The sequence below is a fragment of the Pongo pygmaeus genome, chromosome 7, assembly GCF_028885625.2.
Source record: "Pongo pygmaeus isolate AG05252 chromosome 7, NHGRI_mPonPyg2-v2.0_pri, whole genome shotgun sequence".
Lineage (NCBI taxonomy): Eukaryota > Metazoa > Chordata > Mammalia > Primates > Hominidae > Pongo > Pongo pygmaeus.
This window is the reverse complement of record NC_072380.2, coordinates 115,587,930-115,732,108: the sequence shown is the minus strand read 5'-3', so window position 1 is coordinate 115,732,108 and position 144,179 is coordinate 115,587,930. Positions and strand designations below refer to the sequence as shown.

The following is a 144,179-nucleotide window of genomic DNA, read 5'->3' as shown; positions in this document are numbered from 1 at the left end:
TGGTACTGACTGGAAGACAGCTTAAATGATTTGGAGAAAAGTGGAATACATTAATCTCAGAAAACTCTACCACCTGTAGAAAGAGAGCTAAAATGGAGACAACCACAGGCAGTCTAAGATATGCTGAACTACTACAGAAAATAATTCAGCATGAAGGAATGCTGGAAGGTATGGTGTCAGAGCAAGCTGATGGAGGGTCCTTCATTTCCAAGCCATGAGTACAGCAGGATGTAAGGCTTAGTTCATAAGAACATCTCCAGAAAGACAGTCTCTATAAAAACTACTTCAATAGAAAGAATGCAAGATGTAGCTGTTTAATAATAGGACTGATATTTTAAAAAACAAATGAACGTAATAGAAGACTAGATGAATGTGCTTCTCAAAGTCCTCTCTGTGGGAGGCTTCATCCTCACTCTAGATTTGTTGCCTGTAGCAGCTGTTATTGATTACCCGCCCATAGCCTATTCATACTTATTCATCATTCCTTTACATACCAGTGGCATCCTATTGGAAGCACTTGCGACTTTCTTAGGGCTTTCTCTTGGCCAAGCATTGGAAGGCCAGCAGTATTGAAAAGTTAATAGTCTTGGAAGCACTGGCCCTGAACTAATGACAAAGAAAAAATATAAGATAGATTCCCCAGCTTCCTTGCTTCTTGAATGGGTGAAGTCTGTGGTGTGTTCTACCCATTTTCCAGAGGTCCCATGATTTTAAACCCTAGCTGCTCAAGACAATTTCCTGATCATTGATGTACTCTCTATTGGCTAATTTTTAGATAATATGGAATATGCTCAAAATAGGATACCCAAAGAAAAAAATCAGATGCCAAAATTGTATACACCGAATGAGTTCAATTCTGTATAAGTGTGGACATACACACATCAAAAGAAATATGGAACGAAAGATACTAAATGTTTATAGTGGTTATTTCTGGGTGTTGAAATTTTAAGTGATTTTCCTTTTCTTCTTTGTAATTGTCTCTATTTTTCAGTTTTTTTCAATATACCCTGTATTTCTTTTAAAATCAGAACAAACCACCATAAGTTATTTTAAAATGCTTATAAAGCTGATGAATATTTTGTCTTTGTTTCCTTTGTGTTGCCATAGTCTGAGGCAGTAGTTCTCAAATGTAGTCTCTGGACCAGCAGCATCAACATTACCTGGGAACTTGTTAGAAATGCAAATTCTCAGACGATGCCTAGGACCTTCTGAATGAGAAACTCTCGGGGTTGGGGGTGAAGGGGACAGCAATCGGCATTTTAAGAAGCTCTCCAGGTGATTTTTATGCACATTGAAGTTTGTGAACCACTGGTCTAAAGATAACTTTTATTACACATACCTGTTAGTCCCCACTAAAGCTCCCTGGGTGGGGTCCAAAAATTTCAGTCATGTAAAATGCAGGATTGCATTTTTGTGGGGTTGGCAAACTGATTGGGATGAGCCTGCTGAGTAAGATGAAAGCTCATTACAGTTGTCTTATGTCTGAATTCATTGTAGGGCAAATTATGTTGGGGTTTCATCATAAATATATTGGTCTGCAGAGTTTATATATTCTATATTGAAATCTATGGTGCATTTAATAGGCAGAAGGCTAGACTAATTTAAATCTAATCTGATGATCACGGAGACAGCTTGACACCTGTGATGTTTCACAGGATTGGAGAAAGTTTTGTTTTCTTTATACCTTTATTTTCTACTTGCCTGGTGGCTTCATCTCCTTAGTTTGATTTTTCTTCAGTAATTCTTCTCTCTTTCCCCCAGTTATGCAAAGATAGTGGATTTCAACATTTTGTGGAAAAAATACCATCCCTTGGATTTGAGAGGCCCCTCCTCAGTTTCCCCCATGGAGCTTTTGTTTTCCAGTGTGTTACATTAGTTGTTTGTGAATCTGTCTTCTCCCCCACCAAATGGAGGCCCTGAATGCCCTGTGAGCAGGGACAGTGACTTATACTTCCTTGCATGCTTGGATCTTAGCACAGGGCCTGGCAGAGACAGCAAGAGCTCAAAACATATTGGTGAATGAGTGAATGATGATGCTGTAATTCAAGACACACATTCATTTATTTAGCATTAAAATATTTTACATAGCAAATATTAATACAAGAAATGCATGCCAGGAACTTTACCTACATTAATTTTAATATGTGAAGAATAGGAATATGTGTACTTAAAATACAATGTGCTGTGCTGTTTATCATTTTGTTCATCTTCACCTCATCAATTTTTCAGAAACTTCCAGCAGATGGCACAATAAATACTGTCATGGGACTGCATTAGAAATTGGTTAATATTTTTCAACATGAGCTTAAAAATTAAAATGAATAAAAGTTTCTTAGTTCAATTAATAATAATAACTGGCATTTATTTGGCATTTTCCCATTAACAAAGTGCTTTTAAATCTTTGTCTTGATTCTGCTCAAATTCTGTCAACATATTGAGAACGTTTGATTATGTACTTTGGGCTTTTGTTATGTCGTTCAATCACAGTTGCTGAATAATTTATAATCATTAATGACAATGCTATTATTTCATATTTGTAACATACCAGTCTTTTAAAGACCAATTTTTTGTGTAATTCAGTCACAGTTGCTGAATAATTTATAATCATTAATGACAATGCTATTATTTCATATTTGTAACACACCAATCTTTTAAAGACCAATTTTTTCTATGAAAAATTTGAGCAAGATCCTACATGTGAGAACTGAATAGTAACTCAGACCACTAATAATGTAGTGAACTGCTTCTCTAGCTCATTAAACAGTAATGATTCCTCTCATTTGTGTGGCATATTGTGGATGTAAAGCACTTACACAGACACAACATCCTTTGATCCTTGCAGTAGCCCTATGATGTGGGCCAAACAAGTATTATTTTGTGGATAAAGAGAAAGTGGTTGTTCTTCTGTCTTTCTTTTCCATTCTTCATCCTTCCCTGCTGGGCCCCATTACTGCCCTTCCCAGCTTGGTTGACTCAGGCTTAATATCTCATAAATCTTAGTGAAACTCCAGGGACACATGAATGGAAATTAATATTAGTTTCACTTAGCAAATTACAAGGAAATGCTTAGAAAGGTTAAAACTCATTTCTAAGGACACAGAGTTATCTGATAATTGGAGATAGGAATGTTTCTTTCTTCTCCCCTCCGGGCTAAACAGAGTCATGAGCCTGAAAAAGCTGGTGTCCCATTCTTTGCCCATTCTCTGGGGACCAAAAATCCACTCACATGAGGGAGTTAGAGACTTCATATGGCAATTACCCTTAAGGCAATTGATATATGTTTTAAAAGAGAACTCTGGGACAGCAACATCTAGTATAAAGTAATGAATTGGTAATGGAGCACCCTCAGAAGTCTTGAATAATATATGGTTTATTTCTAGATAATTCACAAGTGAAAATAGCTGAAGGTGTGTTAAGACACAACTAACTCCCAACTTCATATAATTTTTATTGAGATTTAATTCACATACCATAAAATTTTACCCCTTTAAAGCTTACAATTTAGTTGTGTTTAGTATATTCAGACTGCTGTGCAAACATCACCACTGTCAAATTCCAGAACATTTTTATCACCCTCAAAAGAAGTCTTATGGCCGGGCGTGGTGGCTCACACCTATAATCCCAGCACTTTGGGAGGCTGAGGCAGGCGGATCACGAGGTCAGGAGATGGAGACCACCCTGGCCAACATGATGAAACCCCATCTCTACAAAAACACAAAAATTAGCTGGACGTGGTGGCACGTGCCTGTAGTCCCAGCTACTCAGGAGGCTGAGGCAGGAGAATCGCTTGAACCAGGGAGTCAGAGGTTACAGTGAGCTGAGATCACGCCGCTGCACACTCCAGCCTGGTGACAGAGTGAGAGTCCATCTCAAAAAAAAAAAAAAAAAAACAAAATTTTATTAGTAGTCACTTCCCTTTTTCTCCTCCCGACAACTCCCAGAAACCACTAATCTACTCTCTGTACTCTGTTCTAAACAATATATATAAATGGAATCACATAATATGTGACTTTTTGTGGGAAAAAGTGTAGCATAGTGTTTTCAAGGTTCATCCACGTCTGTTAGGTCTAGTTGGTTTATAATGTTGTTCAAGTATTCAGTTTTCTTGCTGATTTTTTGTCTGGTTGTTCTGTTATTAAAAGTGGGATATTGAAGTCTCTAACTATTATTGTTGAATTATTTTCATTTCCTTTCAAGTCTGTCAGTTTTGCTTCATGTTGTTAGGTGCATATGTATGTATATTGTTGTATCTTTTTGCTGGATTGAGTCTTTTACCATCATATTTTAAAGTCTATTTTCTCTGATATTAGTATAGCCACTTCATCTCTCTTTCGGTTACTGTTTACATGGTATATTTTCCCCATATTTTAACTTTCAATCTATTTGTGTCTTTTAATCTAAAGGAGTCTCTGGTACCTGGCATCAAGTTGGATCATGTTTTGTTTTTTTTTTTTTTTACAAAATGTAGTTCTGTCTTTTAATTAAAATGTTCAATTTATTTACATTCAGTGTAATTACTGATAAGGTAAGATTTATGAAAGTAATTTTTCTATTTGTTGTCTATTCATCTTTTATGTTTTATTCCTTTATTCATCCATTATTGCCTTTTTTGTGATAAATATTTTCTGGTGTATAATCTTAATTCCCTTGTTATTTCTTTTACTATACATATTTTTAGTTACATTCATAGTAGTTGTCCTGGGAATTATAATTAGTATCTTTTTTAAAGTAAATTAAATTTAAAAAATTTTAAAAATAGAGTCTTGCTATGTTGCTCAGGCTAGTCTCAAACTCCTGTTCTCAAGCAATCCTCCCACCTCAGCCTCCCGAGTAGCTGTAAACCAGCTGGTTTACAGCTACTCGGGAGGCTAACACTTCCAGCCACAATTAATATCTTGATTTATAACAATCTAATTAGGATTAATACCAACTTAATTTCAGTAGTATACACACGTTTTATCCTATATAGTTCTGCCCCACCACTCCTTTGTCTTATTGTTGTCATACAGATTATGTCTCTATATATTATCTGCCCAACAAAACAGATTTACATTAGTACTTTATATAGTTGCATTTTAAATTAGATAGGAAGAAAAAAAGAGTTACAAACAAAAGATTTATACTATCTTTTATATCAGCCAATGTAGTTACTTTTGCCAGCACTCTTTTATTTTTTTTCCAGAGACAGGGTATTGCCCTGTTGCCCAGGCTGGAGTGCAGTTGCCATCATAGTTCACTACCGCCTCAAACTCCTGGGATCAAGGAATCCTCCTGCCTCAGCCTCCCAAGTATGTAGGACTACAGGTGCATGCCACCACACCTGGCGAATTTTTTAATTTTTTTGTAGAGACAGTGTCTTACTATGTTGCCCAGGCTGGCCTTGAACTTCTGGCCTCAAGTGATCTTCCTGCCTTGGCCTCCCAAAATCTTGGGATTATAGGTGTGAGCCACTGAGCCCAGCCCTACCAGTGCTCTTTATTTCTTCATTTGTATTTGACTTACTATCTGGTTTTTATTCATTTCAGCCTGAAACACTCCCTTTAGTGTTTCTTGTAGTACAAATCTGCTAGTGACAAATTCTTTCAGTTTTTGTTTATCTTAATTTCTCCTTTATTTTCGAAGGTTAATTCTGCTGGATATAAAAGTCTTGGTTGACAGGATGCCCCCCACCCCCACCCCCCACCCCATCCCTCTGCTTTCTGACCTGCAGTTTCTGATGAGAAATTATCTGTTAATCTTATTGAAGATCACTTGTATGTGATGAATCACTTCCCTCTTGTTGCTTTCAAAATTGTATCTTTGTCTTCTGACAATTTGACAATAATGTGTCTATGGGTGGATCTCTTTGAGTTTTATTCTACTTGGAGCTTGTAGCGACTTCTTGGATTGTAAATTAATGTTTTTCATCAAATTTGAGAAGTTTTCAGTCATTATGTCTGCAAATATTCTTTCTGCTCTTGTTTCTTTTCTCTTTTTCTGGCACTCTTATTATGAGTATATTGACATGCTTGATGTGTCCCACAGATGTCTAAGGCTCTGTTTATTTTTCTTCATTCCTTTTTTCTTCTCTCTCTAATCTTCAAACTGGATAATGTCAATTGGCCTGTCTTTAGATTTGATGATTCTTTCTACTGCTAGCTCGAATCTGCTGTTGAATCCCTCTAGATAATTTTTAAATTTCAGTTGTTCTACTTTCCAACTACAGAATTTTTATTAAGTCTTTTTGATACTTTCCACCTCCTTATTGATATTCTCTATTTGGTGAGAAATTGTTCTCATATATTCTTTTAATTCTTTAGACATAATATTTCTTTAGTTAGTTGAAAATATTTAAATAGACATTTTAAAATCTTTGGCTATTAAGTCCAACATCTGGGCTTCCTTAGTGAATATTTATAATGACTACTTTTGTTTCCCTCTGTGTATGGGCCATACTTTCTTGATTTTTTAAATATCCCTCTTATTTTGTTGAAAATTAGACATTTTAAATTATAAAATATAGTGACTTTGAAAATCTGATTCTTCCTCCTTCCCCAGGATTGTTGTTATTTCTGTTTTTTCTTATTGTTGTTTGTTTAATGGCATTTCTAAACTTATTCTGCAAGGTCTATATTCATTGTAGTGTATAGCCATTGAAATCTGCTCAGTCAGCTTTGTGGTCAGCTAATAATTGGATATAGATATCCTTAAATACCTGAAACCAGTAAGTGTTCTAGCCTTTGCTAAGAGGTTTTGTGTACATATTGGGACATACCATCAATGCTTAGGCACACCATTTACAACCTCAACCTCTTTTTATTTTTTATTTACTTTTTATTTTTCTTGAGACAGAGTTTCGCTCTTGTTGCCCAGACTGGAGTGCAGTGGTGCGATCTCAGCTCACCGCAACCTTCTCCTCCCGGGTTCAAGTGATTCTCCCGCCTCAGCTTTCCCAAGTAGCTGGGATTATAGGCATGTGCCACCACGCCCGGCTAATTTTGTGTTTTTAGTAGAGACAGGGTTTCTCCATGTTGGTCAGGCTGGTCTGGAACTCGCAACCTCAGGTGGTCTGCCTGCCTCAGCCTCCCAAAGTGCTGGGATTACAAGCGTGAGCCACCACGCCTGGCCTATTTTATTTTTAGAGATAGGGATCTTGCTGTATCACCCAAGCTGGAGTGCAGTGGCATAATCATAGCTCACTGCAGCCTCAACACCTGGGCTCACAGATTCTCCAGCCTCAGCCTTCCAAGTAGCTGGGACTACAGGTGTGTGTCACCATACCTGGATATTTTTTACATTTTTTGTAGAGATGAGGCCTCTTTATGTTGCCCAGACTGGTCTTGAACTCCTGGCTTCAAGCAATACTCCTGCCTCAACTTCCCAAAGTGCTGGGATTCTAGGCGTGAGCCACTATACCCAGCCAAATTTCTACTTCTTGCTTGTGCAGAGCCTCAAGGTCAGCCAGAGAAATGAGCTTAGGACTTTCTTAAGTATTTCCTGGGCCTGTACACAGCTCTATACACATGCATGGACTTCTAGATTTCCAGGAATATGTTGGAACTTGTCAAAGCCCCCTATGGAATGTCATTCCCCAGATTTTTCTAAGTTTTTTTGGTCCGATTTTTTGCTTACCCAAATTGTTATTGCTGCTTCATACAGCTGTTTCATTGTATATAACTGCCACTGATTGTTTTCAATAAACACTCTTGGGGAAAATGTTGTCACTGGGCAAGCTCTAGTAGGTCAGATAAAGACAAACTCTGCAAGTGGGGTTTTCCAGGAGATTCGCAGACAGGTCAAGCAATGACAATTCTCTGAAAATGAGACTTTGAAAGAACTCCAACCCCATTATGTGTCCCCCAGAAGCTTCTGGTTTTCACAGTAACAGTGGGCTGTTGGTTTTCAAGGCTACCACAGAGGTGGGAGAGAGGCATAGAAACAAAGCAAGTTAAAATGTCAAAAAAAGTTTGTTAAGATTCAGTCATTTTTCTTGAATTAATGCTTCCTGAATTGTTGCAAGCTTTTGGTTAATAGCCAGGATTCTGAAGAAGTTGACATAATTTTTTCTAGTGTTTTTTGTTGCTTTTGTAGAGGAGATGATATTCAATGGTTCTTATTCCATCACTCTTGCTGATTTCATCATCCAATACAATTTTTAGTAAGACCACACTGCAACTTATTTTACCTTTCTGTGCCTCAGCTTACTCATCTGTTTATTGGGAATAATATTAGTGTCTACCATGAGGGTTTTTGAGGACAAAATAAGTTAATTCATGTAAAAGACCTAGCATAGTAAATGTTAAATATTATTATTTCTCTCTTGTTTTCTTGGCTCTCTAATTTTCAATTTGATATTCAAGAACATCTCACTATTTGGGAAATGAAATGGGAGTCAATGAGCCTTTAGTCTGGGAGTAATCACTGGTATAACTTGAGATGTTACTGATTTTAAGACTGAGCACATCTGATTTGGAACCAATAGATCTCCCCCCCATCCCCAACCTCTTGCCATTATTTCCCCTTATCCCTTAACACTTGATTGCTTTCTTTCCATTGAGCTCACTCTGCAGAGTATTCTTCTGGTTGCTCTGGAAATTGATCACTTTCTCATTTAACAAACCCAGGTCCACAATGGCACCTGACAGAAAACACAGCCCTTGAGGGAGCACGCCCTTGAGGGAGCACTAAATATTTTAAAGTCATACAATTAATATATGGTGTGTACACAAGCCCTGAAGTATTACTTGGGCTGATAAAAGATATAGCACATGCCTGGGGAAAAGCTCATTACATGGCAGCAAAATTGTCTCATTGATGTTTCAGTTCCAGAAGGACAACTGATACACTTACTCAGAGAAATTTTAAATGCCATAAATGAGGCAGAAGTAGCTATTTATCATATTATGTAATTTCACATACTTCCACTCCCTTGTTACTGGAAGCAACTTAGTATGAGAGGAAAAGCAAATGATTTGGAGCTACAAAGACCTCAGTTCAAATCTCAGCTCTGACACTTAGTCCCGGTATGACTTACATGAATTCTTGGAGTTCCACTTTTTACAAATGTGAAAAAGAGATAATAACATAGCTCATAGGTATTTGAAAGATTAGAGGAGCTAATACATGCTAAGTATTTAGTAGAATGCCTAGCCACATGGTAAACATTTAATAAATATTGAATTTACTTTTAAATAATTTTTCTTTTTCTCCTTCCATACTAATTGAGTTTCCTCTAGATGGCAAACACAGTGTTTAACACTGAGTATAACTAGCAAACAAAACATCTGTCCTCTTTCCTAACAGAGAGAGTTTAAAGGCTGACAGGAAAGAATGACACTGAACATTTAAAACAAACAAGTATCAATTACAAGTTGTAATTAGGACACTAAAAGAAAAGAACTTAGTCTGTGGGAAGATAATAGGGGGGACCATTTTAGATTAAGCAGAAAAGGAAGTTCTTCTGAAGAGGAGCCATTTAGGCCTAAAAGATGAGAACGGGCCCCTGGACGACAGGGAAGGAAGCGCTTGGGGAAGGATTCTGAAATAGGCAAAAGCTTGATGCGTTCAAGAATCTGGAGGATGACCAGTGTGAATGCAGCATACTGGAGGAGGGAGAAGGTGGCTGACAGCAGAGTGAGGCAAGGGAGAGGTCATGGGAAGCATTGCCAGGTAAGCATGGAGGATGAGGGAAAGGGCGAGAAGGAAGGAGAAGGACAGCTAGAATTCACTGAGCACTTGCTGTGTGCCAGGCACAGTTCTAAGAATTTTACATTTATTAACTCACATAACACCCTAGATGAGCGGCCTGTTATTGCAGGCCTTGTAAAGGGGCTTGTGTTTATTCTGAATGCAATGGGAAACCATTGAGGAATTTTCAGCAGAGAGAGCCATGTTTGGGTTTAAATCTCACAAAGGGCCTACTGCTGTGTTGAGGAAAGATTGGAAATATTCAAGAGTAGAAACTAGTCATTATATTCTTAACCACTCTTTTCCTCTTACAAACCCTGTGACTTGAAGATTTGTTGGATATAAAGTGCCTTCTAATGAATGGATACAATTATTACAGTAAGTTCATTGCAAGTGCAGCAGGAAAGAAAAGCAGAAATAAAACTGTAAAAACCACAACATATGACAATTTTATACTTTGTATTAAGTCCTATGGGTAAAAAGTATCTATTGGGATAAAAATTCAAGTTTTAAAATAAGGAAAAAAAATGGATTTCACGGATTCCTTGGCCTTATAAAAACGGGACCTTACAAAATAGTAATCAAGTTTACACAAAGAGAGAGTCTGTTGCAATTATTTTGCAAGTCAGCTGAGAATTTTTTAAGTGAATCAGAGATGGTGTAAGTTGCCTGTAACACTATAAGAGAATCAGACTATAGCGATGTGTGGTACTTCCCTGAGTGTGTGGATGCCACTGCTGTAGGACGGGGCTGTCAGTGCACGCTTACCAACTCACTAAGTCCTAGCAAAGGTGCTGCTTCATCAGGAGAAATATTAGCTTTAACATCTAACACTGGTTCCTTACATATGCATAATCCAATGTCAAGGATTTAATCGGCATGTTTGAGTTAAAATCAAGGGTTGTCTACATTGAGATTTCATGGTTTACTTGCTTCCCTGCCATGCTTGATTTAGCAGATTAGTGACCTGGTAGTGGAGAGTGTATCTGTCGTCTCTTTTTGCCTCTCTACCTTACATGGTGAATTAACTTTTAAGGCTTAAATAAAAATTCAAAAGGAATGGCTCTGAAGTTGATTTCTTTGGAGATGTGTGAAGATGTAGGGACTCCTTTCTTCTAGATTGTCCTTAAATGTCTGAGTATGCCAGGACCTGGGTCTCTGGTTCTGGCAGCCTTCACTCTGCTCAGGGGTGTTCACTGTGTTTGGTTGTGTTTACATTTGTAATTGTCTAGGGTAAGATATTTGTACTGGGTGAGGCCTTTTAGACCACAGAAAGATCACTATCAACTTCAAACCTATTCATTTCCATCTGTTAGAGAAAGACATTTTGCTTTTATTGTTTATAGAGTTAGAGCCAGGCTTATTGTTCTGATGGGAAGGAGAATGATGTCATCTCTGCTGACCGTAGTAATTGTTCAGGAATGTATTGATATGGTTTTCTACTGCTGGGTTTGTAAGTGTTTTCCTTGTAAGTGGCCCAAGGTGGGCAGGGGCATCTTTGCCTAGACAGGCCTTTGCACTCACAGGAAATCTCTGCTTTTCCTTTTCCTCTTGTCCCTGAAATGTGCACAAACTTCTTTCCCCTTTCTTCTACCACTTATCAAACCCTGTGACCCAGTGTCCCCATGATGTGTGCATCAAGATTAGTTACAGATAACAGAACACTCTTGCTGGTTTTAGCAGAAAGGGATTTAATATGAAAAATTAGATGCTTAATGAACCTCTGGAAGGGCTGAGGGGCAAGTTCTAAGCTTACCTCCCACGAATGAAGTCTGGTACAGCTCCACAGAGCTGCTGTGTTCAGGGAACTGCTACAAAAGAAAAGGAGAAAAACTTGAGACCTTGGTCAAAGTTTTTGCTAAGAATCCATCATTGATTTGTCATTGTTATGTTGGTTATGGATCGACACAATTGCTTTATTATGTTAATGTTGGGAAAAAACTGTGACCTGTGTCTTTGGTCAGTGCAACAAGGTCCCTAGATTTGTAGCCTGGGAGCTTGTTACAAATAAAAGATCTTGAGCCCCCACCCCCGCTCCTATTGAATTAAAAGCTCTAGGGGTGCAGCCCAGGAATCTGTGCTTTAACAAATCCTCCAGGTGATTCTGATGCAGAGAGGGTAACCAACCATCCTGGTTTGTCTGGGTTGTTGGAAGGATTTCTGGGGTACTGGACTATATTGCTAAAACCAGTAAAGTCCTGAACAAGCTAGGACAAATTGGGCACTTAGATGCAGCTAAAGTGTTGGGAAATACAAATTTTATTTGTGTCTGTTGTACAAATACAACAATGCCTGGCTTGTTGGCAAGGGCTAAAAAGGGTATTTGTGAGTCATGAGTATGAGGTACAATATTATTGAAGCAACGATGAAACAGCAAAATACTCATTTGTTACAACTTTTCATACATCAATGAAGAATGTGCCAAAATTCTGAGCTTTCAAAAGTGACTTTTAGAAGTGAGAATTGACAAACTGAGAAAGCATGTTTTGCAGATGAATTTTCACAAGTCATACACTCAGTTTTACAAAATAATTTTTTCTATAACTGAATTTTAATTTTAAATCTCCATTCTGCCTGGTAGGATAATTTAACCCCAGCCATTTTAAAGAAAACACAGTCAAATCAGAATTTTCACTCTCAAATCTGCATTCCCCCCAACCCCAGTCAGTTCAGGGTTTTTACCACCCTCTGTTCCCTAGATCATTTCTAAATTCTGAGGCGTTTTCACAGAGCCACGTGTTGAGGGAGAGGGAAGCATCTGTCCCTGCTGGCATCTGTGGAGTTGTACATCATCCCCAAAGGAAATTTCTAGGACATCTGGGTTCCCCATCTGGTTTCTGGTAGTTGGTCCAGGAAGGTTACCCCATATCCTTCTCATCTCTGACTTAGTCTTCAAACCTGCTAGCCCCTCTCAGCTACTTTTGAGCCCCTCATAATGGAGTGTGAAGGCCTTGGGACATTTTGGGTGCTCTTCCAAACTACGGTAGGATCACACGGGATCTCATGGAGTTGTCGCATGCTTTGCTGCCTAGACATGCCAGGCTGCCATTTCCAGTATGGATATCTCACCAGGCAGGTCAGGGGAAATGCCAAGAAGCTTGTTATCTACCAGGCCTCTATCAGGTGCAAGGCACAGGACTTCTCTGGTTTGGATCTGCCAGTCTATCTGGGGTTTCTGGTGCCCCCTCTGGAGGATCTGATGATGACTCTTAGGGCACAGGGACCCACGTGGGGATGCACAACGTCTATTTTCTTTTCATGTCCTTTCTGTTATTTTGCTCATCCTCCAGTCCAAAGGATGTTTATCTCATCCGGGGTTAGAAAATTTGCACCTGCATAATCAAGAATTATTCTAAACTTACACTTACGGTATCAACTTTACCCCTTGGGTTCTTTAGGTAGATGTGGCAGGGACTGTTATTTGCAACCCTACATCCATTCTCCCTTTCTGCTTCAGTAACAAGTGCTGCTTTTTTTTTTTTTTGAATCAGCTGTGTGCCCTGCTAAAAAAAATTATGTTTTCCAGGCTCCCTTGAAGCCCAGCATGGTCATGTAACTACAATCAGACAAATGAAATATAAGCATAAGAGTTGCCTGGTACTTCTGAGATGGCTGCGTAAGTGATCTGACTCAGTAGGAAGGTCTTCTCTTTGCCTTTCCCTAGTTCCTATTGCCTCAGATGTAGTTATAATGGTTGGAGCTCTAGCAACCATCTTGTACCAGCAGGTAATCTTGAGGCTGCAAGCTAGTACTAGGAGGTAACTGAAATATAGACGGAGTCTGAATCTCTGATAACCACACCCTCTCTAGCCTATCTACCAGACTTCTTGTACAAGAAAGAGAAATAAACTGTATTCAAGCTTTTCCATTTTCTGTTTTATGCAGGCTAACCAACTCTAAGAGGGAGTTGGCTTTCGTTCTTGAAAACTCTTTTCTCTCAAGCTGTTTTTTCAGCCATGGGTCCAAAGATCAACATAGAAACTCAAAAGATAAAATCAGATCCCTTTTGTTTCTTTGCGTTTATATTGCAAGAACCCTTTTCTGAAGGCCACCAAGAGGACATCATTTTGCTGCCTGAAAAAGTAGAGAGAAAGAAACATGCTAATATTTTAAAATGTTCTATCTTCACACATGAAATTTATCTAAGCAGTCACCATGTCTCGGGTTAAAATCTGGACTTTAGGGTTTTAAAGATCTAAGAGAGGCCATATAGAAAAATGAAAGATTATCAATACAACTGATGATGTCTGAAAGCAGTGCTATAGGAGTTTGTTTTAAAACGAAAGCCGCAAATAACATTCTGAGCTGCTTCTCCTAGCCCCTTCTTAATACTTGAGTGTTCTCTCATAGCAGCCACAGGATCATATTTCTTTGTATTGCCCACTCTATTTCACAGTATGTCCCTTAGTTGACATTTGTTTATTGTTCTGGGGCTTGTTGGGTTGACTCTTCGATAAATGGCACAAATCACCAACTTCATAAATAACTTACTGCTCCTCTGTGTTGACAATTATAGCAAATTTTATTCCTTCTTAAGGAAGTGATGGCTATTCAACCATGGTTAATTAGGTTTCCTGAAATAGGTATGTATCACAGGGCATGTCTTTCTTAATTTTATTTTATTTTTGCAAGGTTGTGATTAATTTGATTACTGAATTTGATGGTATAGATATTGATTTAGTTTGGCAATCTAGAGAAGTATAATTAATTTCAATAAAAATTCAGCAAAGGCATTTATGTTCTATTTCCAAGAATATATCCCCATTTGGAAATCTATTCCTTCCTCTCATTAGATATTCATAAGCCATAATTTCCAGTTTTATAGTATCAATTATTAAAAACTACACCAATTCTTCGATCAGATACTATCAGTACAATCATGTTGACAAACAGGCCCTGTGACTTGTATTTTTCAGGTCAGTCTTTTTTTTTTTTTTGAGGCAGAATCTCACTCTGTCACCCAGGCTGGAGTGCGGTGGCACGATCTTGGCTCACTGCAACCTCTGCCTCCTGAGTTCAAGCGATTCTCCTGCCTCAGCCTCCGGAGTAGCTGGGACTACCGGCGCCCGCCACCACACCCAGCTAATTTTTGTATTTTTAGTAGAGACAAGATTTCACCATATTGGCCAGGCTGGTCTCAAACCCCTGACCTGTGGTCCACCCGCATCAGCCTCCAAAGTGCTGGGATTACAGGCGTAAGCCACTACGCCCAGCCTCAGGTCAGTCTTGATTTTTATTTAACGAATTTGTACTCCACTCTATTCCACAAACATAATGTCATTCACAAGAACATATACAATAATGCCAAATAAAACATAAATACAGAATTAAGACAAGGAAGATCAAGAGGAAAAATCAAGATCAGATTGAAAAAAAAACAACAAATCCGTAAAACCCAGGAACCTGAGCTGATAATTGCTTCCCATTTGTCTCAGCCTCCAGAAAGCCAAAACAAAAGGAGAAGCTCTGTAAGTCACATACTTTTATTTTTAAAAAGGAAGCAAATAACTTCCTCAGGAGGTACATATTTTGCTCTGGGCACCAGATTCTCAAAGAAATTTATCCTTTGGGACTTCATAGGGGACCGGGAGGTGCAGAATGGACAAAATTGTGACTCACTTTCCTTTTACTTTAAACCAAAGCTGAGGAAATAATGCTTAAAATTCAGTGAGTGATCTCCCAAATTGGTGTTCAAGGGAACAATGTTCTGGAAGGTATTTATAGGAAAGTCATTTAAAAAAATGTGTTCCATACTCAAATAAGTTTGGGAACCACTGAATTAATCAAAGTCAAGCAGGTTTCTTAATAATAGGTTTTTTGTTTTTTTTGGAAACTGATGTTTTGATATGCTTTGTGGTTCTCTACAAAAAGGGAATACAAAACTCTGTGTTCTTAGAACTTAACTTACCACCGAAACCTTTCTGCTGAGGCATATCTATGAATAATATCTGAGTTCTGTGACACATGGTTTGGGAAGGATGAGATGTGGTGAACTGATGCAGATACAGTGATGGGAGGGCACTGCAGTGCTCTTGTGAGTAAGAGCATGTGTGTTGGTGCTGGGCAGATGTGGGTACAAATCCTGTTTCTAGCATCTACTGGCCACAGGACTTTGGAGAAATTACCCAAACTCACTGAGCTTTAGTTTCCTCATTCATAAAATGAAGTGCATCAATTTGAAACGTGTTTGGCTCCAAGAATGAAAAAATCTATCAGAATTACTTAGGGGGTTATTTTTCTGATATAATAAGTCCAACGTCGGGCCATCCATGGCCAATGCAGCTATTCATGGATGTTTTCTGGGTCCAGGCTCTTTCTGTATTTCTGCTTTGATGTCCTTAGCATGGAGGCCTCTGTCTTCATGCTTGTTCCCTTATGGTTGCAAAATGGCTGTGGCACCTTCATTCTCACATCAGCATTTCAGTGATGAAGGAGGAAAGAAATGTACATTGTTTATGAGTAGCCAATATACAGCATCAGCCATAGGAGGATAATAAGAGACTGTCACTCAGACTTATTTTGACATCCTGAACAACATAGTGGGACCCTGTCTCTACAAAACAATTTTTAAAAATTAGTCAGGTGTGGTAGCATGCACCTGTAGTCCCAGCTACTTGGGAGGCTGAAGTGGGAAGATTGCTTGAGCCCAGGAGGTCAAGGCTGCAGTGAGCCATGATCACACCACTACACTCCAGCCTAGGTGACAGAGTAAGGCACTGCCTCCAAAAAGAAAAAACATATATATATATATATACACACACACACACACACACACACACGCACACTATATATATATATACACACACACAAAATGGGGTAAAATTTCCTTATAAAAGTTATAATATAAATATATTTTATGTCATATAGTATAGACTAAGAGCTTTGGCTCAGGAGTAGCACAAGGTTGGGCCATCCATGGCCAATGCAGCTATTCATGGATGTTTTCTGGGTCTAGACTCTTTCTGTATTTCTGCTTTATATATATATATATATATATATATATATATATATATAAAGAGAGAGAGGGTTAAGTGAGATTATGAAAGTAAAGTGCTTATATAATGCCTAGCACTAGTTAGTGCTCAATAAACATCAGTTGTTAATATGTATAGGCAGCCTTGTATTCAATGTGATACAAGTCTGTAATTTAGAGTACCTGGAAAGGTGAAAAACTGTATATTCCTCAGCCAATAACAAGTATATATCTTTTTTATTGGGGAGGCTTTTGATAGAAGCAGACCAGACTGTTTGATGCTACTCTCTCTTGCAAGGCTCTGGAGTAGATAGAGACCCTGTTTGACAGCAGATGTCCTAGAAACCAGACAGTGAAGAGGAAGGCTGGCATCCTGTTGCACCAGGGAGGAACCCACCAGTACTCTCCTCAAGAAGAGACCCGTTCCATCTTTGCATGGAGGCATGCCAAGGAGTTCCTAGGCCAGAATTTGATTAGGAAGCAATTTTGAGGACAAAGCTTGGTCAAGTCTAATACATTTCTATCACTGAATGTAGTCAAGCTGATGGGGGTAAGGCTCAATTCTAAGTGTTCTGTCCCCTTGTCAGACCATGGATATAACATTGTATCCTGACTTTTGGGTTACAAAATACAATAACTGTATATGGAAATAACATTTTGAAATACCAATTAAAAATATATATTATTTATATATCCAATATTATCTCATGGCTATGTGGAGGTGATTTAATATTTTTTGAGTCATTTTGGGAAATATTGAGATACATATCACTCATATTAGGAGAAGTGCATTGGCAATTAGAGGGGAAAGAAAGGTATCACAAAAATAACTTGGACTAAATATCATCTAGGAAATGAAATGCAGTCTAGTATGGTGATGAGGAGGAAGAAGAGGGTGATGACATCAGCACCTACCATGTGCCAGACACTGTTTTAAGTGCTTTCCATACCATATGTCATCAATTATAAATATGTGATTTTCCCCATATTTTTAACATCAATAGCTCACTACTTGGAGTGGTCGTTTTGTGTCCAGCACTAGCACTTCATCCTCACATCAAATCTGTGAGGTAGATGCTATTATTATTCTCATTCCAAAGATGAGGAAACTGAGGCTTAGCAAGATAGCGACATGGCTAGTAATTAGGAAGCTGGGATTAGCATACACATTTGTGCTGCTCATGAGCCAAAGCTCTTAGTCTATACTATATGACATAAAATATATTTATATTTTAACTTTTATAAGGAAATTTTACCCCAGTGTGTGTGTGTGTGTGTGTGTGTGTGTGTATGAATTGGAGATTTATTTATAAGTTGAGCATTGCTCTGCTGAGGACGGTCTAGATGAAATGACCCAGGTTCTCTTCTAGCTATTTAATTTAAAAAAATTAGTATGTAATATCTACATCCTTAAAAAGAGGGAAGAGGCAGGGTGTGGTGGCTCATGCCTGTACTCCCAGCACTTTGGGAGGCTGAGGCAGAAGGATCAACTGAGCCCAGGAGTTCAAGACCAGCCTGGGCAACAAAGCAAGACCCTGTCCCCATTTTTTAAAAAAGGAGAGGGGAGGTGAGGAAAGAAAGCAATACAACAATGAGTCATTCCCTGTGCTAGGCTAGCTCCTAATTTGTTAGTGCTAAGGTGAAAAGGATCTGACCCAGAATTACCAAATTCTTAGACTCTTGGCTCAGCTGGTTTCCAACAAAGCAATCAGTTGGGCCCAGTTCCACATTACCCGGTTTATCTCAAGCATTGGAGCATGTCTTTCTTTCCACTCTCCCCAAACCTGCTCTTCCTCACTCTTCTGTTCTTTTGAATTCCTTGTTCCAATTGCCCTCAGCCTGTCCAGGGTTTTTTCTGGCATCTTGAGCTTTTTTCCAGAGAATATCACCTTGAGCCCTCAAAGATACAGCACGGAGCATGAGTCATGTTCTTGCTCACAGGGTTTTTGTTATTTGCTGATGGCCTGGATAGCATCGTCTTTCTTCACAGCTTTTATTTTAAGACATTTAGAGAGCAATCTCAGGGCTCTTTCTTGGCAGGTGGCATAGAGGAAATGTACCTGATAGCAATAATGTAAGCATACCCTGATCATGACTCTATGTGGCAGACACACCTCAATGAGTGTTTCAAGCTATAGAATCTGAGAGTGGCCAACCCTGAGATTTGCTCCTTGTCTATGAAGAACATCTAAGCCCCTGCCTCATCCTGTGGAACATAGGCCATACAGGGGATTGAGGCCCTGAATTCTGGGTTATATGAAGGTTGCCAAGTGGAGGTTGTTAAGGGGAGGGTGTTAAGTGAAAATACTATGTACACTGGATATTTGCAGGCCATTGCAGTTTTCCTGTCCAGTCTGCTGCCACTGGACTGCAGGAAGGTGGATATGTTGTCCAGCCCACCACCACTGGGCTCTCTCTGCTGTTTGTGAGCCCCTAATAAAACCCCATGTCTCACGTCCTGGCTCAGGGTCTCTTCTTTGGCCTCTTGAACATGGAAGCTTCTTTGTTGAGGTTAATAAGGGTTCAGCACAACACGGGGGCAAAATAGGAGTTTAGGAGGAACAGGTGGAGTATCTTCAATAAATTATCTTTTGTGAATGTTGTAAATACAACTGTGAAGTTGTAAATTTCCTACTGATAGCCAATATTAGAGAACAAATAAAGTGCATGGAACAGAATATCCAAGTGATTTTTCATATCTGAAAACACCTCAGGAAAACTTTATTGAATATTAAATTTAAAATAGATTCTACAGTATGGTACCAGAAGGTTTAATTTTAAGAAAGGAAACTGTACCAGAATGTTCTGAGAGCTGCAATTATGGAACTGTGATTTGCAACCCTTGTATGATTATTCATCACAGAGAAAATTGAGATTTGACCTCATCCTCCTTATTCTCTACTCTGATCAACACCAAATCTGCCTTCACTTCAATTCCAAGCACTAGGTCCATAGGGTTTCCCCTGTTTCCCTCAAGGATTAGCACTTGAATCTTAAAAATGATCAAGTATAAAAGGGGAGGATGAGCACCGATATTTATAGCATACCTATTCTGTGCCAGGCAATTCATGTTTTACATATGCCAGTTACCTTATTTAATCTTTAATACCGCCCCTTAAACACTACCTGTATTAAGCTGTTCTTGTGTTGCTATAAAGAAATACCTGACACTGGGTAACTTATAAAGAATAGAGGTTCAGTTGGTTCATGGTTCTGCAAGCTGTACAAGCATGTTGCTTGCATCTGCTCCACTTCTGGGGAGGCCTCAGGAAGCTTTTACTTATGGCAGAAGATGAAGCAGGAGCAGCAGTGATTGTGGGAGGTGCCACACTTTTAAACAACCAGCTCTTGCGAGAACTCACTCACTAGCTCAAGGACAGCACCAGGCCATGAGGAATCTGCTCCCATGACCCAAACACCTCCCACCAGGCCCACCTCCCAGGTTGGGGATTAAATTTCAACATGAGATTTGATGGGGACATATATTCAAACTATATGACTACTCCATCTTCCTTTTGACAGAGGACGAAATTTAGGCTTAAAATCATTAAGTAATTCCCCCCAAATCACACAACCAATTAGTGGTAGAGCAGGGATTTGAACCGAAGTATATCCAACCCCAAAGCCTGCATTATGTTCTCTCTATTAGTGGTTCCACACCCCAGCTTCAGATTAGAATCACCTGTGAAGATTTTAATACAATGCTGACACCTTGACTTTCACCCCAAAGCAATTAAGTCAGAATCTCTGAGATTGTGTGTGGCTTAACTATTGCTTTAAAAATCCACAGATTATTCTAATGTGCAACTATGGTTGAAAAATCTCTATACTAAACTTAATGTTAAATGTCAAAGTTGGAGAATGAACACATTATTATGGATCTAATACTTATGTATGACTAATGTGTGACGACCCAATTGTTTATGATAAAAATTACCCTGACACATACCAAAAGAGCTTTACTTCCCATTGTAGTTGCTGCTGCTAGAAATGTAATCAACATTGTTCTCTCCAACTTGAATTCCGAGTAGGAACTGAGCACAAAGACTCAAACCATTTTCTCCAGGTTACCTCCATAGTAAATGGAGAAATTGGCAGGAGAACAAGGGAATTTTCAGTCTTTTGTGTATTTCCCAGGGCTCCTCTTGAAACTGGGGTGGGTTAGAAATTGTTTTCCAATGAAAAATGAAAAATATCTTCAGCACTTTGTTTCAACACCTATAGTTCTGAAGGACTTCATAAAAGCTAAGAAAATTATGCTCCAGCTTGTAACTAAAATTTACTGAGAAGGAAAAAAGAGCTAATAAATTCTACCACCTTTGGATGTGTAGAGTTGGAGGCTGATTGCAGGAAGACATTGCTCGTGGCAGGAAGACATTGAAGTTTCTCACATGCCATCTTCCTTTCTCAGGATCTTCTAAGGGTGTGAGGATACAGGCATCAAAGACCCCATGCTGAGACAGCTCCATAACAACATGCAGATATTTGGCAATGAGGGTTCAGAAGAGGACTTGCTGTGGAGAAGAGAGAAAAGAGATGGGAAGACTCTGTGAATGAATAGAGAACACTCTGCAAGCATCCCAGTTCCTTTGGTTGCCCTGCAGTCTGCAGGTGCCAGGAGAAATCAGAAGCCACCTGGAAGGGCTGTCTGTCTGTATGGAGTCAAGGCAGGGTCTTCAAATCTATGCTTTCTAAAACAAAGAAATAACCTTGATGAAACAAATTTTCCCCAGAGGAAGGGGAGAGCCCACAGCGAGCTGGTAAAGAAGATGCCTGGAGCAGGCGGCATCCTCAAATGGAAGGCAGTTGCCCTCAAATCACTTAACTAGGATGACCTACTTTGCTTTCCTGTATAGCCAGGTCTGTTATCAGACCCTTATCTTGGGAGGCATCTTGCCAGAGCCCGGGGCAAGAAAAGGCTGATATCCAGGAATGCAGGTGAAATTATAGCTATTAGCCCTGTCTTAGAGTGTGAGGAAAATATGCCCTCCTATCCCTGGCTAAGTTTGGGTTCCCATGTCATAAATTGCCTCCCTCTCTGATAGCGCTGCATAAACATCCCAGGGACTCAAAGTAACATTTGATTTCCCAAAGAGAATATTTGCATTTGTAACTGTCAGAAATAGGAGAGATCATCAAAGCTAAATGAATTGGGCTATAAACAGTTTGAAATATGTCTTTAAATTTTAAAAAACATGTTTTTTGTTTGTTTGTTTTGGGGAGAGAGGATCATTTAGACTCAACAACAAAACAGAAAACTGTGAGTGCCATTTTGAGACAAGACCTACCTGGTCCTTCCCCCTCATACTTTCTGCTACCCCGTGACCTCCCTCTCTCCTTCCAGTCACAGATTATCCACTTGGTTTTGGAGTTTTAAAGGTGTGGTCCTGAGAGGGAGAGGAGAGCAAGAGAATCTCAAGATAGATTTGGAAGATTGGGGTAAGACAGTGAGGGTACTAGAGGTGCTTTCCCAAGTGAGTCCCCAGAAGGGAGGGAAAATATCCATGGAGAAGGGGCAATGTGGTTGGTCCTGGCTAAAGGGCCTGAATGGCAGAGGCTGTTGCAGCCCTGCATAGCACAGGGCAATGGAATAACTTCATAGGCCCCCAAACTGCATGGAAGCAGATAGGGTCTTAGAAGCAAGGGGTTGCTTTCCTGGACCCAGTGTGGCTTGGAAGCCACAACATGTTTCCTGTGCTCCCACAAGAGTGTAAGAAAACCACTGGGTAGGAAAGGACCTTGCAGATTGGAATGAGTCATCATGCAGACCAAAGTCTACTTCAGTGGATGGCAGTGTGGATGGATAGGGACAGATGTCCGGATACTCTCTCGTGTGCACCCCCGCCCCAGCCTTTTGGTATTCCTGGTACAAAGATATAACTCTTAGGAAAAGCGGAAGCCCTAAATAGGCTGAGATTAAGTTTCTTTCACCTGGAAGAATGAAGACTATGGTAGATTTTGAGTTATAAAACTCAGACAAATTTTTGCATTTCTTGAACACCTAAGTCTATGGACTGATGTTAGCACCAGCTGCAGAAATAAGCACCACTTTTCGGTTTGAATGCAGAAGGAGCCTTGTCTGGCCATAGGTCTGCCCTCTACAATGGAAAACATAATTTTAGTGGAATTTAGAGATCTTTGAGTAAAGACAGAAAAATAGCAAAGTCTGTTCTTTACCACCTCACTTTTTTTGTACAAATATTTGAAAGCATTTTTGCATTATACAATACAATTTGTTTCTATTTTGTGGCAAACACATCTGTTAGAGGAATTATTGCATTTTTCCCCCTCGAAAGCTGTCTCCTTAATCTTTCCACAAAGTCTTGAGAATGTTAGCTTCTTTTTCTATATTCTTGGAAATCACAGCGTGGTGTTCCTCCTGACGGCACTCCCACCTTCATCATTCTGTGCTTACAGTTTCACCATATTCCATTGTTCTAATGAGGTGACTGAGTGGAAGCTGAGGTTAGCAGATAAAACTTAGAACAGGAGCAGCCCTTGGCTCCTTTCCCTTGGAGGGTGCTTCAAAAGAGGTGAAGTTTTCAAAGATAGAACTTCAGGGAGAGGGTTTTGTGTTCCGGCTTCAAAGTGGCAATTGCTGCCTGAGTTGTCACCTGGACTATCTTACCATATTTCCTGGTTGAATGACTCCTCTAAATTTTATCTTAGCCTGGCCAAATATCCCTGGTCCCTTTGATATCTAAGTCTTCTGGCCAAGAAGCAAATTCCTGTAGTTCCAAATCAGTAGCTCAAGTTCCTGGGACAGACTACCCGCAGGCCCTCAGGTTGCTGTCTGGTTGTCGTCTAAAAAGTTGATGTCACAGGCCAGTTGATATCAAAGAGTCCTGGGTTTAAAAACTGACTCAGGACTTCTAATTGTAAGGCCTTACACAAGTTATGTGACAATTCTTAACCTAAGTTTCCTCAGCTATAAAGTGGAGATTATAACAATATCCCACAATACCTCTGACAATGAAATAATGTGTATATATTGCTTGGCACCGGATATGGTTTGGATCTGTATCCCCACCCAAATCTCATGCTGAAATGTAATCTGTTATGTTGGAGATGGGACCTGGTGGGAGGTGATTGAATCATGGGGGGTGGTTTCTAATGGTTTATCACCATCTCCCTAGAGCTGTTCTCATGATAGAGTTCTCGTGAGATCTGGTTGTCTAAAGTTTGTGGCACCTCCCCACCCTACTTTTCCTCCTGCTCCAGCCAGGTACAATGTGCCTGCTTCCTGTTCACCTTCTGCCATAATTGTAAGTTTCCTGAGGCCTCCCCTGCCATGCCTCCTGTACAGCCTGTGGAACTATGAGCCAATTAAACCTCTTTTCTTTATAAATTGCCCAGCCTCAGGTATTCTTTATAGCAGTACAAGAACTAATACAGCACCTAATAGGCATTCAACAAATAGTAATTCCCTGCTCCTTCTGCCTAAGCAGACATGGATGGGTTTGTGTATCTAAACTGTGGGACTTTACAAAGACTAAAATGGAATCTTTTGAGGCATTTCACTATGATCAATAAAATAAAGTATTTGTAATCATTTTTATTTATCTGCTGATTTCCTATTATGTATTTATCACATTATATTTTATCTGTCTGATTATGTTATGAGATCATTCAAGGTTGGAACTCTGTCTAAAATTCTCTATAAATCTCCAGGACTTAAAAAACACTCAGTGAATGCTTGATAAGCAAACAAATGAATTAATAGATTCCTAATTAGGCATTTAGATGATGGATTTTGCTAATGCCTTTGTCCCATAAGTACTTTAAATTTAATAAATAATTGTTGAGGACATAGAATGCTCAACATAATGTGTCCTATGATGCTAAGGTCCTTACAGTAAAGTGGAGGATCCTAATCACTTACTAGACAAGCACAAGAACTTCTATAACATGAACAGATTGGTACCATAAACTATATAGAGAGAGATGGGGCATTTAGCAGAGGGAGAGATTACATTTGGTTGAGGGATTAAGAAAAGTTTCATTGCAGAATGAGGTAGCAATGGAACTGAACCTCAGAAGGTGAATGAGTGTGACAACAGTGACGAGAGGGATGCTCCAGTGGACATTTGTGCCTAAGGCACAGTGTGATGGATGTCCAGAGGGCTGCAAGTAGCCTGGTGTGTAGCACAAAGTATGTGCAAGTTGGTTAAAGCTGCAGACAGAGGGAGGGTTTTGAAAACCAGCCAGACTGAGAAATTGGGTAAGTTCGGCAATGAGAGTTACTAAAAATTTAGAGCAAAGAAGCTTCAGTTTTAATTAACATTTATGGAGTGCCTTCATTTTACAGATTAGGCAAATGAAGTTCAGACAAGTTAAATGATTTGCCCAAAGTCAGACGGATTGAAAGTGACAGAGCTAGAATTCTATTGGAGTCTCTTGACTTCCAGATCAATACTCTTAGCACACCACAGCCACTCCTCTCGCTGCGCAGCAGGATAGGCTGAACTGCAGCGAGGGTGACTGAAGATAGAGATCCCAGCTGAGAGGAAGGAGAGATGTTTCCTTTACATTCAGGCACTGAATCACTGCCACAAGCAAAGCAACCTCAAACATAAGACGATCTCCCATCTTCCCAATGAGAGGATCCAAAAAGATCTGATCTGAATATAGAAACTGACTGAAAGTGATGGAAGGAGCCAGATTTTGAAGTAAATATGGAGGAAACCAGTCTTAGTAAAGTCTAAATCTTAAGGGGTACAAAAATACAGTTAGAGAAAAGGCATAGGTCCCAGTATTTGATAGTACCGTAGGGATATTATAGTTAACAATAATTTATTGTGTATTTCAGAATAGCTGGAAGAGAAGAATTGTAATGTTCCCAACACAAAGAAAAGATCAATGTTTGAGGTGAAGGATATTCCAATAACCCTGATTTGATCATTACACATTGAAGACAGGCATCAAAATAGCACCGGCATTCCCAAAATATGTACAACTATTATATATAAATAAAAATTTTAAAGTTTAAAAAGCATAAATGATGAAGGCAGCAAGTGCTATAATCAGATTTGCATTTTAAAAAGATAATTTTGTCATCAGTGTGGAGCCTGGATTAGAGGCAAAGTGGGAGATAAAGAACGCAGTAGACTTCTACAGAAATCCAGCGGTTTTGGTGGCCTGTGCTAAGGTGGTGGTTGTGAGACATGAGAGGAAAAGACAGGTATAAAAGGCATTTGGGAAGTGTGGGAGAAAAGATTCCATCAGAGAGGGAGAAAGGAAGGTCAAGGGTGATCCAGAGTTTCTCTTTTGAGCAATTTTGTGTATAGTGGGTCGTTGAATGTCAGATGCAAGGCACGTTGATGAGGACAAATTTATAGAGCTAAGAAACTGGAGTGGTATCAGGAAGGGAGAGATAAAGGGGAGAGAAAAGATGTGATAGCAACATAAGCAGAAGAGTCAGGAGGAGTGGCTGAGTTCAGGGAGATGCTGAGCTCAGTTTGAGGCACTTTATTTTCTCCTGCCCCTCTCCCTCCAGCTGAGATTTCAGCTTTGTCTTGAGAGTTAACTGTGTGCCACCATCAAAAATATTGTCTTTCTCGCTCTGATATTCCAGGAGGAGCAAGAAAACATGGTAATTACCACTTTGTAATTTCCTCTCAGGAAAAGCTAAGTCTTCTTCCAAATGAACATAATATTTCATTGACATAGAAAAGAATGAAAACAATCTTCTCTTAAAAACAAGAATAAACAAAGCACTCACAGCAATCAATCACTTCCAGGTCGCCAAAGGAGAAAATGGTTCGGTGATCACTGGCCTAGGAATAGGGTAATCAACCCTCCTTGGCTGCCTGGAACTTCCATGGTTTTAGCACTGCAAGTCCTGCACCCTGGAATCCCTCAGTGGGGTTAGATTTGGATTCTAATCCTGATTCTATTGCTGATTCACTGTGAAAACAGATACATCTATTCTGAGCATAGTTCCCTCATCTACAGAATGAGGGGAAAGGGCTTCTTTATATGCTCTCCCGTGATGAGCTCCTGCAGTCCCACGAATCATGTATTGCCAATGACTGCTGAGAGACCACCTGCTCTCATCCCTAAGTTACAGACTTGAATTTCCAACTGCCTACTCGACATCTCCACCCAAATGTCTAATAAACATTAAACACTTTCATGCCCAAACAGTACTCTTTCTTGTTTGTTTTTTTTGAGATAGGGTCTCACTCTATCACCTAGGTTGGAGTGCAGTGGCACGATCATGGCTCACTGCAGCCTCAAATTCCTAGGCTCAGGTGATCCTCCTACCTCAGCCTCTCAAGTAGCTGGGACTATAGGTGCATGCCACCATACCCAGCTAATTTTTCCTTTTCTGTTTTTTGTAGAGACAGGGTTTCACCATGTTGCCCAGGCTGGTCTCGAGCCATCTGCCTCGGCCTCCCAAAGTGTTGGGATTATAGGCATGAGCCACTGTGCCCAGGCCCAAAGAACTCTTGATTTTCTCTCCTAAATCTATTCTTCCCCATACCTTCTATTTCCCACAAAATGACATCAACCAAATATCTAGGAATCCTCTTTGATTTTTTCATCTGCTCTCTGTACCAATTCGAGGCCAAAACAGCAAGTTCTGTCAGTTCAACCTCTAAAATTATCCCAAATCCGTCTACTTCTGCTAACAGTAGTCAGAGGGATCCTTTAAAAATAAAAACTCGGCTGGGTGCGGTGGCTCACACCTGTAATCCCAGCACTCTCGGAGGCCGAGGCGGGAGGATCACCTGAGGTTGGGCATTCAAGACCAGCCTGGCCAACATGGAGAAACCCCGTCTCTACTAAAAATACAAAATTAGCCGGGCATGGTGCCGCATGCCTGTAATTCCAGCTACTCAGGAGGCTGAGGTAGGAGAATTGCTTGAACCCAGGAGGCGGAGGCTTTGGTGAGCCGAGATCACGCCATTGCACTCCGGCCTGGGCAACAAGAGCAGAACTCTGTCTCAAAAATAAATAAATAAAAATAAAATAAAATAAATAAATAAATAAATACAAACTCTAACTCCTGTTATTCCTCTTTCGAAGATGTCAAATAAAAAACTGTTTTAGAAGCATCTCTTCTTTAAAGGGATTTAATTTAACTTTCTTTGCCCACTCAATTGATGTATTTGAATACACATATTTACTTGGGTGTTTCCTGGATCTACAGGGATGTTGCTGGCCTTGTCACACTGCTGGGTATGAGTATTATGTCTGCCTGGAGAACAACATTGTATATTTGATGCTAACTTTTAGGCAGTTTATCTGTACAAAGGAGAGATGTGAAAGCCCCAAATTCACTGCCCTGCAACTCCTAACAAATCACATCTTTACATCCAAAATCATGTCTCACTTGCCAGTTACCAGTTTGGGGAAAACTACCTGCCAAAGAGTCTGCAAATGAAAGATGTCAAGTTTAAAGGGACATCATAAAGTTCCTAGAGCCCAAACCAACTAAAGAGATTTCTTCCTCTACATTATCTGGAGTCAGTGCTTCTTCCCAGAACCAACAAGTACGTGCTCCTTAGGATGGTTTCTTGAAGATATTACTTTCCTCACCCCAGGGATGTCTAAGGTCCATTTTGTGTTAGACAAGAAGTGCTTATCTTGAAAACAGGTTCATTTTGTGGTGGATGAGAACAAAGTACTTAAATAAAAGGGCCAGCCTTCTGGCACATTTACCCTTGAGAGCTGAATTTTCTATGCCAGGCTCGCTCATGTCCTGAAAATTTCAGGGCTGAATCACAGTTCAACAATAATAACCTTGTATTTACCTTCCTATGCTAGAGACTGTGCTAAGTGCTTTATCAATATGTCCTTACTAAATCCTCCTGATATCATGAGATATTTTGAGCCTCATTTTCTAAATGGGCAAAAGGGAACATGGGGAACTGAAATGACTTGCCAAGGTTACAAACCTAGTAGGTGGTGAAGCTGGCATTCAACCCAGGAAGTCTGACTTAAGGCTGCCTTATGGAGTTTTTGAGACATGAATTCCATCTGTGATCTGCTGAGCCAGTGATTCTCAAACCTGGCTGTACATCACGACCATCTGGGGAATTTTTAAACATCTTGACTCTAGGTTGTACCCCAGACCAGTTAAGCCAGAATCTCTAGGGGGTGGGACCCAGGCAGCAATAGTTTTTAAACCTCCTCAGGTGATTCCAGTGTGCAGCCGTATTGCCAATCAGTGTGCTATACAATCATAATTCTTTCCATCTGTTATTTTTAAATTTTATTATTATTTTTTTGAGGTGGAGTCTTGCTCTCTTGCCCAGGCTGGAGTGCAATGATGCAATCTCGGCTCACTGCAACCTCTGCCTCCCAGGTTCAAGCAATTCTCCTGTCTCAGCCTCCTGAGTAGCTGGGACTACAGGCACACACCACCATGCCTGGCTAATTTTTGTATTTTTAATAGAGACAGGGTTTCACCATATTGATCAGGCTGGTCTCGAACTCCTGACCTCAGGTGATCCATCCACCTCGGCTTCCCAAAGTGCTGGGATTACAGGTGTGAGCCACACTGCACCCAGCCTCCACCTGTTATTTTTTAAAACTAGAAAATAATTATATTTGTTGCTTTCCACAAGCAATAGTTAAGAGGCCAGTGAGTACAAGACATTGTATACCTCCTATATTTGCATTTCCTTTCTCTTTGGGGACCCAGCTAGCTCAGGCCTTCACTTTCCTATTCAAGAAGGAAGAGGAAAAAGTAGTTGCTATGGTACCTAGATAATGCTTAGATTTTAATATGTTTTTAAAAAAATGTATTAGAATTACCTTCAAATGAATTTTAATATTGTGGCACAACTGGAAAGACTGCTACTGCTTTATTGCTGTTAAGAAAAAAAAAGAAACAAAGCTGAAATTTTGCAGAATTGTATCTAGGGTGCTATAATTGATCCTAGAGTGGCACTGACAACTTGGAAGTGCCAAGATGTGATGCTATACAAAGGGCTGTGAAGTTACTTGCATAGTGACAAAAAGGAAATGAACATTAATTGAGCACTTAACTCATGGTTTAATAGACAGAACATGGGTTTTCATAGACAGGCAGACATGGGTTCAAATCCCAACTCTGCCATTTACTCGCTGTGTGTTTTTTTGTTTTGTTTGTTTTTATTTTTTAAGACAGGGTCTCACTCTGTTGCCCAGGCTGATGAGCAGTTGCGCCATCTTGACTCACCACAACTTCCGACTCCCAGGTTCAAGTGATTCTTGTGCCTCAGCCTCCCAAGTAGCTGAGATTACAGGCATGTGCCACCACGCCTGGCTAATTTTTGTATTTTCAGTAGAGACAGGGGTTTCACCATGTTGTCCAGGCTGGTCTTGAACTCCTGACATCAGGTGATCTGCCCTCCTAGGCCTCCCAAAGTGCTGGGATTACAGGCGTGAGCCACCGTGCCTGGTTGGCCTTGGGCCTTTAAGTCTCCATTTCCTCATCTGTAAAGCGGGGGCTGATAAGCCTTACCTGGCAGGACTGTATGATTGATGAGATAGTGTGCGAAGCATCTAGTATAGTATCTGACGCATGGCGATAATTATGATCATGTGGCAGACACCATGTTATCCACATTTGTTATCTCCCTTTATCTTCACAATACACCCTCAAAAAGATGCTATTATTTTCATTGATGGAGGTAAGCCCTGAGAGGCTCCACAATTTGCCCCAAGGCACAGAGCCATGAGACGTCCAGTTAGGATTGGTCTTCTGTACCCGAAGCCTGTGAAGGCTGGCTGCCATACCTTGCTTCACAGGCCATCCCATAGCTGATGTATTTATTAGAACAGAGGGAGAGAGTCTCTGGATAATGGAATCAAATTTAAAAGGCAAACAAATTTTCAGCTATCTTCCAAGCACATGACAATGTTATGAAAAAGTCTATTTGGCTCAGAAAGGGCACTATCATTTACTGCTTTTCCTTTTAAGGTGGAGCTCTACCTGGAGAACACCCATCTAAGAAACTGAAATTGCAAAGCTTCCTCTGGCTTAAGTACTCCTAGCCTTAGCTCTATGCTGAACTAAAAAAAACAAAACAAAACAAAACAAAAACCTGGGTGAGCCATTGTCTAATCACATCAGATGCACATTCCCAAGAGAATTAAGCATAACTTTTTTCTGCTGCTGGCTTTTATGGTCTCCCATGAGAGACCATAAAAATTCAAATTGTGGGACATTTTGAAGTAATTTAAGAAGAATCAAATATTGCTGAAATAATTTGGGAGCTCACTGCAAGGGAACTTGGGAAATATAGCCAAGCTGGGTTCCTAGGAAGGAAGAGAATGGGCTTTAGAGAACAGGTAAAAAATCCCTGCCACACAGGCCATCCAAGGGGAGGTGTGCAATGGTCATTTGGAAATATGGCATAGGAGCTTGGGATAGAGTGGAAATAGCATCTAAATTGTTGAGGCCGTGGGATCAGATGAACTTGTTAAGGAAAATTGGGTAGAGTCTGAAGAGGAAAGGTTGAAAAGGGAACCTTGAGGAATATCAGAAATTAAGGGACAGGCAGAGGAAGAGGAATCGGCAAAGGAGACTGACAAAGAGTAGAATCAGAAAGACGGGGGTGACTAAAAGCAGGGTAGCATTTCCAAATGCAAAAGTTGACAAAACTTTGAGGAAACCCATCCTAGGGCTGCCCTAAGAAAATACCACAGAACAGTGGGCTTTAAAAATGAAAATTTATTTTAACAGATGCAGAGAGGTCCAGCAGGATGAGGACTTAGATGGTGTCATTGACTTTGGCAATTAGAGTATTCATGACCCTAGAGTGTAGTTTCAGTTGGAGTAGTGGAATCAGAAGTGAGATGGTAGAGGCCTGAGAAGGAAATGCAAAGTGATGAAGTGGAGCTATGGAGCAGAGGTCTCACTGACAATGGAAGACTTTTCTGGCATCCCAAGCAACTACTGATTATGAAATCTCAATTAGTAAATCTGTACTGGGCACCATATTTCCTGAAGTGCCATCTTAACAATTTTTAGTTGAGTCAGCTATTGCAAATATCTTTCTTCATCAGGGAGAGTGACAGGCCCACTGTGTGGTGCTCTTAAGTGTGTATGCATTTTCCTTCTCATCCCAGCTCCTACTACTCACAATGCCCTACAGCATCCATTTATATCACCTGCCTGTCCCCTGAAAGCATGTAGTTTGTGACTTCTGTTAAGATATCCCTTGGGGCTCCTTTCCAAGTAACTTCTTATATCTAGAATAAATCAGAGATTCCCTCTGAAGCAAAACAGAACATTTATTTACTTATTTATTGGTCTTAACATCTTTTATAGTGGTACAATATACATAAACAGAACATTTATAGACTAGTGGCAGTGGGATGTATATCTCATGCTAGGGAGGAAGTGAAGAACTATCTACTGGTGGAAACCAAGTTGTGGAAAAGATGATGTTTGACTATGATAATAAAAAAGAAAGACAAGAGAGATGATGCTGTTTATATAGAAGCCTGCAACTACAACAATGACTCTACCCTGGAGATTGATCAAGGAAGCATCCAGTAAAGGAATGCGTTATTAAACCAGCTACCTGCTGGGTAACTGGAACTTAATACAGCTGGGAAAACTCTAGGAGCTTGTATAAAATACGTATCACAGCATTACCCCACCCAAGGTTGAAGGAACTCTCATCAGTCATTGACTGATTGACTGGTGCTGGGATGAGGATAGGAATGAATAAGCATCAATATCGCCAATGTCCTGACAACTCCTGCCATGGGAGTGGTGAGATAAAGACTTCAGGCCACAGAGAGCAGGTGCCGCAGTTAGAAGTCAGCATGGGTGCAGTAAAGGGGTTGAAGGGAAGGTAGAGCCAGTGGTGTCTGCTGTAGTCCTGTGCTCTTTTGTCCTCTGCCATTCTGATTCCTTTGAATCAAGTTCTACAAGTCTGAGTCCTGTCCCACAAATATCTGCCTCATAAAAACGTGCAGATATTTTTCTAGGGTATTGTATTAGATTGCTAGGGTTGCCATAACAAAATATGGCAGACCGGTGGGCTTGAAAAACAAAAATTTATTTTCTCATAGTCCTAGAGGCTAGAAGTCTGAGGCAAGGTTGATTTCTTCTGAAGCCTCTCTCCTCGGTTTGTAGGTGATCATTTTCTCTTTTGTCTTCATATGGTCTTCCCTCTGTGTGTGCCTGTCCTAATCTCCTAATTTTATAAGAACACCAGTCATATTGAATTATGACCCATCCAAATGACCTTCTTTTACCTTACTTACCTCTTGAAAGACACTATTTACAAATACAGTCAGTCACATTCTCAGGTATTGGGGGTTAGGACTTCAACATATGAATTTGAATTTGGGGGGGACACAGTTCAGCCCTTGACAAGTATATATTTAAAAATGGACTTGTTCGGCCAAAGAATATACACATTTTAAATTTGAATAAGTTGGCTAAGTTGACAATGAAGAGTGGAAGAATATGCCTCTCCAGAATATGCCATTTTGGCATAAGGGTTGTTTTGAGCTAAAAGCACTTTTAAAAAGCGGGTGCAAACAGAACTTTTTTTTTTTTTTTTTGAGACAAAGTCTCACTCTGTCACCCAGGCTGGAGGGCAGTGGCACGACCTTGGCTCACTGCAGCCTCGATCTCCTGGGCTCAAGTGATACACCTGCCTCAGCCTCCCGAGTAGCTGGGACTACGGGTGCATACCACCATGCCTGGCTAATTTTCTTTTTTTCTTTTTTTTTTTTTTTGTAGAGATGGGGTCTTGCTATGTTGCCCAAGCTGGTCTTGAATTCCTGGCCTCAAGTGATCCTCCCGCCTCGGCCTCCCAAAGTACTGGGATTACAAGTATGAGCCAACGTGCTCGGTTCTTCAAGCAGAATTTTCTGACTTCTCTTTTTTTCCTGAAAGCATATAAAACTCCCATGTAAAAGATGCCTTCTCTGTACCAGGAGGAAAGAAATATCTTTATCACCAGAGACAGAGACAATTCTCTGTAAACAATCAAATTTTGTTAAAACAACTCTTATCTTTCTTTAGTTTTCCTGTATATCTTAATTACTTTTTCACAATTGCTTCACTTTGTCCAACATAGTAGGAAAGCATTGAGATTTTGCAACTTCTTTGGGCCGTCATTTCTTTATAAAGTCTCTCAACTCACATAAAACTTAAAATTAAATAAATCTGTATGTTCCTGTCCTGCTAGTCTGTTTTGTGTCAATCTAATTCTCAGGCCATGCTGGGGTTCCTATGAAGGTAGAGGTAAAGCTTTGTCTGCCCTACACCATCCAACATAGTATCACTAATTCCATTTCAACCAGCAGTGTCTGACATTACTTCTTTCCCACACCCTTCCCAACACTGATATTATCACATTTTAAAAACTTTGCTAATCAGATAGGTTAAAAAGTGGCATCTCTTTTTTTTTAAACCCAAATTTGCCTAATTACTGATGACACTGAGGATCTTTTTATATTTTTATTGGCCATTCAACTTTCCTCTTGCCTGTTCATGTTATTTTCTCTTGGTTATTTGTTTTTTGCTTATTAAATTCTCATTTTTTTAATGTTTATCACTATACTAACTCTTTGATACATGGGCTGTAGATATCTTCTAATAGACTATTATTCGTCTTTATGTGAATGTTTATCATACAGAGATTTTAAATTTCAATGTGGTTACCTGCGCCCTGGATCTGTTCTCTTCTCACTTCCTCAAGGACTTTTTTACTCCGTGGATAATGCCCCTACCCTTCCAGCTTCAACGTCACCCTAAGGAATCCTTGCAATTGTTGAGAAACATACTCTAGTATGTCCCACTTTTTACAACTTCTTCTTGATCCGTCTCTTTCTCCAATTGCTGGACTCTTTTTGCTTTGTTTCATAGCAACATTTCTCAAAAGATAGTTTTTTTCATTCCCTCCACTTCCTCACCACCCCTCCCATCATCATCCTCTGTAGTCTGGCTCTATGACCACCTCTCTGCTGGAATTGTTCTTGTTAAGATCACCAGTCACCTTCATGGTGCTAGTTGGAGTCACATCTCTGTTCTCACGTGATTTAACCTTTTGGCAGCATTCACCATGACTGACCATTTCTCCCTTCATGAAACATTTTTTTTTTAATGTTGGCTTCAGTAAATGAGCTCCCCGTTTTCTTCCTAACTGCCTCAGCACTTCTCAGTACCCTCTGCTGACTCTTCCTCCACCACCAACTCCCTGAATGTTGGGGTGTCTCCTGGCACAGCCCTAGACTTTTCTCACTAGCTTCTCATCAGGTGAACTAACTCCTGTGCCATTAAATATCTTCCATGTGTTGATGACCCCCAAATGCACAGCTCTACCCTTGACCAATTCCTTGAACTTTAGACTTGTGCATCCAATTCCCTACTGGACACCTCCCCTTGGTTATTGCATAATTAATGGGTCCAAAATGGTTCTTTTTGATTTTCACTGCCTCCCCAAAAAAACTTTTCCCACCCTGTTTTCCCCTATCTTGCCAAGAACCCTGTTGCTCAAACCAAAAAACTTAGGAATCACTCTGATTTCTCCCTTGACTTCACTTTCTACACCCAGTCCATCAGCAAGTCCCAATGTTTCTATTTCCAAAATGTTCTCAGCATCCATCTATTTTCATCCGTCTTTGCAACCATTACCCTATTCCTTGCACTGACATCTCTTCCCAGGACTATAGCTGTAGCCTCCTAAACGGTCTCCTGCTTCCCTTCCTGCTTCCGTCCAGCTCATTCTCCTATTAACACTCTTTTCAGCATTTATCCCCATCTTAAGTTACTGTAATGACTTATTTCTTTATGTTGTTATTGTCTGTTTCCTCTACTATTTTGCCATGTCCGTGAGGGTAGGGACCAGATCTGTTGTATCTCTCACCACATCCCAACTTCTGGCACATTGAAGAGTCTCAGTAAATACATTTGGATTAAATAACTAAGCAAGTGAATGCATGATTTTAAATATTAGGTAATATTCATAATTTGCTCAGAAAATTCTCCTGAGATTGGCCACTTCCCAGACTGGTGAAACAGGAGAAAAGGACCTTGTATATCTCAATGACTCCTGAAAAGAGTGTAAAAACAACATGTTTGGGAACATACAGTGGAGCAGGAGTTACAAGCTTAAACGTCTCTGGGTTCTGGCAGGTAACAGAAATGGGGAGGTTACCATGTGTAAGTCACAATGAGTGGTAGGGACCATCACAATCTGGAGACCTCCCAGCTCCAGCTAATGCAGACTCATCAGCTCCAGCCAGATGTGGCCAAGCAGCCAAGGCCCCAAGGGTGAGCGATCTTCCAATTTTTTGAAAGATGGAAGTATATGCATACAAATTAGAATTAGTTTTGTTCAATTTCTTAGACTTGAAAAAGAATTAGTTTTGGCTGTGAGTAATCATTTGAAACAGCAACTTAAATGAAGTAAAGTGTATTTCTTTCCCACAAAAAGAGGTTTGGGGTATATAGTCCAAGACTCATGAAACTCAATGGAATTAGGGACCCATGCTTCTTCTAACTTGTTGCTCATCTTGGCATGGCTTTCATTCTCGAAGTTGCTTTATGGCCCAAAGGACTGAGGTAGCTCCAGCCATTATCTCCTCATTCTGCACACCAGGAAGCAAAAGGGGAAAGAAAGGGCCTGACTTCCTGGAAGCTTCTATGCCTCACTTTTATTTCATTTCATTGTCTAGAACTTAATCATGCCACAACTTCTAGCTGCAAGGGAGGCTGGAAAGTGTAATGTTTGTTCTAAGTGGACATGTGCTCAACTAAGAAAGAAGGGAAGGATGGATACTGGAGTTCTAAATTAGGAGTCTATGCCAGAGCTGGCTATTTATGTGAAATTCCTAAGTTTTCACACAATGACAGCTAAACACAGCAGCTCTGTCACCTGATTTCAGCAGAGGAGCTTCCAGTGTTGTGAACCCTGCTTAGGGCAGCAAATGTGAATGGGATGCACTTCAGTGTCACATGGGGCAGCCCGCAAGTCTGGCTGGTGAGGATCAAAAACAGATGCAGGTTAGCAGGACTCAGACAGGCAGTGCAAACGGGAGTGTGTTCAGGTACCCTGGGAGGTGGGGATGGGTTGTGGAAAGCACTGTGAAAGTGGGCCATAAAGGGTGAGGGGCTACTGTCTGTTATCTGTACATCCAAGCCATGCTCAGGACATTGGCAGCAACATGGGAGGTCCCTGGCTTCCCTCACCTTTAGGTCTAAGCAGTTATTCCAAGGGGTGCAATTTCTATTTTCTCTGAATTATAAAGTCCCTCTCAGTGTTCTGACCTCTCACACCAGGTCAAGGTCACTCTCTCTGGAGGGATAAGTGAGCCTGGACCAGACCCCAACTCCCTGAGAACCCACTGGCCCTTTCCAATCACTGCCTTCACTACCAGCCCTCTTCAATCCTCTCTCTCTAGCCCCTCCAATCACCCAAATTGTCCTTTTAGACTTGGACTCAGCCCAGCCTGAGGCTCCATGACAATTCCCCTCTAAATGGCCTCATCTCTCAGTTACACCAGACCTTCTTGCCATGGTGGCACCATGCGGTGGTAGGAAAAGAACTGAATTTGCAGACAGGCTTCCCCCACTTGAATCTCTGCACTAAAAGTTACTAGTTGACTGGACTATAAATATTTCCATAAGTGTAAATTGGTGCTAATAGCATTCTCCTTACCTACTTCACAAGGCTTTTTGGAGGATTCACAGGGTTCACTTATGTAAAAGGTCTTCATTTTTAAAAATAGTCTAAATAGCTCTGCATACAAATTTAAGGTTTCAGTAAAGAGTCTCTGTAACTGCCCATATATGTTTAAAATTAATGACTTTATTGACACAAAATTTGCAATGAAAAGTGTTATCCTAATAGGATAGTAAGGATTAGTTTCTGTCTCATACACACATGAAAAAGTAGCCAGATGCATTTTTAGTCACATGGTTTAACTTCTGGTTGCTGTCTCTGTGAAATCCAGATTGTTCTGGGGAGGGCCGGATCATATGCCCTGCATTTCCTTCTCCCCTGTAAGTGAGAAAGTGTTTCTATATAAAACAGAGACACTTTCTTAAGGTGATAAATTCCAAACAACATGCAGCAGTGAACTGTTGCAGAAACAAAGCTGTAAAGAGAAGCCACAAAGCACATCCCCAGGGAGGAAGAGCCCTTGAAATTGCAGGATCACTGCCAACTTTTGGCAGCTGGGGGCTCCTGCTGAGTAATGCCAGTGGGGACATATGAATCACAGGTTTTTCTTTTCTTTTATTATTATTAAAAACATTTTTTAGAACATAAAGCTCCTAAAAGCCCTTTCTCAAAGAATCACAAAATGATGAAGGTTTAGAAAAACTATAGTTTCGTGTACGGTAAAGTCTTGTACAGTGATTAGAACACCTAGTTTAAGACACAAACCTACCCTGAATATAAAAGATCCCATTGCAGAGTGATTTGCAACACACACTATACCTTAAGGGTCTAATTCAGTCTCCTAGTTATGAAGTCACTGTTAGATTCAGGATAGATAGTCACGACTAACCAGACCCCAAATCCCTCAACATCTGCATAGTACCTGGCACAGGATGGACATTTAATGTTTAGTGAATAAATATACAATCTGCCAATGGAAGGAAGGAAGGAAAAATGACACTACCCACTTGTGTTTGAAGAATAACAGAGTTAGCAGATAAGGAGATTGCGTATCTGACTTTTGACCTGCATGTCAGTTCTCTGGACTATGTTACATAAACATAACACCAATAGGCTGCCTATTTCTGCTAAAAATGGAATTTATTGGTATAGTTTGGCACAACTTTAGTCCTATCTTTCCCAGTCCCAGGCATGTTAACAATCCTTGAAAAATCTGCTACATTACTTTGGAGGAAAATACTTCCAGATGAACATGTTTCAAGACATACTAGAAAATTATTACTATCAAAACATCCTTTTTCTGTGTCAGCTACCTCATTTCTAATGCAGTGCACATCAATCTAATGTCAGTGTGAATACACATCAACCAGGTGCTGGCTTTCTAAAGTGATTCCTTTGCAGATGCCAAAATGACAGTCCTGGGGCAGTGTACAGAGAGGCCAAGGGGAAGCCATGCCTGCTGCCACATGTCTCTGGATCATCTCCCTCTCCTACGCAGTGTTCAATCTTTGATTAACAATTGCAAGTGACCCCGATAGAGGGGGAAGACAGTCAAGAAGACAAGCAAAGGGAACTGGAAAGCTATGCAAAATTGCAATGTCTAGCTGAGCCCTGAGGGGTATCCTTATTTGGATGCATTGGCCACAAGCATGGTGACATTAAGGACTGGAGGCCAACATGGACACCAGAATAGGAGGACTTTCCAGGCAGATGAGGAGCAGGTATGACTGCTTCACAGACACCTCCCAAAGACATGCCATGGGCAGTGGGTTGGTGCATGGGAAACTGGATCTGATCTGTCTCATACCAAGCTAAGGAAACAAGGATAACAAGGAGTTTTCCTGTACCTTGATTTTTTCAATATGTGGGTTTAGAGTTGGATGAAAGCCAGCTTTTAAGTGAACCTGGTAAGATTTGTAATGACAACATTTAAAATGAAAGAAGGAAAGAATAAGCTTGCCTGAAGCAGAACACACTATCATGGGCAGGAGAGTTATGGCACTAAGGTGTGACTCTTTCACCCAGAAAATGCATTCCTACTTTTCTGTTTCATAAACTGACCTGTAGCTTTAATTCACTACTTTTACACCAGACCATATTACAGGAGTTGCAAAGAGACAAACTGAACTGCACATTTGCAGTTTATTAACATATGTAAGCACTGTGCCAATACATTTACATGATAAGTAGAAGGCTCAGAAGGTCCCAACAAATCAGGCAGCAGTTTGCTGCCAGGTAAGACAGTCTTGCCAGGGACTCAGTAGCATTCAGGTCCAGCAAGGGGCAGCCACTTCTTCAAGGTTCTTTGATGGGATCCAGTGCCGTGAAGGACACTGAAGAAGTCCATCTGCCCTTCTGCTTGGACTCTCTGCTAGTTGACACAGTTCTTTGTGATTCTTCGACTTCTGTCCATCTGTTGGATGCTATCTGTTACATTAATGGTGACTTCTTTTGCAGACATTCTCTTAGCATCTCTTTTAGCCTGTTAAGTTGAAAACAGTAAATTGAGTTACTAGGAAACCAAAGAAAATGACCGAGGCAAGTCTCAATCAATTTAGAGGTTTATTGTGCCATAGTTGAGAATGTGCCTGGGAAAAAGGAACACAAATCACAGGAACATTTGTGATCTGTGCAAAAATTCCCAAAGAAGGTTTGAGGACTTCAATATTTAAGGGGGATAGAGTGGGCAGTAGGGGAAAGAGGAAAGGAAAAGGGAGGGTAGAGAAAAGGGGCAAACAGTTACATTCTTTTGAGGCTTTGATGAGCATTCACTGAATCCACATTTTATGTGTGAAAGGAGGGGATAGAGGAACAGTCAAATATGCATTTGTCTCATGCTCAATGAACTTGCATTTTTTACATAAAAGAAACATAGAATAGTTAATGAGTAAAATATGCATTTGTCTCAAGTGAGCAGAGGGATGACTCCCAGTCCTGTCTTTGTCCCATACCTGTGAAGATAAGCTGTTAATTTACATGGGGTGAAATCCAACAGAACTCTGTTTTAGGGTAAAGATCTTAAGGCCCACAAGGAATTTCTTTGTGAGAAATTGTGAGGGAGTCCCCCTGGAAGGTATGTGGCCTTCTATCTTTGCAGTTATCTCTTTAGGAGCAAAATGGAAGGCAATTTTGGGTGACTTAGCTCCTAAGCTTAATTTTTCCCTTTCCATAGTGAGTTTGGGGTCCTAAGATTTTTATTTTCCTTTCATGGAAATATGCGAAGGTCCTCACAATTTGCATTAATCTCTTGAGATTATCACAAATACACACACACACACACACACACACACACACACACACAGTCAGGAAGAATTACCCACAGGAACGCATGCACATATGCTTCCTATCAGAGGTTTCTTTGTTGAATCTTTAATACCAACACAGCACAGAGCCTGGAATAGGGCATGTTCATTAAAACATTGTTGAGTGAATGAGTGAATGACCATCAAAGGGTAATTTGAAAGATTTCATAGTTGGCTTTAGTAGAGTGGTTAAGGGTTTGAGCTTTGGAGTCAGAGAGACTTTGGTTCAAATACTGGCTACATGATTTCACTATGGGCAAGTTTTTCCAACCTCTGTAACCCTTATCTGTAAAATGGGAAATACTAATATTATCTCTCTCATAAGGTTTTTGTATGGATTAAATAAGGTAATGCATGTAAGGTACTTAGCACAATGACTGTCACTAAATGAAAATGGGAAAAAAATAACCTTAAAAAGTAGGCTAGACTATCCACTTCTAACTAAGGATAAACCAATGACAAAAGTTCTGAATTAATATTAAACATTAAAGCATTAATTAAATTGTAGGTTCTTTAAGTATATGTGTCTAGTCCCTGACTCTCCATCCCCCAAAAAACAACATTGGTGAGGGGTAGTTTTGTGCCTATTCTTGTGATTGTGTGTTGGGGGTGAATAAGAGTGAGCCTGTGAGTCACCTCCACTAGTGGATGGACACAGTTATTTGCTGCCCAGCCCCATTCCAGAAAGGACCTGCTGCCTCGCTGCAGGGAGAACAGTCAGCAAATAGCCTCCAGTTGGGGACAACATCAGCTGCAGAGAGCCACCTCACTCAAGTTCGTGCCCTTCCCAAGATGGCCCAATGTGCAGGTAAATGGAAGGGCATAAAGGTCTGACCATTTGGGCCCTAAACAGGTCAGCTCCCACAAGCCATTTAGCTGCACGGGGCAGGGGTGGCTAAAGCTGTTGTCAGCTTGCATTGTGGCTGGACTTCTCCCTTAACCCGCTCCTGCTTCCATCACCCCTTTCCACAGGTGTTGGCCTCAAGGGCACTTCCTAACATCCTGTATAATGACATCTTGGTCTGCCTCCTGGGAACATAGTCTGCCTCAGATCCTGTGGGAACACCCCTCCAGGCATGAGCACCTCCTTGTGCTGGGTGTTGAGAGATGCACATTTTTCAAACATGGCCCCTGAACACAAACTACTTCCTCTGTAGTGCATCCAAATAAATGGTGAACTATTGCACTGATGGAGAAAAATCCATTGTTCTGTTGTATTTATTAACAAACGATATGTATGTTTCTAACATGTCACATAAATCCTGTGTCCTTGTATAGCTGATGGTGACACCCCTCTCTAGATTCCCTTTACTCTGCCAGAGCATCCCTCCCAGCTGCTGTGACTGTTGGCTGCTAACTGCTCACAGCACACCCTTTTTTGAGAATTGAATTGCCCTCATCCGACTGGAGCCACCTCCTCCAGGAATGCCAAACAGGCCCATATCCTGGAGAGGCCCATATCCCATGCCTGATTGTTAGGATACAAAAGGCTGCCCCTTTGCCTCTTGGGGGTACAAATCCATGGTGCTTTGCGTGCCCCAGGGCTCCTTGTGGGATCAGGCTGAGGTTAGACTACAGCTGTTCAGCTGACTGAACTCACACATTTGCTGAATCTGATCCTCTGCCCTGCCCTGCTTCCTCCATTACCATGCAGGTTTCACCTGCGTGTACTTTTTCAATTACTTGCATGAGAATTACTTGCATCCTTTCAATTACTTACATCCTTATCTCAGGTTCTGTGTTTAGGGAACCTAACCTAAGATCATACTTTATGGGTGATTTGAGGAACATTTAAGGATAATTTTTACTCTACATAATTTTAGTCTTATCTATTTATTTCATGAGATAGGATGTCATTGCTTTCTTGTGTGTATTCCCAGTGCCTAGCACAGTTCTGGGACATCATAAGCTCTCAGTTTAACTTTGTTTGAATAAGTGAATGAATGAATAAATGCACCACACTTGTCAGTGTACCCTTGCTTTAACAACCAGCAGGCAATACTATTTAGGGCTCAGTCTTACACTCAGGTTTTCTGAGCCTGAACTGGCACTAGGGCTAGCAAAGACTTTTATGGGCTTATTTTTCCCCAAAAGCAGAGAACTGATAAAATCACACAACCTTGAAACTAAGCATCTCTTGTTATTTGTCTGTAACTCCTCCTGTCCTTTAAAGCATTCTTTCTAATAGTAGTGAGGACTAAGCTCTGATTTTTTTTTTAATCTTGCCCAATTCCTATCTAAGGGGTCTGGGGAGTCATGCCCTACAAACCATAAATTCTCATCATATGGGTTTTATTTAACCCTGTATATCGTGACTTACTTTGCAATCTGACTCTGGCATAACAAGGAAGAAAATAAAGATATTTTACCCCAAAATGTTTTTCTGCCATATTTTGAAATGGCCCTGCAAAGCCATCCCTTGTGGGAAAAATCCACATTCTATAGAGAATCCCCTTTCCTCCTCCTTTTTTTTCCTTCCTTCCTTCCTTTCCAGATCCAGGTGATAATCAGCTAAGAGCTAGGTGCCCTTTTAGGTCGGATAAGAAACATTTTACGACCTGCTCTCCCTCAAGTCGGCTATCTGAGAGCTTCCACTGCACAACAAAACTTGGTCTCCACAATCCTTTATCTTAACCTGAACATTTCCTTTCTATTGATCCTAGGTATTCAGATAAACGCAACCAATTGTCTACCAGAAAATATTTAAATTTACCTATAGCCTGGAAGCCCCTGCCCCCCACCCGCCCACTCTGCTTTGAGTTGTCCCCCCTTTCTGAGCCAAACCAATGTATTTCTTAAATGTATTTGATTGATGTCTCATGCCTCCCTAAAATATATAAAACTAAGCTGTTCCCCAACCACCTTGGGCACATGTTCTCTGTACCTCCTGAGGGTTGTGTCATGGGCCATTGTCACTCATATTTGGCTCAGAATAAATCTCTTCAAATGTTTTACAGAGTTTGACTCTTTTCATCAACAGTAGTTACTTCATTTTCTGAGTTCACGTTGGACTGCCCCATGCCTGCTAAACACACACACACACAGACGCATGCAGATGCACATGCACATATGCACACACACATTGTGTGTGAAGGAAGCATTGTGAAGGAAAAGAAGGCAGTGATTCTGTTTCCTAAAGAAAACCGTGGTGATTGTGAGACCAATTCCATCTGACTTCCATTTCGGGTGTCACTAAATAGCTTTGAGGACTGGGGCATGGAATACAATGCAGAGGCCTTCTTTAAAGTGAGCTAAATTGACTGTAGCATTCCCCTCAAATTGGTGGGAGGTAAGAGGGCTTTTCAGAATGGAAATGGAAATGTTCCAAACTGCAGAAATGCTTTTCTTTAGAAAAGACTGTTGGTAAGATTTCACAAAAGTTTATTAAAGATGATACACAGATGATACAAAGCTCTCTATTTCAGTCTGTACTTCTAAGCTTAAAAATCTAAGCAAAAATCCAGTAGTTGGATTTCCAAGCCTATTTAAGAGGCTACAAAGTAGTCATTCCTATAACAGCCACAGATATATATATAATTGTAATCCCAATTACAATAGGGCCATTTCTTACATCTGTATATCATAAGCGTGCACAATGGACATGTTCAGAGCACAGACTTTGGGGCCAGATAGATCTGGGCATGGAGCAAGCCTTTGCTACCAGTTAGTTGCAACAAGACATGTTGCTTTGACATTTGAGTCTCAGTTCTATTATCTGAAAAATGAAGGAAATAATGCCTGCTTTTTACTTTTCTTTGAGAGAATTAAGTATGTCACATAACATTGAGAGGGTTACCAACTTCTCCTAGTTTATCCTGGTTTATCCAGGGCCGATGAGTTTTTTTGTTTGTTTTGTTTTGTTTTGAGACAGTCTCACTCTGTCGCCAGGCTGGAGTGCAGTGGCTCAGTCTTTGCTCACTGCAACCTCCGCCTCCCAGGTTCAAGAGATTCTCCTGCCTCAGCCTCCCAAGTAGCTGGGACTACAAGCGTGCACCACGCCTAGCTAATTTTTGTATTTTTAGTAGAGACGGTGTTTCACCATGTTGGCCAGGATAGTCTCGATCTCCTGACCTTGTGGTCTGCCTGCCTCAGCCTCCCAAAGTGCTGGAATTACAGGCGTGAGCCAGCCACCACGCCTGGCCCGCCAAAAAGTTTTAAAACTAAAGGTCCCACATCCCAGAAACCTACTCAGGCCCCAGCAAACCAGGATGGTTAGTCACCTCAATTATAGCTATTAACATTAATTTTATTTGTAAAAAGATGATGTCAGTCAAACAGCAAATTAAAATATAAAGCCTCATTATACTGAAACGATGACTACTGCTACTACTACTTCTAAATGGCAACAACAATAACTCTAAAAGTTGTGCTTCCGGATAAATGACAAACTAGAGTTCTGTAACTCCCATGATATGGGCTCAAAAGGTTCCAAGCCATAAACAAATCCACTTTCAAATAATGACACTGCATTTAAGTTAGCAAATTAAACAATTAGAACAACAATGCATTTTCTCAGAAATGTTTTATGAAAGAGAAGCTGTTGAATCTGAGTCATCGCCGGAAAAGTACCCAACCAAAAGCAGCCGTGAGGATGTTTAAGAGGTTGGTAGTCGTTGCAATTGAGGACTAAACTCTGATTTTTTTATCTTGCCCAAATTCCTATCTAAGGGGCCTGGGGAGTCATCACCTACAAACCATAAATTCTCATCAGATAGGTTGTGTTCGACTCTGTATATTGTGTCTAACTTTCCAGTCTGACTCTGGCATAACAAGGAAGAAAATCAAAATGTTTTACCCCAAAATATATTTCCCTGACATATCTTAAAATTGCCCCACAGAGTCTCTTGTGGGAAAAATCCACATTCTAGAGAGAATCCTTTTTCCCCTTTGTTTTCCTTTCTTCCTTCCCAGATCCAGGAGATAATCAACTAAGAGCCAGCCACCCCGTAAGTCTGTAAAAAATTTACAACCTGCTCTCTCTATAGTCTGCCATCTAAGAGCTTCCTCTACACAATAAAACTTGGTCTCCACAATCCTTTTTCTTAACCTGAACATTCCTTTCTATGGATCCCAGGTCTTTAGACAAACTCAACCAAAAAATGTTTAAATTTACCTATAGCCTGGAAGCCCCCGCCCCCCTCCTGCCCACTTTGCTTTGAGTTGTCCCGCCTTTTTAAACCAAACCAGTGTATTTCTTAAATGTATTTGATTGATGTCTCATGCCTCCCTAAAATATATAAAACCAAGCTGTGCCCCAACCACCTTGGGCACATGTTCTCAGGATCTCCTGAGGGCTGTGTCATGGGCCATGGTCACTCATATTTGGTTCAGAATAAATCTCTTCAGATATTTTAGAGTTTGACTCTTTTCGTCAACACAATCTAGTTACAACTCAAAAACCTTAGATTTCAAGCCCAAACAAGAGAGAGAAAGAAGATGAGAAAAAGAACTACAATGCCAGATATTTTATCTAGAAGTTTGGAGAAGTGAGTTGTTTTGCCCTCTGCTGAGAAGAGCAACATAAATACAAGAAACAATCACACCATTTTGTCCCTCAGTGCCTGTGATGATTTATACAACATATTTTCCCCTCTGATGTAGTTTTCAGCCAGCCAAACCTTTTGATTAACATCACACCCCCATCCCTTTTTAATGACAGGAAAAGAAAATGTGTTTCTATTGCAATTACTGGCTTAAAAAAAATGTATGGCCCCCAATTCCATAATGAGAGGAGCCTAATTAGCACCTTTTTCTCATGCAGCCGTGCCAATCCTTCCTCTACTTCTAACATTCTTGTTTTGTGAGTTTTATCACCATTGACTCTTGCTAATGGACCACCTCTGGTTTCTCACCTAGTTTTATAGCTTTTCAACTCTTTCCTTACCTTATTTTAATTTCTGCAGCTTTACTACCCCATGAATCATAGATTTTAGTCTTCTTGATACTGCCTCTTTAATTAAAAGTAGCCTGCCATTTCTCAAGGGTAACCAGATTGACCGTGATAACCTCTTGGCAGTCTCTGATCCAGATGGACTTGTTTATCTTGGGGTTCAGATGTCAATAATCAGCCCATTTCCTGTGGAGGTTGGGACAGCTTGGCTGCTCCTGGAGACCTGGATTCAAGACTGCAGATACCTTTGTTCAGCCTTTTCTCACTTTCCCCCCAAATGGAAATAGAGATGTTCTCGGCTTTCTTGAACTCCACAAATATATCTGTACCTAACATGGGATTATACAAACCTTTTCATAGTTCTTCGCAGACAACAAAGAAAAGCACGGCTTCTGAGATTATGATGTGTGAGACACCAATTTTTCTGTGTAAGTAGTATTTTTAATTATAAAAGGAAGACATAAGTATGGCAAAAAGAAATTCAAAGAGTAGAGAAGGGTTTCTAGTGCCTTCCCCAGAGATAATTATGGCTAATATTTTCTTATGGAATGTTGCAGAGATTTTCTAGGCATATACAAGCACAGGGCTCTGTTATTCTCTCTCCCTATATTCTTTACTTCCTTCCTGGCCTTTAACCACAGTTTAAATTATGCATTTATTTTTTAACTTCTTTTTTACTTCCTCCTCATATTGTAAACTTCAAGACAGTAGGAACCTAGTCTATATCGTTCATTATAGTATCGCCAGACTCTAATTTAGTGCCTGTCGCATAATAGACACTCAATAAATAATTTGACCATGAATACATGTGTGAAGATAAATCTTCAGAAAGAAAAGAAAAGAAAAATCCCTGGGAACAGAAACTGTGCATTGCCCTGCCTCAGTGTCCCAGAACTTTCCTGCAAGATTTCAATTACGTCCATGATTAATCATGCCTTGCACCATCCCTGAGAGACAGGTGGGAATGTTACTGTATTCGCTTTTCCAATGAGGCAGCTGAAACCACTCAGGCAAATGCAATTAACTCAAGGCCAATGTCAATATGGGTGATGAGTCAAACTAAAGATGGTGGCCCCAGGTTTCATATCCCACCTCTCACAACTCTGCCAAAGCTCACTCTAAATTCTCTACCATTAAGTTTCAGATAATGGGAAGGAAGAACTTGGGGCTTAGACAGAGACAGACCTGGGTTTGAATTTGAACACAGCCAAATCATGACTCCTTGGGCCATGTTGACCAGATATCTAGTTTCTGAGCCTCTGTTTTCCCAGGTAGGAAATGATGCTGCTTACTTTTTAGAGTTGTAGGGGTTAAAAATGATGTCATAGTGTGTCTGCCACGTTGTAGGCACTTCAAAATATTAGTTGTATCCTCTCTTCCTTCCCAAAAGATTAAAGACGAGAGCTTTGGCAGCTGCAACTCCAGATGTTTGACTTCTTTTCAGACAGGTCTCATGAAAGGAAGATACACAATAACACACCCTAATTGTTCTCAAATTCTGTGAATTTATTTGCTGCTGCTTTGTGAATTTGTACGGCATTAATGCAAGGTCAGTCAGGGGATATTTGATCTTAGCAACTCCACCGAGGGCCAGCTGCTAGCCTCGGAACACAGGGGTCAGACTATGCTGCAGGTAAAACTCTCAAGAATCCTCCAAGCCTGGAGCACATTCTGTGCAGACCACAGCCCCCTTCCCCATCTACACTTAGACTTACTCACCCTGGGAGTTTGTATCAAGTGCCAAAAGGAGTTGTTGCTTTTCAACTTGAACCTCAGATAGAAGATCAGACATTAGGAAGGCAGCAGAACCTGCTTTAGAAAAGCAACTGGGCAACCACAGAACAGTCATCACAGGATGGTGGTGCAGAGCCGGGATAGGTGGGGTCGAAGCTATGGGAACCTTTTCTAATCTGAGTGATGACTAGGCTGTCTCAGTTAATCGACACGTAGGTAGTGAGTACCTGTTAGGTTCATAACCCTGAAGTAGGCTCAAGAGTCAAAGGAAGAATATAAAGAAAAATAAGGCAGTCTCTGCCCTGAGAGCCTTCCAGTTGAACTGGTTTGACTGCAGACCCTTACATGAATACCGAGTCTTACAAATCTCTACAAGAGGTAGCAGCCAGTAGGTAGGTGCACATCTCTGTATTGCTAAATTGCTTCCTTTTTCCCCAGGCTTGCACTACACAGGACACCAAAGTGCCCTTCTAATAGCTTTCCCTCTCTGGTTTTCCCAGAGGTTTCTGTTGTTCGCTCCCTCCTTTTAATGTCCTGTTTTTGTTTTTCTGGGAGAGACTCGTATTTACTTTCCAAACTCTCCCTTGATATGTCTCATATTAGTGTTATCCAGGAGAAATCCTGGGCTGGTCCTAACCTCCTGTCTTGATCAGGTCTCCTATCTCTGTGGACCTTCACCTGTCTTTCCCAGACTGGGCCAGGCCTTGCCAATGATGTTGACCAGACACTGGGGGAGGGGGCAGGAGGAGGAGGAGGAGAAAAATCCTTAGCTGAGAATCAGTCCCCGTGCTAATTCCTTTAGCACGGTCCAGTCACTTTGTCAAGAATAATAAAGCAACTTGAAAATATGCAGCTTCTGAAGACAGGAGGGTTCCCTGGAAGGCCAGCCACATGTCAGAGCCTTTTCTACTTGAGCTATAGCCACATATACATTTTTACTGTAGCTGAATACTTGAGGAGGTATTTTAAGGGCTGGGAGAGGTGGGGTGGAATAAGAGTCCTAAGCCTAAGGAAATGGCACATTCAGGTTAGAGAGTAAATGTTTGGAGGCAGCCCAAAGTTCCTGAACAACTAATTAGCAGGAGAAGACAAGCAACTACAGCGCTGCCTCTCGTGTTGTTTGTTGAGCTCAGGTAGGGAGCTGGATGAAGGAGACCAAGCCAATGATTTATCAGACACTGCGGAGCCAGTAAGGCCCCAAATGACTGGGGAAATCAAGGTGCAATAAAGAGAAAGAGCTCCCCACCGAGACAGTCAGTTCCAATTTATGAAAGATCATTTTTTGCCGCAATCTTCTTGCCAGTTAACACCTATTAACACTGGCATAAGGCGGGGGGATTGGAGGGAATTGACAAAAAGGAAGATATGGTTTGTTTGATGGGACATGAAGTGGAGAAGGGCTCCAAACACAAGGTGCTGTTGCTCACAGCCATGAGCAACATTAGTTGCCCCATCACCCTTCGGAAAACAGTTTAAACGTGAGGTGGCATCTGCATTAAATAGAGTAGCTGCTACACCTGACTAGTGACCTTCTACTTCCTTCACAGCACCATTCACAGAGTCTATAAATGCTTTATTTATTCTATATTATTTGGCTCCCAGCCCACCTCCATTAAAACTAGCAGCTGCTTCAGAGCAAAAGCCATGTCTGTCTTTTCTACCCCTGGATCCTTGGCACTGGAACAGTGCCTGGCACCTAGACAGCCCTCAATGAACATTTGATGAATGAATCTTAAGAGTAGTTATAGGAACTGATGAAAAAATGTTCCAGGCCTGGCAAGGATTGCCTTTCACATACAAATTTGTTTTGTAAATCTGAAGGGCAGCACTGCAGTAGGCATGTGGATGAGGACACATGCTTCATGAAAGGGGTCTTCTAGAGCAGGAAAGCTTTAAAAAAAAATGCCAAAGAACCACCAACCAGGTGGCCTGATGGTGCCTAAGGGGAGCATGGTGAAATGCTAGTAGCTCATATAGGGGTGCAATGGAAGACTGGAAGAGGCAAGTGGATACTGACTGAGCCAGATACTGAAAATGCACAAAGCTTTGGTCCAGAGTCTAAGAGACACACTAGGAAAAAAAACAGTATATCAAAGGCCCAGGAGGGAATAGAAAGAAAAGTATTTTCTTTGGGCAAATAGTAGGCAGTTGAGAGCCTTCCTGAGTGTTGGTATGAGGTAGCTCTGCTGACAGAAGCATCAATCATAGGTAAACTTAGCTTCTAAACTAACATCTTAGACAGAAAACCTTTGCCTTGGCCTTTGAGGGACTCAGAATGGCCAGTGACTGGTGAGGTCTCAGGATGTAAAGACTACTGATTATCTTTTAAATATAAACCCTTAAAACTGAAGTTATCAGCTCCCTGATCTTATTTTGAAAATAGTTACAACACAGCCATGTTCATTTAATTATGAAAACAAAAGCTGCACAGGCTGCTCATTGATATGCATCATCTGCCCAGGGGTGCTGCACTGGGCACATGTGTGTGGTTATCACTCCCCTGTGACAGTTTCCACTGCTGCTGAAGCCCTATGGGAGCTGACTCTGCCTGCCCCATTTTAAAGCCCCATGAGCTCCCAAAATGTGTGTGGGGTGTGTGTGTGTGTGTGTGTGTGTGTGTGTGTGTGTGTGTGGCATGGGGGCGTGCTTTCCCTAGCTATATCTGAGTCTCAATTCCCATCTGTAAATTGGAGACAATAATGTCAACATTTTAGAGTTATTGTGAGGATTAAGAGATAATATAACAAAGTGCTTAGCACCCTATGTCATACCTAGACCACACATGAATAAATAGTTGGTAGTGGCCAGGTGCAGTGGCTCACACCTATAATCCTAGCACTTTGGGAGGCTGAGGCAGAAGGATTGCTTGAGCTCAGGAGTTTGAGACCAGCCTGGGCAACATAGTGAGATCTCCTCTCTGCAAATAATTAACAAATTGGCCGGGCATGGTGGTGCGTGCCTATGGTCCCAGTTAGTTGGGAGGCTGCGCTTGAGCCCAGGCATTGGAGGCTGCAGAGATCAGTGACCGAACCACTGCACTCCAGCCTGGGTGATAGAGTGAGACCCCATCTATAAATAAATAGATAAATAAATAAATAAATAAATAAATAAGTAGTTGCTACCACAAGGAAGACAGACTAAGCACAACTTACTGATTTTTAATTCTTTTGTTCCATAACTGGAACTCAACCACTGCTAGTTAGAGTATAAAGCAGCATAACCACTTTGGAAAACTATTTGTCAATGTCTATGAAAGTCAAATATACCCCTGTCCTATGACCCAGCAATTCCACTCCTAGGTATATTCCCAAAAGAAGTGCTGTCCACCAAACCATACACACAAATATTAAAAGCTGTATTGTTCACAATAGCCCCAAACTGGAAACAACCCAAATGTTTATCAAGTAAAATGGGTAAATTGCAGTGTATTCATATAAGGAAATATACATAACAATGAAAATGAGAAAATTATTGCAACTCAGAACAATATGGGTGATTTTCACAAGGATAATGTTGAGCAAAAGAAGCCAGACATGAAATAGCTCACACTTGTATGATTCTATTTATAAAAGTCTCAAAAATAAACCAAACTGATCTATAATACTAGGAGTGAGAAGAATGGTGACATTGTGGATTTCTGGGCTGGTGATAATGTTCTATGTCTTCATCTACATGATGGTTACATGGATGTGCTACCTTATAAGAATTCATTGAAGTTATGAGTTGCATTTCTTTGTGTATGTATGTGGTATGTGGTAGCCTGCATTATTGCTCCTAATTCTTTGCTCTCTCTCCACTTTGGACAGAGTATGTTTCCCTGCTTAAAGTTGGGCTTGTCCATTTGACTTGCTTTGGCCAATGGGATATTAGTCAGTATGATGTGAGCAGAGACACGAAATGTGTTCAAGTAGTTTGGTTTTGCCCCCTTGGGTTTCTGCCATAGTCATAAGAATATACCCCAGAAAGCTACTGCTTTCTTGGCCTGATTTCCAGAATAATATATATGGAACAGACTGAGCCAGCCCTGGAAAAGTCAGACTGAGCCTATTTAAGTTACAGCTGACCATGGTGGTGGTGGTGGGGGTGGGGGGAGGTGTTGTCTCAAGCAACTGAATGTTGCTGTGTTTTGTTATGCAGCATTATTGAGGCAACAACTGACTAATACACTATTCATTTTTAAAATGTACTTGAAGCTCTTATGTTCTATCTTCTTAAGAGAAACCTTTTCCAATTTAAAGTTACCAACATCCTTCTACAACACTTATATGGCCTTATTCATGTAACTCAATCAAATGAACCTCAGTTTCCTTGTCTATAAAATGAGGATAATGCTTACTTCACAATGCTCTTAGGGGAACTTAAGGAGCCAGTATACTGCAGCCAGTAAACTGCAAAACATAATTTTAAAGTGATGGATGAGGGGGGCAGGAAATGAGGTGGGGAAACAAGTGTATGGATCATGCCATCCACCAGGCAAAGCTGCTTCCTCTTGACCATGGCTCATCCTGGCTCAGAGGGTAAGGGCACAAGTGTGGGAAGGAGACTAGAAGACAAATATCTGGGCCTGTGGTAGAGCAGTCACCAAGCTTCTGAACGTAGTTCTGTGGGTCCAGACTGTCTTGAGAGATGGCAATGATGATTAGGTCTCTAGAAGGCCACCTTATGCACAGGCAAAGTAGACAATACAGAACTCTAGGAAGGACACCACAACCCTGAAGTCTACACCCCCCATTACCTTCTCCAGTGTCTGCAGGGCCACCATTAGTGTTTCATTTAAGTGGATTATGGTGCTGTGTGCCTAACTATCCCCTGTTAATCCTTACTGCCGTTCTTACCTATATCCTAGTTTATAAGAGCAGGCCCATCTGTTCACTCATTTTGGTATTATTTCCATTGTGTGGATAATGAACCTGAGATTCTGAGAGATTAAGTCATTTCTGAAAGGTCCTTAGTTAATGAGCTTTAGAGATGAATTTGCAACAGGTTTTCTGACCAAAACTTAGAGAGGCAACTCACTGATATGAGCAAGAATTCCATCATTAGATAATGAGTTGTACTCTCAGAAAACAGGTGGCATTGGTCGGAGGGGACAGGACCAGTAAGTTTTTGGAACTGGGGGCTAACCTGATTAAGCCTATCAAACTTAGCCTGCATTGCTTTCTTTTAATCACTTACTTCTAGTTAATCTTAAAACCCATATAGCTAAAAGTCCCATAGCTAACCAATCCACTAGCTTTGTTACAGACTACATATCTGACATATAGATCACCACTGTAACAGTTGCTTAAAGTTGTTTTTCAGGAACTTGGGCTTAGCTCTTGTCCAGTTAAAGCCAGTTGAGATCACTGACCCTTCAACTGGGTTTGTAGAAATGCCCGAGAGGTGACCTTTTGAAGTCAGAAGGCCAAAACTCTTCCTGAAGATCATGCAAACACAGCCATTTTCTGAACATGAGTCCTGTGAAGAGCCATGAACCATGACTATGCAAGCACAGACCACTGATTATTTCACTTTCCCCCACTGCCAATCATCTTTCCCCATGCCTTAGATTACCCGGCTTCTTTATCTCATAGATAGCCCTAAACCCTATCTTTGTGGAGGCAGATTTGGGATCTGTTCTTCTGCCTCCTCACTTGGCTGCCTCATGAATAAACTTTCTCTTTTGCAAAACCCATTGTCACAGTGATTGGTTTGCTGTGCACAGACAGAATGAACCTGGTTCAGTATAATTTTGACAGAAGAGATAGGAGAAAATGGGTATGGAGCCTAGGGTAAGCAGTGGATTTTGAAGGGGGTGGGGCATAGGGAAGATAAGGAAGTCAGAAGGAGGAACTGGGTGGAAGAGGAAGAGACTGCAGATGCCTGAGCCCAGCCTACTAAGAGCGCTCATTCTGGGCTGCCCCTCCTGTACCCATAAGAGGAGCTTCCCAACAATAGCTCTGGGAGAAAAGAAAGGATGCCTGCCACGTCCAGGGACATCACTGCCCTGCCTCTTCCAAGAGTCTGGGGATGATGCTGTCACCACATTCTGCTATGGGAGCCACCCTTGGGGGCCCTTCCACTGCCCACCTGGTTGGAGGGCCTGAGTAAAATGCGAGGCTTGTTTCCAACCACTCTGATCTTCTCTTTCCTTCCTTTGCCCACTCCCTGAGACTCTCTGCCATCCCCTGAGACTGGCCAGCTGCCTGGCCTAAGACTGGTTCCTCTAACCAGCACAGTCCTCACCATCAACATGGTGACAGTGGCCACAGAAAACAAGATACTTGAATAAAGCTCTACTTAAGCAAACATACACATGGAAACAAAAAGCAGCAACCCTCAAGGCAGGGTTTTGGGGTGGGGTTTGCAGCAATTTTTACATGGGTGGGGTAGAGACTTTTTATTTCCAAGATGAGCCATCCCTGGTCCCTCCCTGGACATAGCTGCTGGATGGCTCCGCCCTGAAGCAAGCCCTGCCCCCATTCTCCAGTCCCCAATTGCTTCTGTGGCTGCAACCCTACCTCTGTGGTCTGAAGGCCATTCTGTTTCTGGGTCAGAGGGCCTGAGCTGAGGCTCTGGGGATTTGGGCACTGGGTCTCACAGTTCGTCTTCTTCTCTGGGTTGGATATTCCACCTGGGACTGTAGATCGGGGCACACCATTGGAGGGCAGTCCATCTTCCAGCACGCCTGGGGGAGGTAAGCAGAGGATGGAACCAGAAGCTTGCACATGGCAAATGTTGCAAACAATCCCAAAATGGTGAAGAAAAAGGTAGTCAAAATGGAAAAACAAAAGTTGCCAGAAATCCCACCATGCAGAGCTACCCTTTTCTATAAGAACATGTATGCTTTGTACAAAAAGGAGATTTTAAAACAATTCTGTAACCTGAAATTTTTACTTAATGATACCTTGATGACTTTTTTCTATACCATTAAATATTCTGCCATGTTATTTTTCACATGTCTATGTCATCATTTATTTACGTAATCCCCTTTGCTTGGATATTTGTTTCCACATTTTCATAATAAATCCTACTGTGATGAAATACCTTGTGGTTAAATCTTTATTTTAAATTACTTCCTTGGGATAAATTCCTAGAAGTGGGATTACTGGCTTGAAGGTTATATAAATGTTGGGTTTTTATTTTGTTTTGTTTTTTAGAGAGACGGTCTCTCTCTGTTGCCTAGGCTGGAGTGTAGTGGCATGATCATAGTTTGCTGCAGTCTCAAACTCCTGGGCTCAAGTGATCCTCTCATCTCAGCTTTCCAAGTAGCTGGGACTAAAGGCACGTGTCACCATGCCCAGCTAATTTTTGTATATTTTTTGTAGAGACAGGGTCTCACTATGTTGCCCAGGCTGATCTTGAACTCCTGGCCTTGAGCAATCCTCCCACCTAAGTCTTCTAAAGTGCTGAGGTTACAGGCATGAGATAACATGCTTGGCCAATACAGAGATTTTTTTTTAATAGCTCCAGCTCAAAGTGTTGGACTGAGTATATGTGCCTTTTACAACAAATGCCAAGAAATGATAGAAGTTTAAATAAATAGCCTCACTGAAAAGGGAGAGGACTACACTGAGGAGTTAATAAAGGATGAACAGAATCTTATCGGAAAGAGAAAAGGTGGCCCAGGAAGCATGACAGGGAATGCTAAGTAAGATGGCAGAAGCTGACAGAGTTTCTGCCATAGTTACAGGGAGGCAAGGAGCAGCAAGGTAGCCTGGACTTTCTACTCTTCCACCTGCTGAGGCCAGTCAGCAACAATAGAGGATTCTGTATGGGGCAGGGACTAGAGAGAAGGGCAGTGCTCTCAGGAGCTGGAGACACCTGAGAGAAAGAAAAACCCAGGTTAAGAAGACTGTTATTTTGAAAATAGTGCCAAGAGTTAGGCCAATAGTAGTTCCCATCCCTGCTCTCCAAATGGCTCTCTCAAATAGATGCAGATGACATTCTAGCAGGAAACTTCAGTTACAAAAATCAGTACAAAAACAAGAATGAGCAAACATTTGAGGAAGGCCAACACCATAAAAAAGAGACAACTAACTCTGCAATGGAGATCCCCAAAAGAAATGGAGTTAATATGGTATTCAGAAAAGAATTTTCAATAAGTATAGTCAATCTGCTCAGAAAAATGGAGATAATAAAACCACAAAATGAGGACAACAGTTACCCAAAAATGTTCAATCAGAGATATTTGAAATAATAATCTTAAATGTTGAAAGAAAAAAACCTCAATAGAGAAGCTGAATAACACGATAGACAGAAAGAGCAGTTTAGTGAGCTGAAAGGGCAGGCCAAGGAATTCTCCATAGTAGCACAGAGGGCTGAACATTATTAGGAAATCCAGTAAATTAAGCCTTGATCTAATAAGAGTTTTAGATGAGAGGCTAGAGAAGATTGAGGGGAAGCAATATTCACAGAAATAATAAAGATTTCTTAGAACCAAAGAAAGATGTGAAACCTCAATTTGAAGTAGGTTACCAAATACTTGGCAAGAGAAGCCCAACCTAAGACAGACCTTAGGGAAGTTTCAGAACATAAATGATATCAAGAACAGCTTCAGAAGAGGAAAAAAAACATCAAGAGTGAGACTGACATCAAATTTTCATTCATCTTATGAAAACATTGTTTCATAAGAAGACATGAAACAATGTTTTCAAGATTTCAAAGGATATACACATTTTTAAGTCTTTTGCAATATATTTTCAAATTTACCTCTACAAGTCTGTCTTCTGTTGACCATCTGCCAACAGTATATAAGACAGCAATATTCCCTAAATCCTGACAAATACTGAATATTTTCTTTTCTGGTTTTCATCTTTGTCATTTTAAGAGGCAAAATAAAGTATCTCATTTGTTGGATTAATGCTTCTTGATTTATTAAAGATGTTATATTATTTGTATGCCTAATGACTAATTGTGTAGGTTTATATTTTAATTGTAAAGTCATTTGTTTCTCTTTCCTTTGGGGTATTTGCCTGGGCTTGCTTTTAATCTAACGTAAAGAAAAACAAACAAAATCCTTTCCCTGGGTGTTGAGAAATTATTTGCCATGGGGCAGGCATCAGAAGTGCAGTGTATTTTTGTATATCAAGGGCGGGAGGGTGTTGACTGGCAGAGTTGCTAAGACTGCAGTTCCCATGCAGTGAGATGGCAGTGTCCACAGGACACCTATCTGTGTGTCACCCACTTGCTCTGCCAAATGCTAATGAGCTTTCAACTGTGACCGTGGGATAGAAATCAGAATTCAAAACATTGAAAGTCACAGTGGAAAATACCTGGTCCAGAGCTCCCTGACTGGCAGGCCTCAGCACGTTGGGGTGCTGTGATGGATTCAAGGTGAACAGAGAAATGGATTCCTGCAGCTAGGCTTGCCCCAAATCCTTGTGGCTTCCTTCCTCCACCAATCACAGCCTGCCCCTGCTCTTCCCATTCCCACCTGTTCTCCATCCTGTACCTAAAGGGGCCTGAGATGCATGTGTACGAACACCACAGTACACATGTCTCATCTCTGCCCACTCCCTGCAAACAGCCTGGGGCTAGGGCAGTGTACACCTGCAGAAGAGATCAGGAAAACAGGCCCATAAAGACCCTGGAAGCAGGCTTGGTGTGGATTTGGATTTGGTGTGATTCAGACTGGATTCCAGGGTCCCAGCACCCACAGAAGAGCCTAGAATAGTGCTACTCAGTGTCCTCCAGGGACCAAACTGTTGTTACTGTCTGCTGTGGGATACATTTAAGAACTGATTGCAAGCATTTACAAATTTCTGTAGCAACTTGACATTGCCAGAACATCCAAAGGCAGACTTGTCTGACTGAACTTACTGATTGAGCAGGGTGCAAACTAGGTTGAGTGCTTTTAAACTCATGGGGTGAGTCACAAGTGGGGTGAGTTGTGTATTAATCACACCAAGTAGGACCACGTATTTGTCTGTGATGGACTGGGGGAATAAAAGCAATGAATTCTGAAGGAGGGCTGAGGCTTTGGTAGATATATCCCCTTGGCCTCTGGATAACTCACCCTGTGGGAAGGGTGGGGCTGATGGGGTAAAAGGGGCAAGGGGTGTCTGAAGCACAAGACCAAGGTAGAGACTCCGTTTCCTAAGCCTAGGGTAGAACTGCCTTCAGCCCTTGGGGCTGCTGAATGGGAGTCAATGCTGGCCAGGGCTCCCTTTGCTTGCTGTTTCCCCCAGTGTGCCATACAGATGTTGCCTTGTTTTTTTGAGATGGAGTCTCGCTGTGTCACCCAGGGTGGAGTGCAGTGGCATGATCTCAACTCACTGCGGCCTCTGCCTCCTGGGTTCAAGCAACTGAACTGCCACAGCCTCCTGAGTAGCTGGGACTACAGGCATGCGCTACCACACCCAGATAATTTTTGTATTTTAAGTGGAGGTGGAGTCTCACTGCGTTGGCTAGGCTGGTCTCAAACTCCTGGCCTCAAGTGATCCACCTGCCTTGGCCTCCCAAAGTGCTGGGATTACAGGTGTGAGCCCCCACACCCAGCCTCCAGATGTTGCCATTTTCTATGTGCATCATGACTTGGTACCTGGGTCAAAGGTCTGTGAGAGGCCCCTACTGAGCCATCCACTGAATGCACCATGATTCTGCCAGCCTGGATGGGGATGGCCACTCCCTTGTCATACCTGAGACACTTCAAGGGGCACACCTGACCCCAATCCTCCCTATGCCTGTGGCCAGGTCCCTCTGGGGGTTGATGGACATGAAACACTGCTCCCTTCTCCCTTCCCCCAATGCAATCCAGTTGCTGATCCACAAGGAGGGCAGCAGGGAAGCAAGGAGAGGCCTAACGCACCAGGATCAAGAGCAGGCAGCAGGGAACATATCCCAGGGAGGCAGAAAGGCAACAGCAAGTGGGGCCAAGTATGATTTAGAGCTCCAAGCCCGGGGACACGCTCCATTGTCCATTGGATTTACTTATAAAACACACATTAAAAGACAAAATTATGAAGGATTTCAAGATGGTTCCTGCAGAGCATTAGATCCTAAGTGCAGGGCCCCTTGTGAGCCCAGGAGGCCCTGTGAGTCTGCACTGGCTGCACATTCACGAAGCCATCCCTGCCAACCCATAAAACAGACCAAGGTAGAGCTGCCATAACTGAGGTGCCAATGGCCAGTCCTTCCCTCTCAGCAGCTCCTCCTATCCCTGGCATCTTTGCTAAGCCTAAGGGCTGCTAGAAACACAGTTTAAAAATCCATCATTTGGTCTAGAGTTTTCATTTTTCACTGGTGGCCAAACAAAAATAACAACTTTAGTTTCTTAACCCCCCAGTCTAGACTTCCTCATCTATTAAATGGAGATAATACTGCCACCTTCATGGGGCGGTTGTAAAGATTAAGTGAGACCATATCTAAAGGTTCTAACAACGCCTGCACACATATTGCACTGATTATTGGTGGCATAGCCTGTCCCCGCCTCTGGCCCCTCTCCATCAGCCACACTGGTTGCATTCCTGACTTATGAGTCACACAACCAGCTAAGTGCTAAGCCACTGGCTTACTGAGTATGATGAAACAAAGAAGCTCTGTGATAAGCAGGGCCAGCTTGGGGGATTGGCATTTGCCAAACAATGAGCAGGGGTCATCTGCCGAGTGTGGTCAAGAGGACACCCCAAGGGGTTAGGAATATAAGGTAATTTTCTGTTACTTCTATCTGTAACAAACCAGGTGATTTTGCTGCATGGATTTAATTTAACTCATATTTTCTAGTTATGAAAATAGATTCAATGTTAGAAAACTTTTAGAATTCAGAAAAACACAAAGGAAAAATAATTTTTTTACCTCCTCACCCAGCGATATGTCCTGTGTAGGAGACCAGAATATGCCACCCCAAAATATGCCACTTTGGCATAAGGATTATTTTAAGCTGAAGGCAATGGAAAAGTAGTTACAAAACGTTCTCTGCCACCACCTCCCACCCGCCCCCTCCCCCTGCCATTTGCCTAAAAGTAGAGCATAAATTTACTTTTCATTGGTCACTAAACAAGAGGAAAGGCTTCTTCCCCTCTCTACCAGGAAAGACAAAGGTTGATCACTGAAGACAAATTTAGACCCTTATCAGCCTGGAGAGGGCACCAGAGGAATCTACATTAACAAGCTTTACTAACTAGCCTTTATCTACTGTCTATCTGCCTTCCCATAATTTTTCACCCCTAGAAACTCAAAGTCCTTTTCCTTTGTCTTGTCACTTCTCTAAAAATTTACTACATAGTAAATGTAGATGCTACATACGCTGGAATTCCAAGCCACTTCTTTGAGATTTAGTAATTGCCTAGATATCTCCCATGTGTATGCAAAATATACACGTTAATGAGCTTCTGTTTGCTTTTCTCTTATTAATCTGTCTTTCATTACAGAATTAATCACAGCTAAGAACTAAGAGTGGAAAGAAAGTTATTTTTTCCTCCCCTGGGCCTGTCAACAGAGCTGTATGTCCTCCCAACAGATGCTATTAGTGCCTGCCCAGATCCACACACCTGACCCTGCACCCATCCCCAGGTGTGGTGGATGTTGGTAGCTAACAGCCCACCCCTGGCTTCTTCTCCTAAGGCTTGCCCTTGGCTGAAGGGAGCCCCCTTACCAGGAGAAGCCTTGCCAGTTATATTAATATCAGTGGCAGTCCATGCTAATGACCAACTAAAAATACCTGTTGGTGGGGAGACTGGGTACAACAGCCCAGCTCCTTTGCTTCTAAGCAATTTCTGTCCTTTCACTCCAAAGTGACCCATAGGATCAGGCTGAGGCTAGACTAATCCTGAAACCACATCTTTGCTCAGCTCCTTGTCCTGCCCCATCCTGCTTCTCTCCCTCCCTCCATCACACTCTCCTCCCAGGAATGCCCCTAGGAGTCACTTGCACAAAATCTCAATCTCAGGCTCTGTTTCTAGGGAACCAAAGCCAAGACAATATACATACCCTGCTTGTTGGAGATATTTCTTCTGCCCCTCCAGTCTCACTCTCCCCTTCTCTCTACCCTGCTCTGTGTCTCAGAGACTGACCTGAATGCACATGTCAACAAGCTCTCTTGCCCACTGGCTTCTAGTGGGGTTTGACCAATGGGAGGAACTAGCTTTAGAGGGGAAGGGTCTGCGGTGGCACACTGAGGTCAGGTTTTTATTTCCCTAGCTCTTTCCTTGCAGGTTGTCTTGGGTGGACCATGTCCTCTACATACTTCTCCAGGAAAATCTCTCAGCAAGAAAAGCCTGAGAGATTGTTCAATTGAGTCTCCCTGATGACTTCAGGGAGAGCTCAGGGAAGTGAGGAGAACGGAAGACAGATGGTCAGTTGTTGAGTAGAGAGTTGCAGATGCTGTATCAGTCAGGGTTCTCAGCTGTAAGCAACAGAAATTGATTGGAGAATTAAAGCTTTAAGTAAGGATTTATTAAAATAATCTGGGAGCTCACAGTGTTTCTGGGAAGGCTGGAGGTTGAGGCATGGAGGCTATCAAGGGACAACTTCCTAAATCTTTCCACCAACCCTAGACTCTGGAAACTGCCCTCAGCACTGCTGCCACACTTATATTCAAAACTTATTATTTTTCTGAGATAAAAGTTTAACTGGGTGTCTTCAATTTTATCTGGCAACCCTACTGGGGTTATGCAAAATGCTCATCAAGTACCCCAGAGTGGAGACATTGTTGTGAAAGTTGCACTGTACTAAACCCCGGGCTCTATTTGCATGTCTACTCCACACCACTCCTCTCGTGCTGGGGAGATGGGAGAATTACCCTTATTTTACAGAAGAAGAAATTGAAGTTTAACCCAGGTTCTGTATGTTTCCAAAGCTTGTGGTATTAGCAAAAACTCCCAAGTAGGCAGTTCTCAAATTTTAATGCATGAAACTACATGCAGCTCACCTGGGGTGTCTGTTAAAATGCAGATCTCTACATTCATTCCCCCAGAACTTCTGATTCAGTAGGGGCCCAGGAATATGCATCTTAACACGTTCCCTGTATCCCACCCCCAGGGATTCTAAGGCAGGGGATTCTAAAGACTGCAGAGGCTCATCTATATTATAGATATATATAGATCTATCTATCTATCTATCCATCCATCTATCTATCTATCATCTATCTATCAATCTATCTATCTATCTATCTATCTATCATCTATCTATCTGACATAGAGATCAACACTCATGTTAGTTTTGAGGGTCACAAAGTACTCATCTATGTTTTTTCCATAGTGAAGTCTGTACCAGTAAATTAAGAGACATTTGTGTGCCCCTAGAGTATGTCTTGTTTGACACCCTTCACAAAATTTTCATTCCATGCAGGAGACAAGTCAAATCACTGAACTTTGCCAAAAGATAGGAAATAGCTGTGTCCACAGCTTGCTGATAAATTGCAACCCCAGGGATTCCTTGCCAAAGCTTCTTGCTATTTTGGAAATGGAGCTGGGCAGGAGGGAAGAGTACAGAAATTAAAAATAGTAGCTGAAAGCCATGTGGAGAGTAGGTCAAGGGGTAATTTCTACTTAGCTTGAGCACCTGGCTTTCCTTGGTGAAGGTGGTCACAGAGAGTTGGTCCAAAATCATCAGAAACAACCTGCAAGTCATTCTCCTCAATGACAGAAAACCAAAGTATAAGACATTGGCAATCAATATGGAAAGAATCTTCTAAAGTCACAGCCAGTGAAACTCTGGTTCATCAAACACTGTCTGGGCTCTCAGGTCCTGAACACATGGCGGACAATAATTTTGTCTAAACTGAGGTATAAGTAAAACAAGCTGTGATTGCTCAGCCACTTACTAAGAATTTGTTTCATCTTTAAAATGAACTAGAATGGGACACTGTCATTTCTTCAATCTGATGAGAAATTGTTGGCCACATACTACATATAATACTATAATATGTGACCTTTTGCATGGCTATTACAAACACATTCTTAGAAAATATTGAGCAACCCTTAAATTTGTGGTCATTTTTTTCTGGACAATGGTGCTAAGACACTTCAATGGGTAAAGAATAGTTTTTCAACACATGTGCTATGACAACTGAATATCTACATGCAAAATAATGAAGTGCACCCCCTACCTCACACCATATACAAAAACTAAGTCAAAAGGATCAAAGATCTAAATGTAAGGGCTAAAATCACAAAACACTGAAAGGAAAATATAGGTGTAAGTCTTTGTGACCTTGGATTATCCACTTGTTTCTTAGAAATGACCCCAAAAGCACAAGCAACAACAATGAAAAATAGATATAATGAGCATTATCAAAACTGAAAACTTTTGTGATTCAAAGGACACCATGAAGGAAGTGAAAAGACAATCCACAGAATAGGAGAAAAAGTTTACAAATTATATATTTGGTAAGGAACTAACTTTCAAAGAACTCCTACAACTCAGTAATAAAAAAGATAAATAATCCAAATAAAACATCAGCAAAGGACCCGAGTAGACATTTCTTTATAGAAGATATGCAAATGGCCAATAAACACATGAAAAGATACTCAACATCATTAGCTATCAAAGAAATGCATATCAAAAACTACAAGGAGACACCACTTCACACCCACTAGGATGGGGCTATAATAAAAAAAGATAGAGAATAAGTGTTCTCAGAAATGTAGAGAATTTGGAAATCTCATACACTGCTGGTGGGAAGACAAAATGGTACAGCTGCTTTCAGTCTGCAATTCTGTAAAAGGTTGAACACAGTGGTACCATAAATAACACAGAAATTCCTCTAGGGTATACACCCAAGAGAAACGAAAGCCTATATCCACACAAAAACTTGTTCATGAATGTTCTTAGCAATCTTATTTATAATAGCCAAAAAGTAGAAACAACCCAAATATCCATCAATTGATGGGTAAATAAAATATAGTATGTATATACAATGGAATATTATTTGGCAGTTTGCCAAAAAATGAAGTACTGATATATACTACGACATTGATGAACCTTGAAAACATTATGCTATGTGAAAGAAGCCAGTTATAGAAGGCCACATATTATATAATTCCATTTATATGAAATGTTCAGAAATAGGCAATTCTATAGATAGAAAAGTAGTGGTTGTGTAGGGCTGGGGGTTTGGGAGGAAATGAGAGTGACTGTTAATAGGTTCAGGGTTTCTTTTTGATGCAATGAAAATGTTCTAAAATTGATTGTTGGGGTGGTTGCACAACCCCAAGAATTTAAAACATCATTTAACTGTATGCTTTAAATGGGGCAATTGCATGGTATGTGAATTATACCTCAACAAAGCTGTCATTTTTCAAATGGTGAGCAATACATTTTGGAATGTTTATTGACTAAAGAAAATATAGAAGCACATTTGGATTTGGACAGCAGTGATCAAGGAGAGAAACTGACTAATGGACTGGTATAGTAGACAATGTTGCACTAGCAACAGCCCCCAAAGAACATGGGTCCTGACTAGGAAGATATTGGAAGACCACTGTTCCCTGTGATGAACCACCAGCCTGTAACATCTGCCATTGGCCATAGGGTTTGGTAGGGGAAATGGCTTCCCCATGGTACCCAGCAGCATTCGAGGCAGGAGCCTGCTGACACCGACAACTGGAACTGACAGGACAGGAGGCAGAAGCAAGGAGAGTCCTGTTTGTCTTTGGCGAAATGGGCCTGAATTCTTCTCTTCCCAAAAAGATGCCCAGGGACACACAAGCTAATGAACTGGAAGGCAGCCAAAAGGAAAAGTGAAAATCTCACTTGCCTTCTCTCTAGGACTACCCTTTGGACCTGCCAGTCTTCTCTGAGGGTGTACTTACTTTCCTCTCTCCCTTTGCTCCTCTCAGAGGTGCCTCCCTTCCTTGAAACTTCTTCACCTTTGCTTCAAGAGCACCACAGAGCAGATTCTTCAAGGCAGGTACTGCCGTATCTTTGTGTTAATTACCGTGGGGTGTCCCAACTCGGTTATGAAATTCAGCTCTCTCTCCCACCAAACGTGTTTATATCTTACTATTCTAAGGTATGCAGTATTGCTAGGATTGTAACAATACTCTATATTTTACCAGAGCCTTCCTCCCAAATTGCTCAAAACACTTCTCTTATGCTCTTCTCTTTCCTCTTTGTGTCTCCTTGAATCATTCTCTGACACTTTTAAAATGTGTACCTCCTGTATTAGTCTGCTCAGGCTGCCATAACAAAGTACCACAGACTGATGGCTTAACCAAGAGATATTTATTTTCTCATAGTCCTGTAGGCTGGAAGTCCAAGATCAAGGTGTCAACAGGTTGGTTTCTCCTGAGACCTCTCTCTTTGGCTTGTAGATAGATGTCTTCTCCCTCTATCTTCACATGGTCTTCCCTCTGAGTGTGTCTGTGTCCTAATCTCTTCTTATGACACCAGTCATATTGGATTTGTGCCTACCCAAATAACCTCATCTTACCTTAATTACTTCTTTAAAAGCCCTATCTTCAATTATAATCACATTCTGAGGCACTGGGGAAAGGCCTTCAAGCCATGAATTTTAGGGGTACACAGCTCAGCCCATATTACCTTGCATTTCTTTTTATAAAATAACATTTATGATCTTCTCACATAAGAAATAGGTGTTTCATGTAGAAAACTGTACTATATTGGTAAGAAAAAAAGTAAACAAAATTACTCATAATCTTATCTACCAGGAATAACTATTATTGATATTTTGCCTGCTGTGTCCCAAAACTTCATTCGGTGCATTGACATGCATAGATTCTAAAAATTAAGACTATACAATAATACGATTCCATTTTCCACCTTTATCGGCCTACATTTCTCCTGTTTCATTCTTCCTTCATCTGCTTCTTCCTCATCATAGATGATTTATTCTTTCCTTTGTCACTTGTCTTTCAATCAGCTAATTATTTGAAAACTATTTATTTGGTACCTACTATGTGCCAGGCACTATGCTGGGTGCTGGGTTTACATCTGAGGCTTCTAGTTTAGCAGTAGGTTGCAGTCTCTCAGCTAAATCCTATCTCCAACCACCTTCCTTTCCTTGCTGCTTCTCCCTGTCTCTGCCTAGTTCCTCAATTCTACACCAGAGACAATACAGGGCATAGATGGCAAAGACTGAATTCTCATTGGAGGGAGAAGAAAGAGAAGAATTTGAATGGGCATTAACACAATTCTTCTTAAGAGAGGGAGAACAAGGCAAAGTGGAGAACATTTAGAAGGCAATACGTCTTATCCATTCACATGTCTAACTCCCCCTTCCTCTTCCATGTGACACAGTATAGATCTCACCTTCTTACTCAGGCTCAAATGGTCTCTCCAGGGAACTGTTTACCTGTACAATCCCAACAAGCAGCACCCTTACCATGGAATGCTCCCCTAGGGTGAGCAACAGTTGCCTGGGAACGAAGTCCCAGGGGTTGCATATGAGGGGTGGTCCTCAGAATCCTACTGCCCCTCTGGTGGCTGGTTTACTCAGGAGGAGTTGCTGACTTTCCTTGGCCAAGGCCCTGCCCATCATGGCCTCCTTTCTGCTTGAATACGGAGACCTACTTTGATCTTTGATTCTTACTTCACTTCCTTACATATCCAGACAATTTGCCCTACTTGTAGCCTGACCTCTTTCCACAAAGTCAGCAGATCTAATCAGTCAGAGATTTTAAAACGCCCTGGAGGTGACTCCCTTAAACTGCTCCAAAGGTACCTAGTACGATAGGATGCTTGATGGCCTTCACTTTAGACTCTTTTTCTTAGTCACTGGAATTTTTCTTTAGGGAAAAAGTATGCTAATGAAATTTTCCTCCCTGCTATGGTCTGAATGTTGGTGTCCCCCCAAAATTCATATGTATATATCTAACCCCCAATGCAATAGTGTTAAGAGGCAGGACCTTTAGGAAGCAATTGCCATGACAGTTCTGTCTTCATGAACGAGATTGGTGCCCTTATAAAAGAGATTGAAGGGAGCTCATTGACCCTTCCACCATGTGAGAACACGGCAAGAGGTGCCATCTTTGAAGCAGAGAGCAAGCCTCCATCAGACACTAAATCTGTTGCTTGCCTTGATCTTGGACTTCTCAGCCTCCAGAACTGTGAGAAATAATTTTCTGTTGCTTATAAATTACCCAGTATAGGTATTTCAGTCTAAGCCAGAACAGAGGAAGACATTCCCTGTTGTCTTTTACTCCTCGGTTAAATTATTTTTTGGGGTGATTAGCCTTTTAACAGCTGTTTTCCTGGTTGTTTTCGTTTGTTTTTTACTCCTTGACATTTTCTGACCTTAGTACAACTAGCCTTTTCATTAGGCTATTTTCACGTCAACTATAGTTGGCACTAAATTTTTCTCTGAGGTGGATATTAGAAATTAGATGATATTGCTTTGGGTGTATACCTAGTAATGGGATTGCTGGGTTGAATGGTATTTCTGTCTTTCAGTCTTTGAGGTTTTGCCACACTGTCTTCCAGAATGGCTGAACTAATTTACATTCCCACCAACAGTATATAAGTGTCCTTTTTCTCCACAACCTCTCCAGCATCTGTTGTTTTTTGACTCTTTAATAATAACCATTCTGACTAGTGTTAGATGGTATCTCATTGTATTATAAAGACACATGCCCGTGCATGTTCATTGCAGCACTATTCACAATAGTAAAGACATGGAATCAACTTAAATGCCCCTTGGTGATAGACTAGATAAAGAAAATGTCGTACATATACACCTACACCATGGAATACTATGCAGCCATAAAAAAGAACAAGATCTTGTCCTTTGCAGTAACATGGATGGAGCTGGAGGCCATTATTCTTAGCAAACTAACACAGGAACAGAAAAACAAATGCCACATGTTCTCACTGATAAGTGGAGCTTAATGATGAGAACACATGGACACATAGAGGGAAACCACACACTGGGGCCTATTGGAGGGTGGAGGGTGGGAGGAGGGAGAAGATCAGGAAAAATAACTAATGGGTACTATACTTAATACCTGGGTAATGAAATAATCTGTACAACAAACCCCCATGACACAAGCTTACCTATGTAACAAACTTAATACTTGTACCCCTGAACTTAAAAGTTAAAAAACAAAAAAAAAAAAGAAAGAAATTAGATGATATATTTTTATTAGGTGTAAGAAATATATTTTGGCCAATCAAAATTTGAATTCAATCAACTGAATTGTTTTAATTCTTGAAATTTTAAAATCGCTCAAAGCAATCAATCATCTAGTATCCCTTGGGTGCTTACCCTTTGCCTAGCACTGTGCTGTTACAGGGGGATATAAAACACTTGCTTATCTGAACCCTTTATGTGTCTGTAATTTAATTGGGAACTTATGGCTTATTTAATAATTACTGAAAAATAGAGCTATGCAAAATTTAAATAATATATCATTTCTTACCCATCAGAATGGCAAAAGTTAAAAAGTCTGATAATATTACATGTTGAAAGGATGTGTGTTAACACATTCTCTCATATGCTGCTGGTGGAAGTGCAAGTAAAACTGTCCATTTTGGAGGGCAATTGGCAGAGTCTATTCATGTTTAAAATGTGCACATCAAAATGACTCAGCAATTTCAGTCTTCAGTATCTGCTTTAGAAAACCTCTTAACCAATGCACAAAGGGGATTGTTGAAGATGTTCTTTATACCACTGTAATAATGAAAAATATAATCAATGTAGCCATTCATCAGTTGGATAATTACTAAATAAATTGTGGTTTATCTAGACTATGGAATTCTATAGAGCAATTTAAAGCTAATAAAGTAGATTTATATAGATAGAAATATAACATATAGTGATGAATGGAAAAGCAAGTAGAGCATAAATATGTACCAATGACAGCTTTCAGAGTCTCACTCTGTTGCCTAGGCTGGAGTGCAGTGGCACAATCTCGGCTCACTGCAACCTCCGTCTCCTGGGTTCAAGCAATTCTCCTGCCTCAGCATCCTGAGTAGCTGGAACTACAGATGTGCACAACCACGCCTGGCTATTTTTTTTTTATTTTTTATTTTTAATACAGACAGGATTTCACCAGGTTGCCCCGGCTGGTCTGAAACTCCTGACCTCAGGTAATCTGCCTGTCTCAACCTCCCAAAGTGCTGAGATTACAGGCGTGAGCCATAGCACCTGGCCAGCTTTTATGTTTATTATTTTTTTTTACACTTAATTTTTTTATTGAAACAATTGAAACCCTTAACAGAAAATGTAGGAGATTGCATATTTTTTTTTTGATAATTCAGTACAATTTTTTTTATTTTTTTTCTTTTATTATTATTATTATTATTATTATTATTATTATACTTTAGGTTTTATGGTACATGTGCGCAATGTGCAGGTAAGTTACATATGTATACATGTGCCATGCTGGTGCGCTGCACCCACCAACTCGTCATCTAGCATTAGGTATATCTCCCAATGCTATCCTTCCCCCCTCCCCCCACCCCACAACAGTCCCCGAAGTGTGATGTTCCCCTTCCTGTGTCCATGTGTTCTCATTGTTCAATTCCCACCTATGAGTGAGAATATGCAGTGTTTGGTTTTTTGTTCTTGCGATAGTTTACTGAGAATGATGATTTCCAATTTCATCCATGTCCCTACAAAGGACATGAACTCATCATTTTTTATGGCTGCATAGTATTCCATGGTGTATATGTGCCACATTTTCTTAATCCAGTCTATCATTGTTGGACATTTGGGTTGGTTCCAAGTCTTTGCTATTGTGAATAATGCGGCAATAAACATACGTGTGCATGTGTCTTTATAGCAGCATGATTTATAGTCCTTTGGGTATATACCCAGTAATGGGATGGCTGGGTCAAATGGAATTTCTAGTTCTAGATCCCTGAGGAATCGCCACACTGACTTCCACAAGGGTTGAACTAGTTTACAGTCCCACCAACAGTGTAAAAGTGTTCCTGTTTCTCCACATCCTCTCCAGCACCTGTTGTTTCCTGACTTTTTAATGATTGCCATTCTAACTGGTGTGAGATGGTATCTCATTGTGGTTTTGATTTGCATTTCTCTGATGGCCAGTGATGGTGAGCATTTTTTCATGTGTTTTTTGGCTGCATAAATGTCTTCTTTTGAGAAGTGTCTGTTCATGTCCTTCGCCCACTTTTCGATGGGGTTGTTTGTTTTTTTCTTGTAAATTTGTTGGAGTTCATTGTAGATTCTGGATATTAGCCCTTTGTCAGATGAGTAGGTTGCGAAAATTTTCTCCCATTTTGTAGGTTGCCTGTTCACTCTGATGGTAGTTTCCTTTGCTGTGCAGAAGCTCTTTAGTTTAATTAGATCCCATTTGTCAATTTTGGCTTTTGTTGCCATTGCTTTTGGTGTTTTAGACATGAAGTCCTTGCCCATGCCTATGTCCTGAATGGTAATGCCTAGGTTTTCTTCTAGGGTTTTTATGGTTTTAGGTCTAACGTTTAAGTCTTTAATCCATCTTGAATTGATTTTTGTATAAGGTGTAAGGAAGGGATCCAGTTTCAGCTTTCTACATATGGCTAGCCAGTTTTCCCAGCACCATTTATTAAATAGGGAATCCTTTCCCCATTTCTTGTTTTTGTCAGGTTTGTCAAAGATCAGATACTTGTAGATATGTGGCATTATTTCTGATGGCTCTGTTCTGTTCCATTGATCTATATCTCTGTTTTGGTACCAGTACCATGCTGTTTTGGTTACTGTAGCCTTGTAGTATAGTTTGAAGTCAGGTAGTGTGATGCCTCCAGCTTTGTTCTTTTGGCTTAGGATTGACTTGGCGATGCGGGCTCTTTTTTGGTTCCATATGAACTTTAAAGTAGTTTTTTCCAATTCTGTGAAGAAAGTCATTGGTAGCTTGATGGGGATGGCATTGAATCTGTAAATTACCTTGGGAAGGATGGCCATTTGCATGATATTGATTCTTCCTACCCATGAGCATGGAATGTTCTTCCATTTGTTTGTATCCTCTTTTATTTCCTTGAGCAGTGGTTTGTAGTTCTCCTTGAAGAGGTCTTTCACATCCCTTGTAAGTTGGATTCCTAGGTATTTTATTCTCTTTGAAGCAATTGTGAATGGGAGTTCACTCATGATTTGGCTCTCTGTTTGTCTGTTATTGATGTATAAGAATGCTTGTGATTTTTGCACATTGATTTTGTATCCTGAGACTTTGCTGAAGTTGCTTATCAGCTTAAGGAGATTTTGGGCTGAGACAATGGGGTTTTCTAGATATACTATCATGTCATCTGCAAACAGGGACAATTTGACTTCCTCTTTTCCTAATTGAATACCCTTGATTTCCTTCTCCTGCCTAATTGCCCTGGCCAGAACTTCCAACACTATGTTGAATAGAAGTGGTGAGAGAGGGCATCCCTGTCTTGTGCCAGTTTTCAAAGGGAATGCTTCCAGTTTTTGCCCATTCAGTATGATATTGGCTGTGGGTTTGTCATAAATAGCTCTTATTATTTTGAGATACGTCCCATCAATTCCTAATTTATTGAGAGTTTTTAGCATGAAGGGTTGTTGAATTTTGTCAAAGGCCTTTTCTGCATCTATTGAGATAATCATGTGGTTTTTGTCTTTGGTTCTGTTTATATGCTGGATTACATTTATTGATTTGCGTATATTGAACCAGCCTTGCATCCCAGGGATGAAGCCCACTTGATCATGGTGGATAAGCTTTTTGATGTGCTGCTGGATTCTGTTTGCCAGTATTTTATTGAGGATTTTTGCATCAATGTTCATCAAGGATATTGGTCTAAAATTCTCTTTTTTTGTTGTGTCTCTGCCAGGCTTTGGTATCAGGATGATGCTGGCCTCATAAAATGAGTTAGGGAGGATTCCCTCTTTTTCTATAGATTGGAATAGTTTCAGAAGGAATGGTACCAGCTCCTCCTTGTACCTCTGGTAGAATTCGGCTGTGAACCCATCTGGTCCTGGACTTTTTTTGGTTGGTAAGCTATTGATTATTGCCACAATTTCAGCTCCTGTTATTGGTCTATTCAGAGATTCAACTTCTTCCTGGTTTAGTCTTGGGAGGGTGTATGTGTTGAGGAATTTATCCATTTCTTCTAGATTTTCTAGTTTATTTGCATAGAGGTGTTTATAGTATTCTCTGATGGTAGTTTGTATTTCTGTGGGATTGGTGGTGATATCCCCTTTATCATTTTTTATTGCATCTATTTGATTCTTCTCTCTTTTTTTCTTTATTAATCTTGCTAGCGGTCTATCAATTTTGTTGATCCTTTCAAAAAACCAGCTCCTGGATTCATTTATTTTTTGAAGGGTTTTTTGTGTCTCTATTTCCTTCAGTTCTGCTCTGATTTTAGTTATTTCTTGCCTTCTGCTAGCTTTTGAATGTGTTTGCTCTTGCTTTTCTAGTTCTTTTAATTGTGATGTTAGGGTGTCAATTTTGGATCTTTCCTGCTTTCTCTTGTGGGCATTTAGTGCTATAAATTTCCCTCTACACACTGCTTTGAATGCATCCCAGAGATTCTGGTATGTTGTGTCTTGGTTCTCGTTGGTTTCAAAGAACATCTTTATTTCTGCCTTTATTTCTGACTATGTACCCAGTAGTCATTCAGGAGCAGGTTGTTCAGTTTCCACGTAGTTGAGCAGTTTTGAGTGAGAATCTTAATCCTGAGTTCTAGCTTGATTGCACTGTGATCTGAGAGACAGTTTGTTACAATTTCTGTTCTTTTACATTTATTGAGGAGAGCTTTACTTCCAAGTATATGGTCAATTTTGGAATAGGTGTGGTGTGGTGCTGAAAAAAATGTATATTCTGTTGATTTGGGGTGGAGAGTTCTGTAGATGTCTATTAGGTCTACTTGGTGCAGAGCTGAGTTCAATTCCTGGGTATCCTTGTTAACTTTCTGTCTCGTTGATCTGTCTAATGTTGACAGTGGGGTGTTAAAGTCTCCCATTATTAATGTGTGGGAGTCTAAGTCTCTTTGTAGGTCACTCAGGACTTGCTTTATGAATCTGGGTGCTCCTGTATTGGGTGCATATATATTTAGGATAGTTAGCTCTTCTTGTTGAATTAATCCCTTTACCATTATGTAATGGCCTTCTTTGTCTCTTTTGATCTTTGTTGGTTTAAAGTCTGTTTTATCAGAGACTAGGATTGCAACCCCTGCCTTTTTTTGTTTTCCATTTGCTTGGTAGATCTTCCTCCATCCTTTTATTTTGAGCCTATGTGTGTCTCTGCACGTGAGATGGGTTTCCTGAATACAGCACACTGATGGGTCTTGAGTCTTTATCCAATTTGCCAGTCTGTGTCTTTTAATTGGAGCATTTAGTCCATTTACATTTAAAGTTAATATTGTTATGTGTGAACTTGATCCTGTCATTATGATGTTAGCTGGATATTTTGCTCGTTAGTTGATGCAGTCTCTTCCTAGTCTCGATGGTCTTTACATTTCGGTATGATTTTGCAGTGGCTGGTACTGGTTGTGCCTTTCCATGTTTAGCGCTTCCTTCAGGAGCTCTTGTAGGGCAGGCCTGGTGGTGACAAAATCTCTCAGCATTTGCTTGTCTGTAAAGTATTTTATTTCTCCTTCACTTATGAAGCTTAGTTTGGCAGGATATGAAATTCTGGGTTGAAAATTCTTTTCTTTAAGAATGTTGAATATTGGCCCCCACTCTCTTCTGGCTTGTAGGGTTTCTGCCAAGAGATCCGCTGTTAGTCTGATGGGCTTCCCTTTGATGGTAACCTGACCTTTCTCTCTGGCTGCCCTTAACATTTTTTCCTTCATTTCAACTTTGGTGAATCTGACAATTATGTGTCTTGGAGTTGTTCTTCTCGAGGAGTATCTTTGTGGTGTTCTCTGTATTTCCTGAATCTGAATGTTGGCCTGCCTTGCTAGATTGGGGAAGTTCTCCTGGATAATATCCTGCAGAGTGTTTTCCAACTTGTTTCCATTCTCCCCGTCACTTTCAGGTACACCAATCAGACGTAGATTTGGTCTTTTCACATAGTCCCACATTTCTTGGAGGCTTTGCTCGTTTCTTTTTATTCTTTTTTCTCTAAACTTCCCTTCTCGCTTCATTTCATTCATTTCATCTTCCAGGGCTGATACCCTTTCTTCCATTTGATCGCATCGGCTCCTGAGGCTTCTGCATTCTTCACGTAGTTCTCGAGCCTTGGTTTTCAGCTCCATCAGCTCCTTTAAGCACTTCTCTGTATTGGTTATTCTAGTTATACATTCTTCTAAATTTTTTTCAAAGTTTTCAACTTCTTTGCCTTTGGTTTGAATATCCTCCCGTAGCTCAGAGTAATTTGATCGTCTGAAGCCTTCTTCTCTCAGCTCGTCAAAGTCATTCTCCGTCCAGCTTTGTTCCGTTGCTGGTGAGGAACTGCGTTCCTTTGGAGGAGGAGAGGTACTCTGGTTTTTAGAGTTTCCAGTTTTTCTGCTCTGTTTTTTCCCCATCTTTGTGGTTTTATCTACTTTTGGTCTTTGATGATGGTGATGTACAGATGGGTTTTTGGTGTGGATGTCCTTTCTGTTAGTTTTCCTTCTAACAGACAGAACCCTCAGCTGCAGGTCTGTTGGAGTACCTGGCCGGCCGTGTGAGGTGTCAGTCTGCCCCTGCTGGGGGGTGCCTCCCAGTTAGGCTGCTCGGGGGTCAGGGGTCAGGGACCCACTTGAGGAGGCAGTCAGCCCGTTCTCAGATCTCCAGCTGCGTGCTGAGAGAACCACTGCTCTCCTCACAGCTGTCTGACAGGGACATTTAAGTCTGCAGAGGTTACTGCTGTCTTTTTGTTTGTCTGTGCCCTGCCCCCAGAGGTAGAGCCTACAGAGGCAGGCAGGCCTCCTTGAGCTGTGGTGGACTCCACCCAGTTCAAGCTTCCCGGCTGCTTTGTTTACCTAAGCGAGCCTGGGCAATGGCGGGCGCCCCTCCCCCAGCCTCGCTGCCGACTTGCTGTTTGATCTCAGACTGCTGTGCTAGCAATCAGCGAGACTCCGTGGGTGTAGGACCCTCTGAGCCAGGTGCGGGCTATACTCTCCTGGGGCACCGTTTCCTAAGCCCGTCGGAAAAGCACAGTATTCGGGTGGGAGTGGCCCGATTTTCCAGGTGCCGTCTGTCACCCCTGGAAGGGGAACTCCCTGACCCCTTGCGCTTCCCGAGTGAGGCAATGCCTCGCCCCTGCTTCGGCTGGGGCACGGTGCGCTCACCCACTGACCTGCGCCCACTGTCTGGCACTCCCTAGTGAGATGAACATGGTACCTCAGATGGAAATGCAGAAATCACCCGTCTTCTGCGTCGCTCGCGCTGGGAGCTGTAGACTGGAGCTGTTCCTATTCGGCCATCTTGGCTCCTCCCTTGCTTTTATGTTTAAAAAACTATATTATATCTATGTTATGCTATTTTTGTACAGGGATACATACACACACATATACACACAGAAAACAAACTAGAGAGATGCCCAACAAACTGATAACAATGTTTGTCTTTGGGGAAAAGGCAGGGGACCAGGATCACAGGGTGATCTAAAGGGCATTATGTATAACATTTCTACCTTTTTTGATATATTACTTGTGAAATAAGAATGATTTTTAAGAAATAGAGCCATGTCGCATTTTGTCTTTTCTAATTAATAATAGCTTTAGGCTCACCCAGAATATTAGGCTATTTATTTTTTAGTTATTATATCACATTTAATCATCAAATATGCTATCAAAAATAGTAATCAAATATGACACATAAGAACAGAAACACCACATAGGAATCAATACATTGCAATGCCTATTTTACCAAAAAAAAGTCCTATTTTTTTAAATCGATGGATGGGATGCCCAACTTTCTGTAGGGCAGTCAGATGGTAATGTTCCTCAAGGCCCCCTAACAGTATATGTAGATGGAAAAAAATTATAGTTGTTCATAAGAACCTGTGGGATACTTAATGGCTCAAATCAGGCCTGGTTAGTCTTCACAGAACAGAGGATTCTTGAGCAATGTTTAAAAGGAAAGACTGGGCATCGCTGGGATGAAGGGTGATATAGTTTGGATACTTGTCTCCTCCAAATCTCATCTTGAAATGTAGTCCTGTGTTGGAGGTGGGGCTGGGTGGGTGGTATTTGGATCATGGGGCATACTCTTCATGAATGGCTTAGCACCATCCCTTTGATGATGAATGAGTTCATGCGACATCTGGCTGTTTAAAAGTGTGTGGCACTTCCCCCGCCACTCTTGTTCCCGCTCTTGCCCTGTGACACGCTGGCTGCCCGTCACCTTCCACCATGATTGTAAACTTCTAAGGCCTCACCAGAAGCAGATGACAGCACCATGCTTTCTGTAAAGCCTGCAGAACCATGAGCCAATTAAGCCTCTTTTCTTTATAAATTACCCAGCCTCAAGTATTTCTTTACAGCAACATAAGAATGGCCTAATACAAAGGTTGAAAGAAGAAATGAAATGAAATATACATTTGTGGGTTCGTGCCAGCCTTATGCTCAGACCTAAGGATACAAAGATGGAAAGACTCGAAAAACATTTCATATCTAAGATCATGGAGCTGGAATTTTATTCCCAGCTCTACTTCATTGTCACAACAATGTTGTAGGTAGATGTTATGATCCCCACTCCCTGCCACCTCTTTTTTTTTAAGAAGAGGAAACTGAGGGTCAGGCAATTTAAAGTGCCTGAGGTCCTGCTGCTGGTGCCAGAGCCAGGCTTCCGCCCAGATCTGCCAGACTCTAAAACTTTTCCTTTCACGTGCATTTGTGTTAACTTACATTATTTAAAAAAAAAATCTACAATGAATCATATTTTCCCTTTTCAGAGCTAGGCAATAATTAGTGGGTGTATGGTGTCATCAAAATAAATGAAAGCCTTTTGTTTGTTGCTTTAAAGGTAACTCACAGTTCAAATGTCTTACTCCTCTAGGGTGAAGCATATCTTTAAAATCCAAGTAACTTGCCTTCAGAATTAAGCAGGTCACACTGAAGTGCAGCCAGTGAGAAAATGAGTGTATTTAATTAAACTACCTTGGTACATTTTCTTTTCCCCAGACCCATGAAATGTTCTCCTGCCAGGAGCTCAACCCTCTGGGTCACCCATTAAAGATTAGACACTGATTCCCTAATACTCAGAAGCCACCACGAGGCTCATTTTCTGCACTCAACAGCTCCCATGTCAGCCAGCTGGTGTTGGTCAATCTCTGCTCCAGGGAGGATTTCTCTGAGGTGGGAAATAATTCCAGGGAGGCTCACCGAGCCAGGGTGCTGCAGACCTTTGGTGATCCAATTAAGGGGGCTGAGAGAGGCTGCCAAACTAAGATGAGAAGGGATGGCAGCCTGTGGACTTCATTCTACAATGGGTAGCCAGTGCATTCTTTTAGAGCTAAAAATCTGGCCAGGTGTGGTGTCTCACACCTGTAATCCCAACAATTTGGGAGGTCAAGATAGGAGGATTGTTTGAGTCCAGGAGTTCAAGACCAGTGTGGGCAACATGGCAAAAACTCTTTTCTACAAAAAATTAAAAAATTAGCCAGGCATCGTGGTTTATGCCTGTAGTCCCAGCTATTTGGGAGGTGGGAGGATCACTTGAACCTGGGAGGTGGAGGTTGCAGTGAGCTGAGATTGCACCACTGCACTCCAGCCTGGGCAACAGAATGAGACCCTGTCTCAAAAAACAATAACAATAACAACAAAAACAAAAACTACAAATGTGATCATGGCCTACCTCTTCATCGACTTCTTAATGACCTAAGGGATAGACACACCGATCCCTTTGTGCCCTGCAAGGCTCTTTGTGAGCTCTCCTGCTTCTTCTGGCCTGATGGGTTTATGCACTTCTCTCTGTCCTCTATGCTCCAGCCTTATGGGACATTGAAGGCACCTCACAGTCTTTATAACACTGTTCCTTCTACTCTGAAGGCTCTCCCAATTGGCCTAATTCTCCATCTTGACTTAAACATGAATTTTTGGGGAAGGGGCACCTTCCCAGACTCCTCCTCAAAACCAGGTTGAACTCCCCTGCACTCCTGCAGTAGTGTACTTCTCTTTGGAGCATTCATCACTGTTGGTATCATTTGTTCCATGTCTGCTTGCCCCATTGGTCTGGGAGCTCCATGAAGACAAGAACCATACCTGGGTTGCTCAAACAATATTTGTTGAAAGAGTCTTGAACTGTTGAGCCGGTTGCCAGAGCAGGTATCATCACTGCAGGAAGAAGCTGCCATATGGATCTCTATGTGTTAAAGTGTTTTTTCCCTTGATGTACTAAACAGCTGAAATTCCAAAGAAAGCAAGTACAAACATGAACCATGCTTGCTGTTCTAATTCCTATGGAGATATCAGGGAGTGAAAGGAACAGCTCGCATAAACAGTGAAGTCAGCCCTGACAGAGACTTGTCATAGGGTGCCACCACTCGTCCCACCCTCCTCGGAAGGGGTTGCTATAGTTCCCAGGGACTCCCAATGAAAGCTGGTGTCTTTCCAGGGTTCAGGGCTGAGTGAAAACTTGAGGACAGTATGTTGAGCCTTCTCCAGATTTCTCCTGAAGTTATAAGCGATTGCATTTGCCATTTGGGGGTTTGTGCTGCAGGAAGGAGAAATACCTTTTCCTCATGGACATCAAAGCCCTGTAGCAAAAGCAGTTCTCCAACCTCAGCTTGGTAAAGATCACGCTGAACTCAGCTTACAGGAAGAGCTTGGTGATGGGGCTGGGGATGCTGCACAGGGGCTGGTGAGTGTTCATGTAGACCAGAGTCATATAGGGCTTTCCTTCCCTCTTGCCACAGATGGCTACATTACTGCTGGGAAGGGGAGATTTGATGATGGGACTCCAGTAAGGTGCTGAGGGCCTGACCCCCAAACTTTTTGATTCTGGGACTAGAAGGTCTACAGGGCCAACTTTGTGCAGAACAGGAAGGGTCTCCAGCCTCCAAAATGCACCTCCTTTTCACAGATGCTTAAAATTCCTTGCCCAGGTGGTATGATTTGAATGTTTGTGTCCCCTCCAAAATTCATGTTGAAACTTACTCCCCAGCTGTGGTGGTATTAAAAGGTAGGGCATTTGGGAAAGCGATTAAGTCATAAGGGCAGAGTCTTATGAATCACTGCTGTATAAATGGGCTGAAGGGAACTAGCTTAGGCCATTTTTTGCTCTTCCACCAGGTGAGGATACAGCATTTATGCCCTTTTTGCCCTTTGTCTCTTCTGCCATGTGAGTGCACCTAGGTGGCACTGTCTATGAGGAATGGGTCTTCCCCAAACACTGAACCTGCTGGCCCCTTGGTCTTGGACCTTCCAGCCTCTAGAACTGTGAGAAACAAATTTGTGTTTAATTTATAAATGACCCAATCTCAGATATTTTGTTATAACAACATGAATGCGCTGACAGCTGAGAATCTGATCTTTTATTATACTATGATTCTCACTAAACTTTAAATTTTAGTTACCTCCAGGAGAGGGAATATGGTAACTTGTACTCAGCTCTCCCAATCTTTTCAAGGCACAGGATTCTTATTTGATACAATGACCTCATAGTTTGCTTCTAGGTTGAAGAAGGAGAGAGAAAATGATAAATTCACATCATTCTGTGACAGGAATTAAAGAAAAGACTACATTATATTGTGTGTATTTGCAACGTCTCTCTACTTCCTCTAATCCTTAAAGGCAAAAGATTCTTGTTTGCTAGAATGATCTGATGGCTTGCCTCAGGGTTAAGGAATCCCGGTAATTAGCCAGTGGAAAGCAAGTCAAAGAAAAGAGAAACATTAAGTTGATTTATTTAATAGGCTTTAGGTGGAAAAGGGATGGAGAAGCAGAAGAGTGGTATCAGGGAAAGAAGATTTGGGGAAAATCTCTCCCTGCTTCATAAGAAAGTCTGAGATTAAGAGGATTTCAAAGAGGTTTTCTTTGCATCAAAAGAAAACAACTTCCTTTTTGATATTTTTTCTTGAGAGACAAAGCAGGATTTGAGTTGCTTTTTCTTTCTTCATTGGCATATCTCTGAATTTGACTCCATTTTGAAACTGAACCTCTTGGGGCCTTAAGCATCTCTGCATTGATGACTTAAATTCATGTTCACCCAACAAGCGTCTTTGGTGGCTGGTTCACTGTGTACCAGGGAAGAATGTGCTATCATGATGTGGGCACTGCTTTTGGAGTCAGGCATACCTGGGCTCAAATCCCAGCTCTGTCCCTTGTATGACCTTTCAGAAGAGGCTAAATAATAATATTGACCATGTGCCATATTTACTCCTGCAAGTGAGCATTGTTATTCTCATTTTACAGACTAAGAAACAGTGGCTCAGAGAGGCCAACTAACTTGCTAAAAGACAACCAACCAGTGATGGATCCAGGACTCAACACCCAGATCTGTGTGACTCCAAAGACGTCTTGCTCCCATCTATTTGCTCCCATCAAAGAAGAAAGAGTAGGTGAGCTGACACACAGTCAGGGCTAATTTCACAGTTCCCCACTCCCAGGCGCAACAATGGCAAAAGGCTGATTTCAGATCCTTTCTTGAGAGCAAGAGAGGGCACTGAATGGGTGAAAGAAAATGGAGAAAAGAGGCAGAGACAAGGGAATGTCACCAAAGACCAACTTTGCCAAGTTGGCCAGGATGTAGCGACTCCTAAAGGAACTAAAATCCAGATACTAAGGGGCCCCAGGAGGCCAACCAGGAGATCAGAGGTTGAGCTGAAGCAGGAGACCCAGATTTACAGAGCAGATTGCTGCTCTATCAGGGTCTGTTTACTGCATGCATATCAGAGGCCTGATAAGTGACGCCTGTGACAGGGGTAAGGCATAAAGCATAATGTTCACAAGCTCTTTCTATGCCTCACCTTCTTTAGAAGGACAGATAATTGGGGGCTTGGCTAGCTACTGAAACTTGGTTATGCTGAATGGAAGTGGACAGAGCCATAGAAAAACAGACCACAGGGTTGCAGATCGTGGAGTTCTACACCAAATACTCACTGCACCTCTCTGATGTGCTAGGCTCTGCTCTAGGGCTGGGGGTGCAGAGGGGAGGGAGAGAGGCTCAGTCCTTGCCCCCGGTGGTGATATCTGGGATGCTGGTAAGAGAGAAGTCTAAGACGTATTGCTGGTGGCAAAGCACAGAATGGGCCACAGAGAAGCACAGGCCAAGTCATGCATGGCCATATGTATCTTGCTAAGGAGTGGATGCTGTCCCATGGCAACGGCAGCCCAGGAACTGTGGGGAGGATCCATTAGAAGGGCTCAAGCCTGGAGGTAGGGAGTCCGGCCAAGGGAGCATTGCCTTGGGGGTGCTGCCTCCTTTTAGAGTTTCCCTTGGTCATCTAAATGTATTATCTTCCCAGCTGGACTCACCGAATTGGAAATCTCTCTCAGAAGGCTGTAACTGGGACTTGTGCCACTTCAGAATGATGGCTTTTGCCAAAAAACTCACCTGATAAGTGACTATTTAGAAAGAAAGGGGGCAAAGCAAAACAATGGTGAATTAATAAGGATAATCCTGTATCTATAGCCACAATCTAAATGAGAAGAATTTCAGTAACAATTTAGAAAGGACACAGTCAGGATGAACAGGATTATGTTTGACAACCTACTCACTACATAGCTCACTATCGATAATTAAGTAGTTGGCCGGGCACGGTGGCTCACGCCTGTAATCCCAGCACTTTGGGAGGCTGAGGCGGGTGGGTCACCTGAGGTCGGGAGTTGGAGATCAGCCTGACCAATATGATGAAACCCCGTCTCTACTAAAAATACAAAAATTAGCCGGGCGTGGTGGCACATGCCTGTAATCCTAGCTACTCGGGAGGCTGAGACAGGAGAATCGCTTGAACCCGGGAGGCGGAGGTTGTGGTGAGCTGAGATTGCACCATTGCACTCCAGCCTGGGCAACAAGAGTGAAACTCCATCTCAAATAATAATAATAATAATAATAATAATAATAATAAAGTAGTTGGTGACACTCAAACTCTGTTGTGGCAGTCACATAAGACACTGATGCTGCAGGTTTTCTACTGAAAGTATAAAACAAAAACTCCAAGTGGGCTAATTTGATTTTGTATTTCTGAAATGCGGAATTGACTCTTAAGCCCCCATTCCTGTCTCTGCAGCTTTCCCTGGGTAGCTTGGAAAACAAGTTTAAGCTTACTCTTTCTCGTGAGAAATCTAATTTGAGCTCCCCCTTTTGACAAGTGCCTGCAAAGTTCTGGGAGTAGATGCAGTTGGCTTTGCCTTAAATCAGATTCGTGTTCTTGATATTTATGGAGGGGGCTGGCTTTTCTGATGCAACAGTTTGAACATCATCATCCGTAAAGTCCATAACCTGCTTGTGTGATCTGACCCCACTCTAAATGCATGGATTCCATTTTGAACCAGAAGTTCTGCTTGGTTTGGCACACTAGAACCAGGGCGTGTGAAGACAGAAAAATTGAAATCGTGTACGGTAGGTTTTCTTCAGTGTAAAACAACAGCAAAACTGATATTTCTTTGTTTCCATTTCTTTGTTTCCCATTCAAAACATCTGGATCACCCTGCAGGGATATACAAGAATCCCTGTAGAAAACCTCATGAACTCAAGGTCATGCAGAGACTTAGGGAAGAACTGGGACTAGCTTATCAAGACTCTACACTACTGACCCAGGGCTTGGCAGTTTCTGTCCTAGAAATCAGCACATGTAGCTTATGTGTCACTGAGAAGGTGGTCACCCTAAGAAGTGGTTCCCCACTCTATGTTCTAAGATATTCCTCTCTCAGAAACCACATCTGTTTTCAACTTTTTTTTTTTAGACAGTCTCACTCTTGTCACCCAGGCTGGGGTACAGTGGTGCAATCTCAGCTCACTGCAACCTCTGCCTCCCAGGTTCAAGCGATTCTTCTGCCTCAGCCTCCCAGGTAGCTGAGACTACAGGCGTGTGCCACCATGCCCAGCTAGTTTCTTGTATTTTATTAGTAGAGATGGGGTTTCACCATGTTATCCAATATGGTCTCAAACTGCTGAGGTCAGGCAATCCACCCGCCTCAGCTTCCCAAAGTGCTAGGATTACAGGTGTGAGCCACTGCGCCCAGCCTGTTTCCAACTAATTTAACTCACATCTGATACCCAACTCTCTGCTCCCATTAGTTCATCTCAACTGGGATTTGCTGACTCTCTATACATGCCAGCCATTTCACCAGGCTCTGGGGACTCACAGAGGCATAAACTGCCATCTTCACCCTGCAGGCACTCAGATCTAGGGCAGGAGTTGAAAATGGAAATCAATGAAGTCCTTATAAATCATGTCATCCTTGTGGTCTAGTCCTGGAGTGCCATTAGATTAAAGGAAATAATGTTCAACACTCATAAATTATTGGAAAGTAATCTAAATCCTTTACTTGCTTTTTTCAAAGAAAAGCAAAGAAAGTTTCATTCATATTCCATTGCAACACTTTATAATATCCCTAGATAATTGCTGAATAGTCAAGAAAACAGAAATATAGGCTTAATGAAAACATGAGAGAAAAGTTCAAAGACATGGAGGAGAATGGATGAAAGGGGGTGAGACTGGAGGAAGGAAAATTGGCTAGACCTATTACCGTGGTAGTAATTGGAGGCAAGAGGTGATGAGAGCCTCAACTCAAACAATGGGATGGGGGCGGAGTTGAACAGGATGAATTCAAGAGATATTTAAGAGAGATGTGAGGGAGAGATTCAGGAAGTGATGTTGACAGCCCTGCAGGACCAGCTGAAAGTCTAACTTCCTCACATGGAGGTTTCTTGAGTCACTTTAGACTCAATACGTCCAAACTGCATTTACCGTGTTACCTTCAAGCCAGTTCTCCTTCCTGACTCTGCCATTTCTGTCAGACATGCCACCAATTTTCTAACCTCTGGCCTTAAAAACTGGTGACCTATCATTTCCCTTCCCTTCTCCTTCATTCCCTATAATCACGTCTGACACTAATCCCTGCGTATCTCCTCAAATCACCTTTTGTTCTCTATTTATGCTTCCACTGGAAAGGTCCAGTTCACCTCATCTCACCTCTAGATTACTGCAGTAACCTCCAGCTGGCCTCCTTGACTCCAGTCTCCTCCCCACTGTCCAGCACATCCTAATCACAACAGGAAGACGGATCTTCCTTCAGCATGTCTTTCTCCCTCACACCGTATTGCCCCACTGCATCTGGTCCAAACAGCTCTGTCTGGCTTGCAAGAGCTCCATCCTGTGGGCTCATGGTAATCATCAAGCTTGGTTCTGGTGGGTATCCCTAGGCTCCTCAGAAAGGCCAGGCTCATGCCCACCTAGGTGTTATTGCTCCACATCCCCCACCTGGAATGCTCGTTTTCCCTCCTTCACCTTTCCAGTCTGGTGAGGGGGCGACCTCTGATCAGTGCCTTGCTTGCTGATGACTGTAGTGTCACACAGCTTAACTCTAAGCGATCCCTTGCTTATTCCAAGCGTCCAAGTTTTCTCCCCCAGCTGGGCTGTCTATTCCCTCGGGAACAAAAAAAATCTCTCACTTGCTCAGCTGTCTCTGCTAATCCTGGAAGAAGAAAGATCTCAAGGGAGCTTTAGTATTTCAGTTTTTGATCATATTTACGCTATGTTTTTATCCATATACAGCATGAAAAATACAATAATGTTTGAAAATTCTTGCACAATTTGATCTCTAATTCATGTTACACTATTAAATTATAATTATTAAATTACATATTTTAAAACCAAAGATTTAAGGTGAAGCTATATCTTAGGTCATAACCTCTTAACAAACATGAACATCTCCATGTCTACAAGTTTTAGTAGATGTATTCTATTTCTTTTTTCTTCATGAGAATTTGTAAATGTTCCTAGACAAACAGAAAGGAGTTTCTGTTCATGGGGAGCACACTACCTGCCAGGCACTGAATTAGTTGCTTTATTTTATTTAAGCCTCACTACTATCCTTGTTTCCCTAAAAATGAATTTTTATTTAATAGTTATATTTAAAAATAGTATTGCACATGTCAAAAAATGCACTTTGAAGTCTAATGGAACTAAAAGGTACTCCAATCTCCACTTTTAATGTTTCAAAGAAAATAATGAGACATTGTTTTAGAAAGTCATCGATTAAAATAAAGATGTGAGATTTTACAAGCAATTAGAGAAAATCTGTAACATGAATAAAGATTAAAAAATATATGTACTCATTTCTCACTGTTGAATACATCTTGGCATGTTATCGAGCAAAGATCAAACAGTTTATAACTTCAAGATACTGAAAGGTTGAGGAAGGGGAACGTGTGCCTGATTACTGGGCTATGAAAACTGTAAGTAGAGGAACATGCAGGTGTATTTTATCTTGCAGAATTCCTTTAGAAATCTCTATATTTCTGAGCCCCTCTGCTCCACACACCCTGCATTCTGACCTCCTAAAACACAAAATTATCAACCCTTTCTTATTATTTTAAAAGGATACATTCTTCGTTAATGATTCCCTTCCTGACCTAATACCACAGCCTGTTATACAGAGCCTGAACTTCTAAGCCATGTGCAGCCGCCTGTCCCTCAACATCCCTTATCCTTTTCCCAGTAACCCCATCCCCACTTTCAGACTGTGTGGGGTCAGATCCCATGACCAAAGGCAAAGCCAGTCACACTCAGCATCCTTGTAGACCATGTGGTTCAGGGACATCGCACGGCCCGAGTTAGTAAATCTTAGGGCTTCTGCAGGAGCTACTAGAAAAATGGCTCTATCCATTGGACTTGAATCTGGGAGGTGTGAGGTGGGGCTGTGGCAGTGGTCTGGCCATGGCAAAGGGAGGGCCTTTTTGAGAATGAAGCCAACAGAAGAAGGGGTTTGAGAGAGGGAGATGCTAGGTCCATGACATCAGGTGACTTGAACCCAGCCTTACTCCAAGCCAGCCCTATCCTAGGCCTTCCTATTACCTGAACCAATATAGACCTGATTCTTTGCTTCGAGTTTTACTTTGTTTTTTTTTTGGATGTTTGTTTGTTAATTTATTACTTGCCACCGAAAGAGTCCTAACTGACACACAGTGTAAACTTCAAGCTCTAATCTTTATTAGCACTCACCTAAGTTCAGCACTCCTTGGACACCAAGTCACAAAAGATTCTCTATCTTGTTTGCATGGAAGCTGGGATCTACACTGGGGTCCAGATGTGTCAGGACCAACTAGTGGGTGCCAGAAGCATATCTGCATTAGGGATTAAGGGGTCTCACCAAAATAACTCCCTCTAAGGGAAGAAGGACCCAGGCCCAGTGAGCCTTACCCAGTGTGAAGATAAGCCAAGCCCCAGAGGTCAGAGGGGAGGAGCATGTGTCCTGTCCATAACCTGACCCCAAAGAGATGAGGAGCCATAAGCAAAAAACAGAAAGCTGTTTGCCAAAATATTAACTAAGACATAGAGTACAAGCAACACTACTTGGGGGCCCCTCTAAGCTTATAGCTTAACACAAAAAGGGATGAGAGTCTCCTCTCCTGCTTTACAATACAACTCTGTTTGTTCTGCACACCCTCGCTCTGGAGCAGGGTTTCTCAGTCTCAGCAATATTGACATTTGGGATGGGTAATTTTTTTATTGTAAGGAACCGTCCTGAGTATTACAGGATGTTTAGCAGCACTCCTGGTCTCTACCCGACTGGATGCCAATAGCATCCCCACTCCCATCTTGTATTATAACAACCCAAAATGTCTCTAGACATTGCGAAGCCACCAGTTGAGAACCACTGCTCTCAAGCATTGGTGGCTGTGGCAATAATAAAGAGGGGACTTCAGTGCCCACTAGAAGTGGCAGTCATGCCCAGCCACAAAAATAAATGTGCCTGGAAGATATGACAGTGCCTGGGGTGTGTGTATGGGATGGGAGGAAGAACATCGAGGGAGGGGGCACTTTCTAAAGCAGAAAATGAAAGAAGTAAAAGCAAAAATAGGACCCCCAATGGTAGCAGAACAGCACGTGGCCAATATTACCTGTAAGGGCCAGCTGAAATACTTTGGGAGACTTTGCAAAAGGGCTAAGGTCCTGAGAGAACAAGTAGTGGCATGAAACAGTGAAATAGCTCTCTGAGCTCACTGCTTTCCATGTGAGCCCATTTATATCCAAAGACAAGTGGGACTTGAGGACGTTTGGATTAAACTTGGAAAATTGCATAACCTTGAACCATATCAAATAGCTCGGCTCAAGATTATCCATTATCATCTGCTCAGTCACAAGTTCATTTACTTATAGCCACAGGATAAGAAACTCCAGAAAGCACTGTTTAAACTCAGTGCGTTCTCTATTTCTGGGGCATGGATGTTGCAGTGTGTGGATTGGGAGGCTCATACTGAGAGAAAGCAGGAAGGGGTTTCCTGGGCAAATTTAATCAAGAGTCCCTGGGGTAGCAGGAAGATTAGCTTGAATGAAGAGGCCTTGAGACAGACAAAAAATCGTCTCTATTAGGGCATGCATGGAGCTTGGTGGAAGAAGCAGGGCCCTTTGGAATTTCAAAAGTAACCAGATCCATTTATTCACTGCATTTTTATTGGCCCTTTTATGTCTAACGCTGAGGGGCTATAGTGTCATAAGAATTGGCTTTGCCGTCAAACAGCACTGGGGTTCAGTCCCTTCACCACTACCTACTTGTTATGTGATCTTAGGCAAGTTCCTTCTGCAAGTCTCTATTTCCTTATCTAATAAAGCAGAGACCATAGTTGCCTTCTCGCAGGATGATTGTGAAGGTAGCATAAAGAAAGTGGCTAGAGCAGACCTGACACTTAGCAGGTGCCTTACTACATGCTGGGGAGCCCCCCATAAAGGGAAGCAACTCCTGGACATCCAGTAAGGGGATGAGCGTTCCTTGGATGCTGTTACCAGATGGGCCCTGAGGGAGACTCACAGATGAATGAGGCTGGGTCCCTAGCCCTGAAGAGGCTGGGCATCCCATTCTTCAGATCTGCTCAACACTCACATTGTGCTTAGGTGTGGAAATGGGCAGTGGCAGCTACAATGAAAACTAACCCAAGATGCCAGAACAAGCAGAGAAGACAAATAAGGTTTCATATGAACAAGAGATGAAGACTGGGCTTGTGCTCCCTAGGCAATGTACTAAGCAGTTAAGGAGATGAACAAGTAACCCAAGGTCCCTACAAGGCCCATGGCCACAGTGACTTATATTTCAAGTTCAAAGTCCTTTGTACACTTGTGACTATTTCATTAATGATTTGGTTATGTTCATCCCCAGTGCTAGATGATAATCCTTTCTCAAATGAAAAATGGTGCCATTTGGGGGAGGAAAGAAACATAGTATCACAGAGAATCCAGTTTACAATCCCAATCCCTCCAGTCTCCCCAGATCACTCAGTGAGGTGTCATTGGTCTCAGTCTCTGGGGAGTCATTTAATTTTGAGGCATGGGGCAGAGCCCCGTATGTTACTCTGAAGCACTGATGTCTTTGTTATAGCAAGAAATTAAATTGACATAGGAATAGGGAATGATGTTGATATCTTTATACTTTGATAAATTATGTGTGTATAAACTTTAGGATAACCATTAGAATAGAAAGAGAATGCAAAGACTCCAAACTATTATAGGGAAAAACATAAGAAATGAGGAACAATCCAAAAGAAGATAAAAACACAGATAAAAAAATAGAAAAGTAGGAGGAGAAAATTTGAAGAATTTTATGGGCCCATTTCTTTGCATGAGTAGAAAGTGTGGTGCTCCCTGGAGAGGGTGGGGCTGTGATGGGAGTCGGGAGAGTTCGGAATGGTTAAAGACAGGAATGAGCAGAGACCATCTAGATTGAGTCAAGTAATCATCTTGCAGCAACCAGGGCCTGGCTGAGGCTTCAAATTACGCTTTTGCAGTAGAAGCAATCAGCTATAAAGATACCAAATCATGCAGAAAGCTGCCTGGTACGTACAGAATCAGTGCACAGAGAATTAGGCGTTGAGGCTATTCTTCGGAGACGAGGGAGTGGTGAAGCCAGGGACAAGAACACCACTCCACTGCCCATCATGCCACCGTGCCCAAGGACGTAGATCTCTCCTTTACAGAGGGCTGGATAAACGCTGAGACATTCTTATTACCCAGTTCCCACACTGATCAGACTCAGGCAAGTCATAAATCAACAGAATAAATGACAGCTCTCTGCGGTTTAGTCCACATGGTTCTCCTGAGCCTGCATCTTGGTTGTTAGCAGCTGAACAGTCACCAGTTCTGCCCTGGGTGAGTCACCACATCTGGTTGCCACGCTCATCTATTTTAAGTTGAACTTCTTTAGCTTCAAGTTCAGATGACTTTTTACTATGTTTTTGTCCTCCCTCCCATATACACTCACATGTGCTCATGCACATGCTGAAGCCTCTGGAACTATCTGGGAGGGAGCAAAGGGTAACACAAGGCAGCATGGACTGGAGGACAGATGGACTGAGTTCTGTCGTCACCAGCTATGTGACTCTGGGCAAGTCACTAAGCCTCTCAGAGCCAGCATTGTCTCACTTGTAAATTAGGGATTGAATGTTGGGGGATGCAGTGAAATCATTTATAAAGTACCTAACACTGTCTGCCACACAGAAGGTGCTCAATGAATGGCAGATCTCATCCCCTGCAGCTCTCTGTGTATTAGCACAACTCTGGTGACATGGTATGAAGGCAGAATAACCCTCGGTCCCAAAGATGTCCACTCCTAAGCGCCAGAACCTATGAATACATGAGGTTCCACAGCAAAAGGGAATTCAGGTTGTAAGTGGAATTAAGGTTGATAATCAGCTGGTCTTAAAATAGATTATCCTGAAATATCCTGGTGGGCCCAATGTAATCATCAAAGTCCTTAAAGGTAAAACAGGGAACCAGAAGAGAGAGACTCAAAGGAGATATGACTGTTTTTAAAGGCACAGAGAGATGCAATGTTGCTAGTTTTGAAAATGAAGGAAGGGGCCATGAACAAAAGCATGCAGGCTGCCTCTAGAAGCTGGAAAAGGAAAGGAAATGGATTCTCCCAAGGAGCCTCCAGTAGGGCACGCAGCTCTGATGACAACATATCAGCCTTCTAACCTATGGAGCTAGGAGTTAATACATTTATATTGTTCAAGCCACTAAAGTTGTGGTAGTTTGTTGCAGTAGCAATGGAAACAAACACACTTGACATCATGGGAGTTTCCCATTCTGTTTTCAGGGACCATGCCCAGGAATTCAGTTAATACCTAATGGTGCTCTGTAAACTTAAGTATTCCAGTGACACAACCATAACTTCTACACCTGCAACCAGCTTCAATAATTATATGCCTAGGTTCATGAGCAGATATGGAGCAGAGGTGGTGGGGCTGGATAGCTACTCACTGCAACTTTGTTGGAAAAGAACTGACCACTGCTAGCAATTCCATGGCAGTAATACTGAAGCCTGAGTGTCCACCCACTGCCGGAAAACATGCTTCATGACACCTGGGCCTGAGAGGCTCTCCCAAGCTATAGATTACCTGGTTTTGCAGGGTTGTCCCATACCCACCTCCCCAGATCTGGTCCCCCCATACCCTCTCTTACCTGTACATGGTGTGTGGCCATGCTACCTGCACAGTCCTTCTTGAACCAGCAGAGCCCCTAAACTGTTATCTCTCCATGCAAGTGCAAAGGCAAGAGGGTAATGGGCTAATGGGCAAAACCAGGAAAATAAGAACAGTGGAAGTGGTTAGGACTCAAAAGGGAAATAAGACATTCCATGTTCTTCTCCACTTCCCATCACCTTTGGGATTCTGACAATGGACTCTTGGCCATCTTGCTGGTGTCCACCCAACAGCCATTCTCACTCTCCTTGGCAGACCTCATTTCCTATGACAAAGGCTGAAATGGCAATCCTGGCTCTCCCAGCTCCCCAGCAGCACTTCCCCCAGCCCCAGGAAATAAAACATGACTGGTTTGAGATAATAATGGTTAAATCCTCTCATTTTCCAGTGATGTGTTCTATGGTGAGAATGTGATTTAATTCTGTCCCATGATATGTCAAGGTCATCTTCTGTGGGGCTTCTCAGGAAAAGATAATGGAGGAAACTTCCTTTCCTGCCTCTGAATGGTGTTGCCTGAGAGTGAATGAAGACCTGTCCTCATGAGGAAGAAGTCCTGGAAGCCTGGCCTCCCTGTACTATGGAGTTAGCTCACCCTGGAGCCTCCTTGCCTCTGAGTTTCTTGCTATGGAGATAACAAATTCCTTGCTGCTTAGCAGCCTGGTTGGTCATTCTGTCACTTGCAGCTGAAAAAGTTTATCCGTGAAAGCTCTCTTATGGATAAGTATCTTGGGATTCATGCAGACCTCAGGAATTCCTGGTCAGTTAGTGCCTTCTTGATGGAGATGTATGGACCAAGTGGACAACACAATAGTAATCAATAACACAGAGTCTCTACTATCAGGACTTCACAGTCAAACACTGTGAGGATGGAAACCTCTTCCTATCTGCTCCTACCTCTGGATTCTAGAAGTCATGAAGACAGTGTGAGTCTTGTCACTTACTTCATGTTAAATCCACATTTAAGTCTCACTAGAGATCATTGATTGTCAGATGGAAAATTTGTTCTCTTAAAAGCTCAGGTGTTCTGTATATAACCACATGTTAAATCTTTCTGTCCCTCTTCTCAACACTACAGAATGAGGCAGAAAGCAATAAAAGCCATTTGGGCAAAAGAGCAGCTGAATCAAGCACTTTGCAGAGTTCACATCAAAGGGGAGTAAATGTTCAAAAGCCCAAAGCCCTAGCCTTGTGCAGATCTAAACAGTAGGATACTGGCAAGGGAGCTGGCTGGAGCCTCAGAAAATGTACAGTTGAGATGTTGCACACCTGCAGATGAAGAAATGGGGGTTCTTTGGAGGCTAATTAATTCTGTGGCAAACCAGGGTGGGATATGAGACAGCAAAGGATGCAGAATGAGGAAGATAAAAGAAGAAAAGGCTCTGGATGAAGCAGAAAGGAAATTTCATGTCTCATGCCTGGCTAGGTGCTTCACCCAAAATCCTCATGGAGAGGGATCTGGAGTCAGCCCCAGAACGACACTGCAAAATCTATCCAGTATATAAAGTACGGTTATATATATGAATACATTTTTTATGTTCAGTGAACAGCATAAGGTATGTTCTATAATATAGATTTGGAGTTCTTAACTTTGGTTGCAAAATCCCAGGTTAAAAGAAGCCAGCTTTTCACCTGCTACCTAAGTGGGTGCCACCACCAGTATGCAGCATGTTTGGCCCATAGAAACTGCTAGTAAATATTACTTTTAATATTAGCTACTATTAACCAAATTCTCATTTATTTTGTTATGGCTATTAGGTCCAAATCCCCTGTAGCTATGGCCCTAAGTCCCGAGGAAATCAATGTACACTAAGACAGAAACTATTTAGCTACAGCACATGGGGAATTTTATTAGCGGCATGGGGTTACCTAAAGATATTCCTGGCTGGGCGCAGTGGCTCATGCCTGTAATCCCAGCACTTTGGGAGGCCAAGGCGGGCAGATCACAAGGTCAGGAGATCAAGACCATCCTGGCTAACATGGTGAAACACCTGTCTCTACTAAAAATACAAAAAATTAGCCAGGTGTGGTTGTGGGAGACTGTAGTCCCAGCTACTCAGGAGGCTGAGGCAGGAGAATGGTGTGAACGTGGGAGGCGGAGCTTGCAGTGAGCTGATATTGCACCACTGCACTCCAGCCTGGGCGACAGAGCGAGACTCCGTCTCAAAAACAAAAACAAAAAAACATATTCCTACAACACCCTGCTCACAGCCTGATTCACCCAGGGAGCTTTTGCAAAGATGAACACTCCAAAATTGCTAATTCCCTCCCCTTCCACCTCCAGAGCACAACCACTCACCTCTGGGGAGTGGCAGGAAGGAACCCTTGTGGGATAGTCAGTTCCTACAGCACCTCCACCCTTTCCTGAGAATTCTCTCTCTTCCTTTTAATATTCTGAAAGGCCTCAAAACCTCATCACCAAACCTAAACTCTACGTCTTATATCCCAGAGAAAGGAAAGCCAGCTCTCTTCAACTTTTCCCCTTTTGAGCTGTGTTTTCAGGGATGCTATAACTGAGGTTTACTAGAGTTTTCTAATCCAATTATCCAGAAAGGAAAGAATAACAGAAAAGCTATTACATAGATGTTCGGTCATCCAGAGTCACCTGAATTCAAGAAGCTGGGCAGATAAAATGTTTGTCTTCATTCATTTTCAATCCTATCTGTTTTCACACGATCATTGCTTTATATCTCAACTTGTTCTCCTCCTTGCCTGGAAGGGTTTCCCTAAGGAAGGCTTGCCTGCTGAATCCCAAATAACCGTCGGCCAGCATCCCCACTTTGCATCTTGCTCTGGCCCTCATTTTGTCTAATCCTCTCTCTACATCCTTCTGGTCCCTGTTTTCCAGTTTCTCTCTCCCTGGTGAGTCACGAGGAACGAGGCAAGGGCTTGAAGGATGCTAAAGTTGGAAGCCTCCTTCCTGTAACTGCCACAACATGTGAGGATCGTGCTTTGGATATAAAATATCTTGGAAGCAGCTCCTGTGCCAGCCAGGCCTGGATTCATGCTCTGCCAAATTTTTGTTCCGAGTCCCAGTTCCACTCCCTTTCCTCTCTGAGGCCAAGCACATGAGCCTTGCAGGGTGCAGCCAGCCAGGAAGTCCCAGATTCAGATCCTGGGTGCCATTCACGCAGTTAGATTTCTGGAAACCATAGTGACCACTAACAGTAAACCACAGGCACCGCCATGCTCTAAACACTGCTATGATTTTACCCAGTTGTTCTTTTCTTCCTGGAACTCTAGTTGTCTTAATTTCTCCATCTCAGAATTGCATTGCTCCCATTCACCCACCCTGTCCTATCTTTGGCCTGATCTCTTGGCTATAAATCTGCTCCTTTCTTCAACCTGTTCTTCACAGCTCCCCATTTCTGCACTCGCCCTACTTATCATTGTAATCCCAGAACCTGGCCCAGGCCTGCACTGTGGACAGATTCGCTTTCGGGCCTCACATTCCCTCTGAGCCAGCAACAACAACTTCCCTCTGCAATGAGTACAACCACCACTCTTTGATCATGGAGCTGGGAATTCTGGTCCTCATCAGACTCCCTTAGGGCTTATCCCTGAGACTCTAAGGCCATCACAGCCTTCATCCTCAGCCTGCACTACTGAATATCCCTCCCACAGTAATTATTTGCCTACATCCTTATCTCCCCAGGAAGACCATCAGTGCCTCAAGAGCAGGACCTCGTGTTAGCCATCACCTGGCTGTGAGCCCAGCGCAGGGCCTGGCACATAATTGGCACCCACAAAGTTTTAAAGACTTCATAGTGACTGCTTCACATCCATTTGGAGGAAGACAGGATTGAGTTGGACACACCCACATGAACTAGCTATGTGCCTTTAGCCAAGCCATCTCCACTGGTATTCCTCAGCTGGGAAACGAGGAGGGTGAAGCAGGCCTAGAAAATTTCTAAGGATCCTGTTCTGCTAAAAGTCTGTGACTCTGCCTAGAGCACATGGTGCTTCTATTCAGCACAGTGACCCTGCAAATGGTAGTTTTATTTGTGAAGAACAATTATCCAGAGTTTGGGATAATGCAGAAAAGATGATTAACGTTATGCCAGGAGCACTTCCCAAGAAGCTCACCCAAAGGTGTTCTGGGGTTCCTACCCAGCATGACTTTGCCCCCAGTGGACATGTGGAGATGTTTCAGCTGTAGAGGCCAAACATGCTACTAAACATCCTACAGTGCCCACGATAGCACCCCCAGCAAAGAATTATTTGGGCCCAAAATTTCCATAGTGCTGGAGGCATTGAGAGATCCTGGCCTAGAGTGTGCAACTTGGTTTGCACATTTGATTAGGGCCAAACAGCTTACAATTCTGAGAACTGATCATGCATGATGAGTTTCTTTTCTGTCTGATAGAGAAGAGAACCCCAAAGACTATAGGTTTGGGTTTTGTGGAATTTTTTTGTTTTTGTTTTGTTTTGTCCTTTAGGATGTAACTAGTTTTGTATTTAATTTAGCAATCTTATCTCAGCTTTCCATCTTTCCACCAACTATTTTTTAAAAGTTTCTCATATTCTCTTTTGTTCTGAGCCATTTATTTATTTTGTTTTTAAACTAATTTTTTTTTTTTTTTTTTTTTGAGACAGAGTCTCACTCTGTATCCCAGGCTGGATGGAGTGCAGTGGTGCAATCTCGGCTCACTGCAACCTCTGCCTCCCGGGTCCCAGTTCAAGCAATTCTCCTGCCTCAGCCGCCAGAGTAGCTGGGATTACAGGCACACGTCACCATGCCCAGCTAATTTTTGTATTTTTAGTAGAGACAGGGTTTCACTATGTTGGCCAGGCTGGTCTTGAACTTCTGACCTTGTTATCCGCCCACCTCAGCCTCCCAAAGTGCTGAGATTACAGGCGTAAGTCACTGCGCCCAGCCTAAATTAAACTTTTTATTTCAAAATCATCTATAGATTGTTGTAAGAAATCGTACAGAGTGATCTGCGTGCTCCTAATTTCCCCCAATGGTAACATCTTACAGAATTGTAGTACAAGATCCTATCCAGGGTACTGACATTGGTACAATCCACCTGTCCTATTTAGATTTCCCCAGTTTTAATTTGTACTCATTTGTATATTTGTGCTTAATCCTATATGATTTTATTACATGTGCACTTTTACTTATCCACCACTGCAACCAAGATACAGAACAGCTCCATCACCGCAAGGATTCTTCATGTCGCCCTTCTATTAATCACATCCTCATATTCTCTTTTGAGCTGACTTTATCATCCAGCCGTGACCCTCATCAATAAGTTAAAAAGATAGTGATACCTGCTCACTATTTATTTGTATGATAATTAAGTTTTCAACATTTTGAGAAATATACTTTGATATAGTCCTCTGCTTTTTAATGAAACTACCTATTAAGTAGCAACTTGATAACTGAGCTCCAATGACAAGACCAGATGGTTCCTAATTTCCCCACCAGAGATTATATTAATGAAAACCATCACTCTACATGCTAGGAACACACAGTGATCTTGAGCAAGCAGCCTAAATTCTATGTGATTTAGTTCCTTCTTCTCTAAAATAATAGCTCTGATTTTAAGGAATTTGTGGAGGATTCAACTAGTTAATATACACAAAGCTCTTAGAATAGTGCATGGCACATATAAATTTCAATAAATTTTATGGTATATTATTTCATTTGATGTCCACATCAATCCTATGAGGTAAGGACTCTTGTTACCCTAACACAACAGATAAGAAAACTAGGACTGAGAAAGTTCAAGTAATTTTCCCAAGGTCTCAGCCTAGTAAGAGGTAAAGCAACAATTAGAACTCTAGTCTCTGTGATTCCAAGCACCACCTTGCCCTATTTACTGTGAGAAATTGGAATTTTGTGAGAAATTGGAATGCTGTACTCAGAGTAAAAACCAGAAACTGCGGTCCTAGGGGAACACAGACTGCCAAGATGGTGGGGAATTTTGCATGGGATAGGTGGCTATCTAGAGAAGAAGAAGGCCGGGTACAGTGGCTTATGCCTATAAACTCCCAGTGCTTTGGGAGGCCAAGGTGGGAACATCACTCAAGGCCAGGAGTTTGAGACCAGACTGGGCAACATAGTAAGACCCCGTCTCTACAACAAATACAAAATTAGTTGGGAGTGGTGGTGTACACCAGTAGTCTCAGCCACTTGGGAGGCTGAGGTGGAGGATCAGTTGGGCCCAGGAGTTTGAAGCTACAGTGAGCCGAGATCATGTCACTGCACCCCACTGGGCAATAGAATGAGATCCTGTCTCAAAAAAAAAACAAAAAAACAAAACAAACAAAAAAAAACCCGCACACAGAGAGAGTGAGAAAAGGAGAAAAGGAAAATTTGAGATCCATATATGCTCTCCATCTTTATGAAGTTTGAGAAATATCCCTTTTAACAACTTCAACAAAAACCCAGAGGAAAACCTTCATAAAATGAGCACAAGCATGCTTTGTCTAAATTTTCTTCCCACAGGAGGCTAGAAACACATGGGGAGATGAAACAAGTACCCACCAGCTCAAACTAACTCAGCAAATCCATCAAAGGGGAGGTAGCACAGCAGGAAGGCATGTGAGGGCCCTGCAGCATTTGCCCTCAGAAAGCAGAAGTTTTCTATTCACAGTTCTTCCTTCGAACTATTGATTCACATTGGGGCAAAATGAAAAATTTCCCAGATCATGTCAGAGGCAAGATAAGACTGCAGCCAACCAAGCCTGAGAGGAAACGAACCAGAAGCAGAGTCTGAACCCTTCATGCAGGTCCCTCCCATTTCAACTTCTGTGGAGCTAGGACAGCACAGGGCAGAGGTTTCCAAAAGGTGGGTCACAAAGACAATTTCCCTGGTGCATGGTACAATGAGAAAAATGAGATAGTGTGGTGGGTTAGTGTGGGTGCTAGGATTGCTCACTCCCTTTCTTAGCAAGATCGGTGGGTTTCTGTCCCTTCTTCAGGAAGGGCTTTCTTCCTCATATATTTATCCCTCTCCTCTCTCTTTTTTTTTTCTTATGGCACTTAGTTCTAACATTAATACTATGTCCTTTCCTTCTTCTTTCTTTTAAATCTATTACCCTGCACCTAGGCTTTAAGCATGAGGGCAGGAATTTTTGGGTTTTTTTGTCACTATTATATTCTGCAATGACTAGAACAGTGCCTAGCACATCATAAGTGCTAGTACATACTTGCTGAATTAATTTAGCAGTGCTTTCTGCAGCGTGTGTGCATGTGCATGTGTGCATGTATGCGTGAGAGAGCCTTTCTTGTGAAATGGTAGAAGTAATAAATGACAGGTCTTTTTCATGCCCCCGTAAATAAAAACTTAGCACCTTGATCAGCATGCACACACACTCACACCTTTTTTTCTTTTAAATCTTACACATATTTTTTTCCTTTATACTGGCCAGTGAGTTCCAAAAGTCTGGGACTCAGTGGTGGAAGAGTTTTAGAGTAAAGCAAAGCTTGGCTTGAGTCTGGCACTTTCAACTGTGTAACTTCGGGCAGCTTCTTTTATATCTCGAACCCTCAATTTCTTCACCTACAAAATGGGAATAGTGATGCTAAACTCATCAGACTGTTCTACAAATTAATTGAGAGGATACTATGTAAAGCAGGGACCTGGTCCAGAGTAGGATTAGTGGTATAAATAGATGACACACCCTGTGTGGCTCTGCTGTGGGCAAGGCAGGACTTCTCCACCCAGGCCTTGTCTCAAAAGCCACCTTGGGGTTTGAGCTCTTTGCTCCAGTGAGACTGCCCACAACTGAAGTCATGCCCAGACAAATGCCACCCAAAGGCAGTTTCCTGGCATTCAGTGGAGTTATTCTTAATTCAATCCTGCTTCAAATTCAACTCCCTTGCTATAAATTTGAACATTGAAATCAAAGGTTTTAAGGTACCACTTCCAAATTGCTGAAGTAAAGCCTATTTGCTTAGGGGTGGTGACTTCCAAGATTCTCCCAAATTAATGGATTTACACATGAATTCCTTTCCTCTTTTAACTAGGAAAGAGAGGAATCATGTCAGGAACTTCACAGAAGGATATCATTCAGAAATGATGACAAAACAATTCTGAAATTACAACATAAGTAAACAAAGAAACACAAATCATTTCTGAGCTATTTGAATTGCACACATTTTCAATCATTTATATTTTTGCTTTTATGAAAGCACACAATATTGCCTTTTGTTGTAGTTCACACTATTAGAGGATTGTGTTAATAAAGGAAAGTAAGTAAACTTGGGGTTGTGTAGAGAGAAAGAAAGTGAAGCAGAGATGAGGTCTCTGGTGCTTAGCCCTGAGAAAGACAGAGCTGAGTCAAAATGAGGAGGCCTGAGAAAAAGTTCTCTGGGCTTTCAACTGTTTAGGGCAGGGAGGGCAGAGAGGTGAGTAACTGCAGGGAGTGAGGAAGTTCCGCCACAGGCTGACAGGCTGTCCTGGAGTTATCCTGGGTGGAGATCAACTGGTATAATTCCATGCAATGAAAATGGAAGGGAAAAGCCCCCTTTAGCAGTGGTTACCATTTTTTCAAAATGATGCCCCAGAATTTGGGGGACTGTTGTCAGATTGCTGGCTGCCTTCCAATGTGAGGCCTTTGCTTTTGCTATTGTAACAGAATCTTGACTTTTAGCTGGTCTGTTGCTGCTCAGCTGAAAGATGTTCCCCAGCTTCCCTTGCAGCTAGATGTGGCCATGTGACATAGTTCCTACCATTACTATGGGAATGTACACTGTGGCTCTCTAAGAGGAGTTCAGGGTATGGAGCATTTCCCAAGCTTATCGAACCATGAAGCATGGCCAAGGTGCCTTCTTGGAGTGAGTCTAAAAAAGTGGCTTTCTCTATCCTCAGGTCTCTTCCAGATCCAAACATCTATGAATTACCCTTTGCCTATGATCTATTTCCAAATGCATTCATCCAGGGTTTTCTCTGCTCCTTGCCTGCATCTTTGCAGTTCACAAGTTGAGCCCAGAAAATCAGCTAACTGGCATCCTTGCAGCAGAGTCCCAAGGTCATGGCTGGAAGAGTAGCAGGCCATGCTGTGAGTCTGTGAAGGAAGCCCTTCCTGGGGCTTGGCATGCAGTTTCCTTTGCCATCAGGCCCCTGGCTGTGCCCGATGTGCAAAGGTCCAGTCTCACCACAGTTGCTTCCCAGAAAACACACAAATGACTTTCTCCTTTATTCCCAGGACACACTGTCACTTTTTTCTTTTTCTTTTCTTTTTTTTTTTTTTGATGCATTGCCAGAGGGTTCCCTGACAACCACATTGGAATTTGTCCATTTGTCCTTTCCTGTGAGAACTCCATTCTTGATGGGGGAGGCCGGCAGAATGGATTCAGGATCCCTTTCACAGTCTGAGCAGCTATCAGCTTCTGGGGTTTAAATCTTCCAAAAGCTGCTCTGTGTCCTAGCCCTGTAATTTTCATGCTCTGGATTGTCTATGGGTGAAGACCTCCAGTTTCTCTACAAGGACAACCTTTCTCATTGTGAGAATGCGTGTCCTTTCCATAGCCTCTTGCTCCTTAATGTGATAGGTTTTACAGTAATTTCTTCAGGCCCTTTTGGTTCTTATGTAGACTACAAGTCTGTGGGCAAGGACCATGACTAATTTTGTACTCTGCAGATAACTTTCCTCACTTAGCACCAGTGTTGCTAGTTACTTAATATTCCAATTCAACTTTGTCAAGGTTTAAGTTGAGTAATATTTTCCCTAATGCTTTTTAATTTTTTTGAGACATAGTATCATTGAAGTCCAGCTGATGGAACTTTAAGTATAAAGTTTGGAAATCTCTGGCCTCACTGGATGGTTTTGGCATGAATTTCATAAAAAACTTTTATTTACCAAGTACCTACTACATGCCAGACACTTTCCTACATTTTGGCCAATTTGCCTAAAAATGTGACAGTCAGCAAATTCCTGGGGGGATCTGAGGATATACTATCATTCTTCTGTTTCGTGGTAATTGTGAAAAAAAACTATTATTAGCAAATATGGAATCATCCAAATGATCTCAACTTAGTAGGATTCCATGATTTGGTGCTGACATATGTATTGTTTTAAAGGCTGAAATGGCATCAATTCCTTCAATAGTCTTGAAGTATGAAAAAAGGAAGATATAAATGAGATCTCTATACTTCATTATGGCAAAATGGCATCATGGATGAAAGCTTCTGAGTCATTTAAATATAGAAGAGGGTGAGAGAATTGAATCATCACCTGTGCAGGAGCCCTGTGATGGAAACAGTGGCATCAACATCTGTGTGGCCACACAGTTCCCATCCTTAGATGCACCAACTTGCAGTAAGTGCAGTGGATGGCTAAAGCTGGCATCACCATTAAAATGAAAAATAACTGTGATAGTGATAACAATTCAAATGATGGCCCATCCTGCCTCAAAAATCAAAAGGATCCAGTGGGCAAAAGTGAAATGGAAAATAAGCAAATGTATCTTTCTACCACTAAAAGCAATATTTGTGATTCAGTTTCCATGAAACAAAACTATTTGTTATATTAGATTAATGCTATTATTCAGAATGTCACTGGCCTGGTTTGCACCTCTCTCCTTTGTAAATCTTTTTTTTTGTTTTATAATTGTTTATAAGCTATAAGGAGTAAATTTACCTGATTTAATATGCACATTTTTAAGTAAATCATAATTTTTAAAAAAGCATTCAAGTTATCCCCAGGGTCATTTAATCCCTACATCTGTGAAGTTGGCAATATTATCTCCATTTTACAGGGAAACTGGAGCTTGGGGATATAGAGCTCTACCTCAATGAGTGAAAAACAAGCCAGAGGCTGGGCATGGTGGTTCATGTCTATAATCCCAGCACTTTGGGAGGCTGAGGCAGGGGGATCACCTGAGATCAGGAGTTGGAGACCAGCCTGGCCAACATGGTAGAAAGCACGTCTCTACCAAAAATTAGCCAGGCATGGTGGTGGGTGCCTGTAATCCCAGCTACTCGGGAGGCTGAGGCAGGAGAATTGGCTGAACCCGGGAGGCCGAGGTTGCAGTGAGCTGAGATCGTGTCACTGTACTGTACTCCAGCCTGGGCAATAGAGCGAGACTCTGTCTCAAAAAAAAAAAAAAAAAAAAAAGCAAGCCAGAATAGAATTCAGTCTACCTAATCCTAATGACCTTCTATTGCCTTCCTAAAGCAAAAGATGCTTTCTTGGATAGGATATCTGACCTCTGGATCATTTTATCAAGTTGTAATTCACCAACAATCATTTCACTGAAAGGCCAAAAATACTAGCCAAGAGCTAGTCAAATGTTCTTTTCAATGAAGAGGGGTAAAAAAAGGACCCAAGGTTCCAATTTCCCAAACACTTCCCCATGGAAACAGAAGTAGATACAGGCACGGGCAGGAATAGGAGCACAGCAGAAGCCCAAAGAGTGCGTTTAGGGGACATAAAACAGCAAAAATGGATTTAAAGGAAAGCCCAGTCATTCACACTTAGAAGAATTCCTGGACTAACAATTCCAAGCCAAGACAGCTGCGGCAACATTGAGGCAGAATCAAAACCTGGGGAAAGACCTTAGGTATTCAGGTGGGTTCACTAACTGGCAAATTTATTTTGGGAGAATTGGCTTTTGAACTGTGTGAAATCTAGTTTTGGAGCTATTTCTTCACCAATAGTGAACTCTACTGGGAAGCAGATTTTGCCTGGGTTTCCTGCATCCAGCTAGGTCCTCACTCTGACACGAGAGGTAAACAGACGCAAAGGAGACAGAAAATCTGCTAGTGAGGTCTTTCCTGGGGCTCTTCTCATTGTTTCTCTTTGTTCTCCACAAGTCCTTGTGGTCACCTGCATTTATTAATGTGTCCTTTAGAACTAGTGTTTTCTAGCTCTTTGGGAAAAGCTATAGCCTCAGGGCAACTGCAAAAACAGAAAGTCCGTAGAAGAATCTGTGTGGAGGGACTAGAATCTGGATATTGGGCTCATATTGCTGGAAGATTTTCCAGAGTTTAGGTCAAAATGAATGAAGATGTATTTGGACCCCTTCTTTCTTTTTCTTTCTTTCTTTCTTTCTTTCTTTCTTTCTTTCTTTTTCTTTCCTTCTCTCTCTTTTCTTTCTTTTTTCTTTCTTTCCTTCCTTCCTTCCTCCTTTCCTTCCTTTTTTCCTTCCTTCCTCTCTTGTCTTTCTTTCTCATTCCTTCCTTGCTCTTTCCTCCTTCCTTCTTCTTTCTTTCTCTCTTTCTCTCACTCTTTCCTCCTCCCTTCCCCCTTCCTTCTCTCTCTCTCTTTCTTCTCTTCTTTCCTTTCTTCCTTCCTTTCTTTCTGTCCTTCCTTCCTTCTTTCTCTCTCTCTTTCCTTCCTCCTTCCCTCTCTCCCTTCCTTTCCTTTCTTTCTCCCTTCCCTTCCCTTCTCTTCCCTTCTCTCTTTCTCTCTCTCTTTCTTTTTTCCTTTCTTTTTCTCCCTTTATTCTGATTAGCTTTCTCAGTGTTCAGCTGGCTCTGTTTGGCTTGATAGCTTTCCAAATAAATCAGATTGGCATTTTAAAAGTTAGCCAGATATAAGAAGACACATCAGATGTGTTCTATACCATGACAATTTTATAGTGTTGAAGATAATTAAGACATTTACTCAATGAAACTGCCAGATAACAAATGATATAGAGAATAAATTGCTGCTTCAGGGAAAATCACCTTCCATTTCTCAAAGCATCTTCCATTTCTAAGAATATCGAAAGTTTCTCAAAGGGCCCCCATTTCTAAGAACACTAAATCACGTAACTTAATACCTATCTGTATTAGTTTCATGGTACTGCTGTAACAAAGAACCAAAAACTGGGTGATTGAAAACAACAGAAATTTACTGTCTCACAGTTCTGGGAGCTAGAAGTCTGAAATTAAAGTGTTGGCAGGGTTGGTTCCTTCTGGAGGAACTGAGAATCAGTTCCACGCCCTCTCCTAGCTTGCGGTGGCTGCAGACAGTCCGTAGTGTTCCTTGGTTTGTAGATGCATCACTTCAATCTCTGCCTTCACTGCACATGGCATTCTCCTCTCTCTCTGTGTCTGTGTCCAAATTTCCTTTTTCTTACAAGAACACCAGCCATTGGATTAAGGTTCACCTTAATATCATATAATTTCATCTTACCTTGATTACATCTGTAAAGACCCTGTTTCCAAATAAGGCCACACTCACATGTACTGGGAGTTAGGACTTCAACATGTCTTTCTGGGGGATACAATTCTACTCTCTTTACCGTCCAATACAAAACCAACAGAACCATGAAGTCCATTTTCTACAATATAACCAAGCGGCTTTAAAAAAAAAAAAAAAAAGGTTCATTGAATTCCAGTTTTTAAATGGCAAATTTTGTCATTGCAAATGCAATGAGCTCTGTCCCACTCCCAAATCCCACTAAAACAAACATAAGGGAACTTTTAGAGGCATAAACTCATAGGAAAAAGAGGAGAGAGAAAATGTACTACAAAATTTTGGAAGCTGGAAAGGAGATAAGCAAGTGCTTACTATCTTAGCAGTTCAAGAAATCTGAATCCTAAGGGGAAAAAAAGGAAACTTGAGTACAACGTGGTTTTTATCCCTCTATCCCAAAGGAACTCAGGAATGGAAGCCACTAGATACCTTTGGAAGGGGGAGAGAAAGAATTTGTGAAAAACTGGCTTCAGAAGCAGTTAGAACCCAAGGACCTCTCCCCAAAATACCAAATCTGAATGACTGCCCCTCCTTCACCTGAAAGAAGTTGTTGTTTTGTTTTCTAATAAAAAAACTTCCTGGTGAAACTTTCTGGACAGCGGATCACTTAGAACAATTGAGGTCGAGGCTATTGTGCTGAAAATATGAAGCACTGGGACTCCAGGCTTCTTCCCCTACTCAGTCAGGCATGTGCCCTCCAGGTAGGAAATTAGGAGAGTCTGCTCAGTAGAATCTGATCACTCCCTTTCCCTCAAAAAGGCCTGAAAATACAGACATCAAAAGTTCCTGAAAGGAATGATCCAGCCACATACTCTACAGTGACGATGACAGACCTTAAGCCCCAACTTCATAAATGGAGCTTCCAACCAACATCGGAGTACCCTCTCCTTAAATACGAGCCAACAGTTCAGGGCCAGCAGACATTAGAGGAAAGCCTCCAAACAAGAGAAAGGCCAACAAAATAGACGGGGGCGGGGGACATAAACTTGAATAAACAAACTCTATAAGGGGAGAAAACCTAATTAATGTTATAATCAGAAAGATATTGCGTCTAAAAAACTAAGAATGAGATGCTATGAAAAGGAACATTCAGAGAACCAAAAGAGAGTTCTTAAAAATTAAAACTAAGGTAGAGGGAATGAAAAATTCAAAAGAAAATTTGGAAGACAATATGGAAGAAATCTCCAAAAAAGTAGGATGGAAGATAGGAGAGGAAAGATAAGAAAATTAGAGGACCAGGCTAGGGCAAAATATAATAATAATAATAATTTGAGAAAATGTTCTCATAATTGAAGGCTATGAGATATTTTTTTAAAGGCACACAGGGAGATGGGGGCAGGAGGAAAGGACAAATCTCATACTAAGGATTGAGAATCAGAATGACATCAGACTTGTCAACAACACCTTCAAAACCCTAAGGAAATGTGATTTTATACCCCACCAAACTATCGATTAAATGTAGGAGGCATAAAAAATTTTTTGAAAAGTAAAGTTTCAAAACAATGTCACCTCTTACATAGAAAGCTACCTGAGGATGTTCTTGGCCAAACAAGAGAACAAACCAAGGAAGAGAAAGACACAGAATACAGGAACTATGAGATCAATTCAACACAGGAGAGAAGCCAAGGAAATCCTCAGGTTAATGTCAAAGAAAGACTCAAGGCCAAGAGGTATGCAGCCAGCCTGGACAGCAACCAGCCCAGATTGGAGCAGGTCAGAAAGCTCCAAGGGCAATTAAAAAAAAAAAAATTGTGATAGAATTCCTAATGTACTTAAACATGTTGAAAGGAAATTTACACAACCAGAGGAGGGTTTGATGTGAATTAGTGATGAGTTCACATTAAAAAAAAAAACACACATTTTTAATGCAGCAAACATAAAATATTGTCTGTGAAAGGAAAAGTATTCCTAATCTGGTTTAGCTGCGAAAACTGTCAACAAAATGCCAACAAAGAACACTAATCTAACCGAGTTATGCTACAATGTATTGGCAGTGGTGGCATGGAGGTGAAAGAGTGAAATCCTCACCTTTCATGAGGTTAATCAACAGATCAGGCCTTAGACCGAAACATCAAGAAAGAGTATGACTTGCCAATTATTTAGAGACAAGGAAATGAAACAAGACAACGAGCTTAAATAGTTGACAGTAGTTACTCCAAGAGAACTGATAAACTGGGATGCATAACAGGGTTGATTTTCATAGCAAGCCTTTTAGAACTATTTGTCTAAATTTTATTCATGTGGTATATAGCCTGGTAGAGCTAGTGGTTACCACATTGGACAACACAGGTAGAAGGAGAAATAAATAACAAACTAGTTTACACAACTAGTTAATTATAAATGTAAGTGCTCTGAAAGAGAAGTCAGGAACTATGAAAAAATAAAACTGGGAAATGTCACCTAATCTAAGGATCAGCTAAGACTTATCTGAGATATTGGCATGTGTGCTAAAAACAGAAGCTGTATTTGATGAATATCTTTTTAAAACTTTAATGTAATTGGATCAAGGGACTTTCCTGCTCAAAATCCATCCAAGGCTTCTCATTGCTGTTAGGATGAAGTGCAAGCTCCTCATTGTGGCCTACAGGCTCCCGTGTGATCCAGCCTTTCCTGCTCCCAGCACTGCCTCCCCTCACTCATGGCTTGCATGATGCTCCAATAACATTGCTGTCCTCCAATAGCTGGAAAATGCCAGACTCTTCCTGCCTCAAGGCCTTTGCACATGCTGTTCCTTTTGCTAGAAATGTTCCCCATACCAACTTTTCATCGTATCTGACTTCTTTTTGGTAGCACTTGCAATGATAATAATTAATTGTATAAACTAAAGAGCTTCTGCACAGCAAAAGAAACTACCATCAGAGTGAACAGGCAACCTACAAAATGGGAGAAAATTTTCACAACCTACTCATCTGACAAAGGGCCAATATCCAGAATCTACAATGAACTCAAACAAATTTACAAGAAAGAAAAAAAACCCCATCAAAAAGTGGGCAAAGGATATGAACAGACACTTCTCAAAAGAAGACATTTATGCAGCCAAAAAACACATGAAAAAATGCTCATCATCACTGACCATCAGAGAAATGCAAATCAAAACCACAATGAGATACCATCTCACACCAGTTAGAATGGTGATCATTAAAAAGTCAGGAAACAAGAGGTGCTGGAGAGCATGTGGAGAAATAGGAACACTTTTACACTGTTGGTGGGACTGTAAACTAGTTCAACCATTGTGGAAGTCAGTGTGGCGATTCCTCAGGGATCTAGAACTAGAAATACCATTTGACCCAGCCATCCCATTACTGGGTATATACCCAAAGGATTATAAATCATGCTGCTATAAAGACACATGCACACGTATGTTTATTGTGGCACTATTCACAATAGCAAAGACTTGGAACCAACCCAAATATCCAACAACGATAGACTTGATTAAGAAAATGTGGCACATACACACCATGGAATACTATGCAGCCATAAAAAATGATGAGTTCATGTGCTTTGTAGGGACATGAATAAAACTGGAAACCATCATTCTCATAAAACTATCGCAAGGACAAAAAACCAAACACTGCATGTTCTCACTCATAGGTGGGAATTGAACAATGAGAACACATGGACACAGGAAGGGGAACATCACACTCCAGGGACTGTTGTGGGGTTGGGGGAGTGGGGAGGGATAGCATTAGGAGATATACCTAATGTTAAATGATGAGTTAATGGGTGCAGCACACCAACATGGCACATGTGTACATATGTAACAAACATGCACATTGTGCACATGTACCCTAAAACTTAAAGTGTAATAATAATAAAATAAAAATAAATAAATAAATAAAAAATAATTAATTGTATGAGTTCGTTTGCTATCTATGTCTTCTGCCTGTGCTGTCCAATATGGTAGCCGCCAGGTCTACTGGGCTATGCTAATTTAAATTAACATTAAATCATGTGAAAAATTCAGTTATTCAGCAGCACTAGCCCCATTTCCAGTGATCCATAGTCATAAGGCTGTATTGGACAATGCAAAGAACATTGAGTCTCTGGACAGCGCTGCTCTAGGCTGCAAACTCCACAAGGGCTCCTCCTAGATCTAGCCTGAGTGCCTAGGACTATGTCTAGCACTTTGAAAGTGCACCCTACATAATTGTTGAATAAATTCATTCATTCATTTAGGGTAAGGCCACTGCCCTGTCTGAAAGGACATATATATTTGGTCTATCTTAGTATCTTAAGCCTTTCAATAATGTCTATTTCTATATAATCCCAATGGCAAAATCCACATCAAAGAAAATTAAAATTTAGGTAGCAAAATAAATAAATACTCATGGGATGATTTAGGTCATAATAGTGGACTTAAGAGACTCATGAAGGCAAAGCGTTCCATTTCACCCCAAGTATCATTCTTAGAAATAGGTTCCCCATTTGTGTTACAAACCAATCATTAGAATTAACCTGGAAGATGTGTATTTTCAGAGTCCATTTAGATTTAAAGCATCTTAAAGTGTCCTTTGACTGTGCCAAGTGAAGTCACTTTGAGCATTGTGGATTATAAATCCAATTTAGACGCTGTATTTAGCATTATACACAAAGAAAGATATTAAATAGGTACAATTTTCTTTTAAGAGGATTATTACCATGCTTTCAAAGGAGCACAAGCACCTCATTAATAGTTAATGTGTTCATTGGGTTTGAACAAATTCAACAACCCAGAGATATATTCAAATATATTTATTTAAGCATTCTGGAGGTTTTCAAAAAAAATAAAATCAGATCTTTCAAGACAACAGTAAAATCACTATCTTTCTTTGCCCAGCATGCTGACTGTGGGAGAATCTCCTTGCCAGTGTCACTGTCCATTCCAAAGGCCCTTTGTCTCCCCTACCCTCCCACACATCTGCTCCACTTCAAGCCTGGATTCAAGGAGATCCCTGGAAACAAAAAAAATATTCCTGAGGCCTAAAAAAAAAAGAGTGTGAGGAAGCAGGGCTCTTTGGCTCTGTTTCAATGATGGATATTTAGCTTCTCCTTCTCTTTATCTGTCTCTCTTCCCTCTTGGTTCTCTCACTCTCTGGAACAAAACAACCAGCAGGCGGGCCTGCGGCATTCCAAGAGCAGACACTGGCAGGAACAAAAGTTACAGAAGTGAGTGACTCTAAGAATCAAGCAAGACATGGAGTGGCAGAAAATTAAATTCTGAGTCCCTAAAAGACATAATGCAAAGATGACCTCCTCTCCCAAGGACATGTCCTCATCCCGCGCTGACCGTGTGTGGTCATTTCAGGAAAAGCAAACAATGGAGAACCTGCTTGGATGATACTTAGACCTGGCACAACTGAAAGGAGTTGCACTTATACAATTTGATGCAGCGGAGTCCCCTGGGAGGAGCCCCAGTCACACGGGAAGAGACAGTCACAGCTGTAATAAATGATGGCTAGCATGTATCAAGCACTGGCTGAGTCCTCGGCATACATTACATTACAGAATTCAATGTGCACCTCAGCACTCTGGGGGTGTATTTTATAGGAGAACTGTGGCACAAAGAGGGTAAGTGTCTTACTAACTGTGTGGCTCATCTGCCAAGCAGGGGTAATCTGACCCCATGAGGTTGCCACAAGTATTCAATTAGTTTTATTTTACAATTAGAACAGTGGCTGCCTGAAGAAGTAAAATATACAAGTATTTGTTATGCAAAAACAAATAAGTCATAAATCTCCATCTTACAGATAAGAAAATGCATTCTGGTTTTTGTTCTGTTGCTGACAAACTATGGGACTTCAGGCGAGGCCATGAAACAGTTGGGTCTTGATTGCCTCCTAAAAATCTCAGCATTTGTACTCAATGATTAGTTGGATCGTTTTTCAGCTCCAAGCTTCTTCCGATGAACGGAACATAATTTCTTTGTAGCTTTTCCTTCACCTTACTCCCCTTGTGCTCATAATCTAGGGATTTTAACAGGTAGGGAGAGGGGGAGTTTGTAAAGGAACAGGGGCATTTTGAGTTGTCTTGATGACAAGGGAGCCATACTGCATTTGGTAGGAGAGTGAAGGGATGCTTAGTGTTTAGCAATGATTGCTGCAGTCCCACCCAAGATGCCAATGGCTCTCCTGTAGAAAATACAGTCAGCTTCAGAATGCTGGTAGAAATCATGATGTAACTCACAGAAATACAAAGGGAAGGTTTTCTGTCAACGTTGTGGAGCCACCCAGTCATGGAACCATGCAAACTGTGGCCAGACCACTATGCTTCCATATTATCATGCAGCTAAACAGTCACACAATTATGCAGCTATGCAACCACACAGCTGGATGTCCATGGAGCCATGCCCCAAATCCCACAGTTTTGTAACCAAGCAATAGCCTATCACTTTCTTCAAATGCAAGACAGATACCAAAGTAAGTGTGTTCCTGCTTGTCAGTCTCAGACAACAGTAATGGCAAGCCTTTTTAGGGGACAGGTAATGAGCAAGACCCAATTCCTGACTCCAAGAAATACTCATTCCTGGGGAAGGGCAGACCTGTGCACATGTGCACAAAGCTGACCATACAGCAGTGGAAATAGCAATGAGAAGAAAAGGCATATGGGGAAAACAGAGATTCATTCCACTTGGGGAGGGCCTAGGGAGGCTTTGCAGAGGGGTGGCTTTTGGGTTAGATTTGTACAATGAGTAAGGGTGAAGGTAAAATGTTCCATCAGAGGAAGTTGCAAGACTAAAGACATAGAGAAGGAAGGAAAGGGCAGGCCTAGTGAGGACTCAATAGTGTGGAATTGGTAGGAATAGAAGACTCAGACCTGATGGCTGAACGCCTGGAATGCCATGCCAAGAATTTCATCATTTGTCTAGTAGGAAATAGCGGTCATGAAATATCATTGGGCACAAGAGTGACACGATCACATCCATCCTCCAGAAAGACTCTTTGGTAGGAACGTGAGAAATGAACTGAAGAAAAGTCAGAAGTAAATGAGAGGTTTAGAGGTTCCAGTGGGGACACACAATCCTATCCCTGCTTCCATTGATTCTGGAATAAAGCCCAAACCCCTGCCCATCACTCACAAGGTCCTAAATAGTCTACCTCCTTACAGATATCCTCTCCTACCCCACATCCCTCTCCCAGTTTCCTCCAGTTACTTTCACCTCACTCTGTGCCTCAATCACATTAAGCCCATTCCTGTCTCAGGGCCTTTGCACTACTGGGGGCCCTTCCTGGAACACTCTATCCTCTAATGCTCACAAGGCAGCTCCTGCTCTTCACTCACAAGTTAGCTCCTTCCTCAAAGACCCCTCCCCTCACCACCCAATCTGCTAGGCTTCCCCATCTCCAGTCACTCTCTATTTTATATCTTGGTTTTCTTCATGGTGCTTACCAATGTCTGAAATTGCCTTGGTTATTTCTTTCTCTACCCATCACCATTAGCTCAAACCCAAATGTAAGCTCTGAGAGAAGAATCTTGGTCTTGTCCACTGCTCCAACCCCAGTGTCTAAAACAGCACTCACTCTAGGGTGGATGCTGAAGAATATTTGTGGGAAGGAAGGAGGGAAGGAAGGAAGGAAGGAAGGAAGGAAGGAAGGAAGGATTTTCTGTGTGATAAATACACAAAATTCAACTGAGCTTGTGATTTTGTAAGAGACACACATGGAGCAATAGGGGAGGAAGGGAATGACTGCCTAGCCACCAAGATGCCGCCACATCCAGGAAGGGCAGTGGTAGGTGATTTGAAGGGGAGCATTAATGAGGGCCTGAACTAGAGTGGCAGTTGGGCCTGGAAAGAAAGGAACAATTCACTGCAACCATTCATTTCAGAGACAGACTGTAGAAGTTGGTGCCTGATTAGATGTGCAGAGAAAGATAGGAGTAAAACAAAAATAACCCCAAAGTCTTACACCTGAACAACCAGAGATGATTCTGATGAACAGAGAGGGATGGCACCATAGGGTGGGCAGGTGTGAGGGAGAAGAGGTTAATTTGGTTTGGGGCAAGTTGAATTTGAGGAACTTGGCTGACAGTATTTGGATGCCTTGTGATGGTTGGAAATGTGGTCTGGAATCAAGAGCAGATATGGCAGGAAGCAGCCACTGGGAGGATAATGGTAGCAGCAGGTGAGTCCTCTGGGAGAGCCTACTGGATGAGAGAAGAGAACTGGGCAAGGGCGTGAAGAGACATGGGTGGAGCATGGGACAAATCAGGAAAGAGGAACTAAAAAAGAGGACGACGCAGAGAAGACATAATCAGAGGTGGAAGGGAAATGGTGGTGTAGTGAAACTGAGGGAGAAGGTCCATTTCCAAAATGTGGAGTAAGGGTAGGCAGAGGAGATTGGCCAGGTCAATGGTGCTGAAAGCTGCAGAAAGGGACATGGGCACTGACTCTCCATTTACAAGGTAATTGGTACTCTTTGTCATAAGAGTTTCAGTAGATTAATAGGAACGGAAATTTCCTGTAACACATGTGCAGGAATCTATCTGGACCCATCTGCTTCTCCCCAGTGAGACTTGGGGGAACAGGGACTGATGCAAATATGCTAATGCCCAAAAGGTTTGCTATGCCACACTGGTAACATCCTTTGTTTCTGACCCTGGAGTCTCGTATTTTACCAGTATTCAAGAAACTGTGATGGACTAACTTGTAGGGTTAAATCTCAGGTCCTTCATAGTTATTAAAACTGTCATGCTCTTCTAGAAACTTTCCATTCCTCCATCAAGAAGTGGAGTCTGATTCCCCTCCCTTTAAATCTGGGCAGGCTTGTGACTCATTTGTAACCAATAGAATACAGGAGAAATAACACTGTGTAATTTCCAAGACTAGGACATAAAAGGCAATGCAGCTTCAACCTTGCTAGCTAGGGCTTGCACTGGAGTTCTGAGCAGTTATGCAAACATGCTGACTGCCCTGGGCCACCATGCTGTGAGGAAGCCCAAACTAGCCCTTGCAGAAAGAGTATATGGAGAAGTCCTGGGACTATACCAAGAGAGATGCCCAGCCAGTCCCAGCTCTTCCATCTGACAGCAAAACCCCAGCAATTTTATTCAACAAATAACTTTAGGTTTTTGCTTTTCAACTTTTTGCTTTTAGACTTTTTGCTTTTCAAAATATCTCAGTCACCTTAAAAGGATGAAGATTTACACCTAGTGAATATGGTCAAAAGAACAGGCCCAGGCTGGGCATGGTGGCTCGTTCCTGTAATCCCAACACTTCCGGAGGCCAGGGTGGGAGAATTGCTTCAGCCCAGTAGTTGGAGACCAGCATGGGCAATGTGGCAAAACCCCATCTCTATGAAAAAAATGTTTTTAATTAGCTGGGCATGGTGGCTCACCTGTGGTCCCAGCTACTTGGGAGGCTGAGGTAGAAAAACTGCTTGACACCAGGAGATCAAGGCTGCAGTGAACCGCGATCGTACCGCTGTGCTTCAGCCTGGGTGACAGAGCAAAACCCTGTTTCAAAAAAAACAAAAACAAAAAACAAACAAAGAACAGGCCCAGAGATGTGAACAGATCATATATAGGGCAGAAATGGCAGTTTTTCCAGAATTGTATAAAAAGATGGCAACTTCATTCTTAGAGATGCACACTAAAACTAAGTGAGCTACAATTCCTTACCTACTAAAGTGATAAAAATCCCTAAGTTTGGTAATATACCCTGCTGGCAGGGCTATGGGGAAACAGGCACTTTCATATGCTGCTGATGGGAATGCAAAATGGCACAAGGCCTCTGGGGGGATATTTGGCAATATCTAGCAAAATTACATTGGCATTCAGCATTTGGCCCAGCCGAAGCACTTTTTAGGGATCTACCTAAATCTACACTGGCAAAAAATGAAAAGACACGTGAACAAGACTATTTGTTACAGTAAAAGATTGGGAACAACTAGGACACATCCACACAATCAAGCGCTATGCAGCTATAAAAAGGAATGAGGAATTTATATAGTGCTTTGAAGTGATATCTGGGATATAGTCTTCAGTGAAAGCCAAAGGACAGAACAGTAGGTTAGTATGCTGCCTTTTATCTTAAAAATGAAAAGCATCTAAATATATAGATACAGATATAGATATAGAGATTTCTGTGCATGTGTGCATATGTTTGCTTATTTGAAAAAAAAAAGATAAACCAAAAACTAATAAAATGGTTATCTATAGGATGACAAAGGAATCAGAGGAAAGGGGGTAGAGATAATGAAAGCCGAACTTTTTATATGTAGCTTATTTTATAGATTTGTCTTTAGAACCATGTAAATGTTTGACCAATATAAAACAAAATTAAACTGAAATGAAAGAAACAGCAATTTTTCCTGAAATACAAAAGTAAAATAAAACAAATGAACCTACCTATCTAGCAAGTTGATGGCTTAACCACTGTGATGGTTAATACTGAGTGTCAACTTGATTGGATTGAAGGATGCAAAGTATTGATCCTGGGTGTGTCTGTGAGGGTGTTGCCAAAGGAGATTAACATTTGAGTCAGTGGGCTGGGGAAGGCAAACCCACCCTTAATCTGGGTGGGCACCATCTAATCAGCTGCCAGAGAATGTAAATCAGGCAGAAAAATGTGAAAAGGCAAGACTGGCCTAGCCTCCCAGCCTACATCTTTCTCCCGTGCCGGGTGCTTCCTGCTGTCAAACATCAGACTCCAAATTCTTTGTTTTGGGACTCAAATTGGTTCTCCTTGCTCCTCAGCTTGCAGACAGCCTATTGTGGGACCTTGTGATCATGTAAGTTAATACTTAATAAACTCCCCTTTATATATATATATATCCTATTAGTTCTGTCCCTCTGGAGAACCCTCATACAGCCACCCAGCAATAAATTATTTCAATTTACTTTAAAACACAGTAATCTAACTGTATGTTCCTATTGGGATATACCCCAAAGACAAAAACTCCCAAAAAATCTTTAAAACATTTTCAGTAATCACACTGAGGCAGGAAAATAGAGTCTGGAGGCAGGGAACATGAGGCCGATCCACACTTCAGCTATAACAGGAAACATCCTCTCCATAGGGCATAGGTGGTAAACGACTTTGTAACTTTACTTCGTCCTCTCCATTTATATAGGGCATACCCAAAGTAACCAATGGAATCCTCTAGGGGATATTTAAACTCCCCAAAATTCTGTAATGGGGCCTTTGAGCCCCTATGCTCGGGCCTGCTCTTACGCTGTAGAGTGTACTTTCATTCTCAATAAATCCCTTCATTCTATCCTTGCTTTGTTTGTACATTTTGTCCAATTATGTGTTCAAGATGCCAAGAACCTAGACACCCTCCACTGTTAACAATACTGTTACATATATAAGACAAAGCAACCTTAGTTTCTTACTTATAATATTGTTAGGAACCAAGATTTTTAGCATCTAAAAAAAAAGAATAAAGTTTTAAAAGGATGAAAAATCTGAATTGATAATATCAATACAAACACATAGTCTCTTTAAAAATAGTTTCTAGCTCTGTCCAGTGAAAAGGGATATAAACAACAGCCAACCCAGTAGCAACAAGCAGCCTAGGTGCCCAGGCTGTAGGCTCTAAGTATAGTATTTCAATTAGAGGAACCAGGGCTCCTTAGAGAAATCGGTAGTTCCAAGTCTTAGCCCAGAAAAATAAAAGAATGAGCCTATAAAAACATAATAAGCCTAGAAATAATAATAAGCCTAGAAAAACATACCATACCAGAAAGCCAGGACTATCAAAGACTACTAGAAGTGTGTGAAAAGGAGTCAAGAATCAAACAGGGGCTCCCACTAGCCGAAGATGGGAAACCCTGAGCACACACATACAAGATAATAAGTGCAATGAGTTAAAACCCATCCAATATGCTAATGAGCCATGAATCCATCATGATGCTTTAAGAAACACTCCTTGGGTCACCTTTGGAGGACACTAGGGGAGAAACTGAGAACTGATCATTAAAGGGAAAACATTTGGCATTTATTCTGACTTTTCAGGAAAGCCAAAGGGGATGTGGGGAAAAGTTATTCTTTCTAAAAGAATTCCGGGTAATAAATGTTGAAGAAATGTTAGACTATCACCATTTTGTAATTCCTAATGAAATAATTGATGTAGGCAATGATTATCAATAACTGCTAAAAGCATTAGGTAGAAAGCTGATGAGAAACTTTATAAAGGATAGATCAGGTGGCCTAAGCCAATCTTAACATCACAAAAAACGAGAGATAACCTGATGTGTGGTTCCTGTTGTAGAACCACACGATGGAAAGAATACCTCATCATCTATGAAGTTTCTTACTAAAAAAGCAAACCGGAATTCCATCAAGCCTATTGTTCTATCAGTTTACAGAGAATACAGAAACTTTTTTCAATTAATTAATTAATTTTTAAATTGACAAATAAAATTTTATATGTGGTGTACAGCATGATATTTTGATATATGTATATATTCTTGAATGGCTAAATCAAGCTAATTAACATATTCATGATCTCAGATATCTTTCTTTGTGGTGAGATCATTTAAAATCTACTTTTTAAACATTCAAATACAGTTGTCCCTCCCTCCCTGCAGGTTCCATTTTTGCAGTTTCAGTTACCTGTGGTCAACCAAAGTCCAAAAATATTAAATGGAAAATTCCAGAAATAAACAATTCATAAGTTTTAAATTGTGTGCCATTCTGAGTAGCATGATGAAATATCTTGCTGTTCTGCTCTGTCTTGCCTGGGATGTGTATGTATGTATTGTATATACGTCTTGTCCTATGTATCCAGGCTGTAGACACCATTGGCCTGTTAGTTACTTTGTAGCCCTCTTGGTGATCAGATCAATTGTCCAAGTATCATGGTGCTTGCATTCAAGTCACCCTTCTTTTACTTAATAATGGCACCAAAGCAAGAGTAGTGATGCTGGCAATTCTGATATGCCGAAGAGAAGCCCTAAAGTGCTTCTTTAAAATAAGGTGTGAAAGTTCTCTATTTAATAAGTAAAGGAAGAAGAGTATATATAGGGTTTTGTACTAATTGTGGCTTCAGGCATCCCCTGGAAGTATTGGAACTTATTCTCCATGGATAAGGAGGAACTATTCTATACAATACAGTGTTATTAACTCTAGTCACCATGTTGTGCAATAGCCTTCCTGCAGGTTTTCCTCCTGTCTAACTGAATATAGCAACATTTTAAACAACACCACAGGGAGGCAATCAGCAAAATCCAAAAATTAGAAACTCTACAAGACAAAACAACCAGTTTCTTCAACAAATAAATTGAAGGGGAAAGGGGAGGAAATGGGAAACCTATAAACTGAAAGAAACAAGAAAAATATAAACCAAATACAATATGCAGACGTTGTTTGTATCTCAATTCAAACAAACCAATGATAGAAAAATATTTATGAGACCATTGGGAAAATCTGGGCACTGGCTGAATTTTTATTACATTAGAGAATTAAGAATTAAGGAATTTTCATTAATTTTAGATGTGATAATGGTATTGTGGTTATATATTAGATTGAAGCATATGGAATTGCTGATATTATACCATTTCAACTTATAAAAAATGACAATTTCATATAGTCCAATCCAATATCTTTTTACTTTTTAAAAATTTTCTTTTGAAACAGAGTCTTGCTCTGTTGCCCTGGCTGGAGTGCAGTGGTGTAATTTCAGCTCACTGTAAACTCTGCCTCCCAGGCTCAAGCGGGCTCAGCCTCCAGAATAGCTGGGACTACAGGCACGCAGCACCACGCTTCGCTAATTTTTAAAAACAATTTTCTTGTAGAGATGAGGCCTCCCTATGTTGCCCAGGATGGTCTCAAACTCATAGGCTCAAGTGATCCTCCTGCCTCAGCTTCCCAATGTGCTGGGATTACTGGTGTGAGCCACCATGCCAGCCCCAATATCTTTTTTAAAGAGTCCTAATTTCTTAGAGATTCATACTAAAGTATTCCTGGATGAAGTTACATGACTTCCGGAATTTGCTTCAAAATTACCCAATTGATGAAGAGGAATGGAGGCAGAGATGAAACAAGATTTGCAATGTGTTGAAGCTGTGATGGATACATGGGGGTTTATTATATACTATTCTCCAAATATATATTTATATATTTAATATTTATATTAATTTATGTATTTAATATATATTTTATAATATATTAATATATAATATAAAATATATATTATATCTTAATATAAAATATATATTATATATTAATATAAAATATAATATATTATATATTAACATAAAATATATAATATATTATATATTAATATAAAATATTATATGTTAATATAAAATATATAATATATCATATGTTAATATAAAATATATAATATATTATATGTTAATATAAAATATATAATATATTATATGTTAATATAAAATATATAATATATTATATGTTAATATAAAATATAATATATCAATATAAAATATAATATATTAATATAAAAATATATTATATATGAATATAAAATATATAATCTATTATATATAAATATAAAATATATAATCTATTATATATAAATATAAAATATATAATCTATTATATATAAATATAAAATATATAATCTATTATATAAATATAAAATATATAGTATATTATATAAATATAAAATATATAGTATATTATATAAATATAAAATATATAGTATATTATATATGTTAATATAAAATATATAGTATATTATATATGTTAATATAAAATATATAGTATATTATATATGTTAATATAAAATATATAGTATATATTATATTAAATATAAAATATATATTATATATAATATAAAATATATATTATATATTTTATAATATATAATTATATATTTCTATATTATAAATATATATATAGCTTGAAATATGTGTGTATAAAGTTTCAAATTTTCATATATGTTTGAAATGTTATATTAAAAAATGTCTAAGGCTACAATTAAGGGGTTCTAGAATTGTTTTGAGCAATTGCAACCAGATGGTGTTTGATGCTCAATTGAAGATATAATCTCCATTTGTGTGGGAGGTGTGTGTGTGTGTGTGTGTGTGTGTACCTACACACATATTCAGATCACCTTTTCATATAACTTTTTTGTGTATCATATACATTCCACATTAATTTTTTGCTTACTGCTACAGGGTTTTGGAATCCCAAGAATAGTCAGTGTTTGAATTTTGAATTTATGTGCAAAAGAGACAAATATGGCTAAAGGGCATGGGCACACTCTCTCTGGGTCCTTGTGTTAACGATTTTAGTAGCTTCTATTTAAATGGTGCTTTTTCTCCAAGAAGATCATTAGGTATTTTCTGAAAGCTTACATAATGACTGGAAGCCCCCCGCCTCTGCAAAGGAACACCTGATTCAGAAAAGTAAACACCATAACAGCAACCCATTCATCAGCTGCCCAGACTCACAACCAAGCAGACATGCAGCGACTTTCCAAAAACCCTCATTTCTGGCATTACAGCCAGTGGCAATAACTGAGAGTTAAGGAAAGGTAAGTGAAACTCAGAGAGACACAGGGAGATGATTATTCCTCACGCCTCTTAGAAGAGCATTCCACCCTTTCAGAAGAAGCCCTGTCTGAATCTGATTCAGCTAAGAAAACAACTCAGGCCATGGTAGCTGCACCCAACTCTCTAAATCAACAGTGACCTGTGCTGAAGGGATTAAGGCGTCCCAACATTCCTCAGAGCCGAAGGCAAAGAGAACTCCTTGAGAAGATGAAATTGATCTTCAAGCACCCTCTACCTTACACTGCGTGATGCCATATTCTTCCTGAATCCCACCCAACTCAAGAGCATGATTTGCATAATAAAATCTCTAATACTTTGATGAACAAATGTTATCTGAGATACTTTAAAAACTGCCTTCATGGTGAGAAATGAACTTAATTCCATTAATTCATTGTCTGTTCGTTATTCTAGAAACATTATTTGAGTATTCAGCATGTGCTGAGCTATTTAGAGATGTTTTTGAGGGCTAGGACTAGTAACTGCAAATCCTATGCTTTTTTTCTCTCTTCCACACTGCCTTGGGGATTAAAGACAGTGGCACTTAAATCTGGCTGTGCTTCAAAATCACCTAGGACAGGAGTGGGCATTGGAATGCAGACACACTCGTTCATTTATGTATTGTCTATAGCTGCTTTGGCATTAAAAACAGAGAAGTTGAGTAGTTGCAAAAGAAATCACGTGGCCCACAAAGCCTAAAATATTTACCGTCTGTCCCGTTACAGAAAAAGTTTGCCAACCTCTGATCTAGGACCTCTGGACCAGCACCATCAGCATCACTTGGAAGCCTGTCAAACACGCAGAATCTCAGGTCCACCCAGACCTAAGAAATTCCACTCTCCACTGACCTAGAGAACATGGAAAGACTGCAGGTTTTCTAGTCTCACCCCCACTACCAAATCAGAAGTGCCAGGGGTGGGACCTTTGTTTGAGATTCCCCAGGTGAATCTGATATGCAGCCATTAGGCAAGCAGAAAGATGAGTAAGGTGATTACAGCCCCCACCCCTGCCAGGTCTTTCTGTGGGACTGCAGCACCAGATTCTCCAGCTGCTGGGAGAGTTACCTGCTAAAGGATCACAACTGAGTGCCTCTCCAGGCACTGCTCCTGTGGAAGGAAATGACCTTACCCGAGGTCACATCTCCTTGCTGGGGGAAGCCTGCATCCAACGCCTGGCCGATACAGGGTAAAAAGGCCCGGTCTTCTCAATTGCTGAATGGCCATCCCAGTTCCAGAGCTCCCCAGGGCATCAGCCGAAGCCCCTATTACAACAGCCATTCCACTCCTCCCTCTGCCCTGGCCTGTGCCCCTCACCCTGTTGGAGAAACTGGGATGCTGACTGAATTATTATTACATTAGAGAACTAAGAAATTTTCATTAATTTTTAGGTGTGATGATGGTACTGTGGTTATATATTAGTTTGAAGTATATGAAATTGCTAATATTACACTATTTCAACCTACAAAAATAACAAAATGGTCCAATCTAATATCTTTTTGGTCCAATCTAATAGATATGATCCAATCTAATATATTTTTAAAGAGTCCTAGTTTATTAGAGATTCATACTGAAGTATTTATGGATGAAGTTACATGACTTGTGGAATTTGCTTCAAAAATGTTTAATTGGTGAAATGGAATGGAGGCAGAGATGAAACAAGGTTTGCAATATGTTGATAATTGTTGAAGCTGATGATGGGTACATGGAGGTTTATTATACTATTCTCCATATACATATATATAGCTTGAGATAGGTAAGAGGCCCACATCACAGGTGTTGTTACTAGAGCTCTCTCTAGTAAGGGTTTATCTCAGAGTCTGTTTCTCGGCTCTGTCTTTAAGAGTATACAGTATAATAGCAGAGATGAGTCACAATCATAAATAAGAAAACTCAAAGGGGAGTAAGTGTCCTAAATGGTGTGTGCTATCAGGGAACACATAACTGAAGCAGAAGGGCAGGAGCAGCAGGCTTTTGGGGTGACAGGTGGGGCTGTGGGATCAGGTGGGATGCCCTTTGAGGCACCTGATCCCATTGCCCCACCTGTTACCCCAAAGGCTGCATGAAGAGGCTGGAGAGAAAGCCTTGAATTCCACACTAAGACATTTGTATTCAGTAGATAGTGGGAAATCATGAAAGGCTTTGAGTAGAAGAATAACATAATAATGATCCCAGCTGTACTTGGGAGTATTCGCCTGGCAATAATGTGAAGGGGATTGAAGTGGGAGTGACTGGGGGTGGGAAGACTAGTCCAAAAGTTGTTGCAAATGTCTAGGTGAAAGGCGGTGAGGACAGAAGCTAGCAATCCATGAAGGGGCTGGTGTACAGGAAAGGGCTCAGAATGAGACAGACCTGAGTTCCAAACCCCACCCCGCTGCTCCCAACCCGTGTACACTTAGACAAGCCATCCCACCGCTCTGACTACCCCTTTCTGTAAAATAGAAATAACAGAGTTAGGTAATAAATCTGCAAAGCCCGGCACATGCTGAGCACCCAATTAATGGAAGCCACACCATGAGGTCGTAGCTGTGTTCGTTTGTGCTTGTACATCATCACTTATCACCCCAGCAAGAAAGTGTGAGCCTGACTGCTATGAAGACTGCCCTTGAAAAGTGATTCTTGGAGGTAATCATTTAATGAGGCCTTGGTTTCAAACACGCCAGTTGTTTATTGAGGTGCTTAAGCCTGAATCATTCCTCTCAGGAAGGGTGCACAGGCGATCTCTGCTTCCATTGTAACCGCTGCCATGCCCTGTTGTCATGGCGACCAGTTTCCCAAACTGCCCTGCTATTTTCTGCAAGCCTTTCCAGTTTCTTCACGCCCTAAAGTCCACAAGCCCTAGAGACAGCAGCAGGTTGGGTTTTTTGAACTTCCACAGAAAACACTGTCAACTCTGTAAATTTGCCAGTTGGCTGTGAGCTGCTTCTCCAACAGAAGCTCCCAGCCTGAGCAGCAGTGTGACCCTGCACAGCAGACTCCCACAAATGTTCCCACTAACTGGAAATTGGTGCCATGGAATATTAGCTGGCACATCAGTCTCTGGCTGGCATTAACCTTTCAGGAAAATAAGGCAGAAGACAAGGGAATGTCCACCATGCATTTCATGTACACAGCACAATCTGAAGTTAAAAGACCATTCTAAAAGATTAAAGTTTAAGGTATTGCATTATTTTAAAAATTATTTCAATATTAGCACATGTAGTTTTTCCAGAAAATGTTCACCTTATGAACTTACTTGAAACATGAAAATATTAAAAACAATATTATTATTGTTGTTATGGCAAAATTGTTATACTAGCAATCATGTCACCTTGGTTTCTGGCAGAACTTCTCTCCCTCCTCACTTACCTAATTCCTTTCCCCCTTCTTGTTCCTGGAAATCTTCTCTCCTCTCTGACCACAGCTTTAGGATGAAAGAAGTGACCACTCTGCTGGCAGCCTGCCCAGTATCTGTTCTCCCCATTTTCCCTTTGCCAAGAGGACCCTGATACTTTTAGGGTAGCTTGAAAGTTCCCTGTGTGGAAGGAAATGACCTCACACAACATCACATCCCCTTGCTGGGGAAGCCCACATCCAATGCCTGGTCAATATAGGGTAAAAAGCTAAAAGTCTTGAGTTCCTAGACACCTTTGCAGACAAGAACACCTACATCATACTCTTCTGACCAATAAGACCCAAGCAAAGTTTACTGGGTTCTAGGAAAACTGTCATTTTACAGATAAAGAACAGATCAGGCAGAATGCCCCTTTCTGCCCTTCTCCTTCTTCCCATTTGAAATACGATGGTGCAGCATCTTGCAGCCATGAGGATGAAATCCACACACTAAAGATGGCAGAGCAATAAACCCAAAGGAGCCCAGCTCCTCGACAGTGTCCGTGACTGGGTGTGGCCGCCGACCTCCAGACCTCTGTGCAGACCTTCCACGGGCTAAATCCCTTTCCTGGAGTTGGTTTCTGTTCAGGCAGCCAGATGCAATCCCTAACTGGTACAAAAGGTGAGGAGGGTTCCCTTCATTCAACAAACATCCACCGAGTGCCTACTCTGTGCTGGGCACTGTTCTAAGCACTTGGACTGTAACAGTGGGTGAGTCCGTCAGATCCTTGACCTCTTGGAGCGAGAGAGTCAAGAAATAAACAGTAAATGAACAAGACAATGACAGGCGGTGGTGTTAGGAAGGAAATGACCAGATGGCCACTGGGGAAGGCTGGTCTCTCTGAGGAGGTGACATCTGAACTGAGAGCCAAAGGGTGAAGAGGAATTAACCACACAGAGGGGGCTGGTGTGGGGAGGAAGCACATTCCAGCAAGTGTGAAGGCCTGTGACAGGAAGGGGCTCCGTGTATTCAGAGAACAGAGGGGAATCAAGTGTGGCTGGAACATGCTGAGCAAAAAATAGAGCAAAGTAAACAATGAAATCATGCTGGAAAATCAGCAGGGACCTCGTTATGCAGGCCCCTGGAGGCCAAGGAAGGGACTGGGATTTTATTCTACACATAGTAGAAAAGGAAGCTATCAGAAGGCATTAAACAAGAGAGTGACAGGACCTGACATATGTTTTTAAAAGATCGTTCTGCCTATGACATGAAGAATGAATTGTCAAGGGTATGAATGGAAGCAGGCTATGGCAGATGTTCAAGTGGAAGACGGATGTGGCTTGGGCTTGGGGAGGGCCCATGGAGATGCAGAGTAGACCTTCATCCAAATGGAGCTGCTGTGAGGTTCCTGTATATGGTTACAACAAGGAGCAACCTTGTCAGTGCACTTAGAATTCAAATGGACAGACTAGGAGGAAAGGATGGCTAAAGATGTTTAGAAATGTTCAGATGGCAAGAGGAATGTATGCTGGGTCACTGGAAGGAAAAATGGGAGAATTCACAGCAAGTCTGTGATTTTTTTTTGATATTCAGAGGGAAAGTATAGGATAGCATCAGGGGCTATTATATGGGGTCTGTCACCACATATTAATGAGGAATGAATACAATTGCTGAGAGGTGGTGAGATCATTATTCTAGAGCATGAATTCCTCATGGGGCAATCACAACATTCATGACTTTTTCCAGAAATGCTGGACAGCTCCAAAACAAGAGTGTAAGGAACAGGGGGGAAGGGTGACCCAAGGTTTGAGATTGGCATGACAAGCCTGGTGCAAGCTTGAGAATGTGAGGGGATCCTGGCTGCTAGAATGCACAACACTGAAACACTAAGCACTTCGTACTTGTGAATGCATTAATTCTTCAATAAGTCCCATCCTACAATGTGGAAACTGAAACCCGGAGAGGCTAAGAAACTTGCTCAGGGTCACACAGCTGATAAATGCCTGTTGTTAGAATCAAATTCCTAGGCCGGGCGAGGTGGCTCATGCCTGTAATCGCAGCACTTTGGGAGGCCGAAGCAGGCAGATCACGAAGTCAGGAGATTAAGACCATCCTGGCTAACACGGTGAAACCCCATCTCTACTAAAAATACAAAAAATTAGCTGGGCGTGGTGGCAGTTGCCTGAAGTCCCAGCTACTCGGGAGGCTGAGGGAGGAAAATCGCTTGAACCCGGGAGGCAGAGGTTGCAGTGAGCTAAGATTGAGCCACTGAACTCCAGCCTGGGTGACAGAGTGAGACTCCATCTCAACCAAAAAAAAAAAAAAAATCAAATTCCTTAACAACACTATTATATTATCTCCAAACAAAGTAACAGTGAGGGTGATGGATGAAGATAGCAGGTCGAGGCCCAGGGACCCCAGGTCATGATGCTCATTAAAAGCTGGCTCACTAGTTGGGGAGGAAGTGTACGAAATTGTAAACAGAGACCGGATCTGGCTGGGTGATCCTGTGGGTGTGGGTGTATCAGAATTCAGGATAATGGCTTAGAGAAGAAGGTCAAGAATCCCTGGGTTGGATTTCCAGGCCAAAGGGCATCAGCTTTGCCTAACTGCCCACTAAAATGCCCGTGAAGACATAGAAAAAGACCAAGACTCACAACATCACCACAAGTGAAGACTGGTAGGCAACCTAATCCCAGAATCTAGGAGAAGCTGGCATCATTTGTAAAGCAGATTGTGTTAGATTAAGAAAAACCTACCCAGACTTTTGGCTTTGCTTCATTACATAGAAGCCACATGGTGAGATGTAGGCAGACATTAGGTACCTATCCCATCTGACACAAAGACCTAGAGCTGGAAGCGTATGGAGTGGTACCAGCCACAGCTCTGGGCAGCCAACCTGTCTGACCTCATGGGCATTTGAGACTCAGAAAGCTGGTCCCTGCACACACACACACACACACACACACAGACACACCCAGCCATACACACAGACACACACACACACACACACACACACACACACACAGAGCCACGTTTCTATATCCATGATATGGTTTGGCTGTGTCCCCACCCAAATCTCATCTTGAATTGTAGCTCCCACAATTCCCACGTGTTGTGGGAGGGACCTGGTGGGAGGTAATTGAATCATGGGGGTGGGTCTTTCCCATGCTGTTCTCATGATAGTGAATAAGTCTCATGAGATCTGATGGTTTTATAAAGGGGAGTTTCCCTGCACAAGCTCTCTTCTCTTGTCTGCTGCCATGTGAGATGTGCCTTTCATCTTCTACCATAATTGTGAGGCCTCCCCAGCCACATGGAACTGTGAGTCCATTAAACCTCTTTTTCCTTATAAATTACCCAGTCTCAGGTGTGTCTTTATCGGCAGCATGAAAACGGACTAATACAACCCATAAAGAGAATAAATCCCAGAAAACAGCTAGGAAAAATATGGAACAGCATACTCAGCCTGAGCCTATTGTGGGGGCTTGAGGGGGAGGTAAGAGGGAAACATGGAGGAATTACCTACAGTAATTACCTGGTATGTAATTTGCCTGAATTCAAGTATATTTGCCCAGTATTGAAAGAAAAAAAGAAAAATCCCTTTACTTCTCCATGACCTTTCCCCCTTTCTCTTCCTCCATTCAAACTAGACTTGGGCTCCCACTACCTCCATATAGTTTCCTAAATACGAAAATGAACAAAAATAATTTTTCTTGGTTTTTGAGCTTCCAAGCAGTTTGAGGAATTTTTCCCATCCCCCCATCCCGAATTTTAAACATCACCTTCACATAAGATATAAATACAGCATCGTCTTCATGGGACCTGAAAGATGAAACCTAAATGATGAGAGAGGCATTATTTTCCTCTGTGTGCTTTTGCTACATTTTCTAAATGTTTAATTAGGAGCATGCACTGCATTTGAAACCAGAAAAAAAATATGATTCTGCCAAAAGACTGTTCCTGTTTAATGGGCCTGTCAGGTGACTGGGATGCAGGTGACACCTGGGGCACCTCCTGCAACCCTTTCTGTGGAGATGGAGATTGGAGCAGCACGGGCACACAGCACAGGGAGAGGGCAGTGTAAGCACCGCAGAGCTGCGGGACTCAGCCTTGTAAACGCTGGCAGGAGGCTCCCACGCTAAATGGTTAATATTTTCAGAAAAGCCCAAGGCAGATGGGGTGGGGGAGGGTACTACATTCGTGCTTAGCAGCACAGCACAATGGACCCTGCCCTGAATTCAGAAACAAGAGACCTGAATTCTGATCCCAGCTCTCCCACTTCCAAGCTGGTAGCCTGGCTCAGTTTCTTCATCTCACTGAATCTCAGCTCCTCATCTGGCAAGTGATGAGAACAATGGTTTATGAGGTTATTTCGGAGGGTGATATAAACTAATGTCAAAAAGAAAAATTCGCACATATAGTAAATGCAAATAGTAGATTCAAATAAATGCTATTTGAATCTAAACAGCCAGGAAATAGGTCCAATCTCAGAAAAAAGTGTGAGGAAGTAACAGTGGAAATCCGTCTCTCTTATTATTTCCAAATGTTCACAGTGTTAGTGCTCATAAACACACTTGCATTAGTTTGCTAGGGCTGCCATAACAAAGTGCCACAAACCGCATGGCTTAAACAACGGAAACCTGCTGTTTCCCAGTTCTGGAGGCCAGAAGTCCAGGAGCAAGATATCAGCAGGCCGGTTACAAAAAACAAACAAACAAAAAAAGGCAGAAAGAATGAATGAGACCTACTATTTGATAGCACAATAAGGTGACTATAGTCAATAATAACTTAATCGTACATTTTAAAATAACAAAGTATAACTGGATTGTTTGCAACTTGAAAGATAAATGCTTGAGGTGATGGATACCCCATTCTCCATGATGTGCTTATTTCACATTGCATGCCTGTATCAAAACATCTCATGTGCTCCATACATACATACACCTACTATGTACCCACAGAAATTAAAAATGAAAAAAGATATCAGCAGGGTTGGTTCCTTCTGGAGGCCCTGAGGGAGAATCTGTCCCCTGCCTCTCTCTGAGCTTCCAGTGGTTTTCAGTGGACTTTGGTGCTCCTTGGCTGGTGGCAGCATCACCGGTCTCTGCCTTCATCTCCACATGGAGTTCTCCCTGTGTGTCTGTCTCTGTCTCCAAATTTCCCCTTTTCATAAGAACACCAGTCATTCTGGATTAGGGCCCACCCTAATGAACTCATTTCAACTTGATTACCTCTTTAAAGATTCTCTTTCCAAATAAGGTCACATTCTGAGGTACTGGGGTAGAGGGAGGGTTAGGGCTTCAACATGTGAATTGGGGGAGACACAAATCAGCACATAACAACATTCTAAAAGAACAACATTCTCAAGAGATGGCTGTGGTTGGGCATGAGACAGAATGGGAGTCAGGCATGTGAGGAAGCAAGCGTTCCTGGTAGCCAAGCTAGCAGGAACTATATCATGATTGGGCTCAGGGTAAACCCCTCAAGTCTGCTCTGCAGAGGAGAGTAAATGTGGCATATAGACTGGCCAGAGAGGCTCTGAAGGAGTCTTTATAGGGATAGGATTTTGCAGCAGAGGCCAAAGGTCTGCTGAGAGTGTCTCGAGGCTGTAGGCCTGACATGGGAGGGCTCCTGCGATGAATGGCACAGCACCATTGTCCAAGAACAGGTTTTGACACCCAACTTCACAAGGGCAGAATGGCTTTATCAGCAGGAAGATGCTGTGGATCACAGGTGCACAGATCCCAGGGTGAAGGTTGGACCTCCAGGAGTCCAAACCTGAGGGATTGCTGAGTGCAGGATGAGCCAGGAAAAGACCGCTTTCCGACTCAAAGAAGACTAGGTTCTTCCCACCAGGGCCTATTAATCGAGGAAAAAAAAAATCTGCAATGTTTTTTGCAAAAAAAAAAAAAAAAAAAATTCTACAATATTTTTTGCGGAAAAAAAAATCTGCATTTATCCTTTGAGTTACATACAATCCAATTACACTCTTTAAATTATTTTAAAATATGCAGTTAAGTTATTATTGACTATTGTCATCCCATTGTGCTATCAAATAGTAGGTCTTATTCATTCTTTCTACATATTCTGGAGGAAATTCTGGAATGCACTTAGGATACTACTACATCCTGCAGTGGAGTCACCTTAAATTCATCTTTGGCTAGGGTTGGAATTGCTTTATCTAATGTCTAATGAAGACAAGGTTCAATGGACTGATATCTAAGACAAAAGCATCTAAGATGAGACTCAGGAAAGAGGTTATAAGAATGACAGACTAAGCTTTATTTGCACAGCTAGATCATTCATTCATTTATTCATTTTCACAGTCATTCAACAAATGCGTGGAAGATGCCAGGCATGCAAATGTCAATCATGTGGTCCCCAACCTGGAAGAGCTCACAGACTAACTAGAGAGACAGAGGAATGACCAAGCCCTGGCAATGCAGTGTGACAGGTACCATCACTAGACTCTCAAAGTGTCTGGAGAGCCAATGGCACAACATGATACTCTGCCCAGGAGACAAGGGACATGGGAACATGAGGCTTCCTAAACCTTTACAAACTGCCTAGGTTTGTTACCACTTGTCTCTTGCAGTGATTTTAAGAAACAACTTATAACAAAGAGGCTTGTGTTTGGCAAAAGGGGTGTAAGGAAGGTGGGGATGTTTTCTTACTATGCAGCCCATCACACAGACAACAAAAAGTTGAGCAGAGAGAACTGATGAGGAAAGAGAACATCATCTCTGGGGTCTACAAGAAGAAATTGACAAACCGAAGTTTTAGATTTATTCATTTGTGAGAAATTACTCAGGGTCCTAATGTAGCCAGAACAGCGTTAGGTACAGGGATAGGACTGTGTGTGAAATGACCCCTTATCTAACCCAACAGAACCCTTGCCTTACCAAACCCAACAGTCATCCTTGAGGGAAGCAGACATTAATCACTAGTTATTCAAAGATAGAACCACAAGTGGTAACAGGTAAGTCAAGGCAGCTGGGTTGTGGGTGGAGGGGGTTTATCCACCAGGAAGCCCTGGCTGTCCTCTCCACAGGTGCTCTCACTCTCGGGGATGGAGTCAGGCCAGCTGGGCTGCCCTCCTGTTCCTCTCCAGGGTGGGAAGGTTGGCTGGGGCAGTCCCCCTTCCTCTGCTGGGCTCCTGCAGGGGTCTGTATACACACTGACCCCTCCCTAGGCAGAAAAAACTGCTTAGTTCCTGAATGCCTCTAATGCTTTCCTCCATGCCCTTCTAGTATGGACTATGGACCATGCTGACCTGAACGGTGTCCACTTTTATGTTTGTCTTCCCTATAATAGTAACTTCTTCAGGTCATCTTTGTGCCAAATGTCTATTCAGTGAACAAAAGAGCAAAAAAAGACATGTCTTTTATCTTATTCTATCAACACAGAGAAACAAAGACCTAGAATATTGTTTTCATAGCTCTATCAAAATGAATCAAGGTCAGCAAATTTAAACGTTAAACTGAAACCAATAAGATGAAATTTAACAGAAATAAATGCAAAAATTCCTTATTTGGGTTACTGAAGTCAATTATACCAATTCAGGATTCATAAGGAAAGAAATTCATTCATTCAACAAACATTTATTGAGCGCCACCTATGTTCTAGTCACTGTACCAGGTGCTGAGTACATAGCAGAGAAAATACAATGTCCTTGATGTCATAGAACTTAAATTTGATTATAAAGAAAGATCTAAGGATTTTAACTAATCATAAGCTTAATGTGAGTCATCAAGGTAATATGGCAACAACAACAGCAGGAAAACAAACAAATCCTAACCTGATTTTACATGCACCAAGAGAGGTTTGTTCAATGACCATATCATAGCACACCTCGTATTGCCCTATGCCATTCAGCTGACATCAGTAGCTTGGAGTTAGCCATAGGTCCCTTGTATCAAGAGGGACTTTGACAAACCGAGTAGCGTATTTAGAGAATGTGGTCAGGCCTACATGAGGTGTGAGAAGTGATTGAAGGAACTGTACGTACTTGGCCTGGAAGACCAATGGTAAGAGATGTGACAGCCATCTTCAAATATTGGAAGAGTTGTCTGTGCAAGACTTGATCACACAGGTCTGGAGTTCACCGGATAGAAATTACAAGGAAGCAGGAAGAGTCTCACAAGAGAACTGCTCCATAAAGGTATGGGAAAGCCTCCTTCCTTAGGGAAAAGATATTCCATCCTTAGAGATGATACAGAAGAAAATTGTGCTGTCTGAGATCAGAGTAGAATATCAAGAGATCAGACTTGCCTTTGAGTTTCGTGAACTGTAAAATCAAGGATTTCATAGCATATCCCCTATTAATCAGGAAGGCAGTATTTAGGAGTAGAGGCTTTGGAAATGGATAGAGCTAGGTTCCAGGCTGGAACTGGGAAAAGTTACTTGCAGACTTCCAGCCTCATTTCCTCACTTGTAAAAGGAGGGTGGTTATAGTTCCTGCCTCATTCCTGAAGTGAGGATTCAATGAGAAAATTCAAAGTGCCCAATAAAGCACCAGGCCCTGGTAGGTCATTAATAAATGACGGGTGATGGTAATATTGAATGCTGTCCATTTTATTTGACTATCTTTCAGTTTATTTAGGTAAATCATTTTGCTGTCTGTAATTCTGCAAACCTCTATTATACTAAGACAATTATTTAGCAATTTAAAAATATAAAGTAGAAGTTCTTTAGAAAGTTTTGAAATGTTTTCTCTGGAGAAATTAGAAAAAAAGTGTGCTTAAGGATGCAATTTATGGGGCTTGTGATTACACTGAGATGAAGCTAGGAAGTTATTAATGAATGGAATGACTGAGCTAGGTTGGGTCATGGCAACTTCAGAGACTTCCTTTCTCCTTAGAGACCCCCACCAGGCAACAGAATGAAAAATCAATCCAGCAGACTGATTTTATGAGGATTAAATTATGTCAGACCAATTTAATTTCCTTCTGTAACAGAGGGACAGACTTTGGTGACACAGGAAAGCAATGGATATCACATACCATGGCTTCAGCTAGGTCTTAAATTCTAGCCTACATAACAGTCAAATCTAAAAAATTAATTCAGTTCCACTGAGTAGTGGAGATGATCTCCAAAAACAGGAACCACAGACTCAGGATCACTTTTTGAGTAAGAAGAAGATGCAAGAAACCCTCTTCTTTGTGGAACTGGGAGAAAAACATGCCCCCTCCCTGCAGTGAAATTCAAAATTCATTCAACAAATATTTGCTGAACACCTGTCATGTGACACACCCTCAATCTGGATTGGGCTAAGAGAAAGACAAGTGAGATTTAAAAGCAGATATGATTAAATGGGACTTCTCTTGGACAGACATGTTTGTGGAGTTGAGGTTGTGGGTTCAGGGAGGCTACAGAAGAAATGGAATCTTTGGGTTGGGCCAGGTGTTTGAATGGAGTAGGGTAAAGTTGGGGAGAACTTTTTAAAGGAAGTTGTGTGATCAGAAAAGCTGTTGGGAGAATTTAGCCTAATTGATTCAAGTGGGAAAACCTCAGTAGCAAGGACTGCAAAGAAGAGGCAGAAGGGGCTCTAGGAAGAGCTGACAGGATGGAGGACAAGTTCAGACAGAGCATCCATTCATTCTGAAAACTTTTACAAAGTCCCAGATGTGTTCAGCACAGAAGATGCAAAGATGAATTAGCTTCTCCCCTAGTCCTCAAAAGTCCTGAAGTAGCCAGGAGAAAAGGTGGCTTCAGTTTGACACCAAAGGAGAATCACTAAGGTCCCAGAAAGAAGGGATTCTTGGGAACTGAGGGTAAAGTCTGTGAGTGGTTGAAGGAGTGTTCAGATGGGGATGATTCCCCTGAGAGTCTCATTTGCCTCACATGGCTGACTTCCAGAGACCTTCTCCAGCTCTAGAATTCTAGTAGTGAAGCCATTTTTGTTGATTTCACAGTCTGGACTCTCCTGAATCTAGCTCTTTCATTTACTCCTACCCACCTCTCCCATCAGAAAACAACTTCTGTAAACAGGAAAACGTGATATTCTGGCCTCCTATCACAACGCAGCCACTGGGGGCTATTAGTTGTCCCCCAGCAGCTTGGGGGTAAAATCATGAGTAAAGCATTGGCAGGGGATGGGTGAGGTGGAAGTGAGGGGGCAGAGAAATGAAAGGAATACAGAATCCTGGCCAATCTCCCAGGGTGGCTGAAACCCAGGAGATCTGTAGCTTTCACAGATGACCCATTCTGACTAAAGATGACCAGCTCCCAGTCTGAAAAACCCACAGAAGTCAAGCCATTCCCAAAGGCCCTAGGGAATACCAGTACACTCCCAAGGAAGGCCTTGATTTAATCTTGATCTTCAGAAATATCCCTCTCCCCTGAGGCTAACAGAAATTCCTAGGGAATTAAAATGACCCTGCCCATACAAGCGTCTTGCCAATTTCAGGGTGCTGTCCTGGGGCTTAAGTGGAGCTTCTCCTCTGGAGGATGCAGGCCTTCAGGACCACCTGTCTGGCAGGGCTGGCCCATGTTTGTCAGGGTGCCATGAATGAGTGTGTCTGTCCCAGGCCCCAACTGTTGCAGGGACCAGATCTCATGATGGATGGGATATGAAATAGTATGGCAGAGTAATAAATCAAGAAGTGTCAGGAAAGTTGTGAGGAACATGTATGTACATATAGAGCCATCCCATAATAACTCTTTCATACCCATACATATGCATATACGCACATACACACACACACACACACACACACACACACCATATACTCCCAGTCACCACGGCAACCATTTCTTAAAGCTGTACTTACGGGGTTTTGGTTGTTTATTATTTTTATTATTTTTTTTCATGCTAGATCTTTTCACCCTTATTTCTTTGGAGTACATCTCTGGCCTTTGACTCTCTGCTGAGAAGTACCACACCTCCTTGGGAAACTCTGTCACATCTAACATTTACCAGGTCCCTCTGAAAGGCTCATATCTATCCTCATGCTGACACTGAATTCAGCCAACACACCATTTGGTAACTTGCTAAAAGCATTGGCAATACAAAATAACCATTATGATTGCCACTGTGAGTCAGAAAAACTAGAGACAAATATAGTGTAATGTATTGTACAGCTTTCACAGACAGTCCTCAATTTTAAAATAAAACCAAGTCACAAAGTTAATGTGGAAAAGGAGCCAGCTTTGGTCCTTAAAAATGGAGAAACCTATTCTTGATTAAAGTGACAGCTCTTACTTAGTAGGCATGGATTTAAGATTCTTAACCTTGTAAAAGTAATTCGCATTTCCTTCCTCCTCCATGTGATATACATTATGCTTCAAATTAACCCTATTTTCCATTTTAGATTTCATTATTCAAAAATGCTAATAACATCAGTGGGTGAAGAAACACTTAAAACATTTTTATCCAAATATTGACCTAGCTTTGGACAACATCCATGTAATAAGTAGTGAGATTTTTTCCTTTTAATGTCACCAATATGTTTATGATTAAAGGTCAGTCTGTGGCAACAGTTTGCATCTCTGCACTATGATTACTTGTTATGCTAAAAAAAAAAAAAAATCCTGACTTATGACCTGACCAGACAATTCTTTGCATCTCCTTTTATCAGATTTCTGCTGGATGAGGAATGACCTAGGCAAGAGTATTTAATTTATAGTCAAAATCCACGTGTATGCCCTGCCTCCTACAAAGCATTGGGACACCATAGGGTAGGGAGAGAAGTCCTTTGCTATGGAACAACTGCTTCAAAAGTAACCTAAAGTGCAGAACTAGCGATGGGGCGGGCGTGCATTTATTTTGACCTAAACTGGGATTCTGGCCTTTGAAGCCCGCGAGTGGGCTCATTTCCTAGAGGGAAATGAGGGAGAAAAGGGGAAGCGACAAGAAAGACTCCACCCAGGCGATCCCAGGCAGGCGCCTTGTGTATAAATCCAGGGAGAGAGGGGCACCAGGTGGCCAGTGGATGAGAAGTCACCCGGCTGGGTACGCAGGTGGCCAGGGCATGGCAGATGGGCCAAAGAGGGGCGGAGGCGGCCCCGGGCGGATCAGGGGGTGGGTGGCTGAGGGATATGTGTGCGGAGGAGGTGGGCTGTCCTCCCACCCACCGGTCTCCCGACCAGCGAGCAAGCTTTGGACCAGGCCAAACAGCGTTGGGCTGCCTGAAGCTGGGGGATCGGCGCGGCCTTCGGTAAGGGGCTCTGGTCGACCCCGCTCCCTGGGCTTGCGTCTGTCCACCGATCAGCTGGCAGGTCCTGCCTCTGCTTCCTCCCAGCCACTCCCGCCGCGCCATCAATTCCTCAGGGAACTGGCTCCTCTCTCAGTGATCGGGCCAAGGCGCCCGGGGTAGCGGGCGGGCGAGGGTCTGCAGGCGCCGGGCCACTTACCCGAGTGCAGGCCGCCCGCTTCGGGGCCGCTGTCTGGGGCGGCGGCGCTGGGCGACGCGTCCGAGTCGGTGTAGGTGAGCCAGGTGGATTCTGTCTCCCGGGTCCAGCTCTCGTAGTAGCGGGGCTCGATGGCATCCGCCCGGCTCCCGCCGCAGCCCATCCTCCTGCGCCGCGGGAGCGCCCGGCGGCTGCTGGGCTGTCGGCTCTGGCGGCAGCTCAGCCCCGGAGGCGCAGCCCCGGCCCTCAAGGAGGCGGCGGCGGCGGCGGCGGCGACATCGAGTCCCCGCTCCCGCCCGCGCTGCAGCCGCGCAGAGCTCCCTCGGTGCCCGCCGCCCCTCGGCCGGGCCCTCTCCCCGCCCGTCCCTCCTCTCCGCCTCCAAGGCCCTCCCTCCCCTCCGGTCCCCACCGCCCCGTCCTCCCTCCCCGCGCCCTGGCCGCCCCAGGGCTCCCGCTTGCCCGCCCCCTCCCTCAGGACCTCGTGCCGGCCCGGGAGCAGGAGCAGCGGCCCCGCAGCCGGAGGAGGGCTGGGGCTCCCAAGGGGCTCGGACCCGTCTGGCCGGAATTACGGTTCCCAGTCTCTGGCCCATCTATCCATCCATCCATCCATCCATCCGCTCACCCACTCATTCATTCATCCATCCATCCTTCCTTCCTTCTTTCCATCCATCCTGGAAAGAACTGAAACTCTTATCATGGGACCCCAAGCTTTCTGGCCACCTGTTACAAAAGCAACGGAACTGGGAGCAACCCCGCAAAACTGGCCAGAGAGTATTGCCACTAAGACTTAAGGAACAGTCAGAGCCTATGCCTGTCGTATCTGATTTGGGAAGGCAGGAGTGGGGCTATGATTTTTAAGAGAGTTGGGCTAGGCAGTGTCACTAACACCCCTTCCAGCTGTGGGACTTCATGATCCTCTGAACTTTAAACTCGAGAAAGCAATAGATCACCTGGAACCATGCAGCATCCTGAACCCCCTCTCTGGGCGGGGCTTGGAGGCATGGCCGGTCCGTCCAAGCCCAGGGTAGCCTTGACATTCCCGGGATCCAGTTGTCAGCCTTTCTTTTCCTGGTGCACCCTCAGGTCCATGCGGGTTCAGACCTAGAGCTCAGACTTGGGTAGGCCAACGAATTTACCTGTTCCAAGAATCCAGAACAGGTGGTGAAAGATGAAAATCTTCTTAGCCTTCAAGAGGCGGGTAGGAAAGGGAAGGGTTTGGAAGAATAACTCTTCAATGACCAAGCTCTGCTAGAATATGGTATTAAGTATCATATTCATTCATTCGTTCAATTAATATATATTTACTAAATTCCTATTGTGGCAAAAGACTGTTCTAGTAGACATAATACATATATAATATATTTTGTATATTATCCATTGTATGTAGACTATAGGGTGTGATGTTTAATACAACATGTAAAGCATAGAGAATATAGTACTCATTATATCCTATATAATTCATAGAATGTACTAGAGTACATTGTCTATAACATTTAGCACGTAGAATCCAATAGGTAGGGCAAGTTCAGAGCATTGCCTGGCACATAGTAGGCCGTCAGTAAATGTCCAGTGAATGAACAATAAAGTAACTTTTTATAGTAATTTGATTCACTTAAATTATTGCGATTTGGGCTAAAGATGTTCCAGTTGAGGGTAGAGCCGTCAGACATCCCTCTGGCAGGCACTCACCAGAATCCATAATACGAAAGGGAGCAAAGATTCATGGAACTGTGGCCAGGGTCTCCTCCTCCTCATGCTGAGCCCAGCACCCGTTCCCACCCCAGGACTCAGGCTGGCCTCCTCTGCAGGCTTTGCTTCTCCTTTTGAGATGGCCCTGACAGGCCTCTTCAACCTTGTTTTAGGTGTAAGGTGGAGGGAGTGCAGTTAACCGGGAAGTGGTGGCTTCCCTAGTCCTTTGGAATTCAGATGCCCTATGCCCCTTTTCCTTCCCGCCTGAATATTTCGATTTCAGAAGAACCAGCTTTCAGGAAGAGAGAATACTTAACATCTCTAGCAGAGCCTGTGCTTTCCTCAATTCTATGGCACAGTGCTCCTTTCATAACCAGCCACTTCGTGATGTCACCACCCAAAGAGCAGACAGGCCACAAAGACTGTCTGAGTTAGACAGTCCTGGGGGAGTTCTAGAAAATGAAACTGAAAGAGCTGGAGCTTGGTGAGCACAGGAAACAGAGTAAACATGAGATGAAGTGGAGGGGTATGCTGGGGCCAAATAGAAACCCACATGCCCATATGTCTACATTGTAAAAGCTATAAACCAAGTGAGCAAGTTTAATTGAAACATGAGCTGTCCTCTTACCTTGACAAGTTATCTTCATAACAACTTAAAAGGCCAAGTTCTAATGTAGAGTTCTCTCAATCTTTGGAGTTCTGCACTGAACATGGCAGTGGGATTGTGGGTGGAATTGACCCACCCACTCCTCTTTCTATCCTCAGTTCAGTCCTGCTACACACAGGTCCTTGTGGGCCTATGGGTCTAAGATCTGTCCATTCTCCCCTCCCACAAATAGCTGCCCTTGGCCATCCCTCTGGCTGAGGAGTTTGTGCCTGGGGGATGTGGTCTGCCCTCATGGGGTTTGCTTCCAGTACAAGCCCTGGAAGTAGGCTCAGGGGGTTTGGAGAAGAGAGTTGCAAGGTCTCAACTACCCAACAGGGAGGTTAGAAGGGGCTGAGACTCAGGCTCCAGGTACATGCATTCTGGGGTCCCTGGATTCCTTGGCCATAGAGAGGACCAGGGCTGCAGAACCAGAGTGGGACCCCTGGAGCAGGGCCCAGAGCAGGGACCCCTCTTGCCAGGCCCTGTCTACTTACTTGAATGGAATTATGAACATTTCCAGAATACAGGAGATGGCTATCAAGTACCGCCTGGCTAAGATTGAGTGTGGTCACTCATTTCACACACATTTCTGATCATCTATTGTGTATAGTTTAAGCTTCTTAAAGACAAAGATATGGTGACATGCTTGGAATCTTCAAAAGGGATTAATTTAATGCCTTCATAGAGTCAGTGCTCATCAAATATTTGCTTAATGAATGAATAGCAAGAGACAAGGTGGGGATACAGCTAAAAGTGCAATTTCAAGAGCCTGACTCTCTGAGTTTAAAGTTTGGCTCTGCTACTTAAGTGGATGGTCTTGGGCAAGCTACTTAACCTCTTTATGCCTCAATTGCATCATCTATAAATTGGAATAACGAATTGTGTCAGTATGTGTAAAGGGCCTCAAAGAGTACCTGGCACATAGAAACACTCCAAGAATGTTGCTATCACAGCACTTTTGGGGCAACAAGCAACAATGTCATCTCTTTTCCTTAAGAGGGAAATCCCTGAAATTATTATGTCTTTTCACATGAGATAATGTTTGTGAATTTGCTTAGCACACTGCAGAAGTTTGGTAAATAGGTAGGTTTTTTTCTTTTCTTTCCTTTCTTTTTCCTTCCCTTATGATGTTACTGCTAACAACCTTCCTGCAAATAAATTTTTTTACCCCCATTTCTAAGTAATCATCATCGACAGAGCAGTTAGATTTTTTCATGGAATCTCTTTCTTGGCATTACATGACACCATTGATTCAGAGAAATTCAGAAGCCAGAAAAAGTTAAAGAGCAGCCAATCCAGTCCTTTTATTTTACCAACTAGGAAATCATAGCTCAGAAAGTTGTGAAATTGCCCAAGGTCACACAGGAAATGTTATCTCTGGCAGAGCTGAAGTTTCAGCCAGAGCTCGGGGCCTCTGGCTGCTGGCTCTGTGCTCTTTTAATTACAGCTCTTTAGTTGGGATTGAATTTTCTCCTAAACCTTCAGGAATAAATGTCATAAATTAAATGTAAATATGTAAAATGTAATACATTATCTTAAACCCTCTGTTCAGAATCTGTAGCTTGACTGGCATGAATTGGTTATCTTTTTCCATCAAGTTTGAAAGCAACAAAAAGAGAATTCTCCTAAGGAGAAAGGCTGCAACAGGGCATTGGAAAGCCTGAGCCAAAGCCATCCAGAGCAATGAAATAAATTACACCTGTAAAAACTACTGCAGAGTGGTATTTGCTATGTGATGGGATTCTCAAAATAAATTCTCTTTGGCTTTAAGAACCCCTGTGACTGGTACCACCCCTGGCTCATTTCTACGGAAACTGAAGCAGAGGCCTGTAGTGCTTCTCCCTCCAAGGTCTCATTTCTGTGGCTTGGCATCACTGGGCTCTACCCGACTATTGTGAGCTGTAGAAAAGAGACCTTCAGTAAGGCCGACAATCAGGACAGAACAGAAGGGTCAGCAGGAACCTAAATCTGCCTTTAGAATCAGCCATCTGAAAAGGAGTAAAGATAGATTCACTGCCTTACAAGTTTCCATCTTTTTCCAAGTGAAAAAGTAGCATAATTGAGGAACAACAGTAGCAATAATTCTGGCCAACAGGGTACAGATCCTAGGTAAATCTCTTTGGTCTTGAATGCCAAATCTCAGCAAGTTTCCCCACTGCTCCAGATTCAGTGAACATACCAGAACCAGAGCTCCGTGCCCTCCCTCTGAAGGATTTTAAAGCAGTTTCCACAGAGCACCCCTCCAGGTCCTCGATCTTGGCTAGTTGACACATCCTCATTGATCCACAAATTGTCATTTAGATGCAAAGGAAGAGGGCTCAAAGTTAGCACCCAAAAGCACACGATCCAATTTCGTTCCCCACATCTGGAGAAAAAAATCAGAAAATATCATTTGACATAAGCTCATTCTTGCATCCGTTGCCTTGAAGAATGACTGCTTTCCCCAGGGAATGAATGGTACACCTGGAATCCAGGTGATGTGGACAGACTGGGTAAACATCATCACAGAGTGTAAACAAGAAAGGAAAGCAAATATTACAACAGCAAGAAGATATGTGAGTTTTTTATTTAGTTTAAGAGGTTAGAAAAGGTGAAAAAGGGAATGTTGCAGAAAAACAACAAAAGAAAGTAATTGAATATGTTACAACAAAACATTTATATAGAAAATGAAGTTTATATGTGGAATTAAACACTGTAGAATTAATTCACCACTAACCCTAAAATAAATTGTTCTCATGAGAAGAAAGGCTGACTCCTTTAGGTTAATTCTAGAGAGATTCAGCAAGTTCTTTCACTGATTACCAAACTTAAGAGTCTATCTCAGGCCCTGGATTAATGTCCTGTGGCACTTTATCATACCCCAAATTAAAACACAGGACAAAGCAAATTTTTTCTGGTGTTTCACAGTTTCTGGTTTTACTACACTTCCTTATGGTGCAGTACTAGCTCATTGATCAGATGTAATGAATAACTGATTTGTTCTCTCACATAGGAATATGACCAACATTCTACTGGAAATGGCCTGGAGAGGAAAACCCGGTGATGATGAGGTCATAGACCTAATTTTTAAATGACAGAATAATTTCAAATTGTAGATTTTAATACAGGAAAAGAGGGACTGAATAAGAAGTGAGAATAGATCCCAAAAGGCATATTCCCACAGGACTAATTCCAAAGAGAATTCTGAAAACCCAGGGAAGGTTTCAATAAAAACATCCGCATAGCATTACACCTTCTTAAAGGCCTTTGGAATCATCGTTATCAACCTCTAATGTTGCTCAGGCCTCTTAGTAATACTGTCCTGTGCACTTTCTTTTCACCAGAACGAAGAAAGCTTGAGTAATTTGCCAAAGGTTACTATACATGTCAGAAAGAGAAAGACTGGGGTGTAGATCTCTTAGTCCAGAAACATGGAATTTTACTTCCCTTCAGAAAAAAAGGAAAAGCAGATTGCAGCTTCTTTCTGAACTTGAAGAGAGAGCATTTTCTATAGATTCGAATAGTGCATTTTTACAGTGTTTACTAAGACCTATGGTTCCAATTCCATGCACCAGTTCTGATTGTACCTTCACCTTTAACTCATGAAGATTTTGACAATGTGTGTCTTAGTCCATTCCTGCTACTATAACAGCATACCTTAGACTAGGTAATTTATAAACAACAGAAATTCATTTCTCACAGTCCTGGAGGCTGGGAAGTCCAAGATCAAGGTGCCAGCAGACTTGGTGTCTGGTGAGGGCTGCTCTTTGCTTCCAAGATGGCACCTTCTTTCTGCATCTTCAAATGGTGGGAAGAAAAAAGGGATGAACACTGTGTCCTCACAAGGCAGAAGAGATGGAAGGGCTAGGTAGCTCCCTTCAATCTCTTTTATAAGAGCTCTAATCCCACTCACGAGGGCTCCACCTTCACTTTCCAAAAGGCCGCAGCTGTTGATACTATCACATTGAGGGTTAAGTTTTAAACTTGAATTTTGAGAAAGCACACACATTCAGACCACAGCTGTACAGGAATCTGAAGAGCAGTGGGAGAATCAGCAATCACCTGTAAAAATACAATCCAATGAAAAGAGAGGAACTGAAATAGATAGAATAAATTTTGGCTGATGCTTTTGGCAGAAAATTGCTGGTGCTGGTGTACGATGCCAGGAGCCTAGGAGTGCAGGGCTTGGGTTTCTAAGGCAGAGCTGGAGGAGTGGAACAGAATGTTCTCTTTAACCGCTGACCACGGCATACAGCATGGAGGAGAACTGTTTTTGGGCTCTTGAAGGTTCTCAGAGATTTTCATATAGCACAAAGCAGTCCAGATGACTGAGATTCTTTCTCTGAGAGAAAAGAAAACACATTCAGAACATTTGTTTGCTCTTTGCTTAATTCTACCACAGTTAACCTGGATCTTCAATCATTAAAGAGACGTGATATGTCTTATTCCTTCCCCTTTGCAAAGAGTTGCTTGTCTACCCAGACAGAGCAGATAAAAAAGTCCTTTTCATATGATTCTACTGCTTCTTAGGATGGGGCAGGTCATTCGTTGTATTTGCGTGTAAAGTTAGGTCACACCACAGCAAGGCTCAGGGGAGAAGATGGTGACTTTTATTCATCATTTCCCAAGATGAGGGAAAGGGACTACAATACTTTACTCTCTCAATGCCATCTTGATTGTTGCTATTATGACTGATGCTTCCATCAGAGGAGATACAGCTATAGAAGAGAGAGGCTGAGACACCAGGAAATCAGGCTGCCTCTCCATCCTGCCCCCATTACATTAATGTGGAAATGAGATTCAGTTTGCTTTTTGCTGGACTTCAGTCAACAGAAGAGTAATTGCCTTATCCTAAATGAAAAACATGACTTCCTGATTATAGTAAATAGGGAGACGGGGGTAACATGAGGAGGACAATCCGGTCTTTCACTGTAATTACCCAGCAAAACACTGCCTCCTGAGAGAGCTGGGAGCCCAGGGGCTGGTGGAAAAGAAGCTGAGGCAGCCCGCAGGGCATTTTGAAGGTGAAAGTTGTCCCTACGCGCATGAAGCTCCTGGTACACTGCCCATTAGGGTGGGCTGATCTGCTTCTGCCTGAATTTGAGGTAATTAAATCAAAGATTAGAATGATATTTACGTTTGTTTTCTTAAATGAACCTATGTTCAATTAAACATAATACCTACTTCACAGTATTGTGAGGAAGCAGAGACACTGTGTGAACATGTTTCACACAAGTCCTAACACATAGCAACTGCTGAACAGATGGCAGCTATTATTTTAATCTTTAAAAATGTTTTATTCTTGTGATTGTTTTTCCTTGACTAACCGGGACATTTGGGTCTTCTTTCTGTCCCGCCTTTGACCTTGCAGGCGTGAACTTATGTGCTCACTGACAATGTCCTTAAAGTCCTGGCATCCTCAGAACAAGGCAAAAAGAGTGGGGGCAAGCGAAGGTAACCCCCAGTGGGGCTCTGGAAGTATGGAGACTCCTCTCCTTTCCTCCTTCCTTCCACCTCTTTCTTCCTTCCACCTCTGGCCAGCGAGGCAGAACTCACAGGCAACACCTGGTTTCTGCACAGATACAGCATTTTGAACCTGGAGGAAAGCATGGACAGTGACTGGGGGGCTTGGTGGGGGGTGTCGCTCCCTAGAAGGGCACCCTTTCTGATACAGTGGGTCAGATGGGCCTTGGTGCACACAGGCAGGCTTCCCAGGATGGGGACATTGACAGGGAGGCAGCAGTCCTCTCTCCTCCACTCCAGTGACTAATAAAAGCTAACATTTATGTAGCACTTACATGTCCCAGGCTCCGTATAATAAGCACTTTGAACATAGATGATCTCAACCCTCACAACCACACTAGGGGGTAGGTACTATTAAGAGCTCCATTTCCATAATGAGAACTCTGAGACTTAAGGAGGTTAAATGACTTGTCCAACGTCATCCATAAACACTGAAGCCAGGATTTAAATCCAGGTCTATATGACAGCGAAGTCCACACTTCATCACAATGCCAGTCTCCTATTTTAAAGCTGTTCTCATGGGGCTGGCTATCCAGAAACATCCAAGGCTGCTGCAGCTGCTTACGTCACAGTCCAGGTGGAGAGCCTGTGAGGTCCTCTTGAAGGATGATCCCATTGCAGGAAAGCCACATGTGCTGTCCTACAGTTCATGGGAGGAAAATTAGAAATGATTAAAGCCTTGAGAAAAATTTTCCAATTCCAAGAAGCATCTATGCTGTGAGTAATCCTATTCAGAATCGAGAAAAATAGAACAGTTACTGAAAATAGGGTAAAAAAAATACTCCCTCCACAGTTGAGAACTCCCTCATAAACAGTCATATGACAAAATCCAGGAACAGGCCATGAATAGAAGAATGATGATTTGAATTTTTTTATTATCTATGTTGCACAGAGTTTTAGCCTGGCAGCTCTGAGGAGAAATAAGTTAGAAAAAATGATGTGTGGGCTGGTAGAATGTTTGAATTATCTGCATTGTTGATTTTATCTCCTGATACATTCTTTCATAAGGTTGAATTAACTGATGTGCATTTCAAGTTCTCAGCTACCAGCAAGCAACTTAACGAATCTCAGAGAACTGCTGCTATCACAGAAGCCAGAAAGCAGGTTGTTTTACTCTTATCAAAGCATCTCAAAAAAGAACAGAATTTTAGGATTTTAAAAAATATATTTAAAAAGCACCCTACTGAATAAGCCCTACATTAGAAAGAACAATGTACCTCAAGAATGCGTGCAGATATTCTAGGGGGGAATAGTGGTGATTAGAGAATTAAAGAAAAGCAGGTGGTGGTGGTGGGGAATAGATTAAAGCTAAATTATTCAAATATTTCTAAACATATCTGGACAAAGACTTGGGTGGCCTCTGTTTGCTTGACAGACTGAGAATCCTTCTGGGAGGAAGGTTTTAGGACAGCAAGCTTGCTCACAAAGCAAGGCCTTAGCCATCAAACAGAGGGAAGGTTCTTAGTGCAGCCTGGTGCAGGATGTTCGTATGTGCTTCCTGCCCCACTCGTTCCTCGGCTCCCCAAATTCCCTTCCTCCATGAACCTGTGGCCAAATCCTATGGAAAGGAGGAGGCTATAAGTGAAACTTGGAAAATAATTTCACTCA

At 41.8% G+C, this 144,179-nt stretch overlaps 1 protein-coding gene and 1 long non-coding RNA gene across 5 annotated transcripts; both read right to left on the bottom strand.

Moving 5' to 3' along the window:
- Window positions 1-14,884: 14,884 nt before the first annotated feature.
- On the bottom strand, window positions 14,885-21,153 carry LOC134740032 (uncharacterized). Its single transcript, XR_010127273.1, has 2 exons — window positions 20,957-21,153; window positions 14,885-16,065 (listed from the first exon to the last, which is right to left on the bottom strand). It is a non-coding gene; the product is annotated as an uncharacterized LOC134740032 (long non-coding RNA).
- A 16,240-nt stretch (window positions 21,154-37,393) lies between these two features.
- On the bottom strand, window positions 37,394-135,108 carry BAALC (BAALC binder of MAP3K1 and KLF4). Of its 4 annotated transcripts, XM_054498270.2 has the most exons (3): window positions 134,738-135,104; window positions 54,654-54,820; window positions 37,394-39,709 (listed from the first exon to the last, which is right to left on the bottom strand). In XM_054498270.2, the coding sequence occupies exons 1-3, from the start codon at window positions 134,895-134,897 to the stop codon at window positions 39,599-39,601; spliced, it is 438 nt and encodes a 145-aa protein (XP_054354245.1). In that variant the 5' UTR covers window positions 134,898-135,104; the 3' UTR covers window positions 37,394-39,598. The 4 variants fall into 4 exon arrangements, with proteins under 4 accessions (XP_054354245.1, XP_054354247.1, XP_063525086.1 ...); XM_054498272.2 differs by lacking the exon at window positions 54,654-54,820 and having other exon boundaries at window positions 134,738-135,107; XM_063669016.1 differs by lacking the exon at window positions 37,394-39,709 and having other exon boundaries at window positions 51,882-54,820; window positions 134,738-135,106.
- Window positions 135,109-144,179: the final 9,071 nt, after the last annotated feature.

What these genes read in the sequence shown, in the direction of transcription:
- BAALC (XM_063669016.1), bottom strand. Translation starts at nt 134,897, where the DNA reads ATGGGCTGCGGCGGGAGCCGGGCGGATGCCATCGAGCCCCGCTACTAC. An exon ending in AGCGGGCGGCCTGCACTCGG is followed by an intron (nt 54,821 to 134,737) that starts GTAAGTGGCCCG and finishes TACCTCCCCCAG; the next exon opens with GCGTGCTGGAAGATGGACTG.